Source organism: Chionomys nivalis, chromosome 8 (assembly GCF_950005125.1).
Source record: "Chionomys nivalis chromosome 8, mChiNiv1.1, whole genome shotgun sequence".
NCBI lineage: Eukaryota > Metazoa > Chordata > Mammalia > Rodentia > Cricetidae > Chionomys > Chionomys nivalis.
This window is the reverse complement of record NC_080093.1, coordinates 4,322,856-4,467,034: the sequence shown is the minus strand read 5'-3', so window position 1 is coordinate 4,467,034 and position 144,179 is coordinate 4,322,856. Positions and strand designations below refer to the sequence as shown.

The 144,179-nt window shown below is 44.1% G+C and overlaps 2 protein-coding genes across 6 annotated transcripts; one reads left to right on the top strand and one right to left on the bottom strand.

Moving 5' to 3' along the window:
* Positions 1–62,362: 62,362 nt before the first annotated feature.
* Ccdc186 (coiled-coil domain containing 186) lies at positions 62,363–97,496 on the bottom strand. Of its 5 annotated transcripts, XM_057777899.1 has the most exons (16): positions 97,291–97,496; positions 95,767–96,011; positions 88,903–89,582; positions 86,051–86,177; positions 84,921–85,049; positions 83,715–83,927; positions 82,721–82,840; positions 76,508–76,612; positions 75,579–75,677; positions 75,327–75,413; positions 74,509–74,651; positions 72,858–73,113; positions 71,683–71,872; positions 70,350–70,430; positions 68,246–68,456; positions 62,363–67,093 (listed from the first exon to the last, which is right to left on the bottom strand). In XM_057777899.1, the coding sequence occupies exons 3-16, from the start codon at positions 89,559–89,561 to the stop codon at positions 66,739–66,741; spliced, it is 2,775 nt and encodes a 924-aa protein (XP_057633882.1). In that variant the 5' UTR covers positions 89,562–89,582; positions 95,767–96,011; positions 97,291–97,496; the 3' UTR covers positions 62,363–66,738. The 5 variants fall into 5 exon arrangements, with proteins under 5 accessions (XP_057633882.1, XP_057633881.1, XP_057633883.1 ...); XM_057777898.1 differs by lacking the exon at positions 95,767–96,011; XM_057777900.1 differs by lacking the exon at positions 95,767–96,011 and having other exon boundaries at positions 88,903–89,577.
* Positions 97,497–102,591: 5,095 nt separating this feature from the next.
* Positions 102,592–143,928, top strand: Tdrd1 (tudor domain containing 1). The gene is made up of 26 exons (XM_057778099.1): positions 102,592–102,773; positions 105,044–105,377; positions 108,512–108,570; positions 114,310–114,454; positions 115,977–116,082; positions 116,765–116,828; positions 117,687–117,791; positions 117,976–118,158; positions 118,610–118,753; positions 119,269–119,440; positions 120,373–120,459; positions 123,462–123,629; positions 123,711–123,818; positions 124,982–125,152; positions 126,186–126,428; positions 126,785–126,922; positions 129,859–129,969; positions 130,514–130,684; positions 132,797–133,069; positions 136,169–136,288; positions 137,902–138,018; positions 139,765–139,932; positions 141,108–141,335; positions 141,819–141,865; positions 141,943–142,035; positions 143,740–143,928. The coding sequence occupies exons 1-25, from the start codon at positions 102,630–102,632 to the stop codon at positions 142,033–142,035; spliced, it is 3,699 nt and encodes a 1,232-aa protein (XP_057634082.1). The 5' UTR covers positions 102,592–102,629; the 3' UTR covers positions 143,740–143,928.
* The last annotated feature ends 251 nt before the right edge of the window (positions 143,929–144,179 follow it).

Genomic DNA, 144,179 nt, shown 5'->3' with positions numbered 1-144,179 from the left:
TCCTCTATGTTCCCCAACCAGGCACTACAGAGATTCACAGACAGACCATGTCCCTGATTCTGAATACGTGTGAAAACTACCTTGGGTTGTTGTTTAGGAAGACAGCCATGTGCAGCAGGAATGGCGGAAGCTGGTTTGCCAGTCTCAAAAGTTATGCCGACCAGTCTCACGTGTGAGCTGCTGAAACGGTATTGCAGAGAAGGCAGAAGGGCAGTGTGTGTGCAGGGGGCTCTCCTCACCTTGTGTCTGTGTGCGTCAAATGCCAGAGGCGTGCACCTTAGTCCCACAGCAGTGGACTGAAATGCAGTCAGGCTTTGGTGGTTTGCGATACTGGGAGTGAGTTTGAGCACTGACAAGTTTTGGAGTCATGGAGGGATCAGAATTTTCCTGGACCCTCCCCCAAGTGCAGCTGTGGACAATGGGATGCTATGTCAAACAGCCCTTCATGAATTTGCCACTCCTGAGCTTGGCCCATGAAGTTTATTTTTCTGAGCTTTCCTCGGAAATGGAATTATTAATAACTTATAAGTGCCTATTGGGAAACCTCTCCTTGTTAAGCATATTTCCCCAACTTATTTTAATTTCATGTTGTGTGGAATTGCTGACTTCCTCTGGCATTATTTAAAGTTGCCAGGCAGGAGCTCTGTGCCCCAACTGCCCGAGGAGCCTTGAGAGTTAAGTTCGTGGCAACAGCTTCTTGGGAATGTTCTAGGGGAACGTTAGTCTAGAACTTCTGTTGCTTCTTGTCAAAGACTTCTGCATGTCTCTGACAAAGCTGGACCTGTGGTCTTAGGGGAAAATAAAACTCAGGAGTAGCTCAGATTAAATGCATTGGCACAGATGATGTAGTTTTATTTGTACGTTTCTGGCTGAGAAACACTAATTCTTTTGGCTCCCTGCCAATTTTCTACTAATCAAAATGGAGAAGATATGCAGTGTTTGGATTATACCTAAAAATAGTTCCCTGTAGCCACATCAGCAAATGGAATTAAATTAATTTCTCCTACTTCCCCGTCACTCACACTCTCCACAGTTTTTTTAAATTCCCATCTAGAATATTGCTTCTGAATCTCTTAATTTTAAACCTCTGTATCCTGAGTAGCATTGCTCTTATGTAGTGACTTTAAGGCACGCTTCTTCAGTCCATTTCCCAGAGACTGGCCTTCTCTGGAAACACTCACCTTTAACCTACTGTCATTTAGAGTCTACCGGCCAGGCCCTAAAGCATAATCCTGGTGGTATTATCATTATTATAACTAAATACTTCATAGATTAATTTATTGCATCAATGGTCCTTTTACCTTTTAGTGGAAAGAGGGAGTCTCTCAGTCCGTCAGATTTGGTCCTGGGACATTTAAGAGGCTATAATGACAGGCTGCACATAGCCAGCAGCCGGAGGGGCCCATGATGGGCTGGCTGGCCATGAGAACAGTATCTTTGCAGGCATGCTAGCGACCCCAGGAAGTTGCTGCCTTTAAACGTCGCCTTCATTCAGACACTGGGCACAAATCACAGCCTGCATTGAACCATCGTTTCTGCTGGCCTTTTCTGAGTCCTTCCTTTCTTCTCGAATGAGCTGGAAAATCCTAGAGCGTGTGGTTCACAAGTTCTCTTCATTTCTCACAAATAGTTTCCTAAAACTTTGATTTTTCTGCACTTCTTGGTGCACAACTCCTGCCCCTCTTCAACACATACCCTCGCTCATAGCTGTTCATTAAGAGTAGCTAGCGAGATCACCTTCTATTTCTGACACGACATTTTCCTATAATCTGTTTACTGTCATGTTTCAATGTCCTCCCAAGACTTCTAGTATTGCCCAAAAATGAAGCGACAACTCCCAGAAAAAAAAAAAAAAATAACCCTCAGGCTATTGTTTATCCTTTCCCACCAAGCCCTCCTGTGGGTCCAGGATTGAGGGCACGAGCCACCCTCCAGCCCGTGTTTCGGACTCTAAACACCGTCGACTTCTTAACCATTCTACCTCATCAGTCTGCTGCTGCCGTCAGCTGCTCAGCATGCAACTCTGTGATATGAGCTGAAGTTTATGTTTTGTTTTTACTAAATCTGTTAATTTGTGGGAATCGGGGTACCTTTGGAAGAACAGAAAACCTACCCAAACAAATGGCCCATGTGGGGCCTCCCTGGCTCCTTCTCTAATTATGGTTCCTGCGCCCAGTGACCTTGGGAAAGTCAGCAGGCTTCCTTGCCAGTCAGAGCTCTTTCTTCACAAAGCCTGCTAGGTAAGTTTGCTGGCGATTCCCTTTGAGAAGCTCAGGTGGAAGGAGTCCTCTCTCTGCCCAGCTTACCTCTCCTACCTTCCTCTCTGACTGCCTTCCCCTTTCCTAGCAACTCCACCCACTAAAATCCATAGGGCTTTTTTTTTTTTTTAAGTGAAAAGAACAGCTAAAAATAGCAGAATATATATGTGTGTGTGTGTGTGTGTGTGTATAATACCCCACACTTCCAAACAAGTTGTTCTTCCTTTTTAAATTTGCACCTAAAATTCCAAAGAAACCACAACTAAATAAAATAATCTGCTTCCCAAGCACGGGACTAAAAACCTGTTTGTTACTCACGGTGCAAAAGCGTTTAATGATTCCCGAAACCACGGGTACTTGGAGAAGAGCAAGTCAACTTGGAAAGTCCCTCAACGCCACATTTTAGTGTTGAGTTGTAAAAGCTAACAGTAACTAGGTTGTTCTTTTCCTTGGAATAGCGGCTGGAGACGAAAACTGCTGAGAGCCACAGGAGTTTGCCTTTTTTTTTTTTTTTTTTTTTTAATTTTTCAGCTTGTGGGATATTGTGTCTTTTTGTTCCCAATTTAACAAACAGCATCAAATCCACAGGAACTTCTGCTGACTTCAAATATCTGTCGTTCTGACTGCAGGAACTTAGCTGCAATACTGAGAGCCTTGTTAAAAATCCATTTAAAAATAGTAAACATTAATAGATGCAGCACTTGCATTTTTGGCAGTGTGGGGAGTTGTGTTTTTTTTTTTTTTAAGCCATTATAGGTAACGTTTTTAGAAAAATGTTCTTCCGTGAAGCATGATTGTACTAAAATGATTCTGGGATCAATCCTGAGATAAAGCTCCCTCCATAGACATCCCCAAGAAAGCCAGAGTCACTGAGAAAGATTCTAGACGTTGACATGTGAAGAATCTTGAGGTCTCTGGTTGGTGATTCCCCAGCCTACGCCGGGTTCTCCCTCAACGCAGAATTGATGGGATTGGAGTAACGAGTGTTAAATTGCTGGTCTGCCATGCATTTTGCCTTGTCTCTGTGGATCCTCCCTTTGCAGCAGACTGGAACTCTTTGGAGAGCCTTGACTCCTGGTTGGTCCCTGGGGCGTCTGACATGCATGGCCCGGTGTGATCCTCTTTTCAGAACCTTACCAGCTTTACAATGAGGAATGTGAGCATCAACACCAGTCCTTCCTTAGCTTTCTGAACACGTAAGAATTACATCTTCACAGATGTGTCAAAGGAACTTAGGATGTTTTCCAAGGAACTGTTTCTTTATTCTCTTTTTAAAGATTGTGGTTTTTTATTGCATTTTTCATGGCATTTGTGCAGGGGGTTACAGCTCACCATGAGGAGGTCAGAGGACAACTTTCAGTAGTCAGTTTCCTTCCGTCATAAGGGGTCTCGGGGATCGAACTCAGGGCTGCCAGGCTTGGGGGCAGGCACCTTTGCCCCTCAGCCATCTTGGTGGCCCCTTCCAAGGCTTTCAGTGCTCTAAGTAACCGCATTTGCTTTTCTCAGCAATGTCACAGCATCGCTTTCTGTTCTGCTGTCAACGACGAGCCATCTCTGGTCCCAGAGATCTCTCCTGGCTGAAGAAGAGAGCAAACATGCCTGGTACCAAGTATCAGCTGACACCAGCATGTTGCCCTTCCGGGAATTTCATATGTATGTATGTGTATATATGTGTGTGTGTGTATCTATATGTATATAAAATTATATATATATATTTATATGTGTGTATGTATGTGTATATATGTGTGTGTATCTATATTATATAAAATTATATATATATTTATATGTGTGTATGTATGTGTATATAATCACTATGTGTGTGAATGTATATCTATGTATATAAAACATATATATAATTTACATATGTATATGTATACTTGCATGTATGTATGTAGTAGAAGGTCACTTGTTTGTTTCCTGCCCCCAGCAGCTCAGACCCAAAATAATCACACAGAAACTGTATTAATTAAATCACTGCTTGGCCCATTTGCTCTAGCTTCTTATTGGCTAACTTTTACATCTTAATTTAACACATTTCTAGTAATCTGTGTATCACCAGGAACCCCAAAGGATGGCCCCACCTTTAGGCAAGTTCAGCAGTCATGTCTCTGTGGGTCCTGAATGTCCAGTCCACATAGTATACCATCAAGCAGTCCAGGCAAGAGCAGTTTCTTGCCCACATGGATAGCAAACTCCATGAGGACCCTCTTCAATGCCCATCATCCTCTTGAAGTAGATTGGTGCTGCCAGCAGCAGATGTGTCTCACTGTCATGAAAAGTCCTAAGTTCTTAAAACATTTTAAATGCCATATTCTGTAGTCTTTGAAAGGTTTGAAGAATGCCTATCCATCTGAAAGACATATCTATCCATCTAGAAAATATAACTAACATGACTACAAGCTTGACTATATAGATGATTATCTATTAATCTATATTTCTTAATTATACATTACATTTTAAGATAAGCTACACAAACACAATACCTTAATCAAGAGCAGAAATATATATATATATATACAGTATAACAAAATTGACCTAAAATTTGTATCAATAGAGCAAGATCCATACCAATGCAAATATCTATAGCATATTCCCCTTTAAATGAAAAAAACAAACATTTATAAACAATATTTGGGGATTTGGGCATAGTTCTCTCCAAACTGCTTTCTGCTTTTTATTGGGTGAAGTAATTTTGGGGGGGTGTTCACGATGACCTTCCTGGTATCTAGGTCCATCAAACCACATTAGTCTGGAAGGAATCCATAGGTTCTCATCCTCTGTGGAAATAAAAGGAGAACCTCTTTTCTAAAGCAACATATCCTTAGACTCAAATTCTGAAGTCAAGATACCTTTAAAGTATATTTGTTGGTTACTTAGCTCCTTCACAGTCAAAGAATTCAAAGAAAACACAATAATATACATAATCCAGACTTTGTGTATATCTCATCTTTACATGACGTATTTGTTTTTACTCTATTACTTTTTAATATTTATTATCTTTACTCCTTTAATCTATGACTTTCTGTACTCTGTATCTTTAAAGACTTTTATTTTTTTAAACCATTTTTTATAACTCTCTATACTCTTTTTCTCCTCTCTCCCAAGCCTATGTACATTTATCTAACACTGTGACTCATTTAGAGGTCTTTTATGTCTGAATCTGTCCTGTTATGTATCTGTAATTCTTTTCTGTTCGGGAGCGTTTCTTAAAATGCTGAGTGTTTCTAAGGTTGCTTTGCCTTTGGCTCTGCCTAGTCCAACAAGTTGGGGCTTGTAGTAGGAGGCTGCTTGTTTGTTTCCTGGCCACCTGGCAGCTCAGACCCGAAATAACCACACAGAAACTGTATTGATTAAATCCCTGCCTGGCCCATTAGCTCTAGCTTCTTATTGGCTAACTCTTACATCATAATTTAATCCATTTCTAGTAATCTGTGTATTGTCACGTGGCTGTGGCTTACGGGGAAAGTTCTGTCTGGCTCCAGTGGGGCTACATGGCTTCTCTCTGACTCCACCTCCTTTCTCCCAGCAATGAATTTAGTTTTCCCCGCCTACCTCTGTTCTACCATATCAGGCCAAGCTGGTTTTTTTATTCATTAACCAACAAAAGCAACACATAAACAGAAGGACTTCCCACACCATATATAATATTGATAATATATATATATATATTGATAATATATATATTATCAATCAGTGTCACCAGTGCCTCAAAGCTCCAAAGATCTAAAGGAAAAAAATGCAACAGAAGTTTCTCTCCACCAGGCAACAGTGCAGCTCTCTCCCTGAAGGACACAGATGCTCAGCTTTTCTCCAATCTTCAGTGTGGTAATGTACCTGGCGGGGGTGGGTGCTGTCTTCACAACAGCTACTCTCAGTCCACACATGGCGGCCTCCCGTGACCACTCTGCTGTGATTTGCATGCCCAGTGACTACCTCTCTGAGTCTGTCCCCAAGGCACTCACACTTCGGGGATATTAGGCTTCCCCCACCTCCAGAAAATGTGATAATGAGGCAGGTGCAGTTATGTACCAGACATATGGACTAGAAGGAAAAATTAAACCAGCTCCGTCCAATAGAAACACAATGCAAGCTGTGTTTAGTTTCACATTTACTAGTAGCTTTTTTTAAAGAGAGAAAAAAATAAACAGATTAGTGTCTTGACATGTAAACGATGTCTAAGACCATTATCAATGAGATATTCCATACATATGTGTGTGCATTTGCATGTGTGTGTTAATCCTGGGAAATCTGGTGTGTGTCTGACACTCAGAACCCATCTCAACTGGCAATCGCCACTTCCCGAGCACTCGTTAGCAGAGGACAGAGTGGATGGTGTGGTAACATAAACTTGAGGGTGGTAGAGTGGCAAGAAAGGCCATTCCCTGGGAAGTCACAAGGGGAAGAAAGCTATGTAAACAAAAGCAAAGCATTGTGGGTACTCAAGATGAGCACTCTGATAGGAGATAGCTGAGTGCAAGGAGTTCTTGTTGGTGCAGAAACTGAAGGTGTACCCGGAAACCTGGAGGAGCCTCTGGAGAGCAGGGAGAATGTTTATAGACTCTGCCTTCCTGACCACAGTGACTTACAAACCAGCAATGTCAGGATTAAAGCAGTGTTGTTGAAAGATTAGCCACCAATGGCATGACAGCTGACCATAACTTCCTCCTTAATCTTCAAAACATAATTGAGTCTGTTCAGTAATCTCACTGTGCAAAATAAAAAAAAACTAGTAATGGCATCATTTCTAATATATGAGCTCTTTATTGACTTAGCTTTTTATTTTTATATTTTAATTTCAGGGCTAACTCAGAGAAATGCACCCTTACCAAGCAGGTCTCCGAGTGCCTAAGGCCTGAAAGCCATGCCCTGCGGTGTAAGGCTCCTGATTTCAGAAAGTTTGTTCAAGGCACAGTCAAACACAGACCATGTCTGGGAGATGTACAAATTTCTGTTTTAAATTTTGTTTTTGCATGCCTTTACCACAGAAATAGCAAAATAGCCATTAAAGATCAATTGTGTATATCTTTATATATAATACGTCATAATAGCATACAGGCATCACAGCCCTCCTGTGCCCCTTCAGTCTTGAGACTGATTCCTCCTAATCATTGTATCATTAAAGGGAGAGAACGATCTTACATGGCATCCTCAGCTGCTCAGGGAAATTTATATCTGTCAACATGCCTTCTGCCGAAGAGTTAAGACTTACATGGTAGCCTTTCCTCTGTGGGTTATAACCTGTGTGTTTTTAGTAACGCACTTCATTTCAAACAGTGCTGTGTCTCTTTCACCAGCATACACTAGTGGGGAAAGAGCTTTATTCTGACGTTTTCATATAAGCATATAGTTGGGATTCACCCCATCACCCTCTCCCACACCTCTTCTCCCTCTTTTCAATCTTCATTGCTTTTCTAGTCCAACTTTTGATCTAAATGTCTTTTATATGAATTTCACATGGCTGAAAACACGTGATCCTTAACCTTTGTGAGTCTGGCTGATTTTTGCTTGGTTCTGTCCATTTTCCTGCAAAATAATAAAACTTTGTTCTTCATAGCTGCATAAAACTTCATTGTGTGTGTGTGTGCGTGTGCACGCGCAGGTGTGTGTATGTGCCTATATGTACTTATATGCATACGTGTACATATGTGTGTATGTGTACCTCATGTTTCCTTTATTCTTCTATTGATACCTTGACTGATTCTACGGCTTGCCTTTGGAAACAGTGCCATTATCAACACAGGTCTGCAGGTGTCTCTATGGTACGCTGACTTGATCATCTGGAGCACATATTCAGAGGTGGCTAGCTGGGTCACACGGTTCCTCAAACGGCACCATGTTCCCAGAATTCTTGTTCACAAGATGCTCAGTGCAGACTGAGCAGGTAGGCGAGTGCAGGGGATGCCTGAGCAAGGCTGTGTGACGTTTACGAACTCTCTGCCTTAAACGCTGCGACCTATTCGGTATGAACGCATTTCTCTGCACCACTTCCTGAGACTGATATAGACCATCAGAAGATCACTTCAATAATTTATGGCAGAGAAGACACAAAGCCTATTCTCTGCGTTCTTTCCACACCCAGGGAAGATAATTCTATAGCAAGGCTCTTAGCAAGCCTGAGGTCAAAATAGAGAGCTGGCTCCCTGAAACTCGGGGAGCCTCCTACCTTCAAGCCCCATGCTCCTTGCTCCCCTGGATAGAGCTTGTTGCCTCTCCTTTTTCTAGCACACGCTGGCTCTCATTCTACCTCGCTCCCCAACAGAAACAGTCTTTCTGGAAGCTCAGCGGACTCTGCAGGTCACAGTCATGTCTTGTTGACCTGGCTGTCTCTTTATATGGCCTCCTCCCTCTGTGCTCATCCATTATTTCTGAGTTAATGGAAGCCTAGGGGGCGGAAGGAATTTTACAGGCTCCCTGCCACTCTGAGAAGAACACACATTCCCGTAGAAAAGCTCCTGGTTCTCTTTCCACATTCTGGGTACCAGGCGTTTGCCTCAGTCTGTCTCACTACCAGAGACAGTGCTATTCCTCTCTCATTTAACAGCGTCCTTTCCCCAAAACATAACACATTTGTCTCTAGCCCACGTTGAAATCTGCATTTCTCTGGTTTGCCTAGGGGATGAATTTGGAAGTATACGTTCGACATTCACAGTGTCTGGAGCAGCCTAGCAGGTTCAGCCCCTGAGAATGACATGCTTTGCGGGGCCCATGCAGGCTGCAGCCTCTAGAGGCCAGATGTCTAAGAGGAGGACCACGTTTGTCCAGGGAAGACAAATGGTGAACTTCATCCTGGCACGGAGGAACTGGGTTCAATATTCCACAGTTTAGAGTACAATCCTAGAGCAGAGTCTGAAGTGAGTGCAATAAACTTCAAAGTTGGACGTTTTTGTTCCCAACCATCATATCATTATAATTGCCATTTTTCTGTATGGCAGATCAATTTATAGTATTTATTCACTTACTTTTCTAGTTATATGCTAGCCTTTTAGGAAGTCTTTTTATTTATCTTTATTTTGTATGTATGAGCCTTTTGCCTGCACCATGTACGTAAGATTGGGAGCCACAAGAGGGCGTCAGATCCCCTGGAACTGGAGTCACAGATGGCTGTGATCCACCACGTGGGTGCTGGGGATTGAACCTTGCTCCTCTGCAAAAGCAGCAACTGCTGAGTAGGTTTCCAAGCCCTAGATAAGTGATCTTAACTCTCTTCTGTTTCTCTTATTTCATTTCATGTGTGTATGCTGTATTTAACTTTTTATTGTTTAACTGACATAATTTATATATTTAATGGTACAATGTAAGATAAATGTATGCATGTATATGTATGGATACATATCATATACTAATAATTTAATATCCATCTCAATACATACCTGTCCTTTTGTTTGGTTGGTTGGTTTTGATTTTTCAAGACAAAGTTTCTCTATGTAACATTCCTGGCTGTCCTGGAACTTGCTCTGTAGACCAGGCTGGTCTCAAACATACAGAGACCCTCTTGCCTCTTCCTTCTGAGTGCTGGGATTAAAAGTGTATGCCACCACCACCAGGCACCTATCCCTTTTTAAAATTTTTTTATTACTTTTATTGATTTATGTGTGTGAGTGTGTATGTGTGTGAATTGTGTGTGGTTTTGAATGTGTGTGAGTGTGACTATGAATTATGTGTGGTTGTGAATGTGTGTGAGTGCATATGTGTTTGTGTATGAATGTATAAATTGTGTGTGGTTGTGAACATGCGTGACGTGTGTGTGCCGTATGTGTGTCTGAATGTATAATTGTGTGTGGGTATAAATGTGTGTGAGTGTGTATGAGAGAGAAAGAGCTTGTATGTGACATGTGTGTATAACGTGTGTGTGATGTGTGCACATGTGTATGTATGAATGTAATGTGTGTGGGTGTCCATGTAGTCCAGAAGAGGGTATCAGGTCCTGGAGCCGGAGTTATAGGCAGTGGTAGGCCATTTGATGTGAGTACTGGAAACTGACCTCGGGTCCTTTTCAAAAGTCCTTAACTCTACTCTCTATTTGTGATGGAAACATTTAAAATCTAACTTCATATCAACTTTGACATATACAATGTTATTAGTTATAGTGACATGTCTTGCAGTTAAGTCGTCTGGAACATCTTCCTCTCCCAGAACCTCTGGGCCGCCAACCTTTCTGGCCTCCTTTCTCTCCCAGCCTTGTTAAGCACCTTGTGAGTCTCTCTGGGAGCTCACAGTCAACCTTGTGTTTCTCCAGGTTGTACTTCTGAATCCTTAGCAGGAACAACGTGAACAAGTACTCTAAAAGTTCATTTATCAAAAATCAGAAGTAGCTGTCATCTCAATTTTTTTTTTTTTCTTTTTTGGTTTTTCGAGACAGGGTTTCTCTGTGGTTTTGGAGCCTGTCCTGGAACTAGCTCTTGTAGACCAGGCTGGTCTCGAACTCACAGAGATCCGCCTGCCTCTGCCTCCCGAGTGCTGGGATTAAAGGCGTGCGCCACCATCGCCTGGCTGTCATCTCAATCTTAAAAGATAAAGATTGTGTCCCTTTTTAAGAGTGACAAAAGACACACCAAACTCATATTCTGAAAATATCCAACTTAGACTCGTACATATTTATAGATGCCTATGTGCACATGCACCTGTGTATGTGTGTGTCTGTCTGTCTTTTTAGGTAAAGTACATGGAATAGGGCCACAGACTCTCATTCAAAGCCCTGAGGGGCCGTATATGTCTTTTTAAAATTCAGATTGTTTTTAATTTTAGTAAGATAAATAGTAATAGAAGACATTACACGCTTCACTAAGTAAGGTCCAGGTCAGGATCCTATAATCAAATATTAGTGTCTCTACTGTGAAATGTATGATTATTCATGCCAAGTAGATAAATAATGACTATAAATAGCCTCACGCCAGTTCAAGTCAGATTTTGCTGCCAAATGAGTTCAAGTAAGGTCACATTAACTGCCAAATGAGTTATGGAAAAAAACTCTATCTCCAGAGCTTTCTGGACCTGGGAATTTGGCGTATGAGATTGTAGACCTGTGTGCCGACATGTCTCTTTGTAGACTATCACCTGCTCCTGAGGGAAGCAACAGAGCATTTTAAACCTTTCATATATGGTCTGTCAATTCATCCACCGGTAATGTTATTCAGTAAACACAATGAAGCAATAAAAAGTTATTTAGAGATTTGGAGGAGTGTTTGTGAGCACATGTGCGTGTGTGTTGCTGATTTTTTTTAAAACTTAGTGCCTTGTGCATGTTAGGCTAATGCTCTATCAATGAGCTATATCCCCCACCCAAACAAAATCGATTTAAAAATAACTAAGAATCCTAGAGCGAATTTCAGTAGTGAGAACATCACAGCAATGAGAGAAACATTTAGGGGAAGCAACAGAAGTCCATGTTTCCTAAAGTCAGGCTTCTGTGTGCCTGCACCAACCTCTCAGGCAGCACAATGTCCTTGACAAGGTCAATTCCTTAGAACTGCAGATAGAAGACACCTTTCAAAACAGTCAACAGTGCGCTTTAGGTATAGGTAATTGGTTCGGGCTTACTCTACAAGCATGAGGACCAGGGTTTTATACAAAGTAGCACATGGTAGCATTTGGTTGTAACTGGCATGAATGGAGTTTGATACAAAGTAGCATATGGTGGCATGTGGCTGTAATTGAGCACTGACCTGAGTTTGATACAAAGTAGGGCATAGTAGCATGTGGCTGTAACCCAGCACCGGGGAGGTGGAGGTAGGATGACCCTGGGTCTTGCAGGTCAGCCAGTGTAGGCCATCTGTGAGCTCCAGGTTCAGCCAGGCCCTGCCTCAAAATAAGTCAGAATCCGGGTGTGGTGGTGCTGCCCTTAAATCCGGCACTCAGGAGGCAGAGGCAGGCAGATCTCTGTGAGCCAAAGCTGACTGACCTGGCCTACAGAGGGCTACATAGTGAGACTCTACCTATAAATAAATATGGAGAGAGGCTGAGGAAGGTACCTGTTATTTACTTCTAGCTTCTACACATGTGTACACATACAAGTACACATATGTGTGGGCACATATAAATATGTATACACACACACACACACACACACTAATCTCCACTCCAGAAACACACACACACATTTCCATGTGAAATAATCACAGTGTCATTCAAGCCCACCCCCCCCACACACACACACACCAATTCCCACCTCAGATGTCTTCCACATTGGAATGGAAAGTGAGTGGTTTAAAATCCTCACAGCCCGGGCAGCACTACAGAGAGCGCTTTTCAAGCCGCCTCAAACTGACAGTGGTCATGTGCCTCTGTAGCTTCTATGACATTTACCTCAACTTACGATTTTCAATGCAATATCCGTAAAATAAATATTTCTGAACTCAATGTGTCCCTTTACCTTCCTCTTAAAGGTCGGAGAGAGGAAAAGTAATGGCGTGTCGTTTCGGTTTCTCTTTTTTTAGTTTCCTGCCCCTCTATCATGCAGAACACGGGCTGGGGGTGGGGGAGAAACCCCTGGGAAAAAGACACACGATTTCCAACCAGAGGCTCCATCAGAGCATCAGTTTTCAATTTGACATTAACTAGGAAAGGAAATGACGAAGCAATTTTTTTAAGTGTTGAGCTGTCACGGGGGATAAAGATTTACATTAGCCCCTGACATCAAATCGTGATTCAGACTTGACAGTTTTAGGCACAGAATTTCTCCTCCGTGGCATTTGAGAAGTGTGGTAGGAGAGAATTCTGAGAACATTCCTTCTGGTCCAGGCATCAAGGAGAGACTTCACCCCAGCGGTTCCTTGGGAGACCCTCAGGAGGGCAGGAGCGGCTACCACAATCCACAGTGGACTTTTGGTGGCTGCAGAAGTGAAGTGAGTGAGCAGTGACTGCCTCTAGAAGAAGGGGAAGGAAACCTGTGTGCCGTGCAAGAGGAACCCCAAATAGAGTTTCCTGGTCGCTTGACTCCATCCAGCAGCTGGCCACCCTCTCACCCAAGTGCCTGGCTCCTCCCCCATTCTGCAATTTTCCTTATCAGGTTGTGCATCCAGGTTCTGGCTGCCTCCTCCAGGAGCCAGGGACAGCTCTTCCTAGGTCAGGTGGCCAAGGCCTGTGGAGAGTTTCCCATCTCGTTGTTCCTTACCTCAGGATCACTGCTGCCTGCCGGTAGGAGAGAAGTCCTCTAATGTGATAATGACTGCATTTGGCTGCCTCTTTTGATGCTACTCAGTATGACAAAGATACCATGAGAGCCGGGGAAATGGCCCAGTGGGTAAATGCTTGCTTCAGAAGCATGAGGACCTGAGTTCAGACCCCGAGCCCCTATGTGCAAATCTGGACTTGGTGGCAGAGGTGGGAGCAGGGTGTGTAGTGGACACATGCAGACCCCTGGATCTCAGTGATCCTAAACAATATACAAATATACAATAAACAAAAGTGGAAGCAACACAGGAAGACACTCCACATCAGTCTCTGGCCTCCACATGTACACGCACAGGTAATGCACCTGTACACACATGGAGAAACACACATGTACCACACAAATGAAAATTACATGTGCCCACATCTGATGCACCCAGGAAGCAGTCTGTTAAGCCAAAGAAGGCAGCCCCTCCCAAAAGCCACAGACTTTTGGTCCATTTATACAAAAACAGTCACGAATGATTGGAATACATCTTGAAATGTGTCCCTGGACAATTTCAGGCCTGTGTGAACACGGTAGAGTATGGGCACGTGAGGCTATGTGGCACTGGGCAGTGCGACCATACAGTACATGTGCAACCCTCATTGACCAAGACGTTGTCAGGCTCTGCATGAACATACCGAGGACAGACAAATCATAGAGTAGAATATAGAGGCTCAATGGTTTCCAGGAGCTGGGAGGGGAAGAAATGGTGAGCAATTGCTTGATGGGCATGGAGCTTGTTTTGGGGGTGATGAAAATATAATGGAATCCGATAATGGTGACAACTCAAAGCAGGAGCTTGGAGTGTGCTGTCGCCAAATTGTGCATAGTAACACATGGCTAAGGTCGCCAGTCTTGTTACCTGTTTAGCACGCACGCATGCACGCACACACACGCGCACACACACACACACGCACAGAGAGAGAGAAAGAGAGAGAGAGGTCTGATAGAACCCTTAGCTGTGTTTGCATTTTATTCCGTTAACATCTCAGTTTCAACCCATTTCAGCAGAAGAGAAGGGAAGAAAAAGGATGGTTTGAGCAATGGTTAAGTTGGTTTTTTTTAATTGTTATTTATTTATTTTGTCTTATTTTATTTCTCTTATTGAGACAGGGTCACATGTAGTCTAGACTGGTTTCCAGCAAGCTAACTGACTGTGTTGCTGAGTCTGGGCCTTGAACTCCTAATCCTCACAAGTACTGAAATTACAGCAGTGTGCTACCACACCCAGCCCTGAGTTTGTTTTTTAACAGATTTTGAGCAAGGCAGAATCTTAAGACTTAATGAGTCAACGTAATCCTATCTGACCCTCTCTGATTGCAGACAAGGAAGTTTCGGCTTCTGCTCTGAGGCACTTTTGGAGAGTGGACATGTAGATTCCAGTATGGTCCTGTCAGCCTGTTGAGTATGTGACAGTCTCTGGGGGCCTGCCTCCACAACAGGAAGGCAAAACTGAAAACAGTCTGTGTGCAGCTGCCTGAGACCTCAGACCGCTCGGTGCCGCAAAGCCAAATCACAAGGCAGGAGAGCAGTCCGGGAAGGGCAAAGGGAAAAGGCCATCTGTGGGGCTTTCGCATGGGCACACAATTCCAGGAAGATCTTTCACTGTGGGCATTCACTGATGGAATTGGGCAGCCTTTGTAACGTAAAACCGTAAGGTTGGTACTGTGAAGAGCAGGGTCCTGGAAGCAAGTCTGGACAGGTAAACTGCTGTGTACACAGCAAACTGTTTGCCCATTGTCTCAGGAGAATCACTGGGTGTGGTGTGTGTCCTAAAGCATCACCGCTCTGCAGAAGGAAGTGTGGGTAACACAGGAGGTCTCTCTTCAGTTCCTGCGTTCTGCTGTTTGGTAAAGAGCCCAGAGCTCACAGAGAAGAACCATAAGTCAAGCAAATAGCCCAAGGGAGTTCATCTAGTCTCAAGAACGGGGATTCCTGCTTTTTTTTTTTTTTTTTTTTTTTTTTTTTTTTTTTTTTTTTTAAAAAAAGCAAGACAGGATAGAAAGTCTCTGTATCCCTCTGAATAACTTCCAACCAGATCGAGCACCAAGCCTTCCACCTTACAGGCAGGCCAGCATCCTCCCACCGGCATTGTTAACACCAGGCTCCTCTTCTACCATCAGCCACTAATTCAGCTACCGTAGAAATCCCTAAGTCTCTTTTTCCAGTCTGAAGGAAGTTTATTTTCTTCCCATTTTCCTCCATTTCTCACCTTCCAGGATAGTGAGGGCAGGGACTCCCAGGCTGCTGAGGGCTCGGCTTTCATGGAGTCCTGAGTCTGACCTCTGAGGACAAACACAGGATCAGAAGGGAGAGGCCGCTCAGACGTGACCCATGGACAGAGTTCCAGGAGCAGAAGTTTTCACGTTGTTCAGCTGGCTGCTCTGAGTGGGACGGGGACACGTTCTCACACTTGGCCGCCGTCTCCTGCTTTCTGAGATTTCCAGCACCCTTGGTGTTGCCTGGGTGCCACTCCCTTCCAGACTCACTTTCTGTCCAGGGGTCAAGCGTTTGTCTCAGTTTCAGTATTTGGCCATATACCCTAAGCAGTTTTCTGACCTTGAGAATTAGTCAAGGATGAATGGCAGGCTACCTCGGTGGCACCACAGTGTTGTACATAACTCCTGTTGGGGACAGTTCTCAGAGTTAGAATTATCCTAACTTGGGGACCTTTTCTCTTCAGAAATGACTCCTGATAAGCAGTGAGACCGGTGTGGCTTCCAGCATCCTTTGCCTCCAGCAAATGGGGGCTTGGATAATTTCTGCTAACCTCAGTGTTGGGTGCAGCAAGAGCAGTAACAGCCGAGCTGTATCATTCCTTGGGTCTTCTCTTGCTTTTTACTGTCTGTGTGGTTTTAGGTACCCACGACTTTCAATTAACCAGTGTCTTTGTATCAAGAGAAAAATCATTAGCTCTAACCAAATGCCAGGCCCTTCGTTGGATAAGGGAAGCACAGGGATGCCGACTGTGATGCCAGGATCACTGGGGCCTGGAGCGGGAAGTGACCAGCGTAAGACGCTAGCTCGGCAATACAAAACACACAGTTCACCGTGGAACCCTAGAGAGACCAGGAGAGAACTAGTTGGGATGACTGGGGAAACCATCCTCAATGGCACCCCAGGGAGATAAAACTTGGGTGCTTTTTATGAAGAGGAAAAGATGTTCCAGACACAGGAACAGATCTCACAGGCAGGAAAATTCAAAAGAACAGGATGTGTTTGGAAGACACCAAGAAAATCGACATAGCTTCATCATAAGGTTCCCAGGCTCTAAAGAGGTGAGAGTAGATTGGAGAAGGGGTTGTGCATCTGATCAAGACGCTGGGCTTAATTATTCTGCGAGGAAGGGCATCCCTGGAAGTCTGAGGGTAAAGAACAAGAAAGTCGGCTTTAGCTCCATCCCACACACTCCACAGTATGAGGGACGGTGGCCTGGTGGAGGACACAATGGAGAAAGATAGGGCTGGGAAGATGGCTCAGTAAGTAGGGTGCATGTTGTCAATACCCAGAACCCACGTGGGGGAAGGGAGAATCCCCAAAAGTTGTTCTCTGACTCCTGTGTGGACATGTGTGTACACCAAAAGTAAACCAGCAAATATAAAGCAAACAAGTAAATAAATAAGACAGGACAGAAAGCCGAATCCACTGGAAGCAAACCCCCTTTGAACAGAGTCGGATGTGCGGCTCCAGACTCAGGGCTCTGAGGTCCACTCGCCAGGAGAGAAGCCCCCTAAACAGCTGGGGAAGTAGCTTTGTGACTCAGAGAGGGACTGAAGTCAGTGATGATGTCTTGTCAAGTGAGAACTTCCAGACAGAAAACAAAAGCACCAGGAAGTAAGTCAGGGAATAGTGATGTGGAGGGATGGTCAGAGACTATAGGAAGTGGCTTTTCTGTGACTGTATTCCAAACTGATGGTCTCTCCCAGCTTCTGAAAACACTCATCTTAGTGATAAATATCCCTTCTTTCTATCCAATTCAGACTTTAATTAATATGCAAAAAGCTCGGATTCTAATTGTTATTAAATCAACCCCCTACATACACTAGATAAGTAACGGGCTAGGGAACAGTTTTAATTCTTTAGGCTGGAGTTGCTGTCCTCATATGCCCAATTCCTGCAGGACCTTCCCCTCATCACTGAAAGTATGTGTTTGGCACCCAGGCCTGGTATCAGGCAGATGTGGAGTTCCTTACTTCAGAAGTGCAACTGGTAGAACCAAGAGCCTGAGAACAGGAACTGCTGCCAGGAATAGCAGGGCAAACTCACCCACTTCCAAGAAGGTCACTCAGTGTGAGAACAGGGTGAAGGCAGCTTGAAGCAGATTCTTGGCACCGCCACGGCCATGTCGGCCTGTTGCATAACGTACAGTCTTCGGTTCCCTTGATGGGGAGCACTTTTGACCTGGCGTTTCCTGTTCCTCCCTGTGACACCATTTTCCAGCCACACCCTGCTCATCGCTGCTCGTCAGGTGACCGTCCCTCATAAGCCAGCCTCCCCCCTCCTTTTCACAGCTACCTGTTGAGAGTCCTATTTTTAACAAACAATTATAACCTAAGCACTGTCATCTGTCAGGTTGTAAACGTTCGTTAAAAATAGGAGTCCTAGACGTGCAGTCAGGCAACAAAAAGCCGGAAACAATGGGAAAGTCACAGTGGGAGATGTTAATTACATCTGAATTCATTACTGACGCTCATCTTCAGCTGTGGTCGGTGGCCAGTCTAACAAGAAGGAGGGCTGTTGCCCTTCACAGAAAACTAGCCTTCAGGTGCTTCATTGCTGTGGTACCCTGCTCCTGTCCTTAACCTAAAACAATTGATGTTATACTCCCCAGACTTGTCTTAGCAATGGGATGGGAAATACAGAACACCATCTCAAGAGCGATGCCTACCTCAAAAGAGAACGCTCGAAACAATACTAGCTCTCCTTGGTGTCCTTAGCTCCCCACTTCTTCACTGTGTACCCCAGCACTCGAGGGAGGAGAACACGGAGGTAAGTTCCATTCTAGTACTTTTGGGGGATGAGGAAACGAGGTTCAGAGAGGTCAACAACTTGCCCCAAATGAAAGGGCTGGGCCCCTGGGCACACTCTCCAGAGCCTGCCTCTGAGCCCCGGTCCTGAGAGGCTCCTGCTGCCTGCCTGTCACTCGGAATGTCCTTCTGAGGGACTGAGGCAGACCACACTCTCGAAGCACCCCCATTAGACTGGTGCAAGCCACACTTGGTTGGATGGCTTTGACAGCTTGGGTTTCAGCCGAGAGAAATTCTCCGGTTTGTTTTCAGTGGGGGCCAAAGGTTACGACTGTTCCACAGCCCCTGTTCCCTCTAACTCAACACCCTGTTAGGACACCTCGGACAGCCGTTAAGACTCAAGCTATGAAAGAGTGCGAGCCAAGGCGCCAAGGCTCCAGCTTCACGGACTGACTGCATTCTTATTTAACCCCCGACGCTGCTGTGTTCATCTGTTCAGCCCCAATGCCGTTTTCTCTTACCGCATGTGTTTTTTCTTTGGAGCCATATTCCCAAACCACGGGATTCCCCACCCCCCCAACTGGGAGATGTTCAGAATTCTACATTCACAGAACACTAGGACATGGCAGACTAATAAGCTCAACGGAGCCGAAGGCCTTTAAATAGCAGTGCTTCACATGACAGCTTCCACATCTACCAGCCGGGGGAGGGGGAGAGCCTTACTAATGGACGCCATTCAGACATGACTAAACAGTATCTCTGAAATGCTGATTGCTAGGTGTTTGTTGGCATCGACCCAGGTGCCTATGATGACTAAGATGCAAAACTACCCCCCTAAAACTTTAGCCTGAATGCACCCCAAACAACACAAGACAACATATGTAACCAGGTGTTTGGGGAAGAGGAATTGGTTCCACTGATGAATTTTTCTTGTATAATTATGTGTCTGCTACGAAATACTTTGAGTTACTATTTGCTCTGTTAAAACTCAGTGTTTTCCAGGCCTAGGTTGATGATCCCGAGAATTCAGGTACAAAGGCAGCGTATGCCATCACTTCTGTCGGGGTGGGGGGGGCTATGAATGGGGACAGAGACAGCTGGGTCCCTGAAGACCATTGGCCAGCAAACCTAACTGAACCAATAAGCTTCAGGTTCAGTGTAAGACCTTGCCTCAATAAATAAAGGTGGCAGGCGATTGAGGAAAGTCGCCTGTGGTGGTTTGGATGTGATGTCCTCCATAAACCTCTAGCATTTGAAGACTGGGTCTTCCGCTGGTGGCTGTTGGCAGAGGAGGTGTGAAGTGTGTCACTGGATTAAACTCGAGGTTTCAAAAGCCTGGTGCTATTTCAAGCTAGCTCTCTGCTTCCTGCTTGTGGATCAAGATGTGAGTTCTCAGCAGCTGCAGCAGCACCATGCCTGTCTGCTACCGTTTGTTTGCCCCAGTGGCAGGCTTTTCTCCCTTGAATCATAGGTCCCAAATAAACCCTTCTTTCTGCAAGCTGCCTTGGCTGCTTTTTATGAGTTTTACCATAGCAAAAGCAAGTAATTAATTAATACAACACTCTATGTCTACTTCAGGCCTATATACTCACACATGTGCATACACAACACACATGTAAAATAACACACACATGCACACTGTATTAGTTGCTTCTCTGTTTCTATGGTTAAATACCATGACCGAAGCAGCTTACTGAAGGGAGGCTCATGTCAGCTGATGGTTCCCGAGGGGTAAAGACCGCAGGGCTCACAGCAATAGGCGTGGTGACCTGAACCACTGAGAGCTCACATCTCAGACCAAAAGCAGGAGACAAAAGCACATGGCCTTTGAAAGCTCTGTTGGGGGTGGTGGCCCACACCTTTAATCCTAACACTCAGGAGGCAGAGGAAGACAGTTCTCCGAGTTTGAGGCCAGCCTGGTCTATAGAATGAGTTACAGGACAGTCAGGACTACACAGAGAGACCTTGTCTAGAGAAACAAAATAAAACCCTCAAAACCTGCCCCTAGTAGTGTACCTTCAGCAAGCCACCCTGCTAGCCCCACCCAAAGAGCACCACCAACCAAGAACCAAGTGTCCAAAACTACAGGGACATCCGACCCAAACCACTGCATACATACAGCTCAACATTTTCTTTTTCTTTTTCTCTTTTCTTTTTTTTTTTAAGCATCCTTGAAATTTAATAAGAAACTTGGTTAATTTAGCTACAAGTAACTTCGGCTGCGAATAAAAAGCTACATGCCCACCCCTTCCTCAGACTTTATTTCATAACTGCGTATCTAGAATGACACCATTCTGGGGGCTGGGAGAACCCTCCCATCCCCTGAAATGCCCCTACTGGGAGCCTGAAGCCCACAGAAAGAATTCTCAAGCTCCAAGAGGGAATGCTTCGTAAACTTCACAGCCAGCATCAGACTTTGGTGAGAGGAGGCCAGCGTGGAGGGTGAGGAGCGCCCGGAGCTTCTACATTCCTCCCTCAGCTCGCCGAGCTGCAGATAACTTTTTCCACGGAGCCGTCCAACCCCTGTCCCTGCGAGACCTGGCCTTTTTTTTTTTTTTTTAAACAAGTCAGTAAACCAACGAGAACTTCTGTCAAGTCTGGTGTCTCTATATAAATGGGTACAAATTTAACCTGACACGTTAATTTCTTTCTAGAAAACAATTTATAGTCATAGAATCTCAGAGTGTTGGATGGGCCTTGACGGTCACCCAGTTCACAGACCAACCTCATGCTTTTGTGGCTGACTTCTAAAGAAATCTGTTTCCCTGGGTGTCCGTGATGAGGTCCTGGAGCCAGACCCTTTGTGCCTTCCAGCCTTCATCCCACTGGGGCAGCTGGCTCCCAGCATTGTCTCATCTGGGTCTCTTTCTGGGTAGGGTCAGCTGGATTCTCCGAGGGAAGAAAAGCAGAGACAAAATGCTACGCTCGGAGCTAAGGATGTGGTTTAGCGGTGGATCCTCAGGACTGAAAAGGAAACTTTTCGTTATTAATAACGCTAGCTCTATTTTCGTTTCATTTCCTTTTGTTGTGGTGAAAGAGTCTGATAAAGCCACTCCAGGGAGAAAGGGCCTATTCTGACTCACCGTTCATCCATCCCTGGGATGGATGGGGAAGTCACGGGAGCAGGAACCCGAGGGCGTCGCTACTCTGCATTCCCAGGAGGTAGAGAAGGCATGCGTGTTCCTGCTCAGCATGCTCTCTGCATCCAGTAAACTCCGGTACCGTCGATGGAATGGCCACCCCACCACGATTAAGGCAGCACCCCCCATGTCAAGTGGACAGTTAACATAGACCATCACAAACTCCATCCGTGGGGAGGCCAGCTGACTCAGGCCAGTCGAGCTCCAGAGTCCACACAACGCACAAACCGAAGAACAAACTGAGGATGGGCGGAACGGCCATTTCAGGAGAGAGATGAGAACAGGCCTGTAGTGTGGAGAACTAGAACCTGGCTTATTTTGGTCACCCAGTAGCTGTAGTTATCATTTACATGTCTGTATTTCTCTTCTCTTCATAGAAAAGTCTACATGTGTGGAAAGGAAAGCCCAGCATGCAGAGTTTCACTTTAAATAGATGCAGAACCAAAAAGTCCCGCTACCTCTGAAACAGTAGCCGTGAAACACAGGGCTGGAAGAGTGGCCTGCACGGAGTGGAGGCAGGGGCAGGAAGAGACAGAGAAGGATGCAGAGGCTGGGAGAAATTGGTCCCGCAGACTGATGGAAAGTCAAGGACAGCAGATTGCAACAGGGAGACCAGGAGGAGTTCAGTCTTGTAATATCAGCATCCAGGACACTTTGTCTAAGCCTGGCCACCAAGAAGGTTCCATCTGCTAAGGGACAAGGAAGTTCAGAGTCTTGGCCCAGGCTGTGAACAGAAGCAGAGGAGAAAGATGTGATATGCCATGAAGACCTGGTATAGATTAGGTCAATAAATGCCAAAACCTCTTCGCATTTGCCTTCCGAGAGTCAGGCTGCGCTTCCAAATCTTCTGCATCGGCCAGGAAGATAGAGTGTGCACGGGGACTTGGAGAGGGAGCTCAGTCAGTAGAACGCACCCAGGCCCTATCATTCCTTCTTTTCTGTGCATGTGTGTTGTATATATGTTTTTGTGTTTGCACAAGTGCACATGTGTGTATATGGAGGCCTGCTACAAATATTGAGTCTTCCTCGATCACTGTTGGCCTGGTTCATTACGGCTTACATCTGAGCGCAGAGGGCTCCAGTATTAGTGGTCCAGCTAGCCAGCTTGCTCTAGGGATCCCCTGGGTGTGTCTTTCAAGCTTTAGAATTACAGTACACCTACCACACCCACTCAGCATTTACATGAATACTGAGATTTGAACGCAGGCCCTCACGTATTTGAAGCAATCGCTCTGTTTCCTGAGCCATCTTCCCAGCCCTCCTTATCTCCAACTGCAATTTCTTAGCAATGCCTTTTGAGATCTTAAAGTGCTTGTGACAACTGGCTTTAAAAAAAAAATTACAGAATGCTTTCTAGAGGCCAAAAATTCCTGTTAGATACTGGAAGATTAAAGTGTTGAGAGTTATGGGTAAAAAGAAGAAGAAATTAAAAATGCATGGAACCCTTCACAGAGAATCACAAGGATCTCTGATTTATCAAATTAAAAGGCACATTAAAAAAACTATCAACAAACCTTTGGTTGGCTTCAAGGGATTATTTTATTTGATGAACATGCTTTCATGATGAAAAACAGGCCTTTTTTTTGGTTCCTTCTAGAACTGAACGTTCATTCCACTTTCCATCCCACAGGGTCTGCTCAGGTAGGGAGAGCCAAGCACTGCCGTTTTCTCTGTGCGGAGTTTTAGGTTACCTGTTGGGCCTCGCTTCGGTTTTCTGTCCTCTTTGTCACCATCTACAGGTTTTTTTTCTGCCCAGACAAGCTCTCCCTCCCACCATAAGCCACGTGGAACAGGGGTCTAGAGGGAGGCTCACCCACCTTATTTTTCTTATGGTTTCGTCTCATTCTCTCATGACTTCACTGTAAGACAGTATTTTTTTTTTTTTTTTTTTTTTTTTAAGAACCTCATGCTGACAAACAGGAGCTGACTTACTAGAACATAGCAACTTTTCGGGGTCTCCAGGTCTGTGATGTAAATTACCACAGTTTGTTTTTAAAAAGTTTTCATAATCCTTCATGTAAACACACATATTTGCATAATTTCCAAGACCTGCACTTTGAGTCCCCAGTTTCTCCAGCCTTGCTGTCGGTCATGCAGACACTAAGGATCTACAGGTTTGAATTCCATCACATCATTTTGTCATCTCCAAACTTAGGGAGAGCTGGAACTCAAAAGAGAAGCTCTCCTATCCTAAAGTATCTTAAGCCGGCCATCTGCTTCGGAGGGAAGGAGACTCCAACGAACATGACCTTTGTGGAACTGGATCACAGGGGACCAGAAGAGGTGAGTGCTTGCAGGCACTGGCTTTGAACTTGTTCTCCTAGAGGTGTCTACCAGCAGCTTCTCTCACGCACTTGTGATCGGACTTCCACCTACGAAAGCTCGGCCTAAGCTGAGGCTTGTTCCCAACTAGCTCTTAAAACTTAAACCAGCTTGTGCATATTAATAATGTGTTCTGCCATGTAGCTCCTTGCCTCTCTTCAGTACCATACATCTGACTTCCTCAGCATCTGACTGGTGAATCCCCCACCTCTCAGATTCTTCCCCGGAAGTCCCACCTATCATCTCTTGCCTAGCTATTGGCCATTCAGCTCATTATGGAACCAATCAGAACATGCCTTGGGCAGATGAGGTAAAACAGATATGTCTTCACAGTATACAGAAAGATTATTTCACAACATGCATTTTTGTTTGTTTATTTGTTTTGAACACCCTCTGACTCTCTGGCCAGGGCATGGGTGAAAGTTGACAAAGTCAGCACACAGGTGGCTAGAGACACTGGGCACTGCCCGGGATGGCAGTTTCTAGAGTGGTTGATCTCGTCTCACTTAGAGCCGTGGGGCTGCCTGTCCAAATTTGAGTTTTGCTTAATTTTGGCTCCGTTTTAAGGTAGGAGGTGGAGGACACAGAAAAGAGTATTCTGGCATATCCCGGAGCTCAGTGGCAACTGAAACCAAAGAGCAGGGTCACTTGACGCCCCTTTGAGCCTGCCCTCTGCCAGGCATGCCAGCTTGCTTTATCCCTTCATACATTTCTCCCGAGGAGAATCCTGCTTCGGTTTCTGCTTTAGTTATCTGTCTAGTTTGATGCTCTCTTCTAGAAACTCCAGTCTGACTGAAGACGACTTTCCCCTTGACACTTGATGGTTACGTAGATATACGCACATGCGTGTGTGTATATAGATATACGCACATGCGTGTGTGTATATGTAGATATACATACATACATGTATATATATATATATATATCTGAGGGCTGAACCAAGGATTCACTCACAGAAGCTAAGCTGTGGGTTCCATCCCAATCTCTTTTTTCTCTATTTCTTTTTTCTGAGAGCAGTCTCACTAGTCTGGAATTCACTGTTTAGCCCAGAGAGACCTTGAACTTTTGATCCTCTGTCTCAGCCTCCCAAGTAGTTGGGATTACAGGCCTTCCCCACCAGGCTCAGGGCGCTCCTCCTCCTCCATTACCTTTTATTGCTGCCTCTGTTATGATAATTCATGTCACTAACCTTTTCTCTTGGTTTTCACCCTTTAAAACTTAAATAGAGACAATCAAGGGAAAAGAATTTCAAACACGAGGGAGGGTCAGATGCCACTCATGCCCTGGGGAGCTCTGCTGCCCTCATCTATTTGTCTGTCTGTCTGTCTGTCTGTCTGTCTGTCTGTCAGGCTTTCCCTGCAGCTCCAGAGGAACCTCTTAACTGTGCAAACAGTTTTCTGGGAGAGGGCCTAAACTCGCAACTAAAATCATTATTCTTGTCAGCTGAGTGTCTCATCAGAGGCTAAAATATTCCTTCTCGGGGGTGGGACCCCAGCCCCAAAGATACTCAGTGAGGTCTGGAGCTGCCCTCTTATCTGCACACAAGCAAGTTTACCAATTAGAATTTTTGCTCTCTCATTTGCATAACTTTCTCACGCCGAGGTGACTGCGAGGGGGGCGGGTGTTGGGGAGTGCTGTATAGTCCGTCTCCTTCCATCTTTCCAGTCTGGCTTTTTGAAAAGTCAAAGTAGCTATATAAGGACTGGACCATGATTTGATTCCATTGTGGCTCTGATCAGAAGGCGTACATTAAATATCTTCCTTTGGGGGAATTCTTGCTGTACATAGACATCTAAGGGGCGACGTCGTCCAAAAGTCCACAGCTTGTGACAACAGGACACGCATGTTTATAAAACACGGAGAGACTGGATAGGGAGACGGAGAAATGCCCGAGGAAGAGCACTGGTTACACAAACGTGAGGACCTGAGTTTGGATCCCTGGCACCCACGTAAAGAGCTGGGAGTGACTGCAAGAGCCTGTGACTTCAGCAGTGACAGACAGAGGCAGTCCCTGGAGCTCCAGGGCTAGCCAGCCCAGCCAAAAAAAAATGGTGCGCTCCGGTTTTAGTGAGAGGCCCAGTCTCCGGGTGAGAAGGTGATACAGCAGGCTGCTGGGTGGCCTCCACGGGCAGGCGAGGATACACCAGCATACACTGTGCACCAGACATACAAAAATAAACAACACTCGTGCAGGGAAGCCAAGGTGGACAATGAGTGTGGAGGCACCTACGGACGAGACACACTGCAGCTCATCAGAAAAGGGACACTGTGTGAACAGAGACAAGAGGGGAAAAGCCTTGATGTGTCTGACCCACTAACGGCCCTTGATGCTGAAGGTGGGGTCCGCTTTCAGGGAGAGCCCCGTACAGGCCACTTGGATATGTGGGATGTTAAGTAAGTGTCTGGGGTGTCACCAGGTCAGTAAAACTTACCTTTTGTCTTCTCTTTGGGGGACTTTCAAAAGCAACACATGTTTAATTTTAGATGAGCTATTCTTATTTATTCTGGCCACATTAGTACTCTCTTTCTTTCTTTTTTTTTTTTTTTTTTTGAGACAGACTTTCTCTGTAGCTTTGGAGCCTGTCCAGGAACTAGCTCTTGTAGTTCAGGCTGGCCTCGAACTCACAGAGATCCGCCTGCCTCTGCCTCCCGAGTGCTGAGACTAAAGGCATGTGCCACTACTGCCTGGACTCACATTAGTACTTTTTAAGTATCTTTTATGTGCACTGGTGTTTTGCTTGCATGGGTACCCCGAAACCAGAGTTATTGACAACTGTGAGCTGCCATGTGGGTGTTGAAAATTGAGCCTGGGTCCTCTAGAAGAACAGCCAGTGCTCTTATCCACGGATTCATTTCCACAGGCCCCCTTTCTAATATCTTTAAATGAATACATGCATGTTAGGGATAGGAAAACAGCCTTTCCAACAAACCTTCTTAGGAGTCTTCACAAAAGCGTATGGCATACTGTCACAAATACAATCAAAATATTGAAGTTCCTGCACCCCCAAACCCCTCTATGGTTTTTGCAGGGAACCCTTCCCTCTCACCTCTGGTCCTCGGCAGCCCCAGGTCCAGGTCTGTTCACACATGCGGCCTTTCCTAGATTGCCATCCCTGCACATCCTGTGGCTGTGCTCTCCCACGCTCTCACTTCCTACCAAGCACCCAAGACTCACAACTACCACTGGAGAGCAAGAGCACTTTCTGTTGTTGAGTAGATGTGCCAACGTGTGTTTGTCTACATGCAGGAGAAGGACATCTGGGAGGTATCTACAGTTTGGCAGTTGCAAACAGAGCCTTCCTGGGCACCCTATTCAGGTTTGTGTGAGCCTCCATTTCCGTTTGTATACATATTTAGGTGTGAGTCTCGCTAACTACGTGACTGCTGGCCCATAATAAATGTACATCTAGTTTTGTGTTTTCAGAAAAGAAAAGGAGACCCTGCCAAGCTATTTTCCAAAGTTATTGTCCTATTTTGCATTCCCACTGCTAGTGTGTGAGCTCCAGCTTCTCTCTATGTGCTTGCCAGCACTTGGCATTGTCATTTTGAAAATGTTTAGCCATGTTAGTCCTCGTAGAGCTGTATCTCATTGTTGCTGTAGTTTGCATTTTATATTGCATAATAGTGAGCATATTTTTATGGAACTGGTAAGTTTTTAACTCTCTCGGCTACACAGAACCAGCTCCCCAGTGCTCTCGGGGGTATGTGCCGTGCCTAGAGGCATCTTGGTCTCTCCGCTGGGTGTGTTCTACTCGCTTCTAGGGGTTGGATGTCATGGGTAACTCCGGGTTTGTATTATTAATTAGAAATCGCACTACAGAGCTGTGCTTGTATCAACTCCTGAAAACCCTGAGCTCAAGAGGTCACACGCACCACGCTCTCACCTCAGCGTTCAGCTGTAAAATAAGAGACAAAGGAAACATCAATAGCTGTGGCCACTTGGGGCTTTCTCAGGCTTTGCTTCCTGGGACCTTTGGGTGCCATTCTGTTCTCCAGCATCACAAGGAAGTCATTCACGAGCCATTTGGGGGTGTACCAAAGGTCGGTGTGGATTTAAGACCCCAGGCCTCTAAACACCAGAGATCAATTTTAAGAAGCAATCGAGAGACAGATCCACCTAGGGAGACTGTGACTTCCATTAAAGGCTGCTTGTAGCGTTTACTCATTTTGAGATTTAGATTTAGCTTAATGCAGAAACAGAGGCATCTCTAGTCTGTGGGACCCAGAAGTTTACCTTCAGAGTGAATGTAGAAAGAGCAAGGAGAGGCTGGGCAATGGCTCCCTCTGTAGAGTGCTCCCACAGAAGTACGAGAATCCGAGTTCACATCCCCGGCGTTCTGTAAAGTGCTCACCATACGAGTGTGAGAATCTGAGTTCACATCCCCGGCGTTCTGTAAAGTGCTCACCACACGAGTGTGAGAATCCGAGTTCACATCCCCGGCGTTCATTTGAAAGGCAGGAGCAGGTGGAGCAGCCTGCAATCCCAGCTCTGGAGAGGTGGAGGCAGGCAGATCTCTGGGTGGGGGAGTCACTAGCCAGTCAATCTAGCTGAATCCTCAAGCTTCAGGTCCAGTGGAGACTCTGTCTCAATAATAAGATGGAAAGTGACTGAGGCAGAGCACACATGTGCATACACATGCATACACATGACACATAACACAGCAAACACATGGCATGCACACATGACACACACACATGTGCCACAAGGCACACACATGTCCCCTCATGGCACACATGCACACACACATGACACACACGGCACACATGCACATACACATGGCACACACACACACAGCATAGGGGCCAAGCAAAGAGGCAGAAGAGACAAGTGACCACTTGCTTACTAAAGCCAAACACCGCTCTGAAGCATTCTCACTGCAATTACCAGTTATGCAGAAAAAACCTTCATTTAAGGACAGCTGTGTGGATGTTCCTCACAGCTCTCTGCCAGAGGCTTTGGCAGACACAGAAGAGGCTCAGGCTATGGCACCTGCCCTTCTGGAGTCCATCTTGGCACAAAGAAACGCCAGAGGTCACTCTGCTAACACGGAATCATCCGTTAGCTGGTGGTTCATAGCCAGAACTACCAGCTCCTGGTAGGTTCACACCCTTGCAGCCACAACCCCACACAGCTAGCCCAAGTGCTCTCTTGAGTACGTCTCAATCTTCCCGTGGTCAATGACATTTTTCAACACTCCTAGCCCACTGCAGACCAACACCCTGGTAAAGCACATGACATGATGCCTGTAAGTCACAGCAATGCCGACTTCTTGTGCAAGACTTGAAACACTTTCTCCCAACCTCTGTGATCATCTCACTGTTGAGTGGCAGCAAGGGCACTTTGGCAGCGAGGAAGAAGAGGACGCGGAGCGCCCACTGCAGTTGATGCTCAGTTCATCTACCAAGGCCTGGGGCTGCGGCTGTTACACAACTGAAGAAGTAACGTGCTCTCAATCCCCACCCGCATGCGCCATCGCCACCCAGATCCTCTTCCTCCACGATCTGTTTTCTGCTCAGCCACTGGATGAGTGGAGGAATCAAGGCAGGGGAGGTGCAGGGTTCTCAAGTGATGGAGACGCATTCAGAGTGCCGACGAGGGTGTGGCTCTCTTGCCTCCCTTCACTCAGGTCACCTCAAGCTGATTCATTCTGTCCAGCCTGCTTGCCCCTCCGTGAACTGAGATTCTCACACCTTGTGTGGTTTTCACTGGGTGGAACCTGCCACGTAACATTACGGTCAGGGCACTCACCCACAACCTAGGACTTCTCTAATTAGCGTTTCCAGCTCACTGAAGTAGGACTCACAGTGATCCAAACCTCATCCCTCCACCCCCCCGGCACCTCAGCCCCAGTTCTGGCAGCCCCAGTCACCATACGGTGGCCAGGTGAGATTTTCATGTCCATTCTGTGACCAACTGCAAACCAGTGACCTGAGAGGAGTCACCGCCCACAGCAGCCCTGGGTATCTGTCTCTCCGTGAAAAGCATTTTATTTTAAGAAACAGAGGGAACTGTCATAGTGGGAACTCTCCTACAAGTAGGGGTGAAACTTCAGCAGGAAGAGGATGTCAGCGTTCTCAACGCTACAGTCAGCTAGTTTTAGTGAGAGAGAGCGAGAAAAGACAACCGGAAGTTCCTGCCCTAGTACTTTTGTGAGCAATGCTGACCCTTTTGCAGAACATGGCTACAGAAATTGTCTCAGTGACTCATGATTTAACTGCTCTCGTGAAAGAACATGAAAAAAGAAGAATTCAGTGTGTTTAGGTCATTGGTGTGGTATTTTTAGCACTGGTATTGGTGTTGTGGTTTTTGATTACTCAATAAGACAGGAAATGAATTTGACCTCAAGATGTAATTGTCATATAGAGGTGGAGAGGTTTGCACCTTCCTTTCTGGCACTTTGACATAAACCTCTGAGAAATCAGCATTGGCGTTGAGCTACAGTGACCAGAATGGCCCCTCAGCTTATCTTCTGACCCACTTCTCTGATGTCCACCGATCATCAAGCTAAAATACTCACTGGGATAAGAGAGCGTCCCGTGGTGACAATGATTGATTACCCAGCAAACATGAAGGCCTGAGCTTGTATTTCCAGACCACACATAAAAACCAAGCATAGCCGTTTGTGCCTGTAGCCCCAGCAATGGCTGGGCAGAGAAAGGAGCCTGATAACCTGCTCTCAGGTCAGCCATGCCGAAAGAGTGACAGCTTCAGCCTCCAGTTCAGTGAGGGATCCCATGTCAAGGCAGAGGTGGACAACAGCAGAGGAAGATACACAAGACCCTGCTCTGACCCCCACAGTACACCTGTGCCACACACACACACACACACACACACACACAGCTCTCTTTCGCTCAGAAGTCTGCACAGGTAACAAATAATATACCTGAGAGAGTCTGCCTCGTAAAATAGGACTCTCAGTTCTATCTTTCTGTCCTTTTTTTAATAAAAGGTTCTGGAAAGATGGCTTGCTCATGGTCATTAGCCAACAAGTTACAGAAACAAGAGCTTCAACTTCAGATCTAATGGGTAGATTTTTTCAGATTTGTCTGTCTTGATTCCTCATAAATTCTCATAGCACGATTTGACCCCTATTCCTTCAGACCACCATTCTCCGAGTTCCACCATGGTGTTACACAGAAATCTTCCTTCCCTTCAGACCACTGTTCTCCAAGGTCCACCGTGGTATTACACAGAGGTCTTCCTTCCCTTCGGACCACCATTCTCCAAGTTCCACCGTGGTGTTACACAGAGGTCTTCCTTCCTCCATTTGCTCCTCTACCCCACTTCTAGACTATTCAGAGAGAAGCAAACAGCACAGCCCAGGGAAGATGAGATAGGAGACACTGTGGAGAAATGTAGTGTGCTTTTGTTTCATTTTGTTGATATGTGTGTGGTGGGAGGGGGTGTTTACACGTGTTTACATGCACGTGTGTGTGAAGGAGCTCACACACAAATGTGTAAGCCAGAGATGTGCATCAGGCATATTCTTCTATTGCTCTCGTGTTTTTTCAGACAGGCTCTCAGTGAACCTGGAGCTCATCGATCATCTAGACTGGCTGGCCAGAGGTCCCCAAGGGCTGTCTGGTCTTCACCTTCCCCCTATGTGCCACTGGACCTGGTTTTTAGCATGGTGCTGGGGATCTGAATTGGGTTTTCATTCTTGTACACTAAGTTATCAGTTTAGCTATCTCCCCAACATAGGGCTGTTTGTTTAGTTTAATTTATTGTGTTATATGAAGGGGGACACACGCTCTGGCATGAAAGTGCAGGTCAGCAGACAACTTTTAGGCATTGGTTCTCTCATTCCTCCCTGTGGATTTCAGGCAGCAAACTCAGGTGCTTAGGTTTGGTGGCACCACCTTAACCTGCAGAGCCGGTTCCCTAGACCTGTCCCAAGTTTTAATGCGCAGGAGAGATATCAAGGACTTTACCCACCCCTGTTCCAAGGAGGGCAGAGATGCCAAAGCCAGAAAGGAAAGATGGAAGCTTCTGTGGGGGATCCGGGCAGAAGTTATGAACGTTCCTGACACACCGGAAGGCAGTCTAGACCTGGGAGCCGTTGTCTCAGCTTTCCACTACTCTGTGTACGTGTCCCATTTTCTCTGCTGGGGAGGCTCTGACTTCCTTCCTAACCCTGATTCATTTGCTTAGTTCCACACCCGCCACTGTCTCCTAGTGACGACAGATACATATTAACAGGGGCTGCAAGCCCGTCTGCAGCTTCTGCTGCTCGCCACCAACTGGAGTGTCTATGCTCAACAATTACTTGGTTTAGTTCCACCTCTCCATCCCCCATCATGCCTCGCCGTTATTTCTCTTTGAAATCCATTCGGGTCTGCAGCCCAACTACCCTGAAGGCACCGACTCTATCCTGAAATACATTTGAGCCCATTTGCTTCTGTCAGCATCTGCTTCGAGTCCTTTCCTCCTGTCCTTGTTGATTCAACTTTCTTCTGTTTAATATGTAAATTGTTCATATGCTTGACCAGAGACTCCACGTGATGTTGCTTTGCTACCTCCCTGAGCCATCCCTAACAGGCAGGCATGGTTGATTTTTGATTGATTGCTGATGATGGTTGGGGATTATGTGTAACAGTGAGAGAATTTCACATGAGATCCTGTAAGGTCATGTCTTTGACATCCATTCATGACAAAGTCCCACGTGCTCCAAAAGGCTGAAGCTATCCAAGGGCATGTACCCAGATGGCAGCCTTGGGAAGCCCCAGAGGAAAGACACAGCATCTGGGATGCCACTCAGCGGAAACCTGTCCCTAGGGCTTTGACCTTGGTCGAGTAGTGGCTGATGGAGGATTTTTAGAAAGAGTACAGGCAGAATCAATTGCAGAGACAAGTGCTGCTTCCCCTTGGTGGGAGAGGCTGCAGGAGGAAGGAAAAGGCTAACCTCCCCCTCCCCCCCAGGTCAAGGCCACTCTGCACACACTGTGCTTCTCTGCAGCAAAGAGGGCGATGTTGTTCTAGAGAACCTGGCAACTAACTGAACAGTAGCCAGAATGCCCTCTCCCTGGAGAAGAGATAAGGACAATATGACTCATAAAATAAATCATTCCCAGAAAAGGGCTTCAGTTAGCACGCAGTATATTTGTTCCACTTTTTAATTACATTTATCAGCCATAAAATCTTTCACAAACTATTTACATCATTGGCCATAACCTGTAAACCCAGGGCCAATAGACAAGTTCCTCTTGGAATCAAAGACAAACACCTTAAAATCCCAAGAAGTTCGGGTGCAGTTCGCTATGTGAAGTCCTCTCTCATTTTTTCAGTCCATGGGAAGGGAGGAAAATATGTGCAGGTTCATGAATCGCCTCCGGGGAGATTTTGGTTTGTGCCACTTGGGAGGAACGGTTCCTAGGAAGGGAACTTAGCTGAGGAGCGAGGGGACCACTGAAATAGATGCTGTTTGGTCCAGCTGATGCCCAGACTTCTCCCTAAAGCCTTCTCAAGCCATATCACCAGACAGGGATGAGGAATGAAGTTGGAGAGTGGGTTAGATGTCTCCCTTTTGAATGCTGAAGATACTTTTCTGGCCTCACGGTGTAGTTAGAGGATAATGAGCTCCATCCACACCAACTGCTCTCACCTAGATTTCATTGTATGAACTTTCCAATTCAGAAATAACCTAGAGTCACTGAGAAAGTAAATGCCTAGCTGAGCCATGGCGTGAGCCCCAGATATAGCTATTCCAGACTATTCTTCATTCTCTTTGTGTCTCTCCTTAGACAGAAGCTATAGGAAGATGCATTTGTTGATCACATACCACACACAAGACAGGGTGTTAGGAATAAAGGTAACAGGAGGCATTAGAGATGCCTGACTAGTTGTCTATTGCTGCATAATAAACCCCCACTGCTATACTTGTTCAGGACTCTGGTTCAGGTAGGGATGGGTTAGTGTCTCTTCTGCGGCTCACGCTCCTGAAGTCATTGACCTGGCATTTCTTCTGGGATTACTACATCCTCATACATCAGCAGGTTGGTGTTAGCTGTCACCTGGCTCAGGTGATTCCTCATAGGGAGGCAATGTTCTGAAAAGGCCAGCCTCAATACGCAAGCACTTTTCAAGCTTCTGATAGCATGTTTGATGACATGTGATTGGTCCAAGAATGCCACATATCGGACCCAGAATCACCATGGGAAGAAGTTACTAAGGGTGTGGGAGCAGAATTTACGGAGGTCAGTTATAGCATGAATTCTAATTGGTATTAACAATAAAAACCCAGAGAAACAGAGCAGCCAAACACTAGAGAGTTCTTTTACCTCTACCAATGCTCAGACCAAAGGAATGATCCTGTCTGTTCTCAGACTACATCTCCCAACTGCATCTGTTTCCACCAAACCTCAGACTGCACTGAGTTCCTGTCTCCTCTGGCCTTATATTCTTCTCTCTGCCCAGCCACATCACTCCTGTCTCCACCTCCCTAGTCCTAGGATTAAAGGTGTGGGATTCCCAAGTGCTAGGATCACTGTGAATAAACAGATTCAATCTTATGCAGCCCAGGGTGGCCTTGAACTAACAGAAATCTGTCTGTCCCTTGAGTCCTGGCATAAAGGAGTTTGCTACCACTCCCTGGCCTCTAGTGGCTTACCTCTGCACTCTGATCCTCAGGCAAGCTTTATTTGTTAAAACACAAACAAAATATCACTACAGTCAATGACTATGGTAATCTTGCAACCATAATCTCCTGAGAAGACAAGCTATGGGTATTCAAATCAAAACCACAACACAATGCTTGCTGGGCCTGGACCCCTCTCTGTCCTCACCAGTCTGCCTTCCATGTTCGAGCTGCCACTTAGTTCCCAGCAGGTTTTGGTGACTCAAAGCATCCTAGAGATTTGAACTCTGAGCCTAGGAAAGCTTTGCTCTTGAGCCAGCAGTCCCTGGTTGTTTGTTTTATGTCCCTGACTAGCTTAAAAATATGGTAAAATAAAATATGTACCTGATAAAAGATATATAAATACTGCATATAATAAACAGCTAAAAATAAAAGTCTGGCTGCTCCTTTTTATCATCTACTCCATGGATTCTTTTTCTTCTTCTGAAGACATCTCAGGGTTATCTGGTCTCCCAGGGTTAAATGGTCCCTATTTCCTGCTCAGGATTTCAAAGTTTCAGAATTTCTTTGGGTTTGCAAAAGCCGAAGGAATGGAGTGGGCTGTCCAGCATCTGTAGTAGTCTGCGGTCTCCTCCTCAGTCCCTCCCAGCTGGCTGTGGCACTGGGATTTGTTAAGTTCAGGGCTTCCGATCAGGGGTCACCTCCTTCCCACTGGAACTGGTTCTGTGGGAGCGGGTGCCAATGCCTCTCTGTCCGTAACCAGCTTTGTGCATGAAGTAGGTCACACAGTAGGTGACCCCAGAACTGTAGCAGACAGCGAGATGGTGCATGGGAACTGTCGTGGAGTCCTGGTGTCGGCTACCCAGGAATAATTTTTTCCTTCATCTTCCAATCAAGACAGAGTTTGCCTTTCAAATAGGCAGCGTGCATCTGTTCCCATCACACAGTCCGTGCCCACCCCAAAGAGTTAAACCCTGCACTCTGCAGCAAGCAGACAGGGGACAGGTGTGTGAGACCACACGCCCAGGTGGCACACAGCAGGAGCAGGCAGACAGACGCTGCCATTGCCTCTGTGTGAAGACTGTCCTTAAGACAGAGTGGGAATAAGGGCAGCATGGGTGGAGTCTGGGGAGAAGAATGAGCATCCTCACCTCAGACCAGTGTAAGCCCTGTCACAGAGGAGCATATGACAAGCCTGTCGGCCTAACAATGTCAGAGCCGCCTTCTCAGGAGATCTTCAACCCCTTTGCTTGGGAGCTTGCTTCCTGATCATCTATATCAATAGAGTGGACTACACAGACAGAATCACCCCCTCCACCACCAACACAAGCAGCTTTTCAGTCTGCAGCGAGGACTACAATGTTCATGAAGCCTCTCGTTTAACCCAGGCTCTCTCCAAGCCTGACTGTGGTGAGTGGAAGACCCTGCCAATGTCCTCTGCACAGTCTGACTTGAGTAAGGCTTATTTCTGTCTATTCCGAGGGCAGACCAACTTCCAGGTAATGCCCGAATCCACCCTTCCTAGGAAGGCCCTCGCCTTTCCCTGGAGGAAAAACAAAGAAGAAAGCTTGCGGTATTTCCGAGTCTGTCTTCCCCAACCCTCTGCCTCTATTTCACCCACGATTCTCCAGTCTCTTTTTTAATTAGTATGTCTTGTTATTAAACCAGTCCCGTCATCTCTTTTTAATCCTCCTTTTGTTTCTGGGAGAATTTCTAAACTTCCTTCCTGCCTTCCCATAGTGAAAATCTCCCCGCTGGGGTTTGTAGTTTGGCAACCTCAGCTTTCATTTTATCAAGGGTGCCTGGGTTGCTTCTCAGGCGGCCATGTCCTCTTAGATCTCACTGCCACCACCAATTGTCCTGAGTCTCTGTCACAATGAAACTGTTTGCCCAGTTCCTCAGATAGACATGGTGATGGTTATCTTTAATTGACAACATAACCCACCCTCAAGTCACCAGGAAGAGAATCTCTGCCAAGAATTGTCCATATCATCAAGTTGGCCTCTGGAGGATGGGCATTAAATGAGAAGGCCAACCGTGAGCAGCTCTGTTCTTTAGGAGGAGGCCGGGATTGGGTAAGAATGGAGCAGGAAGCCGCATGAGTAAAGCAATACCTGCATCCAGCACTCTGGGCTCTCGACTGTGTCCAGTGACTGGACTAGTGTCTTAAGTACCTGCAATTGTGACTTCTCTGCTGCCGTGGGCTGTAACCTGGGACTGTGATAAATCCCTTTATTTATTTAAAGCCAGAATAAATCCTTCCCCCACCACTTGGTTTTTGTAGGTGTTTTCATTGCCCTACAACAGAAGAAACTAGAATAGACCTTCTTGATTTTTTCCAATTAATTTTCACTGACGGATAAGATCTGTGTATTTACTTACAACATGATGTTTTGAGGTATGTGTGCTTTGAAGAATGGCCACACCCACCTAATTAACACATACATCGGCTCCCATAATCATCATTCCATGGCTGAGAGCATGGGATCTCCATTCTCTTAGTGTTTTTGCAGACGATGGCTACGGTCCCTGGAGACACAAAGCACTCTCACCCATAATCGTCTCCTCTAACTGTAACTTTGTGTCTTTTAGGAGGAAGGAGTCTTCCTTGACCAATGGCTTCTGTCTTCTTTGGAATTTCCAGAGAGGGATAAAATGTTTTCTTTCCACAGTTGGGAGCTGAAGCCTCTTTCTCAGTGATGTGAGTCTGTTTAAATAGCTTGTAAAATATGCAAGTAAAAGAATCCCCTGAATTTTACTCTGCACGATCAAAGGCCCACCAGCTTCCATAGAGAGTAAAGTGGTAGGGATCGACGGTGGGAGAAGAGGAGGGGGTCTCAGAACCTCAGGCCTTTGGGCAGGAGAGCCTGATCATGTTTACGGCAGCAAACATACTTTGTCTGAAGCTACTCTCCCTTGCTGCATTTGTGGCTCTGCCCCGCATGGCTCTCCACCCTAGATGTTGGAACTGGGAACAACTGTCCCACACACATGCTGTAGGGATGGGGATCTCAGTGTCTTCCCTGATCCTTACTTCATTGCCCCTTGATACCCCATATGTTCTGAAGCTTGGGGATTGAATATGATTTGAGATAGTTCTAGAAAGTCTCAGTACTAAAAGCTTGGTTTCTGCTATAATTCTGAGAGCTGGGGTCTAGTTACGTCCTGGTGGTTACGTCACTGGGAATGCTGCCACCTCAAAGCCTCAGTCACCAAGAACAAGGTGGCATGAGTTCCTCTACCATCCCCTTGCCGATCAGTCACCATATGGTGATGTAGCCGAGAGGACCACACCAGAGCCAGTTCACCCCAGTACCGTGCGTTAAGGAACTTCTTGTCTTCGTATACTGCCCAGCGTCAGGCATTCCGTGATAATGGCAGAAAGCAGACTATTTAACATAGGACCTAAACCTCTTTCACGTGCTAGACATGGAGTTCCTTCTTGACTTGGTAACGCCGAAGGGTGAACATACGAATCAGGTCTCCTCTGAGGGAGTCTGCCGCATTTGGAAGAAATAATTTGACCAGCTGCAGGCTCTTATTACTGCAGCAAGACACATGCTTAACTGGAGGCCATGGCACAGGGAAGAACATTTGTTTTCTTCCTGAATCACAGAAGAGTGAGACAGAGCGCGGAAGCGGGGAAGGAGAAGTCTCAGATACTTCTCTGTTGTCAGCCAAGTTCATGACCTTCACAGCCTCAGTGAGGGTGCCTAACTCTTCCTGGACTCTACCCACTAAATGCCAATAGCATGGCACTCCAGCAGCAGCAACTGAAACTCTTCAAAGATCACCAAATATCCCCAAGGGACCAAATTGTCCCAGTGGAACCCTTGTTCTGAAACAACTGAACCATACAGTGTTTAGGAGGAGCCAGTTCTTGGTGGAGAATGGTAAAAGCTTGGCATTTCTGGCCAGGCTGAGTCAGCCTGAGGGACATGGAGACGAGAGATGGAAAGAACCACAGGGACAGAGCCCTGGAACTCACTGATCTGGTGAGCAGGACTTTGTAGTCCCCGGGGGAGCTGACCTGTGACTGACTGGAGACATGCTCCCCTTTCTCTTTCCTGGAGCCAAGGCCAGGCCATATACAATGTGACAGAGATTCCTCTTTATTCCTGGCACATGACAGCCTGCCTTCCTTCACATTCCATTCAGAGTTTTTAGTGGGCATCCGGAAAAGAGTTCAAAGTCACCCCACCCAGAAGTCTTCCAGAGAGACTGTGTCTCCTTGGCCATTGGTGGGAGACAGCAGTGAATCCCTCATGCGGGAGATATTCACAGGGTGTCTTTGAGGCTTCCCTTAGGAGAGAAGGGTCACAAGCATTTGAGGTCAGTGCTTTCCTTGCTTTGGTGCTTCAGGCTTGGGTCTAGACTGGTCAGTGCTGGACCCAGGGATCTAAGACCGTGCCTGACGTGCCTCTGCTCTCTTCCCACGGGAACGCTGGGCTTGGTGTACTCTGTGTGATGCCCCCATGTTCTCCCTTGGCCAGCCCTGACCTCCTGAAATGCCTCTCACTTCACTTCCTTCCCTCTTCCTATGCCAGATGCTGATTCTCTGTGGATTCTCAAACTCATCCTGGTTTGAGGCATCGACAGTCAAATCAGCACCACCCTCCGGAGAGGCTAGGTTGTAATAATGACGGTTATTCAGCAAGGGTCACCTAGAACAACGTCCCATTTGGGAGATGATGAAGTGGGGATCCAGAGAGGCTGAGCAACACTCTCGTCTGTTGTCACAGAACTAGCCACCTCAGGTCTAACGGCTCATCATCACAACACTGTTGGACAGCACCAAAGCAGAGGGCGTCCATTTGAATTTTGATCTAATTTTTGCGCTGTGACAGTGGGTTTTAGAGTCTCTTGTAGCCCAAGTGAGCCAGTGGCTCAGAGGTCAGGGAGACCTTGAACTACTGATCATCCCACTGAGATGACAGGCCTGTGTGCAAACATCCCATTTTCGGAGCTTCTGGAGATTCAAACTCGGGTCCTCTGGTGTGCTGGGTTGACACTCTACCCCGCGAGCTCTCACCTGCAGGAAGGGGATTCCTTCTACAGCCGGGTCATTTTCAAATTTCTACCCATTAGAGAGATTTCTGAAGGTAGAATTTGAGGTCAAAGATGAAAAGCATTTTTTTCAATATTCATGTCACGTTTTACCGAAGCCCCCTTTTAGAAATCCTTGCCACTCTGGAGGGTAGGAACATGCGCCCTGGAGCCTAGTGTGTGCTCTTCCTTTGGCGGTGAAGCTGAGCATTATCTGCTTGTGTGCTCACGTCTGTTGCCTGTGTCTGTGCTGTCCCCTTTTCTTAATATTTTGTAAGGTCTTCTTGTAAAATAAGGACAGTGACCCTTCACTTCAGTGTTGAAATGTTTCTGTCGGCTTGTGGCTTGAGTTTCCATGTCGCTGGGGTCCATAAATCCCGTCCTTTCTCTCCATTATCTGATTGATGTGGTACTTAGAGAGTATCCAAAGTTGGGCTTTCCTCCTGATCTTAAAAAGCTTTGAGTTTTACTTTCCTGCCAGCCCATCTGTGATGCATTTCACCATTTCAGATGTGGCTGTGGCTCTGACCTTGTAACATAACCATTTCCCCCATCTCTTTTTGAGTAAATCATGTTTCCTTCCTCCTTGGGTCCCATATTTAGTACTGAATGTTCCTAGCTGTCTGGGTTAGCTCGAGGTCCGTGTCCCAACGCTTCGTCCACCGGATTCTCAGTTGCTCTACACTCTCCCTTACTGCCCAGGGCTCCTCCCTCTCCCCATTACCCCTTTCCAAACCTTTCTTACCTGTGCAGCCTTCTGCATCTTTCCACATGAAGTCTGGCATTATCGGGCCATGTTTCTTTAAGAGAAGAAAACTCCCTTGTTTTTTGGAAGGAAATTGGTTGTGTTCCTTGCCTGTAGTCTCCCTCCCAAGGGAGCTTTCTGCCTGTACCCTCTTCCTGGGACTCCCTTTCCACCCAACTTGGTTCCTTGCGATTCCAGCTACTGACCTGAACTTCCTAGCTGTGTCCTGGCTCCACCATGCTCCCTGTTCCCCGGCTCAGGTCCATTGCCACTGGTGTCTGTGGGAGTAAAGGCAGCAGTTTGGTCTCACCCTTTGCCAAACAGCCTGACATCCACCAGAGGCACTAACGGAGAGATGCTGTGGGACTGGGGACCAAGTAAGTGTGTGAACTAGAATTTATCCTAATATCCACGTCAGAAACAGATAGGTTTGTAATCCCAGCACCAGACGGGCAGAGACAGGATGATCCCAAGGGCTCACTGGCGGGCAACCTAGCCCAACTGGCGAACTCCGGCTTTCTCCTAGTGAGAGACCCCATCAGCGAGAGACCCCATCTTTTATAGGTGAGGTAGGGCCAAGTGATGGTTCAGCAGGGAAGGTGCCTTATGCTCAGCCCTGCTGACTTGAGTTTGAGTCCTGAGACCCATGTGATAGGAGAGAATCGATTCCCACAAGCTGTGCTCCACAGGCGCATGCTGGTTCTGTATTCTCTCTCTCTCTCTCTCTCTCTCTCTCTCTCTCTCACACACACACACACACACACACACACACACACACACACGATAAAAAGAAAACCACTGCAAAGAGCCAGGCAGAGGTGAGTCAGGTGGCGGTGGGAAAGAGCTGAGATCCATCCTGATCTTTAGACAGCCTTGGTCTTCGAAGTTCATCTGAGCTTCCTGACCCCAGAAAACCCACCCAGAGACCCCCAGATCTCATAATGTCTATGGAGTTTCCGCAGACCTCCCTAGCCCAGTCCACAGCGAGAGGATATTGTGAGATGGTTACGAAACTGAACTTCACTTTTGACAGCAGTGCTTGAATAAACATTACGATGCTTTGTTTCTCCAGATCTGTTGCTAAATCCATTGCTTCTCCACAAGTCAGAAGCCCAATAAACAACTCCTGCCATGCTCCAGCATCTACTCAGCTGTCATCCGCAGGCTCTGAATGACGCATAGGAGTCTCGGGAGCCCGACCACGGAAGGACTAGCTTTGTGAAGCATTTAGCCCCGAAATCCATGATCTGGGGCTATCAGAAGCAACTGGGGAGTAAAAGCAACCACTGGTAGCAGTAGTACCTTATCATGTTGGGGTCCTGACCTCCAAGGAGGACGTGTGATGGGGTTTTTCACAGCTCCCCATCTGTAGCCAAGGATGTAGGCAGGGTCTTGCTTTTGAAATGGAGCAATCCCCTCATTGCATTTGGAACAGAAAAGGAATCCTATTTTCCTTTACTTACATCCCCAACCATGGATGCTCAGCTATTTACCCACGATATCCTGGGTAAATAATCACCAACCCCTCCTTCTAAATCTGCACTCGCACACTGAATTAGGAAATAAATGGTGGGCCGGCTCCTCCTCTGTGTGTGGGAGTGCTAACTTTTCAAATCTGCACCAAGATTTTATAAACAGTATACTCTATGGTCTCATCCTATATATAGGAGGAGCAGGGCACTGCCTGAGGAGTGGATGGAGAGGCTGCTTACGTTTGTCACACCAGCTCACGCCCACACCCAACTGTCACCCATCCTGAAATTCCTACCATTAGAGCTACTACTTTCGCTCTTACCACGGGGCTTCAGGCCCCAGGTCCTGCTGCTTTCTCAAGCTCCGTTTCAAGTTGCATCAGGCTCCTTTATTTTTCTACTGCAGATTTCAAAGGGCTGGGGTGACTTATAAAGACTAGCAAACAGAAAGGGAGAAAGAATCCCTTCCACTGGGGGAACCGGGCAGACATCCCTTAACCAAGGATGAGGCTGGCACGTGGATGATGTCATGTGGACTGCCTATGCCTACTGGTGAAGAGGCTCTGCACCCTGGGTTATTCTCCAAGTCCTACAGTGACCTTCTCTAGTGGTGAGAAAAGTCTTGGCAAACCCAGGGTAGGAGGCATTCTACAAAATCACTGGCCAGGATCAGTCAAGATTACAGTCATTACAAAGAAGAAGGAGGAGGAGCAGGAGGAGGAGGAAGGGCAAGTTATGCCATTGTTCGGAGCAGATATGACAACTAGATACGAGATGGCACCAGGGGTGGACCCTAGCTCTAGAGAGAGAGGAGAGCGTACTAGGGGAGAAATCGATGACATCCAGAGTCAGTTACAGTAATATGATAAACTAAGGAAGAAAGCTGGGCTGAATGGATTATGAGAATGGAACAGTAAACAACCATGCAGATTATATGAGGGGCTTGACAGAAACTAACTATTCTCTCTTAGCAACACCTTTCTCAAGTACATTACGTGGGGTTCTCTAGCAGAATAGAAGCCATATCTAGGGGTTAGTGTCCTACAGTGGCTGTCTGCATGCTGGAGACCCGAGAGGCCAGCAGATGCTCAGTCTACAAAGCAGGTGGCCTCAGAACTCCTTATCTGGTGCTGAAGGCTGGGGGGTTCTCAGAGAGCCGCTGGCCTTCACTCCATGCTGGCAGGCTGAAGTAACTAGAGTGGAAGGCCAGTGGAAGGTGGCATCTGTGGCAATAGATGTTCCTGCTTGGAAGGAAGTAGAGACAGGGAGGGGACAGGCCCTTACCCTCCGTCCACTCATTGGAAGGTGCCATGCTTGGTGATAGGTCTCCTGTCTTAGTCCACTGTGGAGACATCCTCACAAGGACACTTAGACGTGTATCTCCTGAGTGATTCTAAGTTATTGTAGGACAGCAATTAAGACCACCCACCCACTCCAGCTACAAAGAAAACCCTGGAGGGTGGAGACGTCCTAAACAATTCTTTCTGTTTGGAGCTGGTGCTGAGCTGTGTCACCTCCCATCATCATGTTCTTGGGCATGGACTGAGGGACAATGGTCTTGTACACTGTAAAGATTTGTCACTTGTATTGGTTTAATAAAATGCTGATTGACCAGTAGCCAGGCAGGAAGTATTCCTGTCGAGTGACCAGAATAGGAGAATTCTGGAAAGAGGAAAGGTTCAGTCTGCAGTCATCACCCAGACACAGAGGAAGCAAGATGAGAATGCCTCACTGACAAAGGCACCAAGCCACATGGATAACACAGACAAGAATTATGGGTTTATGTAAGATGTAAGAGTTAGTTAATAAGAAGCCTGAGCTAACAGGCCAACCAGTTTATAAGCAATGTAGGCCTCTGTGTGTTTCTTTGGGACCAGGCAGGACAGAAACTTCTGTCAACAGGCACACACTCCTCCTCTACTCCTTCAGTCCTGTAGGTGCTGTGCTTCCCTCTGCAGTGAGCTTTGCTTGCTCCTTAAGCCTAGGTTATACTGGTTATGATGCTGCCAAGGAGGAAATGGTGAGCTTGCCCTCCCCCCACTCCCCTGCACGCTAGACTGGGTCTCAGCAGCACTTGTCTTGGCCGTCAGGGCCCTGAGTGTCGGTAGTCTCTTCTCCAGCCTCCAGGTAACCCCACCCTCCTGGAAGACATAGTTCAATGTGGTGCCTACTGGCTGAAGCAGGTCTTCACCATTCTACACCCTCAGTCCTTCCAACCAGCCAGACTCATGCCCCAACCTTCCCCCTCTCCTTCCTTCAACCCACAAAGAGTTCTCTCTCTTCAAGTAGGATGAGTCCTTCTGCTGAAGCCTAGGTTGAGTAAACAAGGGCTAGGCACCTAAGACAGAGAACCTGGAATCTCACCCAAGAGAAGCAACATGAAATAGCTCCTTCTTTCCAGATAAGAGAACCGTGGAAGGGTGGGGAAGCTCGTAATTCTCCAGCTGGTCATCTGCCACATTAAATATTCAATATTCGGCCATGGGCCAAGGGCGCATGACGAGTGACAAGTCACACAGAATGGGCAGAATTGACACCACACCTCCACTGCCCTCCACCCGCTCAAGGGAGATGAAGAGTCCTCACTGGAAGTTGTCAGGTGTGCCCATTGGCCCAAGCCACAGAGAAAAAAATGCCTCTCTACTGTCCTAGGCAATTCCAAGGCAGATAAAAACCAAGGGGCATAAAACCAAGACCGACAGCTGTGGCTAGAGATGACCTGTGAGCATTTTCTTTCTTAGTGCAAGTTTAAGCTGCGCTGTCCTCTGAGACCTAATACTCGTCCCTGGCTTAGAGACATGCGACCACCGTGGACAGAACAACTTCATTCAGCATGGGCAAAAGCAGTGGGAAGGGAGTTCAAACCTCAAGGTGGAGAGAGCCGGGTTAGAGTTTGGGGACATGCTGACTGGCTGGTGGCTTAGCCGGTGGGAAGGAAGGCTGTAGATGAAGGCAGTGGGCATCCTCTCAGCCATCCCTGTGACTGACTTGAGGATTTGCTACAGACCTTCTGGCCCCCAAGCTTCAACCTCCAGGCCTCGTAGAGTTCTAGGAGCTGCATTGCTGTTTCTCCCTCAAACGGTCAGATTTGGTTCTTGTTATTCACCATTAAGAACTCCATATAACATGTTAACTCTCTTTGTCCCTAATTTATGTAAATAAATTGCATGTAAATGATTCCCCTGAGCCTGGAAACTCTGGATGAAATCATTGAGATGGAGCGGCGCTGGGCTGCTGTTCAGTAACAGAGAGCAAGATGTGGTTTTGTTCTCTCCCTCTCTCTCTCTCGCCTACCAAATAGCATCCGGCATTATGTCTGAGCCCTAAAAACCATGAGTGAGCCCAGTGAGGGCTCGTGACTTAATTATGATGGCTTTTGCTAGGTTTGGCTGCGGTTTTCCTCTTATAATCAAATGTCAGGCCTGGGGGAGGGAAGCTTAGTCGTGTGTTACTGCGGATGTTTTTAACCAAGAATCTAAGGCTGTTTGATATTTTTGGCTGCCTAAGTCCCATTTCCAGTCCTGATTTGGGAATAAAGCAAGACTGAAGTCCAAATGAAAACGATTTCCTACATGCAAAACAGTCTGGAGTTTCAAGGTATACAGAGTTAAGTTAGGCCTCTAAGGCTCTTCGCTCTGTTCTCCCGAGTTTACTTTCGTGCTTGCTGTTTGGTTTTGTTCGTGAGGTGAACTGGACTTTCTTGGTCTCCTCATTCCTAATCTCTGCCTGAACCCTTCACAGAATTTTTACATATTTACTCAAAATTTAGCATTGCCCCCTTTAAAAAATTAGCGTGTATGTGTGTGTGCGTGCACATGCATGTGCACACATGCACTCCTATGGAAACAGAGGACAATTTGCAGAGTTAATTCCTTGCCTTGTGGCCTCCAGGGATTGAACTCAGGTTGTCAGTCTTGGGAGCAAAACCTTTACCCACTGAGCCAACTTCCTGCCAGTTTCCATTTTTTGTTCTGTTTTGTTTTATTTTGTTTTTATGGCTACAGATTTCTTCTATCTTGTCCTTTCTCTTATGCAGTGAGACTTTATACACAGAGCCTGGCACCAGCAAGCCATCAAGGCGTCCCTTGAAGATACGGCGGTATTTCTTACCTTTCTCTCTCTGCATCTCATGAAGTACAGCTCAACAGGGGAGGGTCCTGCGGCTGTGGCAAGAGGGGACTCGGTGCTTCATTTCTCCATCAACTTTAAATTCCAGACGGTGAGGGCGCTTCAAAGACGCGACGGCACTGCACCCTGCCTTCTAGACACAACTACTCTGGGGTCAAAACCACACATTTCCCATTTGCCTTCACTGAGCATGCAGGTTTTTTTCTCATCACTATTCCTTAAACAATGTATTATAGCAACAATTTGCATCATATTTATCTGGAATTAATTATTACAAGTAACCTGTAGATAGTTAAAAGGACAGGGGGGAGGGTGGTTATATGCAAACATTTCACCATTTTATAAAATGTACTCAAGAATCCACGGTATCTGAGAAGGGTCTGGGACCAATCCCACTGCTCTCTGGGGATAGCTATATTTTGCCTCCTGTGAGCTAAGGCCACTCTTCAGCATAGGACCATATGGGCTGAGGGTGTAGTTCAGTGGCGGAACACCAGCCTAGCATGCACAAGGCCCTGGGTTCGAGCTCCAACCCTTGATCAAAGGGAAATCTCTCGCAATGAAAACTATGAGTGCTACTCTATCAAAGAACGAGTACAAATCATTTAAAGTCTTTTTTTAAAAAAATATTATTTATTTATTATGTATACAATGTTCTGTCTGCATGTATGCCTGCCCACCAGAAGAGGGCACCAGGTCTCAGATGGTTGTGAGCCACCATGTGGTTGCTGAGAATTGAACTCAGGACATCTGGAAGAGCAGCCAGTGCTCTTAACCTCTGAGCCATCTCTCCAGCCCTTTAAAGTTTTTTAGATATTCATCTTAAAGTCTTCTAAATAATTTCTGATTCAGTCTGGTTAGTTACACAGTTTATTTTCCCCCCAGAAACACCGTCACATTTAGAGTGTGGATTCTTATGGTTCCTGTGTGCAAACATCACTGGCACTGGCCCTTGTCTGTCGTAACACCCAGAATGAGCTCACAGTGTCAGCTGTTCTGTGTTAGACATCCAAGACCAACAGAACCTGAATTCTGCCACTGCCTTAGTTTAGACCATGTGGCCCCCGTCTCAGAGCCAGGCTGAAGAGTTAGGCAAAAGCTGCTGGAGGCAAGACTAAGTTCATTGAGGCTCCCAGCTAGTCAGTCACACATAGCCAGAGTCAGTTACACACAGTCGGAGTCACACACAGCCAGAGTCAGTCACACACAGTTAGAGTCACACACAGCCAGAGTCATACACATCCAGAGTCAGTCACAGCCAGAGTCAGTCACACACAGCCAGAGTCATACACAGCCAGAGTCAGTCACACACAGCCAGAGTCAGTCACAGCCAGAGTCAGTCACACACAGCCAGAGTCAGTCACACACAGCTGGAGTCACACACATCCAGAGTCAGTCACACATAGCCAGAGTCACACACCGCCAGAGTCAGTCACAGTCAGAGTCAGTCACACACAGCCAGAATCACACACAGCCAGCAGAGTCCCCACAGCCAGAGTCACACACAGCCAGAGTCACACACAGCCAGAGTCACACACAGCCAGAGTCACACACAGCCAGCAGAGTCCCCACAGCCAGAGTCACACACAGCCAGAGTCACACACAGCCAGAGTCAGTCACACATAGCCAGAGTCACACACAGCCAGAGTCACACACAGCCAGAGTCACACACAGCCAGAGTCAGTCACACAGCCAGAGCCAGTCACACACAGCCAGAATCACACACAGCCAGAGTCACACACAGCCAGAGTCAGTCACACACAGCCAGAGTCACATAATCACACACAGCCAGAGTCAGTCACACACAGCCAGAGTCACATAGTCACACAGAGTCCTCTTTCTGGCGGCTTCCTATTGCCTTCCAGAAGTTCTCCCTTCCATTTGTTTCCTAACACAGAGGATGTGTGTAATTGGTGATGATGGACAAGCACAAGAAGAAATTACTAGTGTAGTTTCTCAAGGTTCACATTCCCAACAAGACATGGCGTTTAGCTGTATCTTTGAAAGTTTATCTTTCCGAAGGGAACTTGGTGTCCAAACAGGATTTTCGTAGGTCCCCACCCCTACCCGCAGGACACACTGGTAAGCTGTCTGTCCTGCCTACAGAGTGACTGCATGCTTGTATGTTTAGCACTTGAAAGTCTCTTTTCTTACTCCAGCTCGTTTGTGTCTCAAGAAAAGAGAACAAGTTTGATTCCGATTTTACCAGTGAGGAAATTGAATCATGTCCTTCCCAAATCCCCAGGATATGAGCCTTAGATTGTGGCTGAGTTTGAGATGGTGCCTTGAAAGAAGTAATTACATTAAAACGGGGTCATTGGGGCGGCTAACCCAGTCTGCCTGGTGTCTTAATAAGGAGAGATCGGGCACAGATACCAACACCCAGGCAAGCTCTCAAGAGAGTCCTGCAAAGACAAGAGGCAGGCCTCAGAAGCCAGCCCTCCTCGCACTTCCGTCAGGAAGTTTGGGCTTCCAAAGTGGGAAGAGAGCCTACTTTCTGTCATTTAAGCCACCTGCTCCGTGGTATCAAGTGATGGCTGCCATGCCGACTAACACAGGCTCTCAAGTTCCAAAACGTCCCTGCCATCTCATGCTTGGCAGCCTGAGCAAACCAGCTCCCACGCTCTATACTATGTAAATCCTTTATGGAATAGACTATTTTGCATACGGGGACTGATTCTGCTGCATATCTAGAGATGCACAGGGGTCTCTCACTGTTGTTCAGTTAGTATTATAACAAAATGTCTTTAGGTCTTGTGGGAGAGCAATCCAGGGCCCACTGCCGCATGCCATAGGCCATCCGCAGGAGGGCTAAGGCAACCCTCTTCATCTGGCCTTGTCTGTCCAGTACCCCTTGTGCCCAATCTCAGCTCCAGGGAGAGAATGGCAGTGATCCTGACAGACTGGCATCTTCAGGCAAAGCTAAGTCAGTGAGAACAGCCCTTTGGTGGGCACACTTACTTCCTCCGGATACCTGAAGTGTACCCCTTGGCAGGCACACTTGCTTCCTGCGGACACCTGAAGTGTACCCCTAGGCGGGCACACTTACATCCTCCGGATACAGGAAGTGTACACCGTCCCTACTCAGCCAGAGGGCAGCTCCCGGCTCTGCTGTTGATCTGTCCGCTGCCTCCTGGTGACGCCTGTCTGTGGTCTTTTGCTTTGCATTGGGACAGGGAACTGATACTCGGTGTGAGCAGAACTTTGCATGATGAACACATTGTCCCCTGTCCTCTTTGCCTTGGGTCAGGAGGCTCTCAGGCGCCAAACTGGGCTTAACCTCGGGAGGAATGTTATCCAATCATAAGGAACAAGACTTCCTCCCTCACGGAACGGCCCCACAATGGGTGGCCAAGGGGTCCCCCTTTGTAGTGGACCCACACTCCCCCTGCCTACAGGGCTGTGAATACATTTGTCCCCTCCTGGGAAAGGGGGTGCGGGAAGGGGGTTAAAGCTGACTTTCCCAGCAGGCAGACAGCTCACTATCTGGCTTAGATAGTCACTGTGGAGAGTGACAGTGACATGGTCCATGCCCACAGACACAGGCGGCATGCCGACTCTCTGGGTTCTGGGGCCAGGCTCTGCCCAAGGTCTATCGTGCCTGGCTTCAGATCCAGAACTGAAGGGTTCTGAGAACCCACGTTCTTGCTTATTAATTTAGATAATGGATTGGATTCATGAAAAATCTGGGTTGTCACTTTCTTATTAACATCTTTGTAGCTTTTAGGAAGGCCATTAGATTCATATCAACAGACACATACACTTGGCAATGGTCCCAATATACCAATAAAAGTCAATTTCTGATCTGTGATCTCCATGCCAAGTGGTGGAGTTGGACCTTCGCCTGGACTATGGTGTGGTAACTGGAGCCGTGAGACTTTTAGACAAGCAGTTCCCCACACCTCTCTCTCTCTCTCTCTCTCTCTCTCTCTCTCTCTCTCTCTCTCTCTCGTCTGCAATAAGGTACACTGTAGGATCTCAGTCAGGCGCCAGGATAAGTGAGGCACAGGGATGGGAGACATTGTAACAGTTCCCTTGGGACAGCACAGTACTGGTTCTCAGCGCAATAGGACAGAACACAGTGTTTCCCATGTGCTGCAAGTCTCCAACTACAGCTTAGGGAGGGTGATGGGGATGCTGGCGTTTGAACCCCAGGCCTTGACATGTGTGCTCAGAAAGCGCTCAGTCAGTGAGTTGCCTTTGGGCCCTCTTCCCACCGAAGTTAACATCAAAGCTCCAGGAAGGTTTCCAGTTATCCAGGGATGGAAATAGCTTCCTGAGGAAGAGTCCCCAGATTTCAAGCCAGAAAGCCAGAAATGCATCTGGAAGAGAGGGAGCAACCAAGGGCTGCTTTCCTTCTGGCTCAGCGGGCCCCACGGGTGCAGAAGAGAGGCACGGGGAGGCCAGCGAACACCCACAGAGAGATCTGCTCCTGGGAAAGTCCTCAAAATCAGGTGAAGTGTGGGCTCCTGAAGGAAAAGGAGGGCGGGGCGGTGGGCCACTGAGGGAAATCAAAGTCAGGGGCGGAGGTATGGGGGCAGTGGCCACCGACAAAAGCGGCAGGCTCTAGGCTCCAAAGGAGACCTGTTCCCAGCTTGCCACTTGGATGGCACCTTTCAAAGCCCCGCGGAGACACGGGGACAAAGGGATGAGAGGCTCCGCAGTGGGGGTGCGGCTCCTCCCCGCCTTTGAGCTCCCTGCAGCCCCGGTGCCGCCCTTGACCGCTCCGCGCTCCCTCACTGGTGTCCTTTGATCCATCAGCTGCTCCATCGGCCCTTTCGAGGAAGCCAGATGAGCCTTGGTGCCCAGTTCCCCTCTAGCTGGGAGGTAGGATTTCTTTGAAAGGGAATGGCGGTCCTGTTGGTTTAGTAGGAAACTGTCTACCCCAGACAAAGTTGGGTTTTCTCTTCCACTCCCCCTCGCCCCAACCCAAGAAGCAGGCCCTTTTCAGGAAAGCTCCCTCCTCCCGGGGAAGCACGATTAAGATGACTGCCACTCGCAGAGGGGATGGGTGGATAGACAACGTTCAGTCTCTGCTTTGGTTAGTGCGGTTATGTTAAGGGGTGAGGCTGTAGCACCTGTACCAGACGCAAGACTGATCGGCAGAGCGTGAGAAGCCAGCGCCTGCCGTGGATGTGCTCCTTCCCAGTCTGTATGAATCGTTTGCAGAACGACCCTGCTCTCCTGGCTGGTTCCACTGGATGTAACATGACTTGAAAAGAGCTGCTTTCCCTCCATGTTTTCAGACTGCTTGATCACTCCCATCCTGCACTCTTCCTGTATAGGAGGCCGCTGCTCTGGAGTTCAGATGTTAAGAAAGCCCTTCCAGCGTATAGTGTAGGCAGAGTCTTATCCTCCAAACAACAGGAAGTAAAACCCTTTGAAAGCTTCATCCAAATTCAACTCAAGCATCCCAAATTTTGGAGTGCCCGCCACTCTGTTTAATAATGCAAAAGCATGATGTCTGAGATTAAGACACTGCATGCCAGGCTTGGCTTCGGAAGGTTGAGAAGCAGCTCTGGCTGGTGTGAGGCGGAAGATCATGTCACAGTGGCCCAGACAAAGCCCCTGCAAGCTTGTTTGTTGTCCTTTCTTCCAAATGTTCACCCCACTCCCTCCCGAGAGTAGGAAATAAACTTCTCAGAGGGCAGGAAGCTCTAAATGCTTTCTGGGTTAGGAGTTTGGGCCGTAGTGAAACCACACTCATTAGTTTGAGCTAGTGCCTGCAGCTGGGTGAGGGCTCCGCTAAGACTGTCTGTCACCCGACTCTGAAAGGCCAGGAGCACAGCCCGCATTGCAGATATCTGAGGGTCCCACAGAAGGGCTGGGTGATAAGACTGAAGATACTCCCAGTGCCGAGCTCTGACAATGGTTGGTTTGGTGACATTCCTCTGCCATCTAGTGGCACTCAGGGCCTACGCGTCCCTCCCATAAGCTGGAGCACCTAGATTTATCATTATCTTATTTCTTTCCTTCAAACTGAACTTTTAAGCGGATATATGAAGGGCCAGTGGGGATGGTCCAGCAAGGGAGGGTGTGTGCCACAGAGCCTGGCAGCCTGTGTTTGAGTCCTTGGAACCATATGGCAGGAGAGAGCATACACCCACAAACGATCTCATGATCTCCACATTTGCTCAGTGGCAACTGTGTGCACTGACAAACTAAGTCTCCTGGGCAGTGGTGGCGCACGCCTTTAACCCCAGCACTCTGGAGGCAGAGGCAGGTGGATCTCTGTGAGGTCGAGGCCAGACTGGTCTACAGAGAGAGTTCTAGGACGTCCACCAGAGAAAGGGGCACTCCAGAACCGACTTGGAGTCTGTGCTGTGATACTCAATGACCATAGGGAGTCACTTTACCGTGGACGTATGACTTGATAATCTGTGACAAGCGATAACTTGCTCCCTCTAAGTGTGTCACAATACAGAAACCATACACACATGTAAGAACATCCTTGGTGGCTCTGTCCCTGGAGACAAGGCATTAATTCCACAGACTCCATGCTGCATCTCCTCTGTGCCTTGCCCTCTGGATTGTTTGGGGGGAAAGCACAGACTTCAGTGACATCATGCAGTCTTCCATCCTGCCCAGAACGTTCCACACTGGCGCTCTGAATAGCTAACATTTATTCCGCACTATGTGACTGGGTCTGCCGGTGCTTTTTGCACTTTCTCGTTCAGATGTGACAGTGGTACCCGCAGACCATTCCTCAGAGGGTTTCTCCTATAGTCATCCTCCAAGGTCAACCAGAGGACGGAGTCAGGACACGCTCAGGCAGATTCCAGAACACACATTCTTAGGCATCTGTCCACAGCTTCCTTCAAGTTCACATTGCCCCCGCCAGTGGAATTTTAATGAACTTATCTACTCTTTCAGGTGCTCAAATTGCTTAAGAGTTCAGCCTTGGCCTCATTGCTGCTCCGTGGTAGAACACGGGTATGTTTATAGCCCCGGGTTTGAGCCATAGCACTGCAAAAGAATAATGAGAAACAGGACTGGGATGCAGATGAAGGTAGGTAAAATGTTTGCCATGCAAGTGTAAGGACGGGAGTTCGAATCCCTGGAACCACATACGTTGTAGGCACAGTGCTAGTGTCGGTAATCCTGCGCATTTCTACAGGGAGGTGGGTATAGAATTCCTGAATCTTGAGAGCTGGGTAGACTGGCATATGTGGTGAAAAAAGCAACAAAGACCCTGTCTCAAATAAGATGGAAGGTTGTCCCCTGACCTCCATATGCTCTCTGTGGCACTCGGGTGCCAGCACTCACACACGCGCCTGCACACACACACACACACACACACACACGCACGCACACACAAATTAATCCTTGCCACCACACATATTTACAAGTATGATCTCCCACCATAAAACAAGGAATACCTCATAAGGCTACTGCCACTTTTGTTGGCCGTGAGCCATGACGGGATGGTAAGACCCAGTTCTCAAAGTGTGCTTTAGTTGCAAGACGCACTAAAAGAAACGAGACTAGAACTGAGTTGGAAATGTCTTCCCCTCTGGCTAGCTTCCACAGAGCTAGAAGGTGCTACGTGGGCCACTAGGGCAGAAACATCATCGACTGACTTATCTGGAGGCAGAATCTCTATGCTGCCAAGTTTCTTCTCCTGCCAACCATGAACTGTGTAAAGTCTCAGTGCAGGTGTGTCCTCTGAGCCCCTCCTTCCATGACGGTGTCAGTGGGTCCAACCTTGTGTCTGTCAAGGTAGTATCTTTATAACAGGTAATGGAATTTAAAAATGAGAAACTAATTCTTTTGCACTCAATGAACACTGAAGCTCAGTCTTTAAATCTTTTATATATCTTTGGAACTCTAGCTAACTTTCTAAGGGAACTTTTCATTACAAAAAACAGAATTTCTAAAAATACAAAAATATATTCATATGATTTAAAAAACTATATAAAAGAACCTTCGAGACAGTGTTTTTTAATACGCATGTCTAAGTTCTGCATCCCTTCAGCTTGGCTGTGGCCCTACCCACTGCCAGGATAGTTTTTGTATTGCTGAGTGGTGTCCACTCCCATAGCCTGCTTGCTGAAAAACTGGCCAGCATCAGAAAGCATTACTACCACACTGGCAAGAAATGCGTGTCACTTCTGTATTTTACAATAACGTGGGCACTGCATTTTATTTTGCAATGACCTGCAGAGTAAATTGTATATTGCATTATTCCAATTAATCTGAGCTACCCAGAAAAAAATGTGGCCACACAGAGAGCCACTGAGATACTGTTCCTATGCCCATATTAATTTTTTTTGGCACTGTGTAATTTGGTCTTGGAATGACTTTGACAAGCAGTGCTTAAGAGAACATTGGATTTGGCACAGCCAATGTATGTAGAGAGAGCATGTTCTCTTCATGCCTGGTGCCACATTAGGACTGAGCAGCCCGATGATGATGTCACCGTTAGTGAGCACAAGTCTTCAAAGACAGCGGGCCTGGTTCAAACTGACTCTTCAGCTAGTCACCTAGCTAACTAATGGGGTGACCCCAAGAACTCTGCAGGACTTTATTTGGCTTGTCCATGCCTAAAATGGATGTCCATGCACCAAATGATAAGCAAGCCATCTAAAATAGCCAGTGTGTCCAGGCCCAGGGCATCTTCATTGGGATGGCCGTAGGTCACTGCAGCTGGAAGCAGAGCCTCTGCCTTGTGTTCATCACCAAGAGAAAGATAAATGTGACTGTGAAATTGCTCCTAGACCATTGTCAGCAGTGTTGTCACACTTTCTAATCTTTAAGGGGAAAAAAATCAACCTGTTGTTGTGTGACTTCATCTCAGATAGGGTACTGAGGCTAGACCAAAGAAACAACCGCACCCAGGCTTAGCTTAGTGAGCCAATGAATTTACAGGAGTTACATCCAGGAGCAAGGGTGAGTCAAACAGCTGCTTCACCCCAAAGCCTACTTCGGTGGAATTGGAGAACTCAGGAAGCCACTTCCTTGGAGCCTTGACACACCTTGCTAGCAGCTGAGCCAACCCATGGAGGTGTCTTCTCTCCATGCAACTGTTACTGCGAACAGTCTTAGGAAGGGACCTTGCAGTGCTGTGTGCAGCTTAGCAAGGGGCCTTGCAATGCTGCATGCAGTCTTAGGAAAGGATCTTGCAATGCTATCAGCTTCAGTAGTTTACTGGGGCTTGTGAGATTTTTGTTTTGTTTTTCTTCCTGAGTCTGAGCACCACCCCTCAACCCTCCAGGAGGGGATGTTTCACTTGGGAGGAAAGAGCTACACACTTGCTGAAGGCCATGTGGTCAAAAGCACAGAAATTCCAGTCTCACAGGCGTGTGTCTCTAAGAGGAGTGCACCAACTCTGTTGCTATGCAGTCAGGGAGCTGGTTGCACTGCTCAGACTAAAGTAGATGAGTCCCCCAAACATCCAGATGCATTCTTGTTTGGTACTCCACTTGCTGTGAGACACCCAGTGCCGTTCCTCTCAACAGGTCTCCATCGAACTCACTGTATCTCTGGGATGTGCTCTTCCTCCCTCATGGTCTTTGAGAAAACTCTAGGGTTGAAGAATTCTGGCAAAAGCTTATCAGAAGTTTAGATTTGCTAGCTACACTCTCTCTCAAGTCTCTCACCTCTAGGCGGGTCCTTGTAGACCCAAGTCATTTTGCTGTCTACACACCTGTTAACTTATTTATATTCCTGCTTCATCCCCACAGTCAGCTACATGTCACTCAAATCATGGAAAGAACCAGGCATTTACAACCTACAATTTCTCGGTATATCCATTAGCAACTGGAGGCAACTCCAGGAAGCCTTCCATTTGATACAGAATGACAATTAGCTTATCAACCAAATTTAGAAAAAACAAAATCTTCTATTGGGAGAAAACATATTTCAAAATAACTTCTTAAACTATTTTAAAGTTGCCTTTCACCTGAAATTAAATATTAATATAATAACCAATAGATTGAGATTTTATGTGAGAGTTTGCAGTGAGGTGGTTTTTCTGGTGGGTGGTGTGATAGTCAAGGCTGTTCCCAGCCTCTAATTAGTTAACTCCTGAAGTCCCTCCCACTCATATGTGGCTCACAATTTCTTGCTGAACACGCTTGCTGCGGGAGGACCTTCCGCTCCTTCAGCCAATAGTCGCTGAAGTACGAGCCCATTGAGCTGCAGGAGCGCCTTCTGCTCCTTCAGCCAATAGCTGTTGAAATACCAGCCCACTGGGGCGTGGTCTATTTATCTTTAAAAAAGAGTGGTAAGACTCGGCCCGCTCTCTTGGTTCCTGCTCCTGCGACTAGGCCCCTTTTTCTGACAGTTGGTGTTTCGTGAGTTTTACCCCCCTAAATAAATATCCCCTTAAATCATAACTGGTGTGGGATTGATTTGCACATAATCTGATGCCCAGAGTTCAGTTTTTATTTAGGGGTTGCTTATAATTAATATACAGTTGAGGGTTGGGAGAGGAATTTTATAAGCTCAGGGATCTTTTTGAAAAAAAAAAAGAGGGAAAATTGGATAGATAATAATGGTATTTGTGAGTTATTGTTTATAGATAATTACATTGGTATAGTTTTTTGTATATGGATACAAAGTTAAATTATATTGAATATTGTATGCATGCATGCTTCTACCTATGTTTAAAACATTTTTATGTATTGGTATATATATTGTATTGATATATGTATAGCGTATTGCAGTGTACATTTCTACCTCTGACTAAGATACTTATATATTATGTATTGATAGTCATTGTTTACATTTAGAGGTAATTGTCCTCATTTATTGCACAGTTGTTTATTCTCTTAGTCTTTAAGTTAGATAGGTATTAAGAATTATAGATCAATAGTCATCTATGTCTGTCATATTTATAGTTAGACTAATCAGGTTCTTTAGATACATAGAGATTATATTTTGTATAAATAGTCTTCAACCTCTTCAAAGAGCTGTAGAAAATGACATTTAATTTAATCTTAGAGTTCTATGGTAGTGAGACACAATCACTCCTGGCAACACCGACCTATTCCCAAGAGATAAGACACTCCACTTGGAGCTTGTCTTCTTCTTGACAAAATCGGCCTCTGGGCAAGGAACTACCCATACCTCAACTACTGACAAAATACACAATATCCGGAAATGGATAAACAGAACTGTTAAAGACAGGATAAGACGGTTTTGAAAAAAAATCTCTTACATGTTAAAATCCAGAAATGGATAAGCAGAACTGTCAAATCTTGCCAAGACAGGGTAAGACGGTTTTGAAAAATCTCTTGCCTGTTAAAAATAATCTGTCAGGCCTTAGTCAAAGTTGGTTGCTTCAACATGAAAACATGAGTTTGGGTGATTGCCCAGGTAGCCAGTTGTCTCTGATTTGTTACATGTTTTGGAAGTTGTTTGATTTCACTTCCTAATTGATCAGGTAACATTACTTCCCTTCTGGGATCTTCTATGGGGTTGAAGACTAGGTAAATGTAGCAACTTTCCTCTCATGACTTGTCCAAGTTATTTATTATGCAAGACTTGGGCTAGTTAGGATAGGATATTTGTTCTTATTATATATAATTTTGTAGTAGGATTAGAATGCTCTTACTTAAACAAAAGGGGGAGGTGCTGCGGGAGGACCTTCCACTCCTTCAGCCAATAGTCACTGAAGTACGAGCCCATTGAGCTGCAGGAGCGCCTTTTGCTCCTTCAGCCAATAGCTGTTGAAATACCAGCCCACTGGGGTGTGGTCTTATTATCTTTAAAAAAGAGTGATAAGCCTCAGCCCGCTCTCTTGGTTCCGGCGACTATGCTCCTTTTTCTGACTGTTGGTGTTTTGTGAGTTTTACCCCCCTAAATAAATATCCCCTTAAATCACAACTGGTGTGGGATTGATTTGCGTATAACACGCTAAAGGTTAGCAACAGTAAAAAAGATGCTATCAGTTCTACTGAACACGGGCCCTAACTCTCCCTATACATTCTATGTTATCATAACCTGCAAGGCTGCACTGCCTGTGCAAGCTTGAGTCAGATCAAATACCAGTGTGGAGAGCGGAGGTGGAAGGAATCCCTGCCCCTAGTCAGGGAGCTCCTAGCAATCGCTAGCAGTTGGAGAGGGACAATCCATTTTAAGAATGCTGCCCCTAGTTAGCCGATCCAGACGGCCACACATCCAAGAATATACAGGCTGCACAGACTGGTCCTGATGGGTGGTGGTGGTGGAGTTGGACACAACGGTTGGGTGGGTAGTGGAGAGGATATGGATCTGGGAGGAATGTGGAAGGGTGAACACCATTAAAACACCACGTACAAAATTCTCAAAGAACTAATGAAAAGTATTCCAACCACTTGGACACTTCCCTTGCTGACAGGTGGCTATGCCCAGGCTGTGGCATGGGAGTTTGTCTATCTTCCAGTGTGATTATTCTTGGGATCTCCCTGATTGTGGCCTCACTGATCTACCTACAGTCTAGGTAGATGCTGAAGTCAAGCCAGGGTTGGAGAGTGGAATGGGACCGATTACAGGTCTGGCAGGAGACTGCTTGCCCCCAGCAATGTCTCATGCTCCTTTCTACTCTTTTGTTGTTGTCATTGCTTTTTTTATGTTTGTTTGGTTTTTGTTCTATTATTACTATTTTTGTTTTGTTTTTTTGCTTTTCAAGACAGGGTTTCTCTGTGTAGCTTTGGAACCTGTCCTGGAATTCGCTCTGTAGACCAGACTGGCCTCGAACTCACAGCGATCCACCTGCCCTGCCTCGCAAGTGCTGGGATCAAAGGCGTGTGCCACCACCGCCTGGCTCCTTCCTAATCTTAGTCCCTTTCAAGGGCATCGGAAGCCTGCACATGATCTCAGTCAGTCAGCACAGTCTCTCCACAGCTGCACTTCACCACGTGCTTGGACTGTGCTGTGAACGCTGCACCATCTTAGAGAAAACTCTAATGGAGAGTGCAATACCCTTTGAAACAGTTCTGAAAACAGATTATTGAGTAAAATATAGGCCCCCCACCCCTCAGGGGAAACACCATGGGCTTGGTACGCCTCACCCACGTTTGTGCTATATACCCACATGGAGGCACTCACACAGTGGTGTTTTGTTTTATAAAGGTGACGTCATCAAAACAAGTTTTAGAGGACACACGCATTTCACCCTTAAACCTTTTTAAATCTTAAAAATTCGTATCTTTGTTTTTGGATGTTCAGTTTTGACAGAACCCCACGACACAGAGCTCTTTCCTACACATTCTATTTAGACTACAGAACTGCTCTGCCAGGTAGACTCTATCACCCCCATCTGCAGAGAGAAAATTGAAACTCAAGAGATTAGGCTTGTCTAGGGGTCACAGTAGAGGCAGAGCAGGGCCTTCCACGTCTAGGGTACTTCACACCTGTGTTCTCTGATGGCCCTGGCTGGAGATGGGGGCAGGAAAAGCAGAGTGTTCGTCAGGATTGAAGCAAGACATTGGCATATCCACAGCAAAGCCAAGGTGGCGCCGGCCCATTACCAGAGTCCAGACTGCCAGGAACTCTCAGCCCCACTGGCTTCAATCCCTGCTCTCCTCCAGACCTCTAAGTTCAACCGGCTACAAAATGATTGGTTCCATCTTCCTTTTCCCCGGCTGAAGTTGCGGGGAGCAATCTGACTTACTGGAGTGTTAGACCTTTTAACTTGGGGAGATAGCAGATTCATGACAAGCACCCCTGGACTGAATTCCTGGGACAGAGGCTGAGTGTCCTTTTCATCTCACAGGGTGGTCTGAGTCGTTCAGAGCAGTTCATTAGGGCGTCTCTGTCCCTCTTGGTATGTTTGTCTTTTAAACTTAACTGTGTTCCTTATTACCACAAAGGAGAAACAAAACGTTCTGAAAATTAAAAAGCAGTACAGCCTGCCGTATTTAATCTTTGACCAGAATAGCCCTAAGTGCTATTTTGCTTTTTATGTAAACCTAGCATTGAATAAACTATAAAACACACAATAGCAACTCTGATGACAAATCTGTGTACATTGAGAAGAAATATCCAGAATTACCCAGGGTGACTTGTGACTTCTGGGGACCCTGTTTCGTACAGACAGCTGCACCTGGAACTAGTCTACTCCTGCAGACTCACCTGCATTGAGCGTGGCCTTTACTACACAGCTCTGCCCATGCACCTCCAACTAGCATCGTCTCTGCGTCTCATATTCAGAAGCCAACATTAATATTCTAACCCTTAACTTTTTCTGTTAATGAATCTCTAAAAAATGGGGCTAACCTGGGGAAATCAGACGCAGTGCAATCTGGTTTCCTAAAGTGGCTTTAAAGAACTTTCCCAAAGGGCAACCTTAGGCCAGGACCCCGGAACTGCACAGTGAGTTCAATGACAGCCTGGGCAACTCATAAGTCTCAGTTCAGGATAGAGGGCCAGTGATAACACAGTTCAGTGGTGTGGCACCTCACCCGTGACAGCTAAGGCTCGAACACTAGTATCCCTCAAGTCACCTTTAAGTTACGTAACAAGGAATCAGAGCAGTCTGTCAACCATTCCACAAGTCTTCTCCTTCCTACCCCATGCACCCAACACATGACACACTGATATAGGAAGGTCATCTGTCTATGTGTTAATTTCATTGGTTAGTAAAGAAACTGCCTTGGTCTTTTGATAGGCCAGCCTTTAGGTAGACAGAACAGAATTCTGGGAGGAAGAAGGCAGTAAGGCAGACGCCATAGCTCTCCTCTCAGAGATGGACACAGGTTAGAATCTTCCCGGTAAGCCACCACCTTGTGGTGCTACACACATTAATAAAAATGGGTTAATCAAGATGTGAGAGTTAGCCAGTAAGAGGCTGGAACTAATAGGCCAGGCAGTGTTTAAATGAATACAATTTGTGTGTTGTTATTCCGGGTGTAAAGCTAGCCGTGCGGGAGCTGGGCGGGATGAAAAGCAGGCCTGCTCGCCTCTTCACTACAACACACAGACACACCCACATCTATGTCTTTGGAACGTATCTTCTACGATCTTTTTTAAAAAAATAAACAGAAATGTTCAACTACTTTGCTACATACGATTCTCCAGCTTGTCTGGTAATCAGGGGATCACCAAACACCTTTCCTGAAAGCCCTATTAGTTAACGGCTGCCAACTATGGGCAGCATCCGGCCTACATCCGGCCCACAGCATCGGGAACAAGTCACTTCCACCTAAACTGAAGTTCCATCCATGCTGCTTAGTTACTATTGCCCCAAATACCTGGAACAGTTCACAGATTTATTTTATTGAGGAGAAATGCAACAAAGATTACAGCAAGGGCAGCAGAGCTGTGCACTAAGGGGGTGCTCACAACACAGGTCCAATAAAAGCCACTTGAAAGTGCTTGGGGCAAGAGACATGGGAGGGTGCTGAACACACAAACCCACCTCCCGCCCTTACTGTTTTCATTAGCACTGAAGACAAAAACTTCAAAAATGTGTGTATGCATTCTCTCTTGAAGCAAATGTAGTTCCTGGTCTATTTTATCTAGAAACTGCCATGTCAAAGGATGGGCAGTCCAGAAAAGAGCATGGCCCTAGGGAAATGAAAGATGACTGGAAATTCCCCATGTTCCTTCCACCCAAGGTGCTGTTTTACACAAACTGTTTCTTAGATGTTAGTCGATGACTAACCAGTAGAAGCAGGATGTATGAGTACATACGCACTGGTTCCTGAAAGGCAACTACAGAGGACACTGTGGAAACTGTCAGGTACCGCATTCTACAGATCTGAATTTCAGGGCAGGAAGCACCAGAACCCCAGAGAGATGCAAGGCAACACCAATGATGTGAAATACTCACTGCGTGTTAACACATTTTTGATGTGGGAGTGATTTCTTTCTAATCTGTTGCTTTCATTGGTTAATTAATAAAGAAACTGCCTAGGCCCATTTGATAGGCCAACCCTTAGGTGGGTGGAGTAAACAGAACAGAATGCTGGGAGAAAGAAGCCGAGTCAGTCAGTCGCCATGATTCTCCCACTCCAGACAGATGCAGGTTAAGATCTTCCCTGGTAAGCCAGCTCGTGGTGCTACACAGAATATTAGAAATGGGTTAGATCAATATGTAAGAGCTAGCCAATAAGAGGCTGGAACTAATGGGCCAGGTAGTGTTTAAAAGAATACAGTTTCCGTGTAATTATTTCGGGGCATAAGCTAGCCATGCAGGCGGCTGGGTGCCGGGGATGCAGCCCCGCCACCGCTCCCACTACAACACATTTTTTGCACAGAATTGGTTCTTAATCGTTAAAGAGGCTGGAAACTGTGGGCACAAAAGAACCACAGTTTTGTGAAACGTCATATTGTACCACAAGGTTGCCAGCCAGAAGGAAACTTTCTAGTCTGTGGAACTAACGTCTTCTATAAAATACCCAGTTTTGCTATCTATAGTTTAAATTTAAAATGAAATCTTTGGCATTTAACTTAATCTTACTTCAATCATATTTGATAGGATAAAGATACATATGAGAAGCAAGAATAATCAGTCTAGTTTAAAAGCCAAAATCAAGCAGTTTATAAGAGTCTTGCTGATGGTGGAGAATGTTTGTTTAGCCATGTGAAATGTGTAAGTCACTACAGACGCCATGGAGACACAGCTTGGTAAACAGGCACTGCTTTATTAATAAGGTACAGAATGTACAGACCCCCTGAAGAGCATCGCTTTATACAGAGTATGTACAGAGTGCACAGTGTAATGCAGGGGTAGCTATACAACGTGGACGTCCACGCAGTCACGAAGGACAGCAGTGTGCAGTTCAGGAGTCCATTTGAGAAGAAACATGTACATTTCAATATGCAACTAAGTTTTCATTTAGTTTGCTTTCTCAATGATTTCTCTTGTTCACCTCTGACAATCTTCCAGTCACTAGTGCCACCAACTAGATTAACAGTGTTAGTGTGAACTCCTCGCTGGACAAAAAAAAAAATCTCAAAAAGCAGATTAGTAGAGTCAACAGTCCCAAGGCGTGAATGACCTTATTTATAAAAAATATCCTTACCAGAGCAATGTATATCACATTTACATTATTAATAGTTTCTGAGTTTTTTTCTTTCAGATTTTATCCTAAATTTTCTTGTAAAAATATTTAGAAAATAATCGACATCCTGTAGAGAGAATTTGGAAGGCTGAACAACAGACTCATTCGGGATGTCAAGCAGGTGATAAAAGTCTAACACCATGCTGTGGTCTTCAGGTTTCCCCTTACCAAGTGAGATGTGCAGAAGCACCACGAAAACAGCACTGTGCTCGCAAGTGCTCCCCAGTGAGAGCTCCAGGTTGGGCTGGGACTGAGCTGTCTACCGTGCAAATCCATCAACTTTCTTCTCAGCCCAGTGACAGGCTGACGTGGGGCGAGGTCTGGACCTGCTGTCCTGCTCTTGTCACGAGACCTCTAGTCCCTAGAGACTGGAAAGTCATAGCCACGGCTCCTCTAGGGCCGGACAAGGCGTCTATTACGCAAATATATTTCTTAAATGAATAAATGACATGTGTAGTCTTGTTAAACCACTTTAAATAGTTACATACAACAAAACAAAATAACCAACAATTGTTCATTCTGTCCAAACTCACCATGTTCAACCCCTGAGACTGTTTTAACAATCAAAATAGGAGGTTCAGGAAAAAATGAGTGATAGGCATTCACTTTCAAATGAGAACAGGGAAAATGTACACACACACAGACAGACACACACACACAGATACACAGACAGACAGACACAGATGTAGACACACACAGAGATACACAGACAGACAGACACAAATATACAGACAGACACACAGATACACAGACAGACACAAATACACATACACACAGATACACAAACAGACATAGATACACACATAGACAGACAGACACAGATACACAGACAGACAAAGATACACACACACAGACACACACAATTTCTTGCCCAAGGATACCCAAGTATTATTAAATAACTAAAACAGTCCTTCACATTTGTAACTAACAATGATCAAATACAACAAGTCTCCCTGGGTTCTCAGGTTCTTTCCTCCACATACTCAATCAGTAGGAGGACCCGAGAAATCTGGAGTGGAGCCGTTTATAAATCAGTCAGAAGGTTCTCTCCTCGGCACACGCGTTTTTATACATTACTTTGCTCAGTCGTGACCATGTTTGGAAGGACACAGGAGATGGCAAGTGAAAAAGAAAATGAGCCTTTTCCAGCTTTTACGCCTCAGAGATAGGAAAAAGACAGTAGTATGATAAAAGTATGGCTTTTAGTAATATCTTTAATTATTCCATTATTAAGTTTTCCAAGTACATGATGGCATAAATATTAACACTATTTGTTCACTCTGTACTGAATGTATATATAATTTAAAGTATTCCATACCCAGGTACAGAATACTGTGGACATGATCACTATTTGGTCACTGTTATGCATGTTTGTGCCTTGGAATTAGAAAATCCAATCACTTAACTTATGAATCAATATCACCTGAGAAACCAGGGAAGTATACCTAAACTGACTATGCTATGTAGACCTTTGGAGTGTTACAGCATGTCTAGGAATAAATGGGGGAAAATTCAGAATTTATTGCACTTACCCTATTTTTTATTCTAATAAATTATTAATAATAAAAAGAGCAAGACATTATGACTAATACTTTTTACAACTATTTAAAAATAAAACAACTTTGAACACATTTTCACTTTGAAGCTAAGAGATACTTTTTGGATAACAAGAGATATCACAAAAAGACACTATGTTGACATCTAGTATTTAGTAAATTACATTTATAATCAATATTGATTTAAGGAAATGTTAAAACACATTAAAAGGACATGATCCAAAATAGAGCCCACACAATTCTATTTATAAATTACACATAGCCCAGGCTGGCCTCCAATTCACTTTGTTCTTGAGGCTGCCCTTTAATTTTCCTGTACCTCCTGAATGCTGGGGTTACAGGCAAGTGTTACTATGCCCGCTAGAGCCCATACAATTCTTTAAAGGTCTACCCCCTAAGTTCTAGTTCCTTAAGAGGAAAAAATGCCCAAACACAAAACAAATAGAGGCTTGCCAATATGATCCAAGGTCCACCAGGATATAGATGGTTTGAACATAATGCAGTGTTTAGGTTCTGGTAGGTGAGAAAAAAAATTCAATGACAAAAACATTGGTACTACAATTGGCAACATTTAAGTATACATCTTAAATACTGTAAATATCCAACAAGATACAACAATTTGGCTCTAAGTTCCTTTGGCCATGAAGATATAACTGTGTTTTAAATAATATAGTGAAACATCACATTTGGGGAAAGTGTTTCATTATGCTAATTAACTATCAAGAATGAAGAATGGGTGTACACATGAAAAGTTAACAGTGCTAAGTGTTGGCTTCTCTTGGGAATGTGGTCTTCATAAACCCCTTAACCCAGTGGCTGTTATGTTTACTAGTGCCGCGACCCACAGGTTGAGAACCACTGCTGTAAGTCTGTCACATTTACCTCTACACAGTGTCAGTAGACTAATGAATGTCAGTTTCAAAGTCTTCATTTATCTGTTCTAATGATTGGATTCACTTCACATTTTAAAGTTTACAAATCCACAGGACATTTTTAAGTATATACATTGTTTAAAATCATAGTTTAAGTATAACTGAAGATTTAAAAAGTTCAACTAGTAACTCAAACAACTTAAATGTGAAAATGTAGCTATGCCCAATAAGGACACCTGGCAGACATAAACAGTGCCTGGTCACTGCTAGTTACCAACAGCCAGCCTTTCTGTCTCGTTGTCATTAAAATCAGAATTAAGCATTTATATCCATCCTTATAGCACAACTCAGGGCTAATTGTGATGAGGTTTTGGGATGTTGCCCTGGCTGGCTTTGAACTCATGAGCTCCAGATCCTCCTTAGCCTTTGAAGTAGCTAGAACTACAGGGTGATCACTGTGTCCAGATCAAAACTGGAAAACTTCATGATTTTTTAGGTTTCTTTTTGTGCTGCAGAAACAATGAATGGATGGATGGAGAACACCTTTTTGCGAACACTTTCAAAGGAAGAAATCACTAAGGGAAGAATGATGGCAAAGTTTTTTTTTTTGAAACCCTTGTACTAATGTTTAGTTAGCACTTTAGGGCAATAAGCGAATTAGATGTTGAAGTCAGTGACAAGGGGGCTGAACTACACCGCATAGAAATGAACTTCACTGAGCTGACAGTTATGGCACACACATCAATGCATTCATAAAGGGCACTTCTACACAGGGAAGTAAAACGAATTTTTGATTAGTTGACACAAAGCAAGGACTGTTTCAGGACACTGGACAGTGGCACCTGCTGCTCTGGGGCTCTTGTCTGTCTACTGGGCAAGAGCTTTTGTGTTAGGTTTTCTTCATCCTCTGGTCCAGTTCATGCTGGTGTTTAATAAGGCGTTCTATTTCTGTTCCAAGTGTTTGCAGATTTTCCTTTAATAAGTGGGGAAGAGAAAACAGAAGTACTGAGTATAATACAAGTACCCTGTGAACTGCTTTTGCCTCAACTGTGAGACTGAGTGACTAGTTCTTGCTACTGATATAAACTAGACACATGTTTTAGTGAAATAGGTCTGCTCTTGTTTTTGAGACAGGGTTTCTCTTTGTAGTTCTAGCTATCCTAGAACTCACTATGTAGACAGACCAGGCTAGTATCAAAATCACAAAACTCCTCCTGCCTCTGCCTCCCAGAAGTGCTAGGATTAAAGGTGTGCGCCACCACACCTGACCCAGTTATAATCTTTCACTGCAGCTATGTCAAGTTTTAATGTATAACGATTACTTAAGATTAAAAACTATTTTAAAAATCTATTAGTAGCTATCAAGGCCCATGCATAGCAAAGACAGAAAAGGTGGGTCTGACAATAGCTGAAAAAAAAGTCACAAAATACACTTAAAATACTATAATGTTAAAAAATTATAATTAATTACAGTCATATGGCAAAAGCCATCCACAGAGAAGTGAAAAATCCACTTCAGTGCCTGACACTGACTTTATCTCTGGGTACCATGGTATCCTGTGGTAGGTAAACAGCTGGTGCTAGCCAACTATGAAGAGGTATCATTGTGCCACACTTACGGAGTGGGAAATGAATAGGAAACACAAATACCTTCAAAGTAATATTTTTTAGCAATGTATCTTCCAAAACAGCCTGTAATTTCTGGTTGATTTCCAAAGAAAGCTCCAGAGTCAGCCCGCTGTCAGCGGGATGGGATGTGTATAGGGACGCCATGATGCCACCACGCCTACTCAAATGCACTTTGTTAAAATCAGATGCTTCTGAAGAAAGTGTGCCTGATTCTTCTCGTAAAATGTAACTCTGAATTATTCTGCAAAACAAAATGATACTCTGTGTGCTTGCAGAATAAAACCCTGGGAATTATAGGGATCAATGAATCGTAAGCATAAAGATGATTAGCATAAAATATACATCTGTTAGACCAATAACCTAAGTTGGCGTAGGATTTTCCTTACTAAATGGTGTCCTAAACTGTCCCTTTTTCATTGTATTGGGGTATTTAAAGAAATATAAACACAGCTTTTTTGTTTCTTTCCGTACTTGTATGTAAATATTTAGTCATTACTTTATTGGTTTGATTTCTGTTAATAGTTTCTATTAAACTCTATTTTGCCCTTTCTTTTAAAAATCTACAAGCGAAATTTTCTATAGTTCTAAAATTATTTCAAAATATAACTTTAAAAGGTTCAGGAGAAGACTTTCATATGAAGACAGCTCTTACTTAATTGTGGTGTCTGTGAGAGGAATGTGATGCCACACAGTGTGTGGCTCAGCAAAGATGGGTTTGCAGTGTAGCTGGGGTCTGTCCCCTGCAGGTAAGGGCTGGTCTTATAAACTTAGTGCACTAACCTGAAGATTCAGAGAACCCACTCAGCAGAAGCATGAGTGGACCTAAGGAACTGATTAACCAGCCCCAAGTTTTATACCAAGAGGAGCTCAATTATTATCCCATTAGGTTTTGACCAGTAGGAAAAAAATTCTCAAAACTTCATATATCTTTTAAAAGCTAAATGCATTTTTAAAAAAAATGTCCCAAGTTATTTAGTATGTTAAAAAGCAAAACCACTACCTCTCCATTCCCTCTCTCATCTCTCTCTCTCTCTCTCTCTCTCTCTCTCTCTCTCTCTCTCTCTCATTCATTCTCTCTCCTGATGCTTTACCTTTAAGGAGGAGAAACTTGGTTTTCTTTCTCTTTGTATCCCCTAAACCTAGAATACAACAGGTGATCAAAAAACACAGTGTACGGAATGCCAAAGGAATCACTAAGCCAAGCACAGAGTCGCTTGCCTATAGTCCCAGCTACTCAAGGAGCTGATACTGAAGGATCACATGAGCCCAGGAATGCAACGCCAGCCTGGATAACATGGTGAACCCCATGGAAAAGACCAGCATTTCACCAGTTTCTGAGGGCATGCGAATGGCAGTCCTCTAACACAGGCTATATTACCACAGTAATACATACTTGGTTTTCTTTCTTATCTCTTCTACTAGTTGTTTGATGTGGTCCTCCATAAATTCTATCTTCTCATTCTTCCGGGCATGTGCTTTCTGCAGCCTCACTATTCTCTCAATCAGCATGGCCTTGTCCACTTCTGGGAAGTTGTCCACAGCCACCGAGGAGCTGGTATTCTCTGGAGATCGGTCTTCAGCACTGCTGCGAGCATTAAGTGACCCTGAAGATAGAAAAGCAAGTTCAGTCAGTGTGTGTGACCTAGGCCCCCTCATTTCATTCACAGTAACTGCCCAGTGCTGGGCAAAGGACACATAATGGGCTTGTTGTGACCGGCATTATTTTGTGAAAGCACAGATAACAGCAGTGGTCAGCAACGCCTGTTATGTCACACAGGATCAAGATGAAAAACTGACAACAGACAAAATCTTTAAAAAAGTAAAAAAGAATAGCAAGCTTAATGAATTCAAAGAGTAAACAATAAGAACATTAAGGTGAAAAAAGAAGGGTAGTGATGAGGGATTCCCCTCTGTATGCTATGAATATGTTATATTACCACTGGTTATTAAAGAGGCTGTTTCAGCCAGTGGCTTAGTAGAGTAAAGCCAGGTGGGAAATCCGAACAGAGATACAGAGAGAAAGTAGGTGGAGTCAGGGAGACTCCATGTAGCTGCCGAAGGAGAAAGATGCTGGAACTTTACCAGGTAAGCCATAATATTGTGGCGATACACAGAATAGAAATGGGTTAATTTAAGATGTAAGAGTTAGGCAGGAATATGTCTAAGTCATTGGCCAACCAGTGTTGTAATGGATCATTTTGGGTCTGGATGGCAGGGAAACAAACAAGCAGTCTCTGTTTACAGGTTAGGAGAGGAAAAGAGGCATGTGTGGGAGGGGAGGATATACCTGCCAGACATTCTGCAGGATACAGAAGAAAGTGACTGACACACTGACAATAGAGGCAAAATCATTGTTCAAATCCACTTACTAGTCACATTACTAGTGTGCTTTGTACACGTTACCTCAGTGCCTAGGCTATTTCTGCTAACAATAGTGGTTTACCTCATAGGATTGCTACCCTCATTTAGATGCCAGTACAATAATGCATGTAGAATCTGTGCTCCCCATGCCTAGACTCTGTAAATGTCAGCATCCCAGCAGACCCTGGCAGATCAGTTCTGAACCTCTTCACCTAACACGAATGGCCTCCTCAGTCCTGTCACAGACCTGAGGAAATGATACCCTAGCCCCATTACATGACCAAGTAAGATGGGACCTAAGATACAGTGGCAATTTAGAACTAGGTACTTTCTGTTCACACATTCTGTTACTATGGTAACTACTGCTGAGGCTTTGACCCTAACACATAATTTTTAGACTCTAACAGAAAGAAAACAAAGGATCAACAGAAAGGCAGAGACAGAGAAAAACAGAATAAATACAGACACACAATTGTCTTCTCCATATGTGTGAAATCCCCATCTATAGGTTCAACAAACAACAAACTGGAAATACTTTTTAAAAAGTGTCTATACTGAACATATACAGATTTTTATGACCTAAACAAACAGTTCAATAACTATACTTTGGCATTCACACTGTGTTAGACCTGAGATATTATCTATACACTCTAGATGATTTAAAGTCTGTGGGAGGATGGCACAGATATTGCACCATTTAAAAAAGATTTTAGTATCCACTGCATGCTCTGAAACCAATCCCCTGTTACTATCAAAGGAGAATTAGAGGCATAAAACCCGATGCTACAATAAGAATGGCCATTTCATCACTTCTTAGGTGTTAAAATAAGGAACAGAGTCCACATAATGGATATGGCTGGATATAAATCTAAATTTCAGAAATTAAAAGAGGAAAGGCTGCACAGATACAAAAGTTCAGGCAAAGAAAATGGGCCTCATGTAGAGCCCAAGACAAACCTGGAACCTTGCCAATGAGCAGAATGTAAATATTTAATAAGGTATATTTTCTATAATATAATTAATTATATGTAATGCCCATTTTAAGCCTCATAATAAAACAAAGCATATAAATACGTCTTAAATTTTTTTTTTTTTTTTAAAAAAAAACAATTGCTACCAACTGAGCTCATTTTTACCTGATGAACTAGAACGGCTTCCCATGCTACTGACTTCTTTATCATAGTTTCCATTCTCAGTCTGGTCTAATTTTCTCCGTGCTGAAAAAAAGAAAGAGATCACTTGTGACAGTTTTAATCAACACTTATTTGCTCATGTCATGTGATATTTATTAACGGCCAGGGTCATTTGGGAAAAATGGCATAGACCACAAGACAAAGGTTCTTGAGATGTATCTTAAAACACTGGAGGTGCCATTCATATAAAAATGACGTTTGGAAATGCACAGGTTAAATAAAAACAAAGACAACTGATAGTAGCACTGTCTGCTTACACTGACTGCTAACTTTCAGATCCTTCTCAATATCAGAAATCACTCCCAAATCTGCCTTCAGTTACATGTGTAAAAAAAACAGGGCAAAAGAGATAGACCCAAAATTAAGAGCTCTTCCAGAAGACCCAGGTCAATTCCCAGCACCCACGTGATGGCTCACAACCATCCAGAATTCCAGTCCCAGAGGATCATGATGCCCATGAACAGCAGGTGTGCAGGCCAAATACCACACACATAAAAGCAGAGAGAGCTCGGCTCACAACCATCTGTAATGGGGTCTGGTGCCCTCTTCTGGCCTGCAGGCATACATGGAAGGAATGCTCTGTATACATAATAAATATTAAAAAAAAAAAAAAAAAAAAAAAACAGAGAGAGCTCAAAAAACCAAACAACAACAACAAAACAACTGAATTCAGCTGACCTTGAACTCACTATGTAGCTGAGGATGAACTTAATCCTGCAAGATTGCAGGCATGTATTAGCATACATGAATTTTAGGAGGAGGAAAATACATTTAAAATTTTTTTTGTAGCTAGCTGGTGGTGGCGCACGCCTTTAATCCCAGCTCTCAGGAAGAAGAGGCAGGCGGATCTCTGTGAGTTTGAGGCCAGCTTGGCTTACAAGAGCTATTTCTAGGACAGGCACCAAAGCTACAGAGAAACCCTGTCTTGGAATGCAAAGTAAAAAGGTTTAGATTCTCCCTCCCAATTGGCCAAAGGAATTTTCCTGATTTGTATATTCTATGGCTTTGTGAATAAACAGCCTTTAGCATGAAAGCAAACTATGTTCAGAACTGCAACCCTAGCCATCTTAGCATTTTTAATTTACTCTGTGGATATAACACAGTGGCACACTCCTTTATTCCCAACCCCGAGGAGCGTGAGGCAGAAGACTGGGTATGTGGAGTCAGGAAGACAGGCACAAGGATGATGGCATGTGGATGCACACAGGGACGGCATGCCTCCCACAGCAGTCTCTAACACAGACACATGTTGGAGTCAACATGAAGACATGAGTACCTTGCTGAAGCTGTTTGCTAAGGTCCTTGACATTAGCAGCGTGTTTGCGTCTCTGTGTCACTAAGTCGTCTTTCAGTTCCTCCACCTGGGTGCTCAGGGATTTAACTTCCATCTGCGCAGTGGAGAGCTCGGCCTGCAGGCTCTGGACTTCCTCTTTCCGTAGCTCCTCCTCTCTGAGCAATCTGCTCTCCTGAACAGAAAGTACCATATGGTTAAAAAGCATTCCCCACCCCACCCCCAATTATTGCTCATTTTAAAAACTTAAAAATATAAGGAAAAATAGACTCTGCTGTGACAGCTCCTGCCCATCTTCACCCAGCAGCCCAGCAAACATCAACATGGTGGGGGTGACGCTCAGTGTGGGACACATCTGCAGTGTAAGTCTCTGGATTTTTTTAATTCAAAGGACTAAATCTATTTATTTATTTGTTATTTATATAATATTTATATATTGTTGAGACAAGGTCTTACTACATTCCTAATGACTCCATTTATTCATTCATTTATTTATCTATTGAAACAAGATCTCACTGTATTCCTGGGCTGGTCTGAGAACTGCTTATGTAAACAAGGTTGGCTTGAACTCACAGAATTCTACCTACCTCTGCCTTCAGAGTGCTGGGATTAAAGTTGTATGCTACCACTAGCCCTACTGGCTAAAATTATTTTTATGAGTAGTTAGACGACACTTTTATTACCCAGGAATATTATACCACTCTAAACTACCAAAATAAATAAATAAACAAACAAATAAACAAATAAATAAATATCCTTAAAAAAATTGAGATTCTAGTTAAGAATGACAGAAATCATGGTTCCCTTATTTTAAAAAAATTCAATATTCTTTGTCATTTTAGAAAATTTTATTATATGAATTATATCCACTAAACAGAAAAGCAAATATATTTTTATAAAATTTAAAATTACCAGGTATTACTAAAAGAACCTAAACCTAATTACAGTATACTTTGATATTGTAAGAGAAATGCAACCTGTACTTCTTGCTATGTTGTTTTAAAAACTAACTCTGGGGGCTGGAGAGAGATGACTCAGTAGTTAAGAGCACTGGCTGCTCTTCCAGTGGACAGAGGAACATCACTCTCTGCTGACCACTGCACAGCACTATGTGGTGCACAGACATACACAGAGGAAAACAAAATGTGCACTATCCTCACCAAGTTAGCATTCGCCTGTGTCATTTGCTCGCACTGGCTTTGCAGCTGACTCTCACTGCAGGAGAGGCTATCCACTTGTGACTGCAGAGAGCAGGACTCAGACTGCAGCTGTGCATTCTTACTAGTGAGCTTCTCCGTGAACAGCAGGAGCTCAGACTCCCTTTTCCTGCTGCCTTCGATGTCTTTCTGTAGGTCATTAATCAAAGAATTAAGGCTTTCCATTTCTTCTTTCAAATGTTCGATTTCTTGTTTACCACTAAAAAACAAAGTTTATATATTAGAAAACTTAAGTAAGCTATTAAAAAACATTAAATTAATGGTGTGGAAATTTTCGCTTAATAGAAAGCTTTACACAGAGGTACTTGTAATCATGCATCCATTCAAACATTCATGACACGCTCATATGTTGAGGGAAGAGTTGTGAAGGTAAGTGAGCACGGCTAGCAGGGCCTGCTTTCAAAGAGCTTCTCTAGCAGCAGGCCAATGACAGGAGCGTGAGGACACATCGAGCAGGCTACCTGAGCTCAGTATGTGTGACCACCATCCCGTGAACGAGCAGGCAGGTTTCTGAGCTATGCTGTTGCTGCGGCTGCTGTTTGTTGTTTACCTCAGATGTACTTTGTCACTGCACTGTGAAATCAGCCACAGGCAAAACACAGTTGATCATTGTGGCTGTGCTCTAAACAGCCTTCTGTTTCCAGGGGCTGGAGAGATGAGGCAGCGCTTAAGATCACTGGCTGCTCTTGCAGACATCCAGGTTTGGTTTCCAGCACCAACATGGTGGCTCATAACAATCTGTAACTCCAGTTCCAGAGACCTCACTCTCTCTTCTGGCCTCCAAAGGTAACAGGCATGCATGTAATGCCCACACATACAGGCAGGTAAACATTCAAACACACAAAAGTTCTAAAAGAATATAAATGTATAAAAAGAAAGTCATTAGATAGACAATAGATAAAGGAGTAATCATAGGACCCACAGCAGAAGGAATAATCCAACTCAGGGTAGGACCATTTCAGGTACAATGACAAGAGACAGTGGCTGTCAATGCCGGCAGCTCAAAGAACTGAGCACAAGAAAGTAAAAAAAGAGTCACCAACAGCTCCTCTGTTTCCTGTAACTGATCACAGGCTAGGAGGGAGAAAGCAGTACAACTCAGGAGAGAGGAGGCCTGAGAGGGGACAGGACCAGTCACAGGCACACTGTACCCTAGCTGAGGAAGGCGGCTGTGAGGGCAAGGAGCACTTATTCATGGAGACAGGCAGCACAGATAATACAAATTTAACCTGAACCCAGGCTCTGCTGGATGACATGGGAGTCAAGTTTAAATGCTTTTGAGATGTCAAGGAATGATGCCAGCTCTGACCTGAAGCCACAGACATGCAAAGGTAAAGATCTGGGTATAGATCCAGGCCTTTCTTTCAGAAGAGGGACAGCTGTGAAGCTAGACAGACAAAGTTCACCCCATCTATGAAGGATTCCTGTCAGTGTCTATGAAATATAAACTTTAATTTGACTTTTAGAAGTTAAAGACAATGTAAATTGAAGAACTGTCAACTAGAATTATAAAAATTGTTCTTCTTTGATATGGTAGCTGTACTTAAAGATGCTATCTGGAGACAGCATTAACAGCTCGTCACTCAGTTCATACCTTTGAAGCTCCTCTTGTACCTGATCTGTCATTTTCAGTTTGTCTAGTAAATTCTGAATTTCAGCTTTCTGACGATTAATAATTTCCCTGTATTTTGATAATTCATCTTCAGTTCTCAAGCGTTCATCTTCTAGACATTTCGCCTGTAAAATGATCACAGTCAAGCTGCAGCACAGACCTTCACACTCTGATGAGCTGCCTCAGACAGGCAGACCCACAGCACCCCAAGATAACGCTACAGTGCTGGTGAGATGATAGGAAGCTGCTTTCCTGCCCCCATCTGCTGATCTGAGAAACAACCTGCCCTGCCATCCCAGCTGGGAACAGCTGACAGAATGGGAAGGACGCGGCAGACACTGCACAAACCCTATTTCTATATAAATGAGCCACATGTAGAGACAGCACATGAATACTGAAAGGACAGTTACTCTAACAACAAAGGCTATAAACATGGACTTCACTAACATTAGAAACTACAATGATAGATATCTTACTGTTAAATACAGCCAGAAGTAGTCTGTCTTAAAGAATATTTTATGCACCATGAGGTCCACCCATCCTGCTTTACTGTCCTTAGCTCCACATGTAAGGTGCAGACACCTCAAGTGTGCTCTGACAGGATTGCATGGCAAAGTACTTCCAGTGACTAACAGCACTTCAGCTCAACAACATTGGTGGGAAAATGTTATTTTTTTCTCCTGAGTTCTTTTATTTTAAAGAATTTTAAGTATTCCTTCCCTGACACTTTAAAAATCAGAGTAAATTCTAAGTGAAAGTTATTTACCCCAACTCTGAGCTACACCTGAAGATTTGATTACCTTTGTCCTCAGTGTCCGGAGCTCATCCATGCCTTCCTTAAATGTCCTCTTCAAATCTTCCAACTCCTTTATTTTGGCATGATGCATCTGGAAAAGACACAAACCTAATGCAACACATGAGCACTACCAGCTTTTTTCCAGCTTCTTCTATAAAGGTCTTGGATGCAGACAGTAATGAATACTCCATTCCTTTCCTCATTATGCAATCTAATGTATATTCATGATACAACACAGAAGAACTAAACTCCTCACCTCTAGTTGGTCAGATTTTTCTTGCATTTGTTTTTCAAGTTCTCCTTTTGTGACTCTGAGCTTTGCATCAAGCTCATTTGACTTAATTTCTTCTGATTCCTAATGTAAAAACAATAAAAAGTACACTTTAAAAATGAACAAAGCTTTGCAATCAAGTTTACAAATTGTGCAGTAGATTATACAGTTAAAATTGAAGAATGTATTGAACAATTTTAAATGTTAACTCTGCAGAAATAAGAACAGTGCACTTTGGAATCACAACATAATACAGAAGAGTGTTTTAAGTTGTGCATTTCTTCGCTCTTATTTATTTTCTCAAAACGACAAAAATCCAGCAGATTCCTAAGTGATTCCCAAATATATAATTTCTACTCATAACACCAATGCCCATGTTCGACTGCATTCTTTATACCTGACATCTTCAATAATTTAGTGTTTCTTCCTTCAGTTACCTTAATTTGTTCTTAATTATTTTGACATTTTCTATGATTTTTTTGATGAAAAGATCTCTAATAAGATTAGTCTGTGCTGCATATGTGGTGCAGTTGTGTGCCCGTGTTCCCATGGAGGCCAGAGGTGACAGCAGGTCTTCCTCAATTGCCCCCCCCCCCCCCACATACCTTATTTTTGAGACAGGATATCACACAACCTCAAATTGACTGATTTGGTAAATTGGCTGGCCAGTGAGCTCCACAGATCTGCCCGTCCCATCTTTCTTCACCCAGAGAAAGCCAAGGTTACAGATGCATGCTGCCAAACCCAGCTTTTTATGTGGGTGCTCCAGTCCTCATGCTTGCTTGGGCAAGCATCTTCCCCACCAGGCCAGCTGCCTTAACCGCCTTAAGAAATCCATGTACACTTCAAATTTGGTGGATAAAGTTGTGAAAACAGAGTTCTGATAATTAGTCTGTTTCAAAAAGGAAATATACCTGATATGTTTTTATCATATCCTGACAGTTTTGCCGGATCTGTTCAGCTTCTTCCTTTGCCTGTGTTAATTTTGTAGTTGTTTCTTTGAGTTTATCTTTGGTGTCCTGTGGTGACAAAGTGATGAGACAAAATTAACCACAGTGATGTGAAGAACAATAACAGCAAAGTCCTGCTTGTGGTGGTTTGTATGAGAATGGTCCCTATAGACTTAGGGAGGGGCATTATTAGAGGTGTGGCCTTGCTGGAGGAAGTAAGTATTCCACCTGGGGTGGGCTTTGAGTGGCTGCTGACTCTTCCTTCCTGCTGCCTGAGGATCCAGATTTAGATATAGAACCTCAGCCCCTCTCCAGCACCATGTCTGTCTGCAGGTCTCCACATTTCCTGCCATGATAATGGACTAACCCTCTAAAACTTTGAGCCGACCCCACTCGCAGCAATAGAGCAGTGACTAAGACACTGCTGGAGCACTAGACCAGGGCTAAGCAAGGGTCTGGCAGTAGTGTTTGCGTCTGACAAAGTGAAAATGGTCATCACAGTTAACTGATGGACAATAAATAAGTTAAAATGGACAGTTTTCACCAAATTCCTCAAAATGGCTAAGGTGGTAAGAAAAGCAGGGTGTTCAATGGTTCTTTGCACATCCCAGAGAGTCTGACGTCGATTTGAAGCTCCCTTTTGACTGAACAATGCTACTAAATACGGTCTGTTTCTACCTCTCTACTAAAATGGCAATTCTTCACACACGATTTTTAGGGATTACTCCCATTAAATCCAGTTGCTTTTTTCTCATTCTTACTCTTTATTCACATGTTCTAGTCCTGACCACTTGACTCTTCAAACACCCCTTGCCCCATTCCCACTGAAAACATTCATACTCTCTTCTGTGTATGTCACTGCTCTTTGTTGGCTTTCTGCTCACCAGAGAGTGAGCTCTCCCGGCTTCCTGGCTGCAGATGCAATGTGACCAGGCCCTTCAAAGTGCCGGCCATGCCTTTCCTGCTACAGTGCAAACATATGACCCCGAAAGACCTTCCTCTAGGCTTTCTCCCATGTTCTGGCATGGTGGTGAGAAAAGAACCTACTGCATCTATGAAGAGACGCCAGGCAGCAACCTCTGCTCTAGGCAGGTCGGCATCCTGTCCCTTTATTGCTCTCCTTTTGTTCTTACACTTGGAGCAGCTGTGCCTTTCTCTCCTCAACATCCGCACTGCATCTAGGCTCCACACACTACATGTGTCATTCAATAACAAATACTATAATTAAGCATTTACTTATCTTCCTTGAGCTACTGGTCTTTTAAGTAAGTGGCCATATGTTAAAACCTAGCAACGTTTAAACTAGAAATAATTCAATAATCTGAAGATTTAAGAATCTTAGACTAGGTAACAATTGTGGTTCTGCATCTTCAATAGCAGAACTAAGACACAACTGACATATAGTTCTGAACCATTTCAATACCCCAAAACCAGCAAGTGAGATTCCTGTGTACCAAATAAATGTTACTAATTAAATGAACATTTGAATAAAGTTTTAAAAAGTCATATTGGGTATAGGTTAAGGATGCTTACTGTATCTGATCTACCTAGCAACTGAGCACTTCCAGGCACTGTTCCTTTTTGTTAAACCTTGTATACCTGTGTGTGTGTATGTATGCTGAGGTCAGAGGACAACCTCAGCAGCTGTCAGCCCTTACTGTCCACCTTGCTGCAGCTGCATGCACCAGGTTAGCTAGCCTACAAGTTTCTGGAGATGCTCCTGTCTCAGCCCCCATTTCACCACAGGAGTGCCCTTACTACATGGGTTTTTTGGGAATCTGAACTCAGGTCTCATTTGCACAGCAAGCACTGTGTCCCACTGAGCCATCTCCCCAGCCTTTATAGACACTGTTCTATTCTCAAGGAAAATGGCTGTATAACCAAACAAATATCTCTACCCCCATGAAACTGACAGTCTACTAATGAAGCTAAATAAAAAAAATAAAATAAAACATATAAGGAAAGGGCATGTTCATTATATTAGACTCTAAGGAATAAAAATAAAACAACAAAGTTTAGAAGAGGGGTTCAGAGCCTACAGACTGTCTAAACAGTTCCAGTGAGGTGTTGGGTAAATGCAGACTTAAAATACATAAGATGAGAGGCTGGATATGCTGAGAGAAATGAGGTTGAACACAGCCTTTTGACATGAGCAACTAAAAGATTGGGTCATCATCTATTCAGATAAGGAGGTGACAGAAGAGGGAGGTAATGGAGGGAAGAAACAATTTATTAGTTTAAGACACTAAATTATTGAAGATGTCAGGTATAAAGAATGCAGTCGAACATAGGCATTGGTGTTATATGTAGAAGTTATATATTTGGGAATCACTCAGGAAGCTGCTGGATTTTTGTTGTTTTGAGAAAAGTTTCATGCAGCCTAGGCTGGCCTCAAACTTGCTAGGTAGCTCAGGATAACCCTGAACACTGCCTAAGTGCTGAGATCACAGGCATGCACACTATCTAAGTGCTGGGATCACAGGCATGCACCACTAGGCTCAGTTTTATAGGAACTGAATCTAGGGCTTCATGCATAACTATCAACTGAGCTAAATCCCCAGCCTCTCTCCTGCTGTTTAATCCAATGATTTTGTCTTCTGCAGTATTTCATCTTCTGTTGATTCTACAATGTTTTCATCATGAACACTGTATCAATATTAACTTTAAATAGCATTCATGTCTCCTCTTATCTGACTCAAGCCTTTGTTTATCTCCTTGGAGATACTTATAATTTCTACTTTAACATCCTTGTCTACCATTCTATACTAGGAGTCATTTTGGATCTGTTCCTATTGACTGATCCTCTTGTTCTATGGACCACAATTTTCTGTTTCTTTGCATGCTGGTAATTTTTCATTAGGTGTCAAACACAGTGAAAATCACTTGAAAATATTTTGTAATTCGTTTTAGTGCATGGCTAAATTACATAGCTTTTAAGCAAGCTTATTTCAAGTAAGATGACCCTCACCACTAAAGTAGTACTTTGCTGAGGGCCACTTAATGCCCTGTGTGCTGGAGTCCATGCACTTTGGCTGGTGTCAACAGGAACATTTATTTCCTGGCCCTTGTGAGGACTTCAGAGGTTGTTGGCTCTACTAGTTTTGCATGTCTGAACTCCGTCCTCCTGTCCTCCATACTCTGCACTCTATATCCTCAATCCAGAAAGGTGCTGGGCCTGGTTTCAATTCCTCTCCTTGTGCTGCAGTCAGAAGCCTGGCAATAATCTCATCTATTTCAGAGAGGGATTACTATCTTATACTGTCTTTTGTCTCAAGTCTGAAAACCTTCACATATTTTTATTATTTTTCTCCTTTGTGTGTACATAAGGTTTTCTTTTCTTTTACCTTTCAGTTTCTGTATTTTGGGAACATTTAGTTTAAGATGGAAGGATATGTCCGGGTCTTGCTATCCCACAGTGCAAGAGTGCAATTAAGCGTAAAGCTATGGAACAAACGGATGGCGGTTTAGGAAGTGGGACACCATCAGAAGTTCCCAACTCTAGCTAATGAGCCCGACAGCCCATGAGGATGAGGCAGCACAGTGACAGAGACAGCTGCTGTGGAGCACAGGCAGCACAGGCCCTGGCTTTAGGCAGTGGAGCAGACAGAACACACACAACAGTGCCAGTCGCAAAGGCCTCCAGGGTAAGTTCTCTTGCATCCTGCCTGTCTCTGTAGATCCTGCTTGAAGACATGCTAGCTTTTGGGGGCAGAACTGCCTGGCAAGCACCCAACACAGCTAACCATGCTGCCAAAGGACCATGATCATATCTGTTGCCAACCATACCTATGCTCCAGTGAGATCTTATTCTGAGGTCAGGCAAGTGAGACCATGTCAATCAGACAGATAAGCAAGTACATGAGGTACAGGATGGAAAGTCTTTCTTCATTATTCACTACATTCAAAATTTAAAAAAAAAAATAAAAACCTTTTGTTTTAAAGGGCTAGATACTGGAGAAATAATTTTAGTTAAACCCACAAAAGAGCTTGGTGGAAATAATAATTTCTGTAGTTTGATCTTGACCCGGATATCAGATACACACACAGTTTAGACTTCAAGTCTGGTAACATGCTCTGGAGGGCTGAACAGGCTACTGCTCACAACAGATTCAGAACCCACAGTATCCCAATGTTTGTATCTAAGACTGAAGCGGGGACCAGGAAAGTTTACAAAGCCACTTCTGTCTCTTGCTCATCTGAGTGGTTTCCCACACTGCCAGATTACCACTAAATCTTGACTCAGTTTCCATCTCCCAGCCAGTAGAAAGATGCACAGAACAAGTTGAGCCAGAGCCCTGGTGCAGACACTCTGAAAGCAAAGGCTATCTCCTGACGCTTACATCTCCGCATTGCCTAACACAGTGCTCTACACAGGGCTAATGCTGGCTGGCTAAACCAAAGGCCTTACTTAAAAGAGAATGAGTAAACACAAAGTTTACATGCGGCAGGTCAATATGCTTACTATTCTTATGTTCTAACTTGTTAATCTACATCACGTCAGCTCACAGGAAATCAGCCTTCAGTCACTTCTCTAAACTACCTGGTTTTCCCTCTCAATGCTGCCGTTAGAAGTCTCTCACAACCTGTCTTAAACATTCAGGACTCACAGATATGCACGTTTAATGCCAATATTCCAAAAGACCTTAAGATTCTCTCTTAGGAATATAGACAGAGGAAAAGAAAGTGCCACAGACATTAGAAATGATTAAGCATTGTGCTCAGAACCTAAAACAACTCAGGCAGCTAGTAATTATGAATTTCAGATTTTAATTTCTTACCACATAACCCAGAGTACAAGGAAAATCTTGAGTAGTTGAGTGAGTCAGGTTGCCCCACTGGCTTCTGGGAGTTCTTGGTAGTTTCCTACACGCTCACTACTAACCTACCTTTGGTCACTAAGTACATACTACCTACAACTTTCTGACACTAACATACAAGCATCCAAAGGTAATTAACAACTTTATTGACTTGGTAATCCTTAATAAGGCAATCTGGCCAGGCAGTAGTGGTACACGCCTTAATCCCAGCACTTGGGAGGCAGAAGCAGACAGATCGAGACCAGCCTGATCTACAGCCAGGACTACACACAGAGAAACTGTCTCAAAAAAACCAAAACCAAAACAAATAATAAATAACGACAACAAGAAGGCAACCTGAAATTATGTTTTAGACAGCATCATTAAGCCTATTTTTGAAATAGGAGGAAGAGAAAAGGTAGAAATTTTTAATAAATAAATAAGTTAAAAAAAAAAAAAAGAGCAGGCCTACCTGTCATGCTTACACACAGACACACATACACACATGCATGAACATACAAATACATATACAGATAAATCAGTTTTTAAAATTAGGATTACTTATGGTCCAGAATCATACAATTATCAAATGATACCAATCAAATATCAATCTATTACTTTCAAATAAAGGGGTATGAATTTTGAGACAATCTTTCTTATTAAAATTGCAATAAAATACATACTTGCATTTAAAAAAATAAATAAATAAAAACTTGGAAAATGACACACTATTTTCATAACACCACCCTTCTACTTAAGCCACATTTAAGAGCTGATTTTTAGCATTATTTTATCATCTGCAGATTTTTATTTCTCCAAAGACAACTCTATTTGTGTTTTAGCTACATTACCAGTTACTGGACTTTATTACTCCATTTCATTATATTAATTTATAAATAAAATGGTATTTGAAGCAAGCAGTCAGTGACAGGGTAATTAGCCTAGCACTACATGTGCATTCATGCACATACATTGGTTTTTGCCAGCATAAAAGAAATAAAATATTTATGAAAACAGATAAGCTATTTATATTTAATTATATTTACATATAAGCATGTATTTTTAATTATGAGAATCTTAAGATATTTTAAATTTCCTCATTTTAATTCCAACATATATTGAAGTTTCCCTGCCCTCAGATTTTGAGTATCAAAAAAATAAAATAAAAAGATTAAATAACATGGCAAATTTAGGTGTTGTAAACTCTGAATTATAAAATTTAACATTCTAAGCCTGGGCAGAAAATCCTTTTCTTATGATGAGCCAACATTCAGATCCAATCCACCCCGCAGGAATCACTAAGGAAAGTTCTAGGACTCGTTAGCTGCCTCCAAACTTGTCTTCAGTGTTCATGGCTACCCCGCTGCATGGCCACACTCACCTTGTGTGAATCCATTTCAGCCTTTAACTTGTTTTGTGCCCACTTGACTTTAATGACGTAAGAGCTGATCTCTTCCTTTAACTTGTCTGTTTCTCTGATGAGTCTAGACGTCTCACCTTCCTAAAAGCACATTAGGTCATTCTTCATTTAAACAATCAACTGTGCGTCTTTATACCCTTGTGCATAACACAATAATTCAAGGGTGGGTACACTATGGCCCACAGGCCATAAAGCTGATTTAAGGTTCAATAAGAGAGTAATAAAACTCTAAATCAAATTAGTAGACACGAGGATAATTATTACCTAGTGTAGCCAGTGGATACAGAAGAAGACAAACACACTCTGATTCTTCTTAACTGCCTGGCAGTAAAGTAAAAAAATGATTGAGCTGGTTCTGCTAGGATCCCTGAGGACAATATCAACATTTCCAAACTAAAAGACAATAGCAAAAGCTCTGAATAGCCATGGCTTCAGCTATTCAACCTTCTAGGACAACTCTAGAATAAATTTTTCAATAAGAAAAATATAAGTTCTAGTCTATCGTAAACTAAGCATTACACTAAGATTCTGGCCAGGTCTGGAGATGCGCTCAGCAGTGGTGGCCTTGTCTGGCCTGTATGATGCCCTAAACCCAATCCCTAGCACTGCATGAGGAAAATGTATTAAATTAAAACAAAAATTACAAAAAAAAAAAAACAAAAAACAGATTCTGGCCAAATTATACTTTTGATTCTAAAGCTATTCACAGCTGACACTAATATGTACATATTTTAGCAAAACAATTTTTTGAGATACAAACTAATTTTTCTAATGGGTTATAGAAGAAAGTTTTAAAAATAATTAAGAAAAACCTTTCTATAAGCAGGGAATGAGGCACCTAAAACACTCATGTCAGTCAGCTAATAAAAAGCACTTTCTGTCCGAATGTTTCAGTCCTATACCACTGTGTGACTAGGGAAAGAGGCATGACCTTCAGATTAGGCACAAATTATACCTTTGATTCATAGAGTTGCTGCAGCCGCCCTTTCTCCTGAGAAAGCTGCTTAATTTTGTTAGTGTTTTTCTCCAATTCCTTATTTGCATCTCTAAGTTTTCTCTCAAGTGTTTCTTTCTCTTTTCGAAGGTCTAGAGACTCCTTCTCACCTCTCACATACTTCATTACCATCGCTTCCTTTTCCTGACGGGCCTCTTCACATTTCTTATTGGCCTTTGAAAGAAAACATTACCTAGCATTAATAAAAAAATATTTTCACATGAAAACATCTACAGATAAACACTATTCCCTGCAGTGTGGACACATACTTTTGTACTAAGTGCCCAGCCCTTTCTTACTCTTTTTACTTTGGTTGGTGTGGTTTTTATGTATATATATTTCCCTTCTTCTCCACATACACTTCCTTGCCAGTTTCTGTGCCACTCTGGGCCTCAGGAAGAGGACCATCCACTGGGGTCCACATTAACAGGTTCCTGTATCCTCACACTTGAAGTGGGGTTCGGCTGGCAGGATCGTAGGCAGACACTTGGAAAGAGAGAGTGAAGTCTGGTTTCTGGTCACCAGGAGTCATCTAACACAACTACTCTCTCTGGGTTGTCCTGCCCTTGAACCTCCAGAACTATAACATAAATATGCTTCTGTTTTTGTAACAGAATATCTTAGACTCAAGCACTTTGCTATAGCAACACAAAAGGGGGTAGTGAAAACATGTACGTGCAAGCAGGTGTCAGGTGTCATAGTACAGGTATATGTGATATAACAAAATGTCAATAATTACCTATGGAACAAAGAAAAGAAGAAAGAAGGGACTGGAGACAGGTAAAGAGGTGACTCATTTTGTCCCTTAATTTATTAAATTTTTAAAATTAGCATGTATTTATGATTGCCTTAGCACTGTTTATGATTTATTTTTGTATTTATATTTATGTGTATGTGTGTATCTCTGTCTCAGCACATGCATGTGAATGCCCCTGGAGGTTACAAGAGGGTATTGGAACCCTGGCACTGGAGTGACAGGTGGTTGGGAGCACCTGATTGGATGCTGACTTCTGCAAGACTGGCAAGCAGTCTTCCCAGCTAAGTACCCCCTCCAGTCCTTGGCTTCCTTTAAAAGCTGTGTATGAATACCACCAGAGTCACAACAGCCTAACTGCTGTGCTCTAAAAAACAAGTACCGAACTACCAGATTAACAGAGATATGAATACCTGGTCCATCCGCTGGCTCATCTCTTTGTGGATCTGCTGGATTGTGTTTTTAGCTGTGACATCCTGCGCTACTAGCTGATCTCGGGAAGCTTTAATTTCTTTATTCAGTTCCTCTATTCTTAATTCTAACTGTAAAAGGAATGATTTCCAGGTTATAGTTTATAGCTGTACCAAACAGACCAATGATACAATTAATACATACAATGGAAGAATACAAAATATCTATCCTGACTATTGCTCAGGTTCCCTCACAGGAACCTTAGCCTTTTAGTTTGGCTACATGTGGGACCTGGAGCACATAAAAATCACAATTAACTACTGTACACAACAGCTTATAGTCTCCTTTCATTTTGTAAAGGTGTAATAAATACGTATTGAAACACAAGTAACTGAAAACTTGGTTTAATTTTTATTATACAGCTGTTCGCTGTTTTCATCACACAGCTTTCTAGGAAATAACAGGAGATAGTCATGCTTGTGCAAATGACGGGCTGTAGGCACGCTCCAAGACTGCATCCCCTACTGTCTCAGCACTCTTAGTTCAAGTGCACCTTGTGATGCTCACACAAGAACATGCCAGTGCTACATTCTGCCACCTCGGTACAGGACACTCATACCTAGTCCACATAGGAAAAAAAAAAGCTCAGAAAAACCAAGAGCGGCTTTTGCTGTTACCAACCTACGCACTTGCCCGTCCATCCATGCAGCAAACACACCCATTAAAAGAGAGAGAAAGAAGGAAAGTTCCGGCTATGGACTCCAGTTAGCATGGCCTGACCTTCACAGCAGAACTCATAGAACATTGAGAATGAAACCATACTAGAACATAAAGGAGAAAAAGATCCCAAGGCTAGACAGAAACGTCCAGAAACATTACTACTGTTACGTATATCTTCCCTTAATTGGTAAGAAATTAAACCAAATCAGACCTTTTTCATGGTTTGGGCAAAAAATGTGTCCTATTTGGAACAGTTATACAAGTCATTATTTATATAAGACAATTCAGTCATTCCAATGCTTTAAATATGAAGTAGTGTCCCGCATTTGACGTGCTTTAATTTACTACACTGTTTTATTCAGAAGTTTACTTTATAAATTTAAGTATGGTCTTGAAAGACTTATTTTTTTACCTGTTTAATTATGTTCATATGTTGCTTCTCTGTTTCTGTTCTTTTTTTCAGTTCTTCTCTTAAATTGTCTTTTTCTGAGCAAATATTTAAGATGAGTTCCTGATGATTCTTATTTTCTTTAATTAACCTAAATATAAAATGGCAATATAAACATGGCAAAAGGGGAAATGAGATATGGAATAATATCTATCTACAGATTAGATGTAGACACCTATGATTATATAATACTCTCAAGTAACCTCTTTATAATAAAATACCATACTCATATAAGAACAAAACCCCACACCCAATGATGCCTTCAGAGCATGTCTTTATAATTGAGTGATTGTAGTTTAAGGATAAACTATTTCTAATTCTGTCTACAGAAGAAAAGGTAAGAAGATGAGAAAGGTAAGAGCAGCTAGTTTTGTTAGCAAGCCTAAATATTCAACTTTGTTGATTCAAACATCAGATATTTAAAAAAACTTTTTTTTTTCTGGTCAATCAGCCCTATTAGGCAAGCTCCTTACCACTGGCCACACCCTCAGCCTAAATTTGTTATTCTTAGATGTCATGTGTACAAACTCCACACAGACAGCTGTTCTTAAGAATTTAAGTTGGGTCATTAAACAATACTACTGATGTATGGATAACAGAATGCGAACAGAGTAGCATGGTATTTTCAAGGGACCAGAAAGAGGATACAGGAGATGAGATCCAAAGGGTACAAATTTCCAGATTAAGACAAGTTCTGGAAATTTAGTGGTGATAATAGGGCTGGGGGTGTAGAAGATACATATCCATCATTTTAAGGTCCGTTAGCACAATACAGGGAAAAGAGGATGAAAAAAAAAAAAGGAAAGCGGGGGGTGGAAGGGGTGGGGGACGGATGAGGAAAAGAAAAAGAAAAAAGGGGGTAGGGGCAGGGCATACAGGCATACAGCAGGAGACAGACCCAGAGAAGGAAGAGAGGAAACAGTATTTGGAACAGGAAGTTTGGCAAAGAGAATAAATCCTAAGGGTTCACAGCACACACACAACTATGCAAGAGGATAGAAATCTTAACCAGCTTGATCGCAAAGTCACTTTATAATAACTTTAAATCATCACACTGTACATTTTCAATACGTACAATTTTGCCAGAAAAAAAAACCCAACTAAGCAAAAAAACCAAAAACCTCAGCAAATCAGACATTTGGTAAATGATGCATTTTTGAAAGTCTCAATCAAAGGAACTGAAAGGTAATGTTCTTCACAGAATATTAAATGGAGGTAAGAGTTAAGAAAAACATCAAGGCCGGGCGGTGGTGGCGCACGCCTTTAATCAGAGTCAGAGGCAGGCGGATCTCCGTAAGTTCGAGACCAACCTGGTCTACAAGAGCTAATTCCAAGACAGGCTCCAAAACCACTGAGAAACCCTGTCTTGAAAAACCAAAAAAAGAAAAAGAAAAACATCAAGTTGCTTATCTGAACCAACAAGTGTTTTATTTGGAGTTAAAAATATTATATGTGAAACAAAACAAAAAACTCAGTGAAGCTTATAATATTTGACACTTATATGATGCCATAATAGCCACAAGACTGACACAAAATAAGCTCCGTCTCTCTCTCTCACAGGAATGAACAATCTGACTCAGCCAACAGGACTCTTCCAATTTCAGGCTTCTGATTAATGCCCTCGCCCCACTTTACCACACTGCTCTGACAGGGTGGAACAAAGAGAAGAGGATTTTTTTTTTAACTGTACTTCTAATACTTTTTATTTATAATTTGTGACCCGATGATTTCCAGTAATAATTGATAAAACTTCTAAAGCCAAACTCACAATGCTTGGCTCTTAAGCCTATATACACTTCTATTTTACCTTGAAGCAGGACAACAGCAGCACATAGTGTATCTGTGAAGATTTTAAACTTAAGGGGCGTGCCAGTCACATAATTACTAGCACCTAAGACTAGTAGATGTACACATCTTTAAATTTATAAGTGCTATATAAACTGTTAAGATTCAACATCTCAGAAAAATAGAAAAGAGTATCAGAAATAATCTCTGGGGGTGGCACTACCACAGTAGGTGCAGACTACTGGGGAATGAAGGCAGCAGCCTACAAGGAAGAGAAGCACAGATGGTTCAAGTACAAAAGCAGAGTCTATCACAGGTCAGCAGTATTCCAGGTTAGAATCTAAGTGAGCAGCGGGAAAAATGGCTCAATAAAGTCATCTTCTGACTTCCACATGTGCACACCTCTCACATCATAACACACTCATTTTTTAATTAGAAAATTTAAATTTAAAAGTTTTTTAAATTTAAATTAAAAGTAGAAAAATTAAGATGGGAGGTGGTGGTGCATGCCTTTAATCCCAACATTCAGGAGGCAGAGGCAGGCGGATCTCTGTGTTTTCCAGGCCAGTATGGTCTACAGAGCAAGTTTCAGGACAGCCACGATTGTTACACAGTGAAACCCTGTCTCGAGAAACCAAACAAAAAAGAAAAACAGGCTGAAGAAAATCAAAAAACACTACACAAACATAAGTCTAAAAGCACAATGTGCTCAATCAACTAATTCTTCTGTTCTTCCAAACTTAAATTTCATGACTTTGAATTAATTTCCTTTCAAATTTATTCTGACATAACTTGAATTGCCTTTGTAAAAGGTTCTTACTCCCTGATGAGCTTACAGTAACTAGCTACCATATTTATTCTCTTAGACTTACAACAGTAGGAAGCAGCAAACATGAATGGCTCAGTTATTAGGGAGTAGACACCCACCCACCAACTATGTGAATGGCTGCATTCTGAAATGAAAAGGAGAAAGAGGCTACTTTCCTTACAGAAAATGCAGCCTGCCCTTCTTCCCGCAGCACTAGACTTACTCTTTAATAGTGAGCTCCTGCTGCAGGTACTTGCTGTGCACACACTTCTCAAACATGGCTAAGGCATGCTCCCCTTTATTCACTCCATTTGGGACTTGGTGTTCCTCTGTAAACTCTGCAGATAAGAGCTCAGATTCGATTTCTCCCAACAAATCATCTGATGCTGGAACAGTCTTTATCTGAGAAATGAGTTTCCTGGTGCAGTCCGTATCATAGAGGCTTGCTGAGGAAGTCTTTGGATTACTGGCTTCTGTAAATTCAGGTGACCCTAACTCTGCTAGTATCTGTGCTACTGTCTGTTCTGGGTCACTTGTTTTTGACACTTGTTTTGCAAAGTCCCCAGCAGGAAAGTCATCTACTTGTTCAGAGTTTTCTGGGCATGCGTCTGTTTTTGCACAACAATTCTCACCAGCACCACAGTCTGGAATACAATTTTCTTGTTCACTTTGACTATTGTGTTCATTAGGCTGATATAAAATTTTGTCAGAGTTCAATGGCAATAGTTCAGACTCGGTTTCTAGTTTGTTGCTCTCATCACCAGGGAACGGGCTGCACGAGTCTTCCTTTATCTCAGGTGTTGTCCCAGTATTTGCGTTGGAAGAAAGGGAGGCCATGGGCACTGTCTCTGATGTGCTGACTGGCACCAATTCACTCTGCATTTCTTCAAATTTGCTCCTGATCTTCATTTACATATAAGAAACCAAATAAAATTTAAAAATTAAACCAAGAGCTTTTACATTTTTGCACAGACTCTATGACATGACCATAAAGTATACCACTCACAATTCCTTTAATAAGGCCTTCCTTAGAGAACAAAGAGGACAGTCAAACCCAAAGGGGACAGTAGGTGGCCCAATGCCGTATCTCCGTGTTCCCCCTCTTGGGTCAGCCAGCCTCACTAGTTAGTTTTGGTTTGTAGCTGCAGGGGTAAGGAACAATCCACGTAACTGGAAGAACAGTAAGGAAGATAACACACAATGCACAAGAGTGAAGATGACAAAAATTCACCAAGAAGAAAACTGAAAAATAATAAGCTGTTTCAGCTCAGAGACCTCGCTGGGAACCAACCCTTGACAGGAAGCAGCTTTTCACCTAGGTAGGGATCTGGGAATCCAGTTCTACTGTTGATTTCAAAGCATTCTTAGTGTAAATCAAGCAGAGTCTATATCTGTCTAGGTCAGCAAGAGCAACATTTTATTTGACTAGGTGAGAATACCTTTTTATATTATTTACAAAGGTTCCTCCTTTATCTTCTTTATGGAAAATTAGTCAACTTCAAAAATTATCCTGAAATATATATAGGATATAAGATCTTCTACCAGGGGCTGGAAAGATGGTACAGTAGTTAAGAGTATATACTGATCTTGCAAAGGACTCAAATTCAGTACCCAGCACCCATGTTGGGCAGCACGCAATTGCCTGTACCTACAGCAGGGGATCCAACAGCCTAGCTTGACATCCTCTGGCACTGTACTCATAAGCACAACCCCTAACTCCAACAAATATATACACAAAATTGAAAATATAAACTTTTAATTAGAAAAGAACTGTCAGTGTCTTTGGTCATGTTTCAACAGAGCACATACATACAGAGAAGCTACCAAAGACGAGATCAGACTGCTACTGGGAAGATAAGCAACAACAGTGAAGTAATTCCAATATGAAGTATGTGTGTGGAAAGGAAGGCCTGTACAACAGAAGAATGCATGCCTACATCAAACTCTAGAAGGGTTATGATTAGAGGTCACTGAGACAAGGAAGGAAAGACTGGCCTCAGAGACCTCACAGCACTAAGAAAGAGGAAATTTTGTTATGGATGAATTATAATAAACTTGTTAAAATTATAATTTATTGTATTATAATATAATAATTATAATAGATATGTAAGACATATTTATTACAACATTTGATTTTACTGTATGATCTCCAGCATCTGGTGAGCTCTCAAATACTTGCTGCCCAAAAACCTGCAAAACATAAAGTTAGTGCTTGAAGACTATTATTCCAGAACATAGAAAGGAGTCACTGTCCAACACTCTGTTCCTTTGGACCACCTGTGGAGACAATTACTACAGTCATTAATCTCAGGCTCCCAATCACTTAACTATGTATCACCTACCTCCAAATGACACAAATGAACACTATTATGCTGTCTATGTTTCATAAAAGGCCCAAGCCCGTATTGATATTAAAGACTTTAGACCGGACAAATAATTGCAGTAAACACAAGAGAATCTCGGTAACTTACTCCAAAAATCTGAATCTCAGACAGGTGTACTAACCTCAAAGCAACTTACAAACTAGTTCACTCAAAGTATCTTTTTTAAAGAATAACATGTGAAATGATATACAATGAATGTAAGCTATAATTCACTGCTGTTGAATTTGAAATCTTACAAATGTAAAACTGCAATGGCTTTAAAGTTCATAACTAGTTAATGCTCTACCAACAGAAGCTGAACTCACAGCAGATAAAGAATCCCTTTAACAGAGAATAGATGATAAAGGCATTGTGACTCCCCAGCATTCCGTTAAGAAGAAATTTTCTCAACAGCTTTGAGACTCTTCTTTGTGTATCATGATCTGTCAACAGTAAAACACATTCTTCCATTTGGCTTCCTTTGTCTCAAGGGTTCACTTAAATCTTTCTCCCTTCCTAGCACTTACCCAGTTAGCTAACTTGAAGCAATAACCCACAGCAGATGCCTACACAAGAATTTTCAGCCCTGTACCGAGTCACAGACATGGCGTTCTCTCCTCTTCTTCATGCTATGCCTGTACTATATTGAAGTCTACTTGAACAGGCATTCCTACTGGAGCTTCTCCAAAGTCTTAAACAAAATGGCCAAAGCTAACCTCTAACTATGGTCCCGGTAAGGGAGTACCTCCCTGTCGATGGCATCCTACATTTAATCATCTCACTTCCCCCTTTTCTCCTGTGCTTTCATAACCTCTTAAACATTTTGTTCTCCTGCTTTTCTGTCACTATCCCCTCTGTCAATCCAACCTGGGCCTCATCTCAGACCTGGAACATGTAGTTTCTCAGTCTCATTCAATTCTCTCTTCTGTATCTTCAAATCAAAGAGCAAAGCAGTTAATAGAAGGGCAGATTATTTGGGACAGTCACAGGAGTGGGGACCATGTTACTAAGGGAAGTAAACCATCAAATTCAAAGAAGTGAAGAAATATGTAGTATACTGACTGCCAAAAAGGACCAGGAAGTACTTGTGAAGTGAGCCTCCCACGATACAAAGGGCAAGCGTGGAGGCTAGGAACCTGCCAACACTTACTGTCCATTCTACCAGACAGTAATCACACACAGACAGCTGAAGTGATGCACTGGACCCTCTTCTTCCCTCTTTAAAGTTTCAGTTCTGTCTCCACCCTGGAAAGACTAGCCAGAGAAAAGACAGAAAACCTGTCTCTTATGGAGTAGGATTAGACAGACATTGTTAAGTCAAGCAGTTAGAGACTTATAGCTTCAATTTTTCTTCTATTTTTCTTCAGGGAGAATATGTTTGTGATTTTTTTTTTTTTGCTGTTGTTTTTGGTTTTTAAATGAAATCACTGAGATTCCTCAGAAAAGCTGTCATACCAGTTTCCAAACCTGACCTCTGCTCATATTCAGAAAGAGACTAATTATGTTTAAGGACTGATTCTAATGTCATATCTTTCCCCCAAATTATCCCTATGACAAGCATAAGAACAATCTCTGTCCTGTAAATTGAAACACATTGCATCTACACCCATCGAGCAGACACAGCCTTTCGTGACCCTTTTGAAGACATGGCCACCTTTTAGATGAGTGTAGTTCTTGCAACATCAAACAATAACAGCAATGAACAAGACAAACCTAACAAATGCACTCTGTACAACATTTACTGCCATTTTTGCAAATACTGTTTAGTTCTTCTCAATGGTAGCAGGACCCAGTCACTAGCTCTGTGAAATGACCTGGGACAGAAAAGTCTCTAGTGGGCTTTAGTAAGGAGACCTCTAGTGTACAAGACAGTGCAGAACAATGAATGCATCTCCCATTCTACAGGAGCTTTATCTAGGTAACAGCAAAACAAAGTAACCTGCTTACACAAACTTTGAATTTGTTTTACATATTCTATCAAAGACTAAACTTAAAAGACAAGTAATTCACATACACTTTCAATGTGTTATGACATGTGAAAAAATCATATAAACTGGCACATGATATCCATTAAGACTGTGCAAATTTAGTTTGTTGATGCCCCAATGAATACTGACTTGTGACCAGAGGAAAAAAAGGAGATGTTAAGGAGGATCTATGCTTGTACACACAACAACATCAACACTGAGGAGGGCATTAACTGCTGCAGACAGAATCCAATGAATCCATGAAAACTCATCTATTTACCATTAACTAGGGGCAGGGGGAGTCAGCTGAGCTCCCCTACAGGCGTCCCCAGTTAGCAATGCTGATGTAAAATTAACCATTTGGATGCTGTCCAAGTTTTTTCTTTTAGAGGAAGTGCTGTCATCAAAATTATTGAAGAGTGAATGGAGTATAAAAGGGGAGGATGGTAAAACTAGAGATTGATTACAGGACAAATCGTGTTCACAGATACATACAGTAAGTATGATTATCGATTATAACGTGCATTGCTATTTTGACTTTGTAGTAAGTTATTCATGAAGGAAAATACTTTATTTATAACACAATCACAAAATCCCTCTTAATTCTCTTGCTGTCCTCATAGTTCTTCCTGTTTCTGACACAATAGGATAGGACCAGCTCACACTTAAGTCTGTTGCAGTGGGAACTGGGTTCCCTCTGAGTGGAGTGCATCAGCTGTAGGCAACCCATCAAAGGCTCAATGCCACGTGCTCCTCCAACTCCTCTTTTATTCTTTGGGGCACACTCATTTCTAAAATGTTATTCCACACAAAACTGTGTAACTGAAAACACTAAGTTTTCAGTTCTTTTTCCAGTTTCCCACTAATTAGTGCTTTATGAACAAAAAAACCATAGGCTAATTCACTAAACTGTAAATAAAACTGAATTCCACCTACACATAATTGGTAATAGGTTATCAAATAAGCCTTATGCAAAGGTACTAGATCAAAAATAATTTCCAAAGTGTTCATCTGCCAAATATACATGGGGCAGCTTTTTCAATGTAGACATTGTTCTAGGTGTTGGGAACGTGGTGTGGAATAAAATAGGCACACTCAAGTGCAGACCTGAGGTACAAGACTAACACAGAGACTATTAAATCTCATTTGTTTTGCTGCTGTAAAATGCTGAAACACTACAGATCAGTATTTACTTTATCATTACAGTACTTCAAAGTCAACTAGCATTTCACAAGATATGTATATGTATGTTATGTATGTGTGCATATATATGTGTGTGTACATATGTTTTAAATCCAGTTGAAAATCTTAGTTCAGCATACTTTTTACAATTTTTAAATTATGCGCCACTCCACTCCCAAATAATAGTTGTGTACTTCTCGAACCAATATGCATTAACACATGTAAACTTGGCCTGTGAGCACACTTCTGTTCTTCAATAAAATGGTTTCCTGTCTTTTCTAAAAGTATAAATATTTCAAGAAATGTTCACACATTTCGAAAATACAGTTTAAAAAAAGCATAAATAAACTTACCTTTCTGATTAGTTCTAACAAGATTTTGGTATGGCAACTCAAGTCAAAAGTAAAAATTAAATTTAGAAGCATCCAATCATTATCTCCTCATAATCCCTAAATCTGTAAGTAAATTTAGTGAATCTGAAGCTGCATTAACTGTGACACTTTCGGAGTATCAAGAGACAGCGCAGAAGAGAACCTGTGTGAGAAACACTGACTCAGCTGCCCTGACTGAAACAGCTGGCACCGAGGTTTCCTAGAAGGCAAATTTACGCAGATCAATTTCTACTTTTAAGAGATGAGAGCTGAGGCAGTGGTTTCTTAGAATTCTAGGAATGTTCTGTGAGAAGGAAGACTTTTCAACGACAGCAATCAAATACAAATTAGAATTTTAGTGTATTGAGCATCCTTCAGGTCTTCATTCACTACACAAATGAAACAGTCCTGGTGGGTTTGCTTCTTTCTTTTTGATCTTTTCATATTTTATCTCTAATGAGAAACTGAGGTAGTTTATACATCCTGAAGTATATAAAATTAACACCTGCCTTTGGAAGAGGCAATCATAGTTTTGGTACTTTAGATCTATGCATTTTTATATGACCCTAAAATGGTTTTTAAACTATTAAGGCAGAAAATAGATATAGAAATCTTAATTTGAAGCTATTTTTACAAACTCAATAAACTGTAATAAAGTCTAAGAAAACAAGTATTTTTATCTCATTGTTCTTAAAATCTGAAAAACACAATTAAACAGGATTTTTAAGTTTCCTTTAAAGAGTTGGGCTGATACCTAAATTTAGCTAATTGCCAAGATGTAGTTTACTCAAAACATCAACTATTTATTAGTACTTACTACATAATCCTACAGTGAAGGATCAGCTCACCCACCTCGACAGAAAAGCATTAAGAAATGTGCTCACACCAGTCACTATTGTGCTGGGTTTGCTTCACCCCAATATCTTACTTCTTAGAGCAAACAAAATCTGTTAAGAAAGTTCAAGTAAGTTTGAAATGATGTAAGATTATAGTATCATTTGTAGATCTAAATCATCTATCCTATTCTGCTTCTAAAATAATACTAAATAGAACAACTAAATATTGTATGCCAAGTGATGTTTGTGAACTTATGAAAAATTCAAAATTTGGCCTCAGTTATTTAAGACAAGAAGTAAAAGAAATATCTCAGTTTTTACTAAAAGGAAAACAAAGCAGAATTTGAGGTTAAATATTCTTTTCTTACCGTGAGTCAGATAACTTTTGTAAACTGGGGGAGAGTACTAGTCCCCTTCAAGTGGAGAGACAGCTTTCTAAATATGGCTGCTCTGTGCTTCCAACCATCACACCACGGCTTCCTCACGGAGCTGTGCTGAGCATGCTGTTTACTACGGTCACCGCGCAGCTATGAACAGCGTTCAGAACTGACCGCGCTAAGCCATCATCAGCTATGCTGCCTCAATGAGCAGCATCAAAGGACAATTCTTTAGTCTGTGGGTGAAGGAACGAAATGCTTATGAGTGGTCACTGCCCTAGCACACGGTCTTTTGGTCAAGAAAAATAAGACTGTCAATCACACTCCATAGAAGCTCTGTTAAAAAAAAAACAAAGAAACAAAACAAACAAACAAACAAAAAAAAAAAAACAAGCGTCTATATTCTGAGTTAGAATTGGCCTTTAAAAAAACCAAACAAGTCCACGCATCTTCTGGCAGTCTTCCAAAGTTACACTTTACCTATCACATTGTGCGAAGGAGGACACACTGGGGCAGCACCACAAGACTTTCGGCCTCCCCCAAATCCTCACTGCATTTAAGACATGAAAAGACCAAAGAGGAACAAAAAGAAACGGTCCAATCAACACTGCTGTTTTATTTGTGTGATCATTAATACACACCGGGCTGAAGAGCAGCTGAGACCCTTGGGTTTCAGTACCACTGTCTCTGGGTCCTTAGCCTCCTCCACAGGATCCACACACAAAGATACAGGTGAAGACGTTGTGAAGGCCACTCCACACCTGAGCAGAAACACTTAGACTGTTCTCTGAGTGTCTACAAGTGTCCCCGGAAACACTGTCAGGCTCATTTGCCTCACTTTCCTCAGACAAGCATCCTGCCTACCACTTCAGAAGAAAGCAAACGGCTGGCCCTCAAGGGCGCAGGACACAGGGCCGATGAACCTGGCTAGCTGCCCTGGGTACTCTTCTGCGCCGACGCTCACAAACGGAGCCGCAGGACCCGAACGCGGGTGCTCTGCATCCGAACCCGGGTCTCTGCACCTAACAAAAACCAAGACGCGGGTATTTAACGAGTGACCCGTGGCTAGCAGCCGAGCCCTTGTTCTTCTACCTGCACTGTTTCCCAGGGTGGCGACTCTGAGGATGTGTGGGAAGGGAGATCTACACTGGAGACGACTCCCGACTAAGACTCACGAAAGGCACTGACATCTTTGGTCACAACCAGAAAAAACCATTCCTAAGGAACGTGAGAGCGCAGCCCGCGTGGGAAGAAGGCAAGGCGGCGGCCGGGGGCTGCGTTCCCGGAGTCCCCGGCTCTGCGGACACAGTCCCGACGGCCCCGCCATCCCGCCGTCGCCCCCACGAGCGAAGTCACGGCCCGGCCGGGACAGGAACCACGGCGCGCGGAGAGCGCCCGCCGAGTCCCCCGCGAGTCCCCGCCGAGCCCCCCGCGAGTCCCCGCCGAGCCCCCCGCGAGTCCCCGCCGAGCCTCCCTCGAGTCCCCCTGAGCCCCGGACGCCCCTCGACCACTCACCGTCCGTCGCCCGGCTCCGGGCCGCACCCTAACGAGGCCGATGAAGCTCCGGCTCCGGAGCCAGCGTCTCCATGGCGGGGTCCCGCGGACACGGGGTGAACGAGGAAGTCACGCGTGGAGATCGCGGCCGACCCCTGCCTCTCAGCCCAGGGTCTCCCCCAAATCACCCCCGGGGAGCTGACACATCAACAAAGATGGCGGCGACACCGAAGCCGGCGCGGCTACAGCTGAGGGGGCGGGACTCCCGGGAGGAGCCAATCGGCGCGACGCGGACAGCGTGACGCTAGGTACCTGGGGGTGGGCGTGGCTTTCGAAGCACCGCCTCCTGTCCCGGGGCTCCTAGAGACTTTTCCGTGTACCTCGTACCTATGCCTGCCCTTGCAAGGGCTTCCGTGCCCTTCCCTCTCCAAGCCGTGGCTTTGTGTCGATAGGAAGGACTCTTGCCATCTTCCCTCCTCACCCTTTGGCCGGTCACGTAGTGAGTCAGTGGCATAAAGTAATAAAAAGAGAACCGAGATATGGCTTCCCGGTTCTGAAGGGGCAAACTTTGCATTGGACGTGGGTGGGCCAAGTCGGCAGGAGCAACCTACCTGTGCGTGAGAGGTCTTGGCAGCGGTTGCATGACACCCTTGACTTGGAATCTTCACCCGATACCATCGTTTACTAATAACCTGTTAATGCATCTGTCTCCTTGGGGAGGACCTAGGGCTCCTGACTGAGTGTCCCAGAAGGTTGCGTGGCTGCAAGAAGGGTGTTAATTATAGACCAAGCCCAGTTTGGGGAAGGAAGGAAGGCGAGCAGTTTCAGTCTGTAGGTTTTGCAAACCACCTCTGCCAAAGTATAGGACCGTGTAGACATAAATCGTGAGTGAAAATTAAGACTCGTCCTCAATGGTAAGTTTGAAAAGCATAACTTAACTCCTGTTAAACTACTTTCATAATTGCTGGGGAGGAAAAAATGCAACGCCAGTGTCTTTTTGATAAGAAAATGATGCCTCCCTCCGTAAATGACGCTAATATTACAGCACATTTTGCAATGATGATGCCAATGACAGATTGTTGGGTTGAATAGGGAGTCGTGGCTTACACCTGTTATCCAGACACTGGGAAGGTGGAGTGGAAGGCCTTTGAGCTTTACCTCCTGGAGTCCCTGTCTGTAAATACATACTTGCATGAATACATGCATGCATAGGAAAAGAATTGTTTGGCTTTAAAAACAAATTGGGCGAACATTACTAGTGAGGTGTGTTATTACAAAGCGAAAGAAGAGTGGATACCATTTCTGTGGTCACATTGTCAGGAGAAACGCTAGCGTTATTTTTGAAATGTATTTCTGATTTTATAACTAGTAACAAAATACATCAAGTACGCTTGGGGAGCTAATTTGTCTTAAACAGAAAAGAAAAGAAATAATGATGCAAAACCAGAGGAATGAGCTAGAAATACTGCAGTCTTATATTTGGATTTAGAAATACCCCAAATGAAATTGGTTTTTTGTTTGTTTGTTTTTTGAAGAAGTCAGCGATGCCACATTATCCTAGCATGGACAAGGCCTGGAATTTAGTCCTTGGACATGAAAGTGTCTACCGAAAAGAACAGCCTAAAGAACTGCCCTACTTTCCAGATCTCTGTTTCCCACCATATGTGCCTGGTCTGAAAAGTTACAAGGCCTGACTCCAAGTCTGGGGCAAGAAATGTGTAATAGTAATGACTTCTCCCACGGCACACCATGTAGAAAGGGAAAACTTTACAGGGGAGAAATGTAATAAATACTACGTCAGCTATATGATCAAACCTGCTACCATGATCATAAATCACATTCATAAAATGTGTATTTGATATCTGTCAGTTTTCATCAACCTGTGCAGCTCTTGTCTGCTGGACCTGGGATCTGAGACCTGAACGAATGGGAGAGACAGCATTCTAAAGTTGTAACAACTGTTGGGGAAGATTATTTTCAGGTGTGTGATTTTGGTTATGCTGCATTTGTTCAACTCCGTGGAGCTGTGTTACTGTGCCTGTCTAAAACACCTGATGGTCCTAATAAAGAGATGAACGGCCAGTAGTGAGGCAGGAGCGAGGATAGGCGGGGCTGGCAGACAGAGAGGATAAATAGAAGGAGAAATCTGAGAAGGACAGCAAGGTGCAAAGGAGAGAGAACAAGGAGAGTAGGACACCAGGGACCAGCCACCCAGCTACACAACAAACCATGGAGAAAGAAGTAAACGATAGTGTACAGAAACAGAAAGATAAAAGTCCAGAGGCAAGAGGTAGCTGGGTTAATTTAGGTTAGAAAAACTGGCAAGAAACAGGTCAAGCTAAGGCTGGGCATTCATAACTAAGAATAAACCTCGGTGTATGATTTATTTGGGAGCTGGTAGTGGGCCCCTCAAAGAGCCAACAGTAAAAAATTCACACAACAGACAACCTTCCTTTTGGCTGCAGTGCACTTCTATACACAAACGTAACAGAGCAGTGGTCCGAGGAAGGCTGTTTGCATTCAGAGAAGGATGATCAGAAAAACCCGTAAATAAATGCCAGACAGACATATCGACCGAACAGCCCTTTCTCAGAACTCTCTCAGGACAGACCATTTGAACACAATGCCTGGCCCGTACTGTACTGTAGATTCTATCTGGGAAAGCACGAAAGCAAGGCAGAGGCCATATCCAGAGCCGGGGTGCACTGACCGGACTGGGTTCCACAGCTATGTTCTGGTGTCTAACAAGAACAAACATGCCTTATAAATTGAATGTGAATGTCTAACACAGGAGGCACAGGGGCTGGAGAGATGGCTCAGAGGTTAAGAGCACTGACTGCTCTTCCAGAGGTCCTGAGTTCAATTCCCAGCAACCACATGGTGGCTCACAACCATCTGTAATGAGATCTGGTGCCCTCTTCTGGCCTGCAAGCATACATGGAAAGAATGTTGTATATGTAATAAATAAATCTTAAAAAAAAAAAAGAAACAAAAAAAAAACAACACAGGAGGCACAAAATCACGTCCCAGAATAATCCAGGGAACAAAGTGCAGCTGAGGTAATGCCCTCTGCCTTTGTTCCTGGAGCCTCCCTCACAGCTCCCCAAGGCACTGTTCACCATGCCTCAGTCTCTTGACTGTGTCCCACAGATATCCTACAATAAAAATGTCACTTTGCCTCCATGGTCTTCCAAACAACTCATACTCTCTCCCGATCATGAGAACTTGTCGGAGCCCACTCCGGCAGACATCAGATGGGGGTTCCCTGAGAGGGGACGCTGGGGCTGAGGAAATGTTAGATCAAGAGAAATGAAGACAGAAACATAGGGTGGACTGGGAGGACTGAGGCCAATACCAAACAGCCCCAAGTTTATTTCTCGGCCAGCATATATACTAAATACAGCCAAAAGGCAGAACAAAGAGGAGTACAGTCAGCTGACCACCGCCCTGCACTGTCCTTGGGAGGCAGCTCCAGCAGGTGCATTATCTTCTTCAGCTAAGCAGCCTCTAATCTGTTACTAGGAGTGCCTCTGGCTGGAGTACACCAGCCCTAATCTTAATAGAAAAAATGTGCTCTTTCATCTGGGGAAAAAAAATGCTCTTTCTGTGGGCTAACGCAGACATTACTCACAGCCCTCACGGTTACTGGAAGAAGCAGAGCAGGCAAGCTTGAACTCAAATGACTTCTTTAAGTCAGAATGACTCCAGATGGAAACTGAGTCACACGTGGGCTCCCACAAGACAAATTTCAGATCAGACAAACTTCATGGTCATGGGGCATGCTTCCAAAAACCTGCTCACTACTCCCGGAAGCTGCCAGTCTGGAGAAAGCTGATGGAAAGATAACTAACGGGAATGTTGGGTTCTGGCTCAGAGAATAGATAGAAGCAAGGCAGGGATTTGAATAGATTATGGGCCTCGGTTGATGTCAATGGGTCCTTAAAAGGGAAGACCTTATCCCACTAACACGATCCTAGCAGGAGAAACTGGATGTAACTTCATCATGAAAACCCGCTTCTTTTTCATTCTGTAAAGGTAAAACTATCCTAAAAGTAATCTATTAAAGATGAAAAGGGCAATGTCAGGCATGGCAGCTGAATAAAAAATAAATAAAAAAGGAAAGACACGACTGCTCCTAGGTATGGTGGAGAGGGGTTTCTTGTTTTTGTTTGTTTTGTTGTTTGATTTGAGGGAGGGCACAGCCAGAGGCAGAGACGTCTAGGAGAGTCCAGAGTGAACAGGACCCTGAGTGGGGACCTTGTGAGAGAAGGGGATGGGGGGTGAGGGGGAGCCAGGAAATCAAGAGAGTAAAGGGTGGTCAAAAGACTGGGTGACCGAAATGATTTGATTACATAAAAGGGCAGCCCAGCCCCTAGGCTGTAGAAATTTAGAGTAGAGAATGGGGTATGCTAGGCATACCCGTAGGGAATGAGGAATATTGGGAGAACCTGGTGGTCAGGTCCAATTTGATATGTTAAATAGGTATCTCAGTCATTTGTTCCGGGTTTGGGACCTAACAATAGCCCATGCCTTTAAACTCGGCATTCCAGCTACAGTCGTGTGAATAGCTCTGAGTTCATGGCCAGCCTGGTCATCATAGTGCCAGAAGAAGGCGAATCATTGGTGACTTCAGGGACAGCGGGGTCAACATAGCAAACAACAGGCCAGTCAGGGCTTACATAGTGAGACACGGTCTCAAAAAACAAAACAAGGGAACTGACTCCCAAAAGTTGTCCCCTGACTTCTACATATGTGCCATGGCACAAAATAAATAAATAAATAAATAAATAAACAAACAAATGTAAAAAGAGTAAACTGATAAATCTGGGCATTCCTTTTAAACATTCAAGAAGTGGCTGGGCTAAAAATGCAGACAAGATTGACAACGAATTCTCTTGAAAGTGGATGACAGGCACATGGAAATGCTGTTCTTATGAATTTGTTAGTAAAGTTCCATCTCCTCCCCCCAAAAAGCGAGCCCTCAGTTGGGGGCCTTGGGGCTGGTGTGTTTAGTTTCCCAGTAGAGGCAGGCGCAAAGGAGTAGGCTGGAAAACGGAAGGACCCTCACAACGCTAAAATGCCAACCCAGGTGACTCAGGGCAGACTTTTCTCTCGAAATTGGCCCCGGGTGCTCCGGGGACACATTTCTAGAGAAAGCTAGAAGAGTCCCGGGTGCTTGAGCCTGCACCACCGCGAGCACCTGCTTCCAATCAGAGCCCCGCGCGTGGGCGTGGACTGCGCAGGCGCGGGCCAGGCACGAGGGCGGCCTTGGGTCGCCAAAGCGAGGTGAGGGCGTGCGTACGTGCGTGCGGGTGGAGCTGCTGGCCCTCGCTCGGGCTGTGGCAAACGCCAGCACCACCATGTTTCAGAGACAGGTCGGGGTCAGAGGCCCTTTCGGCCCTTTCCAGGGAAGGAGGCCTAGACACCAGGGTGCAGGACGCGGCGTCAAGATGGGCCTCGGGCTTGGGTCGTTGGGAGCCGGAAGTTGGCAGCTGGACGTTGAGGTCGGGCGTTAAGTCGGGCGGGCGTTGAGCGGGCACAGGGGAGAGGCTGGAAGGGCAGAGGCGACCCTCGGGCCTAGCTGAGAGGTTTGGGTGTGGGTGGATCCTGTCTGGGTTGAGGGAGCCAGGGCCCGGGAACTGGGGTGTGAGCAGAGAAGGCTTGGAAACAGCCCTGTGCCAAAAGCTGTTTGGGTCGCGTTTCTTACCCCCCCCCCCCCAAAGACTCATGGATTCAGTGCTTTGGTTGAAGCCGCAGCTGGAGTGCTATTAGGACTGCTTAGATCCTTTGCCTAAACCCTCTTGCCTCCTGTAGCAGCTGCAGGGCTATCAGGTTCTAAGTGAGGGCCTTTGCTGGCCGAATAGGCGTGATAACGCACCCGCTGTGTACCAGTCCGACATCTTGGCACTAGACTTTTCTAGGGCCCCAGCTGTAAGTTTCTCTTACTGAGCCTCCAGAGTTAAAGCAACTCGGGTGTCTTTATTTCCCCGACATCGCGGGAACTGCTTAATTAGGTATCTGACCCGGATTCTCAATTGGATCCTGGGCTCGAGTCAGGTACGGTGGGTGGAGGGGTGACAGGTTGTTCAGCTTCCGGTCACTTATGTTTAGAAGTGAAAAAATCTACCGTATTTCCGAGATTACTTGTGCTTTAAACGTGCGAACTCCCCTGGGCATGGTGGGTTACCAGCACTGGGGTGGAGGCAGAAGGATGGCAAGTTTAAGGTCAGCAAGCAAAATGTTGCAAACGCCATCCTCATGGCACAGAGAAAGGTTGGAGGAGTGTGTATCTGTGCTGGAGTGGTTGCTCTCTGTGTGCGTGTGTGTCCTTATCCTAAATGAGTTGTTTGCTGTTCTTTGTGGGGAGGAGGGTGTTGAAAGCAGCCTTCTTTGACCTGGGTGATTGAGATCCCCTCTCGTGTCTAATCCTCATGATTAGTGTTGAGAAAGTTAGCAGAGTCACTGAATCCTAGAAAGATGAAGTGATTTGAGCAAACTAGTATTACTTAATGAGGAAAGCGGGGCTTGCATCTGATTTCAGAGCTCAGGCTCTTCGGAGCCATCGAATTTTGCAGCTCTAAAACAGCCTTTCCTTTTGCGTAGGATGTCTCTCCTGAAATACACAAGGCCACCAAGAAGGCAGGAGCAAGCTTGGGAGGAGAAAAAGTCTCAAGTCTGGGCTGGGGTGCCTGGGGTGATCTATGGGTCACAGCATAGGTTACAGTGAAGACCACTGAAGTACTACTGCACTTGGAAGTCTATCAGAAGTACTGCTGGCTATTTGCTTATTTGAATCTGGATTAGTGTTTTAGATGCTGCATGTTCATAAAACTTTTTCTGTTGCTGGATTGTATTCATGGTCTCCAAGTCCATTATCTTTTATGTATTGTTAGGATTGTATTAAACTACATCTAATTTAAAACAAATGAAATAGGAGTTTGAGGACTCAAGCATTTTTCTGCCGTCTGTTTGTTCAAGGCCACTGTAAATGACATTTAGTTTCTGGCTTCTCCCTTTGAAGGTTTTGGAGAAAAGGCAGTTTGACCTGCACGGCACAGCCACTCTGCTGTACTCCAGGGGCTTCCGTCTAGGCCATGAGTACAGGTGACAGGAAAACCAGCCAGCAGTGTCCTACAGCTGTGTCTCCCGGGCCCGTGGAGACACGAAACGTGGAAACTTGCAGCGTCTCGCATTTTCAGAGGAATATACATACATAGGTCCTTGAAAGAAATTCATTTTTTTTCAGTTTATGAATTTCAGCTGGAATGCTTAAGAAAACCAGAGAGCTTAGAGGTCAGCTGAGAGGAGTTGAGAAAGATGGCTCAGATGATGAGGCAGGTGGGAGAGCCAGGGCTTTTGGGTAAAGTGGAACTTCGTGATGCTCGAGATGGCATGGCATAAGACAGTGACAACCTGAGTGAAGCAATAGACCATATCCCTCTCCACTAGGAAGGAGGAGGCTTCCCACAGGAAGTGGTGCTTTCCATTGTGAAGGGTCTTTCTGTACCTGGGACTTCAGAGTAAGGAATGGTGTGGATCTCTGAGATGATGCTTTTCCTGCCCTTGAGTTGGTGTAAGTGGATCTGCCAAGCCTGGATTTTATAATTATAGAGACATGTTTATGTGCTACTGTAGGCCAGACTTTGATAGCAACGTAAAGTCTGCTGGGTGTTGTTTATAGGAATTATCTGATATATAATGTTTGAAAGAAGTTGCCTGGACTTACTCTGTTTTCACAGTTCAGTTCACCTCTTGAATGTATTTCTTTCCCCAGACTTCAGTGAATGTTAAATTGCCACCTAATATGATTCCACGAAGTAATTTGGAAGCCTCTACTTGTAAAATGGCAGAGCCATTTAATTTTGAGAAAAAGGAAAGCAAGCTTCCACCACAGGATTTACTAAGAAGCCCTGTAGCACAGCATAACCACCCCAACTTCAGGCTGAAAAGCCCAGAGAGTGGAAATAAAAATAACAGTTTCTTGATTTGTGAGCAAAGCAAACAGTATTTAGCTAGTCAGGAAGACAATTCGGTGGTCTCTTCAAACCCTGCTGGTATCAATGGAGAAGTAGGTGGGTCCAAAGGAGACAGGAAGACAGTACCCACAGGTGAGTGCGATCTGCTCTTCTACTTGATTCTGGTGGATTTTCTGACTATTTAAGAGCGAATGTCAGTGGGGTAACAGCAGCCAAATGACTACAGAAGAGTTCTTTCACCTAGTCATTATTTAGAAGGGAAACCAAATCCCAAGTAGTGTCCTTGGCTTCGTTAACACAGAAAAGATTTCACAGGAGGGAACGGCTACAGATGATCCTCAGGGATGTGGAGAGATTGACTCATGCTGGTTTGGAATGGGAATCGTGAAGTTGACTTAAAATTACCTTGCACAAAGTAGCCCTCAGATATGTAGTTAGGATGTTAATAGTTTCACGTGATTTGCTTTGAGCTTGCTCTTTAAGGAGAGGAGGGCCTGGTAGGATTTAACTTCTTAGTGTATGAGCATCTTTCAATGCTGTGCTAATCCAGTCCAGTGTGGCCCTTAAGTCTAAACTAAGGATGTGTAAACTGCATTCACCTCATAGCGCACCAGCCTGGGCTAATGGTCCTTGAATTTTTCATTGCCATAAACTAATAAAACCCAGAAATGCCAGCTCTGTTAAAAAAAAAAAAAAAAAAAAAACCTATGGAACAGTGAAAATTACCATGTTTGTGTAGAGGTGTCTTTTTTTTTGTATTTTGTACAAGGAAGGAAGGCTTGTTCTCACTTTCCAGTGAGGGATGGAGCCTAGGACTGCGACCTGAAAGGGGGTCAGACCGCCTTCAGACTTAGCTGTTTGCCAAACGTTTTCTCAGAATTAGTTTGTTACTACAAGGGAACAGAAAATATTTTACACCAAGTTAAAAAAATGTTTAGGTAAATTACAATCTCGGGAACATGTACTTGCACTCAAGTTTCATGCATGTTGATGCTGACATTGTGCATGGACATCTGACATGTTCACGCGTCAACTTATGACAGCTCTCGGAAAGTCAGTAAGCCAGTGTTCTCCAGTGGCAACAGGCCACAGATGTGTGAGCTGAAATCACTGGTTCTAGGTTTTTGTTTTTGTTTGTTTTTGTTTTTTTTTTTTTTTTTGTTTTTTCGAGACAGGGTTTCTCTGGTTTTGGAGCCTGTCCTGGAACTAGCTCTTGTAGACCAGGCTGGTCTCTGGTCTCGAACTCACAAAGATCCGCCTGCCTCTGCCTCCCGAGGGCTGGGATTAAAGGCGTGCGCCACCACCGCCCCGTCAAATCACTGGTTCTAATGCAAATGTAGAAGTTACTGACGTGGTCTGGGGCTCCAGGCTGTATTAACATAACACTTTAAATTATTTTCATCTAACATTCTGAATATGGTTTCCCCTCTTCTGACTCCTCCGAGATCCTTCCACCTACCCAACTCCACACTTCTTTGTCTTACTTCTTTAGAAAACAGGTAAATGAGATTTTTAAAAAGGAAAAAGCACAAGAAACACACAAAACTCAAAAAAACCCACAAAATCAGAAACTATAAAGTACAATCAAAAGATTAGTAAGACACACACACACAGACACACACACAGCAGCAGCATCAGCAACGGGAGGAGGAGAAAACATCTACACACACACCAGAGAACTCACTTTGTGTTGACATGACTGCTAGGCAATAGGCATGGGGCTGCCCTTGCATGTGGTTAGTTATCCAGTCAGATCCTTTGTAAATAGGCGTCAGTTGCAGGTAGCTTCCTGGTTAGGGATGGAGGATCCTGTTCACTTCCCCGTCTTGGTGCTGAGACCCCATCCATTTGGACCTGTGCAGACCTGGTAAATGTTGCCACAATCTGAGTTCATGTGTCAGCCTGCTATGACTTGGAAGACAATGCTTCCTTGGGGTCTTGCATCCCCTCTGACTCTTAGAATCTTTTTACTTCCTCTTCCTTATAGATCTGAGCCCTGAGGAGAGGAGTTTGATAAAGATATCCCATTTAGGACCCAGTGTTTCAAAGCCTCTGCACATTGCCCGTTGTGGGGTGCTCTGTTAGTACACATCCACTGTACAGGGCTTCTTTGGTGGTGGCTGAGACACTGGTCTGTAGGTGTAGCAGAATGTTGAGTCATTTTATTGCTGTGCTCCTTCAGCATAACAATAAAACAGTAGAACAATTTTCCCCTAGGTCCATGGGCTTTTGAGGTTCTTGGCCACCCCAGCAGTGTCAAGCACGGGCTCCATTTCATAGGGTGGGCTTGCATGCAATCAGAGTAGTTATTGGTTATTCTCACAATATATCACATCAGGGTTTTCAGCTGACTGGTGGCTTGCCTTCCCCTGTGGTAATGGGCAGAGGAGCACTAGTGAGTAGGGTGAAGGCTGTAGTTCGGCACCAGCTTGACTTGTAAGTGCTCGGTGATGTGTAAGTGTTCAGTAGTAGTAGGGTTTTACCATCTGTAGAGCTAACCAGTCACCTAAGCAGTGCCCTGAAATGTCTGGAAATTTTCCGTGGCGTACCTTTGGCCAACCAGTCAGCTAGATGGCATCCATTCCTGGCATTGGAGGAGGAGGTTTCACTGCTGGGGAACGCTGGGGCATTTCCTTTTCCTCCCTGTTATTTTTTCAGTTTCTTGCATATGTGTGTATATTTTAAGAAGCTTTGACAGTAGTGGGTTTCCATCCAACCCCTCAAATGGCCCTTAATGTTAGTCGTTCACCTTTACTCCCTACTCAATCCTCCTGTGTATTAGCACCAGCTCTTAATTTGCCACTTGAGTGTTGATGCTGTTAGAGGAAAAGCATTAAGTTATCTGAGATCACTTGATGCTCCTTTCCTGTCTGTAAGGTTGGATTTTTCTGAGATACATAGAAACAACATGTCACAGGTGACTGTATGTAGAGGAGCGAGCGAGCGTATAGGAATCCAGCTGACGTGTTAGGTCATTCGTTTAAAAACTGCAACATCGTGGAGTTGGAAAGGTGTAAGAATGTCTACTTTCTGACTGGAGAAAAGTTCAGTGGGAGAAGCAGTAGTCAGGAAATGATACGCACACCTGTGATTCTAGCAAATGCTTATTTTCTGCCCGAAAAAAGATGTTTACATTTTTTGTAGCGTAGCTAGGAGGTTGTTAGGGAGAGAGTTGATGTTTGGGCCTCACTGAGTTATACTGTTTTACATTATCAGAAGTGAAAACTATTTGACATTTACTGGGAATTGTGTTCTTCCTCTCCTAGGGAACCCAGTGTCACCATTAAGTCTTGGAAACAACTCACCACCCAAGCAAGTAAAAACTGTAAGTTTCTTTTTTCCATCCTGATATTTTTGGACTGTACTACTAAAGAGGCATTTCTTTTTTTCTTAGGGTCTGAGATCGTTTGCTTTTCTCTAACCTAGAATCTTTCTTAGGGAAAATTCCTTTTTCTTTTTTTCTTTTTCCAGGTAACTGTAGATTCACATGCAGGCAGGAATTAGAGTGAGGTTCTGTGTAACCTTTATCTGGTGACCTTAGGGTCACAGCCTGCACTGAGAGACACCATTGCTATCATTGCAGGGCCCCTTATATGCCTTTCTGTGGTGGCCTCCAGAGGCCCCGCCTGTTGTAGAAGGCTGCTTGTTCATCCTGGCTGCCCAGAACCAAAATAACCACATAGAAACTGTATTAATTAACCAATGGCATTTACAGCATATGGAGGGGAATTCCACATCACCTTCTATTTTCTGTTTAAATAAAAAAGGAAGGTTTAAATTTTAACATAGTAAAATTACATAAAACAGTTATCAAGCAAAAATTAGTTAAATATATTTATATATATTTTATCTTTCATCATAACTAAGGAAAACTATAATTATATATTCTTCAACTCCATCAAAGACTCCAGAAGGGTATACTATTACCTAAGTAAACATAATGTACATATGAGCAACTTCTAAAACTCTAGAAGTGAGAGCGACATCTCGCTGCCTTGACAGTCACCCGAAGGTCTTCTGTATCGTTGGGGCATCCAATATTTAGCCCACAGGCCCATAGTATCCAGTAGACTTTTCCATGAAGCAGGAAATTTCAAAGATAGGGCCTCCTCTATTGGCAGTTTGCCAGTCACTTTCTTCTATGTCCTGCAGAATCTCTGGCAGACTCTTTCATGAAGCAGAAATCCCAAAGGATTATCTCACCTTTAGGCAAGCTCAGAAGTCATTTCTGTATGGGTCCTGCATGTCCAGTTCATACAGCATAGCATCAAGCAGTCCAGGCAAGAGCAGTTTCTTGCCCAAATGGATAGCAAACTCCTAAAGGAGTTTCTTCAATGCCCATCCTCCTCTTGAAGCAATTGGTGCTGCTAGGAGCAGATGTGTCTTGCTGTCATGAAAAGTCCTAAATTCTTAAATCTTTAAATGCCATATTCTGAAGGTTTCTGAAATATTTGAAGAATACCTATTTAACTGAAATATATCTCTATATATCTAGAAAACCTAACTAACATGACTACAAGCTTGACTATTATAGATAATTATCTATTAGCCTATACTTCTTAATTATACATTACATTTTTATATGAGCTACACAAAAACAATACTTTAATCAAGAGCAGAAATATACATATAACAGAATTGAGCTAAAATTTGCATCAGTAAACCAAGATCCACACCAATGCAAATCTCTATAGCATATGTCCCCTTAAATGTAAACATTTATAGACAATATTTGAGAATATGGGTGTAGTTATCTCCAAACTGCTTCCTGCTTTTTGTTGGGTGAAGTATTTTGGGGGGTATACATGATGACCTTTCAGGGGTCTTGATTAATCTAGAATTAATCTACAGGTTCTCATCTTCTGTAGAAACAAAAGAACCACCCCTTTTCCAAAGCAACAAATTCTTAGACCCAAATTTTGAACTCAAGAAACCTTTAAAATATATATGTTGGTATATATGTTGGCTTAGCTTAGCAGCCCATACAATGAAGTGTCTCTCTGTACTTGGCTCCTTCACAGTCAAAAAATTCAAAGAAAACACAATAGTATACATAATCTGGACTCTGATTTCTCCATCTTTACATGACTTATTTTTCGATTATTTTACTCCTTTAATCTATGGCTGTCTGTGCTCCTTTATATTAACATTTACTGTCTTCTCTCTCCCAAGCCTGTGTACATTTTTTAAACACACTGTGAATCATTTAGAGGTCTTTTATGTCTGAATCTGTCCTATTGTGTATCTGTAATTCTTATATGTCCAGGAGTGCTTCTTAAAAGGCTAAGTGCTTCTAAGAGTGCTTTGCCCTTGGCTCTGCCCAGTCTGACATGGTGGAGCTCCATTCTCTGCCTCTGAGACTGCTGGGTGGGAGCCATCCTCACCACCTCAACTCTGGTAACCAGTTGGTCCATGCTGCCACCAGGTAACTTGCAGCATACTGCCCACAAACCCCATTCAAATGCTCGGCCTCTTGAAAGAACCAGAGTTCACACTGGCAGCACAGCCCAGAAAGGTGCCCTTTCTAAACTGCATGGCTTTTTTTTTTTCTGTTACCGTTGAATCAGGAAAACCCCTCTTTAAGGAGCCCCAGTGTTAAGCTGTGCTTAACTTGGGTGGTTTGGTTTGTTTGTTTGTTTTTTTTCTGCCTAGAATTTCTTCCCAAACACTCTCAGGTTTCAAGTGGATTTTAGTCATAGTCCACCATGTTGGCGTGCCAATTGTTGTAGGAGGCTGCCTGTTCTTCCTGGTAGCCCAGAACAAAAATAACCATACAGAAACTGTATTAATTAAATCACTGCTTGGCCCATTAGTTCTAACTTCTTATTGGCTAACTGTCATTAATTTAACCCATTTCTAGTAATCTATGTATTGCCATGTGGCTGTGGCTTACCAGGTAAAGTTCTGTCCGGCTCCCTTGGCTTCTCTCTTACTCTGCCTTCTTTCTCCCCACATTGCGTTTAGTCCGCCCCCATCTTGCCTCCCCCGCTGCCTAGCTCTTTTTGCCCTGCTCTGCTATAGGCTCAAAGCAGTTTGTTTATTAACCAGTGGTATTCACAGAATATAGAGGGGAATCCCACATCACCTGCCCCTCCTTCAACCCTGGCTATCCGAGTTCTATAGTCATTTTGAGAATGTTTTCTCCAAGGAATTCTACTACAGGTTTTTCTCTCTCTGAGTAATTCCTTAGAGATTGGGCTGGATTTTTAGTATTTTATCTGGTGAAAAGTCAGTGTACAATATCCATTGGAGAAATGTTTGTCTTTTTTCCATTTTCTATTTGGATCATTTATGTTTTTTAACTTAAGTTTTAAAACTGTTTTTATGCTTCAGAATCCAAGTGTGTGTGTGTGTGTGTGTCGGGTGCAAACTCTTTGCTACTGTACATAACTTAGGCATGTTCCTCTTGAGAGTGTTTCATGGTTTTATATTTTAATCCCTTCTGACTCAGTTTTGCTTAGTGAACTTGGGTTGTGGTCTCTCTGTCTTGTTTGGAGCTGTTTTGTTGTCCTGGGTGCTCTTTGTGGGAAGGCTAGCTTTTCTTGGTTGTCTTCAAAGTAGTCAAGTCAGTTGAGGATATTTTTGAAGTTATAGATGCCATAGAGAATCTGTGTTCTTCATTGCTTTCCACTTTTTCTCTGTTCTCCTGCTGGGACCATGGTCACATAGACAGATAAGTCCTGAATTGCATTGATACTTCAACTTTATTTTGCTTTTCAAGATTCTAAGTTTCTTTGCCTTTAAATAGACTGATTAGAATACTCTCATTCCCATATCTACAAAGTAATACTGCTCTGATTTGACGAGATAGCATCAAATGTATCATCTGATAGAGTTAGACACCTTTTCTGTACTGAATCTTCTGACCCACAGATGTGTGTGTCCATTTGTAGTCTTTGATTTCTTTCGTTTTGCTGGTTTCAGCTTCTGTGTGTTAAATCTTGAGTTAGATTTATGCTGAGGAATGTTCGAGTCATTGTATTTATTTGTTCTTGAGCTCATTGCTAAGAAGCAGAAATGACAGAACTTTCTACTTCATCTTGTCTTTGCTGAAGTCATCTATTCTAGGAATCAAATGCATTTACTGTAGTGATTAATACAGTAACAAATATTTTAGTCTGTTATTTTTGTGGATTACATTAATCTCTTAATGTGGGATTTCCCTCTGTATGCTGTGATCACCATAGATAAATAAAGGCACTGCTTCGGGCCGATAGCAGAGCTATAGGGGAACAGAGCTATGTGGGGAAAACTATGCTGAATGCTGGGAGAAAGAAGGCGGAGTCAGAGAAAAGCCATGGAGCCGCCAGAGGAGACATGTGCTGAAACTTTGCTGGTAGATAATGCACAGATTAATGGTGACTGGTTAAATTAAGATGTAAGAGTTAGCCAATAAGAAGCTAGAGCCAATGGGCCAAGCAGTGATTTAAAAAAATACAGTTTCTATGTGATTATTTGGAGGCTAAGTGGCCAGGAACTAACTAGGGGCCTCCTTGCTACAATTAAGATATTGTAACATGTGGTTATGAAATATTAACTTTTTACTCTTTGGTTGATACCAATGAAATATTGACCTTTATAAAAAGAAAGGTCTTTGCTTCTGTTTTCTCAAAATGAAGCTGTACATTATTTTTGTTACTGAAATATTTGGTAGAATTCCCTAGTGAAATTAGCCTGGATTTTGTCATTTCTTTTGGGGGGTCTTAAAACGGTGATAGAATTTTATTAATATTTATAACTCTGTTCAAATTACTACATGTTCTTGGTTTATAAATGTTTAAAATTGGCCCTGTTACTTGTATAATCAATGCTTATGTATGCTGAGTCTTGTCTGCCCAGGATTGGCTGTGCGATGCTTGCAGGGTGTGTAGTCCAGTTGTCTTTCACTTTATTGCCTTACTTGGAAACATCAGCTTGTTGACTTGGGGCTTTTGCTCTCGGTTTTTCTCTCAATGGAGCTTCAGAGTGTCTCATAACTTTTGATAACTTGTATTTCTTTTTCTGTCCAGTATGCCTTAACTTGTCCTCTGAGACCCACACATTATTAAAGAGTGTTTTTGAGTGTCCAAGTGTTTGGCATGATAAACTTAGTACCTCCTGAGTATTTGTTCCCAGCTGGAGTGTATCGTGTGGCTTCTGTTCAGCCATCCTTTCTTAGCTGCGTGCCCCTTTTCTTGTGCTGGAGATGGAAGGAAGCTGGCTCTCATGAATGTGTGCGCAGAAGACACACTATTGAGCTGTGTGTCCCTTCCCTTATTCTCAAGTTGTAGTTTGATTAAAAGCAGGTTTCAGGCTTGCTGCTAGTGTTTGCTTAGCACATGAAGAGAAGGCATGTCTGCCCTTGTTGGTTCATCTGGGCAGGGCCTGCTGACTGATGTGATGCTGAGTTCTGATTCTTGCTGTTTTTCTGTCTAGTCCATCAGTTGTTGAGAGAGAACATTTAAGTCTCACTGACTGCCTTTCTCTTCTCAGTTTTGCTTCGTATTGAGGAGCTCTGCTGTTGACCCCATACAAACCTAGGGCTATGTGAGGTCGTCTTGTGGATTGACCATTTGATCATATCCGTCCTCTATGGAAATTATCTCTTTTGTAATGTAATCTTTTATCTAATAGTAATAGATTGTCCCCTGGTCTCTGTTAATTTATAGTCATGAGGTAATATTCCATCTTTCTACTACTTGAATTTCTCATACAAGATATATTTCAGTGATGCCTCATTTATCCATATTGAAATCTTACCTTCTGCCATCCATGTTTCCCTTACATTCTTGTGGGTTAATTGAATGCTTCATAACATAGTTTTGATTGGTACACACCTCTGGTTAGTATAAATTTTATATTATTTCTACACAACTTGTGTGTGGGGGGGTGTCATCATTTTACCAGTTGAGCATAGTTAGTGTCGTCTATGCTCCCTGCCAGAGTTGACTTTGTGCTTGATTTGTGTGCTAAGTTTAGGGTTTCAATTGTTTGTCAAAGTCTTACCTACACTGTTAGCAGCAAGGCTGTCCCACGTGTAGTGCTGAGGAGACATTTTAACCTTGCTGTTCTTTGTTCTTCATAGAAGCCCAGCAATAATGTGTCTCCTGAAAAACCAAAAAAATCCCACAAGTCGTTTGAGAATGCCCTGTCTGTAAGTAATGCAGCACTCTTCAGCTCTTTAGGACCGCCCCTTCGGTCGACCACTTGCCACCGCTGCGGCCTGTTTGGTAAGTAAGCTTGCTTTGATGCCTACAGGATGGTCTTTCTTTATATTTATTGTGGTGAGCACTGAACACACTGACTGTAATGGTGTGTGTAATGTATGCTCGTCCTCTCCAGCGGCCTGTTGCTCTTCCTCCTTCCTGTTCTTCCTGCTTTCTTACTCAGTTATTACATGTCCTGAAATGCAGATGTACATCTTAAGATAGTTATCTCTAGTCTAGGAACCTGCTGTCTTGTCCCTTCCCACCATTCTAGCCCCACCCAGACAATTGTGCTGCACAGTGTCACATAATAGAATTGCACGGCCTAGGCCCATTTGTTTACGTGTTATTTCATTTAGAATGGCTATCAGATTAATCTATGTCCCAGTTATTTGTGTGTGTTGAGAAGCAGTGATTGTATGACTGTCTCATGGTGTTCATGGTGGTTTACAGTTTATTTGCTATGATGAACAGATGTCTGTACACCTTTGTTGTATAGAATGTGGAGTTTTGACAGGTTGTCTGTTCCTGGGAAGAGATGTTGTACTCAGGTCGAGCTTTTGGTTCTGGTGAAAAGAGCTCTTAGCCCCTTTGTTCCAGGCTGTGGAGGCCTCTGAGTCTCCACCTGGGAGTAGAAGACATGAGTCAAAGGTAGAGGAACCACAGAGGATTTCCTAGGTCACTTCCATGGCCATGAGTTCTGCTCGCCCTGTGTCTTTGTCGGTGGTGGTGTTGGTCTAGCGAAAGCCTTCCCCGTGGTGGGTGATGTGGCTCCTTGTTCTGGTCTGTAGTCTCCTCAGGACCTGACAATTATTCCATAAGCTTACTGGCTACTTGGAAATTTAGCTTTTTAATTTTTTTCATTTTTAGAGTTGAAGCATTTAAGATCTTTTTGTCTTTTAATTTTAGATTGTTTTCTTCCACCTGGGGGATGGTAGGATTTTATTTCAGAAGTGTCCCTGTGTCTCCTGTGTGACGCTTCCCCATTTTGTTTTTAATGTCACATGAGAAATCATTTCCTGTACCTGCCATGTCCTCCTGCAACCCTGCACCTCCATCTCTCATTTTGCAGTGTGTGTTCCAGGCTCTCCTGGGATGTTTGCGTCTCCAGCTTGAGCCTGCACTCAACTTTCACCCTCGTTCTTTCTGCATTCGAGAGTCTGAAAAGGCCTCCCAAGGCCTGACCTGAGCAGTCCAGGGTCTGCATGGTCTTTCTTGGTGACTATCATTGTGATACCTGATCAACCTCAGCTCATCAGTGTTTTGTGTGTATTTCTTTCATTTTAAGAAAAGGATTGGTTTTTGTGTGGGGGAGAGGGGCATTTTGCCTTTTAAGTGTCTGTTTTCCATGTACACACGTTTCCTGAGGACACCAGAAGAGGGCAGTATATCCCTTGGAACTGGAGTTATGTAGAGGGCTGTAAGCCACCACCACGTGGATGAAGGGAATCAAACCTGGGTCCTCGGTAGAGCAGCCACTGCTCATCATCACACTGAGGTGTCTCTGCAGCCACGCTCTTTAACTGAGACGGACTGTGCTCTTCAGGGTCGCTGAGGTGTTCCCAGTGCAAGCAGACATACTACTGCTCTACAGCCTGCCAGAGGAGGGACTGGTCTTCCCACAGCACCATCTGCAGACCGGTGCAGCAGAGGTGAGCACTGCTGCTTCCATTCTGTGGGTCAGTGAACACATGTTGTTCTGATGGACGAAGATTTAATGAATTAGGCAAGCCCAAGCTCTGTGCGTGGTGTTATTTCACCACCCCCTGCCAGCAAGGTTTAGAACCTCAATGGATTTTCATTTTATTATTCTGTGTGCTTGTACACCACATGTGTGTCTGATGTGCGAGGAAGTAGTGAACTTCCATTTGGGTGCTGTGAATTGAACCTGGGTCCTTTGCAAGAACAAGTGCTCTTAACCACTCAGCTGACTCCAGCCCCTCGAGTGGATTTCTCATGGCTAGAATTTCACAGCACCCACTTGTTGTGTGTGTTCTGCATGATAGCGTTGCAGCCTCACAGTGCCTCAGGAGGTGTGGCCAAGTTTACACAGCAGTCTCTGTGGGATGCAAGGACTGTGTGCATGCTACAGACAAGGACCCGGAAGCCTAGGCTGCTCTAGGCCTTCTCTTTTGGGGTCTTTAGAGGAGATGTGGTGCACACACCCATGGTGGAGCTTTTCCTGGGCATCTCAGTTCTGCTGCTTTCTGCTATCAACATCATTCTCTGCAAGCTTTTGACCTCCTAAATTTTGTTGATTGAGAATTTTAACGAAATTGAGATTTATGACCCCTTTCTTTGAACTGTATATATTAATCAGCTGTCTTATTTCAGTTTGCACAAGCTGGAAGATAATAAATCACCATTTGAAACAAAGACCACTGAAGTGAAAAATGAGGTAGGATATTTTTTGGCATTAAATTTTAAATAACCCTCCTTTATGAAGAAGACTTAGCAAGCAAAGTACTTTGAACATCTACGCCATGCTTGTAGTTATTTCTAAACAAAACCAAACCCCATTAATTCCATACCCAGTAGTGGTGGGGTGGGGTGGGATGGAGGATTGTTTATTTCTAGTCTTTCCCCCCAAATGTTCTCCAGACAGTCCTGTGCCTGTACAGAGTGAGGACGACTGCAGAGCCTGTGCTTTATGGCCCTGCCAGCTCAGGTTCTCCGTCCGTGGGTCTCTCCTGTGTTAGCGCTCCTCCATTTAGGGAACTATCTGGACCACAGCGTTTTTACTACCATTGTGTCCTGTTCGTATTCATAGAGAATTCTCATCTCTCTGTAGCTGCTGCTACCTTCTACTGAAAATTTTTTACAGCAATTTCAAAATATAACAGGTAAACATTTTAACTTTTAAATATGACCAGATATAGTGGCTCATGCCTGCAAACCCAGCACTTGAGAGACTGAGGCAGGAAGACAGCTTTGAGTTCTAGGTTAGCTAAGGCTACATAGTTTCAGGCCAGCCTGCATTGTGGAGTGAGTCTATTTCAAACACTGGAATAAATATTCTTAAATGTTGCATGGATTGATCTGTGTAACTACCTGAAGGTTATTTTTGCTGTCAGTCATGTTCCTGTGTTGGAGCCCTGTGCTGTGTGCCCAGCCTGTGGAAGGTAGCTCTGTGGAGTTGCTGGCGGCCCTGCCAGCGCCTGCACTGCTTATTGACACCCCCAGGAGGAAGGGCTGGTGGCCACCGTGCCATCGACAGTTGTCTGTGGGCACAGCTTTGTGTGCTTTCTCCAAGCAGACTGATCGTCCCCTGGGAATTACTAAAGAAATGACTGCTGGTGCTGAGAGAGTGATGCTTTCTGATTTGAGAAGTCTGCAACTCAAGAAAACCATGGAAATAAAGGTATTTTGCTGTTTTTTGTTTTGTTTTGTTTACATGGAGATCTAAAGAGCTTCTGGGTTCCATGCCTTGTTTGCTGTTAACTTCTAGTTTGCAGCATAACTAAGCACATTATGCACTACTTTTCTCTCTTAGGTATAAAATTGAAGGAACTTGTTTTGGTGTTTTTTTTTTTCTGTCTTTGAAGGGCACAGTTACTGAATTCAAGCACCCAAGTAACTTTTATGTCCAGTTGTATTCTTCGGAGGTTTTAGAATACATGAGCCAACTGTCTGCAAGTTTGAAGGAGACATATGCAGATATGGTGCCTGAAGATGGTTATCTTCCGGTTGAGGGGGAAGTTTGTGTTGCCAAGTACACGGTTGATCAGGTAACCACTGACGGATTGAATTTTTAACAGGATGCTTCAGCTTCAACAAGGTAACCTTGTTGAGGCCACTTCATGAAGACTAAAGCTTATTAAAGCTACAAGAGCTAGCTAGGGGCAAACTTGGGTCACCCGTGTCTCACTCCTCCCTGGACTGGCCCAGCAGCCTCTGCTGCTTCCTTCCCACGTGACTGCACTGCTTGCTGGCTGGCCTTCCCAGCTGCACCTCTGTGTGGAGCTGAGGTGTGTGTGATAGTCCTCTGGGCTAGAACAACTCTGAGTTGTCCTAATTAGACTGCTTTAGGGATATCTCCTCGAAGGATGTTGAGTTTTTGAATGCCTACAGAGTTTGAAACAGGAACCTTTTGCTTACCTCCTCTCTAGGTTGACGGTTTCTTAGATCAGGATTGTAAAACTGGGTTTTAAAGCCAAATGTTGCCTCTTTCCCTTGCAGACCTGGAACAGAGCAGTAATACGAGGTATTGATGAGTTCCAGAAGAAGGCACACGTCCTGTACATTGATTATGGAAATGAAGAAGTAATTCCCATGGACAGGATTCACCAGCTAAGCAAGAGCATTGACTTGTTTCCTCCTTCTGTGAGTTTCTGCTTTGTAAATTCCTGTCCTCATCCCCAGGGAACAGTCACTGTATTGTCATGGAGGCAGCATTTGCTGCTGACTCCCTGTGTCACCGTGCCCACTGTCCTGTCTCTGACACTGTGGATGAGTATCCTAGAGCTGGATTCTCCTGGTGCCCTTCTCTAAGTAGCATCTCTTGTGAGTAACTTTTACAGGAACATCTTATCAACTCTATAAAATCCATCATTTTTGTTCTATATATTATTGGAAAGAAGGCAGAATTGATATATAATAAAGGTAATTTTTTTGTTATATCTATTTCTGAAGCATCAGTTACCAACAGTTAGCATTGTCAGTAGAGGCATTAAAAGGGGTCAAATTAACCACAGTTCAGATGGTTTACCTGGTTACTATTGAAGGCTTTTGATGATTCTTTTTGGCATTGAATAAATTATTTTAAAAACTCTTTAAATAATTAGAAAATTTCATTTTAAAATACTGATCCTTTGAGTAATTTACACAAAATCTTTCAGGCCATAAAGTGCTTTGTGGCAGGCGTCCTCCCAGCCCAGGGTGAGTGGAGCGAGGACTGTGTCACAGCTGTCAAGGCTCTGCTGCTGGAGCAGTACTGCTTAGTCAGGATCATGGATGTGCTGGAAGAGGGGGCGCTCACCTATGCCGTTGATGTCGTTCTAGAAGGTTCAGGTAGGAGATAAGTCTGTCTTTCATGCTGTTTATTCCCATCTGTCAGAGGAACAGCAGAACCATGGACATGAGGCCCAGTAACATCTCTCAAGTTATCCCCAGTGTGATGAAAAAGGGGCCTGTTTTAGCAGTCTGTCAAAGCTCTGTGGAATTAGATGGTTTAGCAAGCCAGGTTTGGGCTAACATGGGGTAACTATGCTATTAGCCTTTTAATATAGTCATTATAATGTCTGCTAATGACTTTACCCTGTCACAGGAGAAATTAATGAATGGCTTTGAGTCTTCTCATCCCCCATGCATTTTCTTGGCGTGCCCTCACAGCATGTATGAAGTTAGGACTTTGTGTTTGAGTTGAGAGTGGGTGTGTTCTGTAGTCCTGCCCTTCCTTTGTGGTTTATCTGTTTGACCAGTGACTCCTCCCACTTTAATTCTCTCTGCCTCAGTCTCCAAGGAGTTGTCTCTGTGCTCTCAGAGAAGGGATTGTGCATGTGACTGAGTAGAGCAGGAGCTTGCCTGTTGAAATCTAGTGTATAACCTGTCTTTGTTCCTCAGACACGTGTGTGTCATGTTGTGAGTCCCTGTCAGTGTTGGCTGATATGCTTTGGGCATAAAATCTCGTTCCTTTCGTGTTTTGTGATGGACAGTGGTAAATTTAAATGTGCTTCTGAGCTAGTAACTAACTTTCTTATCATTCAGACTTTTGAAGATAAATCTTGTCAGGAAATTTTTGCTCAAGTGATTGGGAATTTTTGTTTCAGTTTATGAACTGCTTTTCTGAGTGTTTTTTGCCTGTAATAATGGGCCTGGTGAAGCAAAGCCTGTGTGAGGGTTAGGAGATCTGAGATCCATGGCTGACCTCTCTCATACTTTCCTCTGCCTGTGACGCTTTGGACAGTGTCTCAGTGGAGGTGTCTCTTCTTCATCACCTTTAGGAAAACAGCTGGACCACGTCCTTGTGGAAATGGGATATGGTGTAAAACCAGATGTGCACAACTCCGAGAAGCAAAGTGTGGACCAAAGTGAGTATAAAGGTGACTCCAGCTGTGTCCTCCTCGTCCCCCCCCCCCCCCCCCGGCAGTGTCCTCCCCTCCCCCCCGCAGTGTCCTCCCCTCCCCCCCGGCAGTGTCCTCCCCTCCCCCCCCCCGGCAGTGTCCTCCCCTCCCCCCCGGCAGTGTCCTCCCTGTCCGTCCGTCCGTCATCCCCCCCCCCCGGCAGTGTCCTCTGTGTCCTCCTTGTCCTCCCCCTCGTTGTCCCCCCCCCCCCCGGCAGTGTCCTCCCCTCCCCCCCGGCAGTGTCCTCCCCTCCCCCCCGGCAGTGTCCTCTGTGTCCTCCTTGTCCTCCCCCTCGTTGTCCCCCCCCCCGGCAGTGTCCTCCCTGTCCCCCCCCGCAGTGTCCTCCTCATCCCCTGGCAGGCTCGGTGGTAGTATCATTGGGACCATTCCATAAATGTCACGTTAGGGTAGTTCTCTTAGAAACACATCGCCTGATCTCAGTCTTTCCTCCTGTCCTGAGTCTGTCCTAGATGAGTCCTAATGTGATCATCACTAAGGGCTCTAAGCGGCACGGTAGGTTGATGTTTTAGCTCATACTGCCTTAGTTTCGATTTGATTCCTGGCCTGAGTTTTTACAAATAATCAAGAGATCTCTGAAATTCTGTTGTAGTAGGATACTATTTCCTAAGACTTTAGTTTTCACTTATTAGCTGTATATGTGCATGTTTACATCAAATTTGACAGGAGAATTAAATTTATCGTGAGCATTTTTCATGACTTATTCATAAGCATAGCTTTTCTGGTCTACTTCTCTTTGCTCATTGGCACTTGCTTCTTCGGGTGCAGACATAACTCAGACTGAACCACTCTGAGCTCTGCCACCCCCATCTCACTTCTTGTCGTGTACCTTTGTCTACTTAGTTACCAGTTCTTACTGGTTTTTATCCCTACACACCTTTTTGTGTCCCTTCATCCATGTTTCTTCCCTTACGGCCATCTCTTGAGGAATGCTTTACAACAATGGACCTTGTTCCAAGGAATAAAGAGCACATTTATAAAAGGCATCAATTTAAATGGACATGGTTGGGTCTGAAAAACTGAAAGTGAGGTGTGACTGAACTTGACCGTCAAGAAAAGGTGCAGGAGAGGGAACTTACCTTAGAATGTGAACAGTGGATCAGAGTCTCAGCTGTGCTGAGTGGACCCCATCTGACTCTTGCCTGGGAAAGTAACTGCAGTGTGGAGCAATGCCCCTGCTGAAGGGGAAAGAAAAAGAGGTAGAAGATTGCTAAACATCCTGAAGACCTCAAACTGTGCTGTGCCTGGCCTGGCCAGGCTGACACACCTTTATACCGTGCCGTGGTTGACTGAATAAGAATGGTCCCCATAGGCTCATATATTTGAATGCTTACTCACAGGGAGTGGCACCGTCTGAAAAGAGCAGAAGGAAAAGGTGTGGCCTTGTTGGAGGAAGTGTGACTGGAGATGAACTTTGCCAGCCTAGGCTGTCTCTCTGCCCATGGGTCAGGACGTAGCTCTCTCTGCTGCTTCTCTAGCGCTGTGATGCCACCACGGTTCCCCACCCTACTATGAGGATCATGGACTAACCCTCTGAGACTGTAAGCAAGCCCCAGTTAAATCCTTTGTAAGAGCTGCCTTGGCCATGGTGTCTCCTCCCAGAAGTAGAGACTCTAACTAAAACACTCTCTCCGTCCAGAGACACTGGTGTCAGCCCCCGCTGCAGTGTCTCTGCGCTTCCTGTTGAAGACTCACCTGCCTGCAGGACATGAGACTTGGAAGAGATTCCCTAATCAGCTCCTTTCATGTCAGATGCCACACAGTAGACTTTCAGCCTGTGCTTTGGGAGCTCCTAGGAGCCCGTGACAGATACCTGAAGGGGAGCATTATAGTCGTTGTGACCACTCACCATGCCTGGTCAATGTGGGGCAGCAGATGCCGAAGGTCATGGAGCTCCCCCAAACTGGCAAATCTTCATCTCTTCTGTGCAACAACAGTTAGTTTATTTTTTTCCTATTGAATTTGTTTTTTTGTCCAAGTCTTCATTTATATTTTGACTTTTCTGAAACATAAAATATTTTTAATATTTACTTTGTTACATTTTGCAATCACTGGCATTTACCTTGGTTTGGGGAAACTATCCATTTCAGAGGAATTTTGACCTCATTTCTAGAATCTCTTGCACTGCATTGTGGGAAGTTAGTCTGAGATGGCAGGCTCTTCTGCTCTGGAGCTGTCAGCGTGGGACCTGACAGGTCTTTGGCAGCGTTCATTCTGCAAACTGGTCATCTTCTGATTTGCACACCCGAGTTAACAGTGAGACCGACCTCGGGTTTCTTCTGGTCAGTACCATCGTCTTGGTTTGTCTTGCAGAATCTGATATGTTGATGTCATGATGTCTTTGTCTTAACTCTATCCAGCCATTGAGAATATGGGAGTTTTGTAGGCTGCCTGTTCTGTTGTTATTCCTAGGAGTTACCTTTCTTCCTGAGTAGTTTTCATGGTGTTCAAAGCTCCTGCTCTGAAGTCAGCTCTGGGCCCCCACCGTGTGGTGTTTATGTCACTTGTTGCTCATTTGAACTGACTAATGCACATTAAAGCATAATTTTAATTAAATTCAGTATATTGTAACAGTTTTTTGTGGGATTCCATTTCACTCTAAAGTGTGTTCTTCTGTCTCTTCGATACCTGGTGATAGAACTGACTCTAAATTCTATTTCCCTGAGCTCCTTAGATTCTTAATATTTTACTAGACAACCCTTTAGTTAGATCTGATGCTTTTATGCCGTGGTTTTCCTTCTTCAGATGCTTCCAACTTTTGGTGACACAGAAGCTGCAGGCCCACCACGGAGTGCTTGCTTCCCTCCTCACCCAGGGCTGCTGTCACTCAATGTTTGCCCCATTTCAATCTTTCTTTTAGAGTAATTCAAATGTTTTTGGTTTCCTTGTTATTTTGTTACTACTTTGATTCCCTCTGAGGTCCAGAATGCATCTTTCTGCTTTCTGACAAGGTGCTTCTGAGGACATTGGAAGAGTGACCCCCGAGAGTAAGACTGTGATAGACAGAAACGCCCTGATCCCCAAAGTGCTGAGCCTGAGTGTGGGTGACGAGTTCTGTGGAGTGGTTGCGCACATTCAGACTCCAGAGGACTTCTTCTGCCAGCAGCTGCAGAGCGGCCGTGAGTCAGTTTCCTAGTTGGTGCCGTCACCGTCGTTTACCACCCGCATTCCTGTGTCTAAGATGTGATTTGTGTCCACAGACAAGCTTGCAGAGCTGCAGGAATCCCTCAGCGAGTACTGTGGCCAGATGACTCCACGCTCTGATTTCTATCCAACCATCGGGGATGTGTGTTGTGCTCAGTTCTCAGGTGAGGGCGTGTTTTACGTGCAGCTGAGTAAAATCAAAATCTTTGATTCACATCAAATGGCCGCACTTAGGCTTGAGTGTTAACATGCACCAATTATGTTCCTAAGCATGCCCAGTCAAGCTAGATCCAAGCAGCATGCTGTGGTGCATGGGAGGGCAGAGAGTTTGCATTAAGAGCCTCGGGTGGTAAAGTAATTTTTTAAAACTTTTTTTTTTTTGTACTTACTGTTTGTACTTAGAGTTCAGCTTACACGAAGGTCGCATGTAGAGCCTCCCACTCTCCTCTTTATGAGCTTTGTTTGAAACAGAAGAGGGCCTGAGGCCTAGCGCCCTCCTGACCTTTTGTGGCTACACAAGTTTTACTTTGTAGAAGCCCGGTTCTGTTACTCTTTTTTTTTCTTTTTGGTTTTTTCGAGACAGGGTTTCTTTGTAGCTTTGGAGCCTTCCTGAAACTCTGTAAACCAGGCTGGCCTTGAACTCACAGACATCCACCTGTCTCTGCCTCCCGAGTGCTGAGATTAAAGGCATGCGCCACCACCTCCCTGTTGGCTATTACTCTTTAAAGGCAGCCCAGCTAGCTCACCGAATAGTAAGAGTGGGGAAGCCACTGGTACATTCATTCATTTGGAATCCATTTAACTCATCCTGCTGCAAGTATTCTAGAAATGGCCTTATTTGATGCCTTAGCAAATAGTTGATGTTCCTTGGGAATTCACATGGCTGAAACATGTGCTCTCTCCTAGGAGCTATCTACTAGCTAATGGAGAAACAAATGATAAAAATCCATAATGATATTATAAGCAGTAGCATAATGTTAACCTCCATTGTCAGCTTGTCTGGATTTCACACCAGGGTGTGAGCTGGCCGGCTCCTCATGCCCAGCCATGATGGGACTGACACCTCTGATACCATGAGCACGTCCATCCTTCCTCCCTTAGATTGTTTTATCAGGTGTTTGATACAGGAAAAAGCAATGCGATTAGTAAGCGGATCGCAGTGGCCCCACTTTGGGAATGCTTTGGTTTTGTTGAGCAGAGCTGCAGTGTTTAGTGAGCACGTGTCCTGAGCGCTTACAATCACAGCAGAATGTGTATGAGGCCATCTCTGGTCAGGGAGCACTTGTGCAGGCTGTGGGGTGTCTGAGATGACTCTCTCTTGTTTCAGAGGATGACCAGTGGTATCGTGCCTCCATTCTGGCCTATGCTTCTGAAGAATCTGTCCTGGTTGGCTATGTTGATTATGGAAACTTTGAAATTCTTAGTTTGAAAAGACTTTGTCCCATAATTCCAAAGTTGTTGGACTTGCCGATGCAAGCCCTAAATTGTGTTCTGGCAGGTATGAAATGTTGTGGTCTTCCTGTTCTTTAAATGTTAAAACTTAAAAATGAAAATGGAAATGTGAAAAGGCTCTTGTGGCAAGGAGGCATGTTCGTTAGAGTAGTGAGAACCGAGGTCACAAGCATAGCTGTCACTGCATAGATGCTTGTCCCTAGGATCAAGGGCTTCCTCCAGAGGGTATGTTCCCCCAGATGATGCTAAGGTGTCCATGAGTGTGTATTTTGTTGTGTCTGTGGGACATACTGTCTCCTGTTGTATCGAAAGGGTTGAGTTCACTTGTGCAGTTCTCAGAAAAGCAGGAAGGAGTGAACCCTGCCACACATCTGTGCTCCAGAAACACCTCTGCAGTACTTCCCATTGAATAGGTCCAGTCAGTCCAGTGTGCTTCATTAATAGGCTGGGATGGGTGGGAGAGATGAAGGGGGAGGCACTTACTCAGCTTTAGTTTTGTACTGACTCTAGCTGTACTTTTGAATTATTCATTTATGAATACCTTCCAGTGTTGCTTTGTATTAAAACACACACAGCAACAACAGCAGCCTCACATGTTAAGGTGTAAGATCATTATTTTTTCCTGGCGTGTTTTATACTTTTGTGATTACCTTAATTGCTTTATTGAGCTGTAATTTGGATTCTGTAGGAATCCTTGTTTTAGGTATAAAATTCAGTAGGTTTGTTTATTAGTAAACTTAACTGGATTGTTTACCAATAACCAGGATCTGTCTGAGGACATTTCCATTATACCCCAAGACCTCATGTTTTACAGGACAGCCTGTTCCCAGGCATAGTTAGTTTTGCTTTCTCTGTAGACTTGACTTTCTGTGCATTTTCTGTGGATGGAATATTTTTTACATTGAGGTACAGAAGAATTTTTAATTCTATTTTTCATGTTTATAAAATCTTGCTGTTCAGATGGCACATTTTGGTCCCAATGTTTGACATAGATTTGTTTAACTTTGAGGAAATGAATTTTAATGTAAAAATACTTGTTTTATAATTATTTTAACATCCCTTTAACAATTATTGGTTAGGAGTGAAGCCATCATTAGGAATTTGGACTCCAGAAGCTATTTGTTTCATGAAAAAGATTGTCCAGAACAAGATGGTCACCGTGAGAGTGGTGGACATGCTGGGGACCAGGTCACTGGTGGAGCTCGTAGACAAGTCTGTGGTACCTCACCTCAGTGCTTCTAAAGCTCTCATAGACTCAGGCTTTGCTGTTGAGGAAAAGGAGATAGTGGCAGACAAAACTAGCGGCGTGCACACAGCCAGCGGTAAGTAGACTGCCCAGCAAACAGTACAAGGCTGGATGCCACAGCTCTGTGAGTTCACGGGCCGGGATTTCGAGAGAACCGATGTTTGAGTGCCTTCTTAGTTAAGCAGTCACATGAATGCCTCCAGATGTGTAACCAGAGATTTGTGTTGAAAGTTTGGTTAGTCAGAAACGTGGGACGGTCCCTCAAGCAATAAGGTTAATTACAGTCTTGAATTTTAGGGTTCACCTTCCTATGAATTCACCAAATGTCAGCGGAAATGGAGCTTTTCCAGATTCTTCCACAGTTCTGCTGTGACAGCTCCCTCATCCCAACTATGTCTCTTCTTATTACAAAGTGTTCGGTTATTTTCACAGTTCTCTTGGCCACAGAAGAAACAGCTGAGTCATTGGAGTGGACGTGGGTTGAGTTCACCGTGGATGAAACCATGGATGTGGTGGTCTGCGTGATGTACAGCCCTGGAGAGTTTTACTGTCACTTTCTCAAGGACGATGGTAAGGGGGTTCTTGTCTGTGTTCTCTCCAGGGTGTAAATAGGTAACTTGGGCCGTGCACTCGGGCATGGTGGCAGCGTTCTTTCTAAGCAGGAGCTCCAATGTGCTTCCACGTAGTTTGCTTTCATGCCCTCCAACAGCTCCTACTCCGGGTATTGGACCACTCCAGATTTCATAGCATGTCTCTGAACATCGCTGTCACATTCGTAGGGATCAATGCTGTAACAGAAGTGCCATGTAAAGGTCACAGGTCAGCCTAGCAGGCAGCTCATCAGCAAAGGAGGAGAATGTCGGCCAGTGTCCCGCAAGTTTCCTGCGTTTCCCTCCTTCAGAAAGAAGTGGGGTCCTGCATAGATTGCTTTTTTCCTGTTTTGAACCTCAACATGAAACAAAACCATGTAATATGTATTTTTAGCTTTGCCTTGGTCACTATTTCTTCACATTGTTACTTGGAACTTGGTTTTTTTGTTGCATAATATTCCCCTGTATGAGTGTACACCAGTTTCTGATTCCGTTTTGTTTTGCGGCAGTTGACCACCTGTGCAGTGAAAAGTAAACTCAGGGATGCTCAGTCATTAGAACAGCTCAAGGGAAACAGAAAACACAAAGGATGAGCATCCCTGAGTTTACTTTTCAGTTTAAATTCCATTAGTTTTTTTTTTCTACCAAATTAGTATGTTAGACTAGATATCTCAGTCTTTGTCTGACTCAGGTTCTGATATTCATAATTTCTTCATTTAGAATCACCTGGGAGAAGGTTGCTATTTCATATAGAACAAAACACAGGGTGCTAGAGATATGGTTTGGTGGTTAAGACACTGACAGCTTCTGCAGAGGACCCAGGTTCGGTTCTTAGCACCCATATAACAGCTTACAACCATCTGAAACGCCAGTTATATGGAATGGGAATCTGATATCCTCTCCTGACCACTGTTGGCACCAGGCAGTCACATGGTGTACATGCAGGCAGAACATTCATATATATAAAATAAAAATAAATCTAAAAATTAAAACTTTAAATTGCTTTTTAATTTATTTTCATAGGTGAACTTCCAAGCATATAACATAAAACTCAGGAGTAACAGGGTGTGTAGTGGAAGACGGCCCCCGTCCCTCTTGTCAGAGCTGCGGTTCTTTGCAGAAGCAAAGTGCATCGTTTGTACTCAGCCTGTGTGTCTGTGTGTTCCTTCTCTGTGCATCGTGTGTACTCAGCCTGTGTGTCTGTGTGTTCCTTCTCTGTGCATCGTTTGTACTCAGCCTGTGTGTCTGTGTGTTCCTTCTCTGTGCATCGTTTGTACTCAGCCTGTGTGTCTGTGTGTTCCTTCTCTGTACATCGTTTGTACTCAGCCTGTGTGTCTGTGTGTTCCTTCTCTGTACATCGTTTGTACTCAGCCTGGTGTGTCTGTGTGTTCCTTCTCTGTACATCGTTTGTACTCAGCCTGTGTGTCTGTGTGTTCCTTCTCTGTACATCGTTTGTACTCAGCCTGTGTGTCTGTGTGTTCCTTCTCTGTACATCGTTTGTACTCAGCCTGTGTGTCTGTGTGTTCCTTCTCTGTATATCGTTTGTACTCAGCCTGATGTGTCTGTGTGCTCCTTCTCTGCTCATCGTTTGTACTCTGCCTTCCTCACTATCTTAGGTCCAGTTCAAAAGTCTTTCTGTTAACAGTTACAGACTGGGTGTTTGCATAGACCAGGTGTGGGGTGTCCTTTTCCGAGCTTCTGTGTGGTGAGCCCGGGAGAGCAGCCCTGGGTTGTGTAGGTTTCCAGCAGGTGACCTTTTCCTGCCCTAAGATATGGTCCAGGATGATGCTTCTATCTTGGCTCTATTATTTTACGTGGCTACATTGTTTCCATTTGTGTTTTATCCTAGCTTAAAGGCATTGGTAAATAGAGGTTACAGTCCTTAGGTTCTGATTTTACTAGAGACTATTCTTTGTAAAGCGTTTGTGGGTGTTTGCCTGCCTATGTGTGCATACCACATGTGTTCTGTGCCTGCATGGGCCACAGAGGGAGCTGGAGTTACACAGATGGTTGTGAGCTACAGTGTAGGTGCTGTGAACTGAACTTGGGGTTACACAGATATTTGTGAGCTACAGTATGGGTGCTGTGAACTGAACTTGGGGCCTCTGCAGTGCAGCTGGCACTCTTAACCACTGAGCCATCTGTCCAGCCCTGAAAACATATTCTTGGAACAAATTACAATCACGGTGATAGGTGAGTGGGTGAGTGTGCTCTTGAGACCTCACACGTCCTTCAGGGAGGTAGCCAAGTGACACCAGTGCCCTCAAGTGCTGCTCCGTCTGTCTCCAGCTGCACGTCCTTGCTTACTTGAAAGTGGAAGGATCTTCCTGACTAGAAAATCTATTTCTGAGACACCTTTGCCATAATCCAGAGGAATTTGCTTGTACCTGGCTTACATGGCAGTTGGGTACATTTCCTGTAAGATGCTAAAGCTCATTGTGTCTTTGTTGTTTCTCTGCACCGATTTACCCTACTGGTTCTTTGCTTTGCCATCTGCCCCCACTAGGTGATTGTTGGCTGCTATGGTTCTCTGTGGTGCTGCATTCGAGACGCTCTGACCTTTCTCCCAGTGGATTGCAAACCTCTGTGGATGCCCACTAACTGAGCTCCGTGCACTTAATAATTATGTTTACATTTCCAGGACATTATTAACTTCAGGGTGTGTGTAAGTCATCTTGTCTGTACCCAAAGCTTGTACAGTGACACAGGATGGAGCTGCCGAGCTCATGTCATTGTGCCCAAGAAGTCACTGGTTTCCAGGTTAAGAATTGCATTGGTTTAGACATTTTTGTGAAAGGGCCAGCATTTCTTGTAGTTACTAGTTGTTTGGGGATGTACTTGAGATTTTCATGGTGATGTTCTCTGACATTGAAGAATATCTCTGTTTAACATTACATTCTGTGTATTGTTTTTCAGCTTTAAAGAAGCTTGATGATTTGAATAAATCCTTAGCAGAATATTGTGCACAGAAGCTTCCAAATAGCTTCAAGGCAGAGGTAGGACGGCCTTGCTGCGCATTTTTCACAGGTAAGTTAGGGTTGGGGTCAGTGACTGTGCAGACCTTTTGGTTCCTAACATTTAGACTTGTTCTGATGCTTGCTTTCTTCCTGTATTTAAGCACATGTTCTCATAATCAAAATTAGGGGACTTCATAAGATGGCTTTTTTGTGAGGAGTCTTCAGTGATGAAGTCTTGCCTTATCCCTACGTCCTTCCACACTTGAATTTTCAGGTGTAAAAAGCCAATTACCACATGACAAGGCTTTTATCATTTGTTGTGTTACCAAATTACAGCCAAAGCAGTAAGAATGTTTCCCACTTCCCTGATTATTGGGTAGAGTGTGAATGTGTGGAATCTGATTATCAAGTGTCGGGTGCAGTGCTGTAGGAAGTCTTGGTGGATATTCTGAAAGTGAATCTTGTGAATTTTCAATCTAGGGATTTTGGAGAAACGCTATAATCTATAGAAGTAGACAAACTTACCAGCTTTGTTATAGCAAGCATTTTTTTTTCTAAGAGGAGACTTTGAGTATCAAAGGTAGGAAATGTCAGAAACTCTGTGCTGCTTCCAGGTGATGGCAACTGGTACCGGGCTCTGGTCAAGGAGATCTTACCAAGTGGAAATGTTAAAGTGCGCTTTGTCGATTATGGCAATGTTGAGGAAGTTACCAGAGACCAACTCCAGGCGATATCACCACAGTTGTTACTGCTTCCGTTTCAGGGGACGCAGTGCTGGCTCGTAGGTAGGTGTCAGCTCCTTTCTTGGAGAGTCAACTTTTTATGTAAGGCTACTCTGACCTTTCAAGAGAGCTAGAAAAGCCCACCTCATGCTGCAGCATGTAGAAATGTAATGTTTTGGCCAAAATATTCAGTATGATGACTAGAAACTTTACCCTAGTTCTGGGAGTGAAAACTGACAGGACTGTCTTAAAGGGTTGTGTAGGACTGGGAACCTCAGTTGTTGAGACATTCTGGCATTACCTCTAGTAATTTATTCTAAAGCAGCCTGGTTCAGCTGTAAGGAAACTCATTCCAGGACTGCTACTGACAGCCCATCACTTGCAGAGCCAATGGTAGAGGATGGGTGGGTACCACCCATGTCAGGGTGACGGTGGGTTAGCACTGGGACAATGTGTGGGACTGAGGTTGTGACTAGGTGTCTGCTGTCACCCCGCTGCTGTTGAGATGTGGTGCCAACACACCTGAGTAGGAAGCACATGAAGAAAGTGCGTGGAGGTCCATGGCAGCGTAGCAGTGCACAGATGGGCTCTAGACCCAGCCCCGCTGAGAAGGCCAGGCCAATTATTTAAACTGCACATCCATCTTCCTATCTGGAAAAAAGTCTCAAAGAACTAGCAGGACACAGCAATGTGCTATATAAATGCTTCCTTCTTGAGTGCATTTTGTTGTTGTTGTCTTCTTTGTTGTTGTTGTTGAGACCCAGTCTCTGTGTAGAGACACAGTCTGTGTAGTTAGGACCTGGAACTACTGACCCTTCTTGCCCTTGCCTCCCCACTGTGGGAAGTAAAAACGTGCCACCATGCATGCAAACATTTAAAGGAGGGTGTATGTGCTTGCAGGTATGTTTTCTGTTTGCATCTACAAGTCATGGGAGCAGCCTGGCAGAGTTGTGAACAGCAGTGCCAGCTGCTCAGCATCAGGACGAGTGCTTGGGTTCAGCAATTCCAAGCTAAGCACAAGACTCTAGCTTTAAAACCCCAATTTTTGTGGAAGTTGTTGTGTTTGTTCTCTGTGTAACCTTGGCTGTCCTGGAACTCACTCCATAGGTCAGACTGGCCTTGAACTCAGAGATCTGCCTGCCTCTGCCTCCTGGGTGCTGAAATTATAGATGTGCATCACCACTGGCTGTATCTGTGAAAGGTACTGCCAAACCCTTAACAAACATGTGGCTATGTTGGGAACTAGGTCTGTCTTTTGTCCATCTGTCTTAGTGACTGTTCTGCTGTGAGGGGACACATGATGTCACTCTGTCTGTTACTACTGTGCAGTGGGTATGCTTTAGGTTGCTATTCTCGTTAGGTTTTATTATCATGTGTGCACGCATGTATATATGATGTGTTTGTGCAGGCATGTACATGTCATGGGCATGCATGTAGAAATAAAAGGACAACTTTTGGGATTCGGTTCTCTCCTTCCATTTTGAGAACTGAGAATCAAATTCAATTGTTCAAATTCAAAAGTGCTTGTGTGGCAAGCATTTTACCTGGGAGCAATCTTACAGAGCTCAGATTATTCTTAATCCCCATGTTTGATGCCAGCGTATTTTTAAAAATGTAGCTCATAGACCAACATCATCAAACAAGGGAACTTGTTTCAAAAATTGTGATTTATAGTCCCTAGCCTGGACTTGAGTGAGACAGTCTGGAGTGAACCCTCAATCTGTGTTTAAACAAGTGCCGTGAGTAGTCAAGGTACACTTTCATACCTGGAAATCTCACCTAGAGAAAGCCAGTGAACCCGGGACTTCCAAGATGAACCTGTGCAAGTTAGTGCATTCCTGACTCAAAATAAAAGTGAGCAAGCCAAAGTTGCCCCAAGCTCTTGGGAACTGCAGAGGTTCAATCACCAGTTGACAACTTGTCATTGGTCACATTATTGTGCTGTCCTCTTAGACAGTAATGACAGCTATGGATCTCGTTGGAGAGAGTTGACCTGAGATCCTAACTCTGTGTTAGATACATTATCTGACTTGGGTTTCAAAGATGTAAAAATTTTTTTTACTACATCTGTGTAAATTTTGAGAATTTCTGATTGAATGTAAGAGTACTGTCCTTCCTGTCATAAGCTCACCTCATTCATAGGATTTCTTTAATGTTCTTGTTCTTAATTCCCAGATATACAGCCCCAAAACAAGCACTGGACAAAAGAAGCTACAGCAAGATTTCAAGCATGCGTTGTGGGGCTCAAACTCCAAGCCAGAGTTGTGGAAATCACAGAGAAGGGGTTGGGAGTTGAACTCACCGACATTTCCACTCCTTATCCCAAAATAATTAGTGACATTCTCATCACAGAACATTTGGTTTTAAAATGTGGTTCACCACAGAAGGAATCATCGGTTTGCAGACTTGCTAACAAACATAACCAGACGGACACCCAGGGGGTACCAGGTGATGCCCTTAATCCGTCTGGATCTAAATTTGTGTTAGCGTTCGCTTTACTCTTTAGTGCTTTCACATACAACAGATTTTCTTACGCCTCATTCTACCTTGCTCTTACTTGCACACCCTACACTCCCCCACCTCTCTCTGTTGATTTCCTTTCACAGTTCATTCCTCTCCTGCTTTCGCTTTATCTTTAATACATAATTTGGTTTTATTTTATGTTCATTGGTATTTTGCCTGCATGTATGTCTGTGTGATTGTGTCAGAAGCCCTGGAACGAGTTACAGACAGTTATGAGCTCTAGACAGGTTCTCACTGTGTAGCCCTGGCTATCCCAGAACTTACTATGTAGACCAGGCTGGCCCTGGAATTCACAGATCTAACTGCCTCTGCCTCCTAAGTGCTGCGATTAAAGGTAAGCACCACCTTACCTGGCCTCTCTTCTGCTGTGTGTGTGTCTTTATGGTTAGGTCTAGATTCTGCATATGAGAGAAAGTGTGGTGGCGGTGGTGTATTCTCCCTGGAACCTTCTCTCGTTCTCCCCTCTTTAGACCTGTTCCTCCTCACATAGTCCCTTTTCCATGTGTATAACATATGTACGTGTATATCCACATACATATAATATCACTTTTCTCTATAGTTAAATAAAATCCCATTGTGTATTACCAAATTTTATGTGTCATCCAACTGCTGGTGACCATTTAGGCAGGGCCCATGTCTGTTGTGGGCATCAGGGTTGGTCTGACAGTGCTGCCATGGCAGGCATCTCGTGCTGTGCCGACTGCATCCTCTGGGTAGTGCCAAGCTGAGGTGCAGCAGCACTAGTGTGAGCGTTTGAAGCATCTCCAAGCAGATCCATAGTGCGGGCTTAGTTTCTGCTCTGCAGCAGTGAGTGCGCCTTCCCACCTTCTCACCAGAATTGTTGGGTTTTTTTTTTCTTTAAGATTTCAAATTCTTAAATTTGCTTTGTTACTTAACTTTTGAAAATTTCATGCGTGAGTACTATATTTGCATCATTTCTATCTCTCCCCTCCCCACCCCTCTCCAATGCCTCCTGCTCCCCCCAACTAAAGTTACAACCTCTTACTGGTGTTCTGACTGGTCGAGATGTCTCCTTAAAACAGTTTGAATTTTCATTCACTCAACTACTAAGGATCTTGATTATTTAAGAAAAAAAATGTTTCATGTTGAATTTTACACTTTTACTGTAGAATATATCTTTATGCACTTAACGATGAAAAATGAAAACTCTGTGACCAAGTGAGAACTGGGAAAAGTTAGCTTTACACTTTCTAGAGCTCTTTGTAGCCCCACAGCTTCAGATCCGCCATGCCAATGGGACAGAGTCACTGAGATGCAGAGACTCTGGTGTGCGTGCACGTGTGTGTTTAATTTCTAGGTTTTTATAAAATTAACTAGAAATTATAAAAATTATTGGCCATGTGCACTTTGAGAGCCATCTGTTTAGGTCACTGAGTGTATGTTGATTGAATGATTTGGGTATTTGGGCATTTGATTTTTAGAATTTCTTATCCATGTCTGGTGAAGAGTTAGTTCCCCACCTGGAGGCTGTCATTGCACTCTGCTGGCTGCTGACTTTTCTGTGCAGAAAGCTGCAAATCCTGTGCATTGGCACTTGTCAGTCAGCACTTGGGATTGCCCAGGCTGAATCTGAAAAGGCTCGTCCTGTTTCCCCTGGCCATTCCAGACTCAGCTCTCAAGGTCTTCTGTCCCTCTGGAGTTGATTTAATGCGAGGTCAGAGGGCTCTAGCTTGGTTTTTCTGCTGTGGCTCGCCAGCTTTCTTTGCTGTTTCTTCAGTGTTTTTAACACCCTTGTCAAAGACGGGTTGGCTGTCTAGTAGTTTAACTGGGGCCCTCTTCTATTGGTGTGCAGATGTGTTTTGTATCAGGACCGTGCTGGGCTCTCCTGTGGTTGTGTGATGTGATACAGTGTCAGGTATTGAGATACTGTGGTACTTTCAGCATTGCTCTTTGTAGGAGTCTTTTGTGTCTGTCTAATTCCATGAAGAATGCATTCTGGAGTTTTGCTAGGGATTCTACCGAGACTGTGGATAATGTGGTTGTCCCACGGTGTTCATCCTGCGAACCCATGCTCTTCCATGTTCTGTTTACTTTATCACCGCAGCTACTCACCTGACAAAGTAAAGTTTGTGGTTTGAGGAGGTACAGTCAGCATGGTGGGGAAGGCACCATAGCAGAAGTGTGAGGTGGCCCATAACAGGAAGCAGAGGTGAACGCTGGTGCTCAGCTCACTCTCTGGTGTGTAGCTCTTTGTTCAGACAGGTGGATGGTGCCACTTCCACTCATAGCGGGTCTTTTCACCTCATTAAACCTCTCTAGAATAGTAACATATACAGGAGATACATATCACTTCAAATTTGAATGATTTGAAGAATTATATAAACTATGCTTTAGATATTCTGCTGGAGTATTTTAACTCAGAGATCATTGTTATTAAATAACTCTGTCATGTACACGCATTCTCGGAGTTGAGTAAATCCATGTGTGAAACAGATATCTCAGGAACTCTAAGATGTTAATGATCAGCTTTTTTTTTCTTTTTTACAAATTCACTTTTATTTATTTACTTTTTATTAGTTTAAATCCGGTACAGCATCACCCAATGCTGTGTCCAATGGCTTTTGCAGGAGGAAGGTTGCTTCGGAATTTGGCACGGACCATGCCACTGTTTCCATGGGCCCGAGTTACTTTCCCCCAGATCACTCTGGTTTTGTTTGGTTTGCCTCCAGGTGTCACTGTGTTGTTCTTTGCTTTATACACATGAGCGCATCTCTTGCCCAAGTAGAATTCAGTTTCATCTTGGGCATAAACGCCTTCAATTTTAAGGAGAGCCGTGTGCTCTCTGGTTCCGGAGACCTCGCTTATAGCCAGCAAAAGTGGCCTTGCACCACAGCCTTCCAGACACACTGTCCTTTAGAAGTCCTGTTCCCAGCAGGCCTCCACAGGCGCCAAGACGGCCGAAAGAGAATGATCAGCTTTTGATGAAAAAATTTATTGGATGAATAAATGGGGAAAAGAATAAACTGTATGTTTAATTGCAAGACCTGTGCCTCATGTTTCCAGCCATCCCTTCAGCAGAGCAGTGGAAGACAATAGAATTGCCACTTAACAAGACCGTGCCAGCAAACGTGCTAGAAATCGTGAACCCAAACTTATTCTATGCCATCCCCAGTGAAATGCCAGGTAAGAAGCCACACTCACAGACACGTGCCTCTGCTTTTGAGCTGTTCCATAGGAAGTGAAGGGAGGGGTAAAGAGGAAAGTGAGGCACCTTAAGAATTGTAGCCCTGAAGCCTAAGTTTAAGGACACAAAAAAGTCCTTATTTTCTCTATAACTTCTTTATTTAAAACATACATTATCGATATTGAATTGTATTTACTAAGCTAACCTTCAGTTGTATAAGTGAACTTCGACCAGAGCTATATTCAATATATTAAAAACTTAGTAATCAGTTAATAGTCATAGTTTTTAAATTAAAAATTATTTGTGTGCCTGTGTTCTGCGTCTGTATAGTCCTGTAGACCATAGGTTGGAGAAGTGTGGTGTGCCAAATGAGTAGAGCTCTTCCAAGTGAAGTATAGGGTGATATCAGTGTGTTATCTTTATGTGGGATGATACAGATTTTGGTATCTTCAATGCACCTTTCATTTGATTAGACAAATTGAGAAAGGCAAGGTTGTGATGTAATTCATATGCTCATTTCACCAGCTTTTTATTATAGATTATTTTTAGGTAAGAGTATAGTTGACTTATGAAAAATTTTAAAATCTCATTACTCAAATCAAGTAGCATTTTTATAACTGCTTGTTTACTTTTCAGTGTGTTATCAAAATAACGTGATGTTAAGTATTATTCCAGCCCATCTGAACTATAGATTGTCACAAACAGCCCTGAGCAGCTGCTTTTCACTTACACAAATTACAGGTCATATTTTGTGGTTTTGGGGAAAAGTTTAAGAGCAATAATTGTTACTACCGCAATTCTTGGGTTGACAGATAATAACAGTAATTGTTACTTCCACAGTTCCTGGGTTGACAAATAATAATTGTTACTATCACAGTTCCTGGGTTGACAAATTTGAAGCAAACTTCATTTCTTTCACTTTTAAAATATTCCACCCCACTGTCAACTGTGCCCCCTGACTTTCAAATGCTACAAGAATAGTTTCACAGACATTTAAGATTGCTTGATTATAAGCTTCCATTAAACAAGAAGAGAAATTGAAGAACCAGTATTCTCTCCTACTTTTCTCTATGACTAGGCTTTTGTGTGAACATTCACTTCTAAACAGTAAGACTCTTAAGATTAATGAGAGCTCAGCTTTTGAAGCAGTCCTCATAACCCAAACTCCAACCCTAGACTCCATCTCCCCCATTATAAATGTAAACTGAAAATAATAACATATAGTTAATAATTTTCACAGAGGTGGCACACTAGCAGAACCAACCCTCATTAGGAAACAGGCCCTCTAGACACACACACCCTGCAGTTCAAATCTCCTGCATACAGCAACCAGTAGTGAATATTTTTTTGTTTTTTGTTTTCGAGACAGGATTTTTCTGTAGCTTTGGGACTTGTCCTGGAACTTATTCTGTAGACCAGGCTGGCCTCAAACTCACAGAGATCTGCCTGTCTCTGCCTCCTGAGTGCTGGGACTAAGGGCGTGTGCCACTACCTCCCAGCTGAGTATATTTATTTTTAAGACAGAGCTCTTGGCTGATTAGCCTTGGGATTTTTTTGTATGCTGTTGCTATTAACACTGGAAATTGCCTCGTACTGATTGCTTGTATTTCAGAAAATCAAGAAAAGCTGTGTGTGTTAACGGCGGAATTGTTAGAGCACTGCAGTGCTCAGAAAGGCCAGCCATCCTACAGGCCGTGGACGGGGGAAGCATGCTGTGCCAGATACACAGGTACCATTCCTCTGTGTGAAATACTGCAGGGAAACATTAGTTGTTACCCTTTGTGTGAGATGATGTAGATTCTGGTGCTTTCAATGCACATTTCGTTTGTTTAGACAAATTAAGGAAGGCAAACTTATATGCTGGGGTCATGTGCCTTTCTATTCTGTATAGGTTATTTTTAGGTCAGGGTATGGGTATAGTCAGGTAACCAGCTCCAAGTACCAGTGCTGTATTACAGTGGTCGCTGATGTAGTCTTCCGTATTCATGGAGTCTGCTGTGAGTGGACCGAAAGGAGAACGAGACTACCGCCAGGGGCATGGGCTTCTTCAGCCGTTCACATCAACAAATTGCATTGCTAATGTAAATAGCATTGGCTGCAAATGCTGTGATTTGCTTCTGGAAGTGGAGCCAGATGATGACAGAGGTGCTGTGGGGTTGTGTGGGTGGGTGCAGTTTTCACTGCTCCCTGAGCAGGTGGGCTGTTGGCAGGATGGCAGCCACACAGGTCTACAGCGGAGTATCCAGGGAGACTAGGGGACTTTCAATCATAGATGGGACTCTCAAAGCCACCTATCTGGGTTCAGAGGTCTCCTATAGGCAGCTTTGCCCATAGACGCTCAGCAGACTGTTAACGGGGCATGAGGATAATGAACCTCCTCTGTCATCTCAGTGCTGTCACCTCTGTCTTTTTGACCTCATCTTCATCCCAGTGGAGGTTACGGTGTGCCTTGGAGTGTCGGGCTGCTTCATTACTGTGCGGCCTCGTGGGCACTGCAGACCACTCCCACATTGCGCGGCATTCTTCTGTGTGTTTCACTGTCCCTGCTCCTCCACACTGGTGTTAAGTCCCTCAGTGAGCTCTGTATGGACCTCATCAAGTTTACCGTAATCTTAATCTAGCTGCTTGTCCTGCAAACCTGGGCTGTCCTGAGTTTGTCTTCACTCTTATGCTGAGCTGTTTGAACACAGTCTCCGACTCTCCCTGCCCAGGTGTTGGCAGTGTGAGCTGGATTTCTTCATTGCACTAAGGTAGCTGACCCTGCCTTCCCTTCTGTCTTCACTTTCTTGAACCATTTTTCCACATGACTAAAATGCTGTTTGGAAATTTATGCACAACACAATGTAACCACTTGTGGTCTTCAAGTGCAGGCTTGATCTGGCTCCCCTGGTGTCTGGACATCTGGAAGTGCTCCCCTCTGGGACAGCCAGCTCCTGACTGGAATGTGCATTTTGCTGTGTCTTTGTTAAACTTCCTCCTCTCTTTAGCCTCACAATCCCCAGTCCATAGTCCCCTTGGAGAAGAAGCTTCTAAACATGTGAGGTTTCCATTCTCTTCAATGAATTTAAAACTAGGTGCTCTATATAAAATTGTTTCTAAACTGAAGTCTGTTCAGAGGAATAGCTGCTTCCTTTGCCCTGTCCTCCTCCTTCCTGCTCCTCACTGCCTGGGCCCTGGGGGCTGGGCCTCAGAAGCACAGCTCGGCTTCCTCACCACCAACTATGCACCTTGGCTGTAAGAGTCGTCCATTGGTCCATGTTTTCAGCCTTGCAGAACTGCATGAACTTCTCTCATGGTCCTTTTTCTTGTCATTAAAAACAAAATCAGAACTTTAGAGTTTCCATAGAGGGATATGGAAAGAATATAGAAAAAAATCTGGATGCTTAGATACCTTGGTGTGAGCTTTTAAGTGTCAAAGACAGAACCATCTCAAAAAATGGGAAGGACTCTGGGCTGTGACTTCCTTTGTTTTCAGGTGATGACCTCTGGTACCGGGCCGTTGTTCTGGAAACATCAGACTCTGATGTGAAAGTACTCTATGCAGATTATGGAAACATGGAAACCCTGCCTCTTTCTAGAGTGCAGCCAGTCCCTGCCCGCCACCTGGAGCTTCCCTTCCAGATCATTAGATGCTCGCTTGAAGGTAACAGCTCTGTGCTTTCCAGATTTGTGTCTGTAGATTTTTGATTTTAATATTTTATAGCTCAGATCTGAATCAAATGGTTTATGTCAAATTATTACCAGTGCTTGGCATCTGGGCCTCTTCAAAGAACTGAGAATTCAGGGCTCACACAGATCTGCAGAAGATTTAAGGGGGAATTTTATTTGGAGCAAACAAAAGTGCAGGTTATGGAGAGAAATGCTGTCAAGATCGGCAGTGGGCCACATGGGTTCTGATACTATGTGAGGCTTCCTTTTATGGGGTTCAAGAGAAGGAAGACTTGAGTGTGTGTACAGAGGAGTGTGTGCACAGAGCACATACAGGTAAAAGAATGAGGCTGCAAGAGAGGGGTTCTGTGTATTCAAGTGGGATGCCAAACTTTCACTTAGTAACTTCTCAGCAAGAGTTTTTAAAGAAATTTTGTATCCTTTATTCCTTAATTCTAGTGAGCACTGTATTGTTTGTCTTTCTGTTGGGGGTTTTCTTCGGAGTCTCAAGGTAGGGGATGGTGTTTGGCCCTGTTGTGAAGCTCTGGTGGCAGGACGTAAGCAGGGTGGTCTGTTGCCCATTAGTTAATACCTTGTCACAGCTCCCTATGGGAGCCTGGGTGTTCACTGGCAGCATGCCAGCTTCTGAAGCAGCCTGTGCTCTGCTGCTCCATTGGAACATTTAAGGTGGCACTGTCCTGTGACTGTGCCCTTCATAAGCTGTCCTTACAGATGACTACTGGCTGCTCATAGCATGCTTGCTTTCTATACTAGTTGTGTCCTTTTCAAGTAGAACATGGAAGCAAGATTGTGTCTGTTTTGTGTGCTTGGTGTCTTACAACATGCTTAATACCAGCTGAAGGCAGCAACCATTATTAAATAATTTACCTAAATATGGTCTTTCAAAAAGAGACATGTGGGGCTCAAGAGATGGTTCAATGGTTAAGAGTGCTGGTTGTTCTTGCAAAGGGTGTGGGTCAGTTCTCTGCATATACGTGGTAGCTGGCAACCATTTGTAACTCCAGTTCCGGGGAGCCAACACCACCTTCTGACTTCCATGGGCACAAGGCACACACAGTACACGTGAGTGCAGGCAAAACATTCATACATGTAAAAAGCAATCTGTAAGAAAGATACTTAGTTTACTAAGCACAATCTTAATCTTTCCAGGACTGACGGAACTGAACGAAAGCTGTTCACAGTTAGCCATGGAACTTCTGAAAAGCACCATGCTGAATCAGAGCGTGGTCCTTTCTGTGAAGGGAATTTCAAAGAATGTCCACACGGTGTCAGTTGAAAAGTGTTCTGAGAATGGTGTGGTCAACATCGCTGAGAAGCTGCTGATGTGCGGTCTGGCGGAGACCCTTTCGTCTAAAAGGAACGGTGCTACAGCTGCAGGTACCGACCCAAATGCAGTAAATACATGCAGCCGTGGGCTGTCCTACTTGCCTCAGCCACGGCTCCTGCTCTGCACTCCTGCAGCAGTTGAGCCTGACCCGCAGTCAGTGACAGCATTGCTGCAGGAGTTGGGACCCAGAGTTTTGGAATGGTTACACATGTGCCTGTACCTTTCTTCAGTCCCCAGATCCTCATCTACAGGGGAATTCCTTGTGTTTCTGAGATTGAATCTTCCGGGTATCCGGAAGGCAGATCTCCCTCACCCAAAAGGGGTCCCATACGTCATAGAAGACCTAATCTTCTTCTATGGGAGATGGGAGTGCTGGTGTGTGAGTCTTAGAACACAGCAGAGGAGTGGGTGGGACCTGTTGTGTACCATTGACCTCAGACATGGACACAGGCAGGGCAGCCTTGATCAGGTCTGGGGATGCCGGTTTCCTCACTGACTTGACCTAATGGCTGGTTTTGTTTGCTTGCTTTTAGAAACAACACGCAACTCAGACTGCTGCTGCACGGAGTTACAGAAACAGGTAGGTACAGTTCCCTCCCGGGGAGCCATACCCTAACATGTGAGAAAGTAAATTAACTGTTTCCTTTTCATTTGTAGATTCAAAAACATGAACAGATTCTTCTCTTCCTCTTAAACAATCCAACCAACCAAAATAAATTTATAGAGATGAAAAAGCTGTTGAAAAGCTAAGTAAGTTTCATGTTTCTGCCCCTTCTATGGTTGCCCACAAAATGCCTGCAACTGTGCTGCCCAGATAGAGCTGGGCACTTCATGAGACTATGCATATTTGGGGACGCCCTGCCCTAGCCTGTTTTGGTGTTCCTGCTCTGATGACTTTCCTCAACACTCCTCGCAGAGTCCTACCTGAGTCATGGCCGCCCACATGTAGAAGCCTTTTCTTCCTGGGTAACTTCGAAAGTGCTCACATTATTAGTAACGATAGCTGTGGGTCGAAGCTTAGACTCAGACTGTGTCCAGACTAGAAATCACCTCAGTCCTCCCTTGGACTCTGCTGCAGTAAGTTAGCTCTGAGCTTGGGATGAGGATGGAGAAGAATGGGAAGCGGTGCACTCTCCAGCATGGGTCCAAGGGCGCAGGCTGTGCTGACTGCACTGCTTGGGGAATGGGTTCCGGCCCTTCCAGTACCCCTCCCTTCATGCACACCTTTTCCTCTGTGTCTGGATCCTCTGTTGTAACAGGGCCACCAGGAAGTACTCTACAGCCAGAAGCCAATTAGAATTTGTAGTAAAAAAGAAGCTGTCCTCCTTACTTACCCTGGCCAAAGAGCAGCGTTTGCTGAGCTTTTGGAGGCCATTGCAGTGGCTCTCTGGGGTTCACTGAGGGTGTGATTCTTCTGGAGTAGCAGTGTTGGTGTGACTTGGATATGGTCCCGCTTTGTTGTATTTATTTTTAAGACTGGGCTGTGCCTTATTTATATCACAAGTAAGTCAGTCCTCGCTCACAGTACCCTTACAGAAGGCAAGAGTGCAGAAAACAGGCCAGGCGGTGCATGTTGTCAAGTTGAGCACTGGGGAGGGAGACAGGCAATGACTGGTTCTGTGGCTGCCAGCCTCACCTACTTGGTCAGTGCCTGAAGACTGACACAGGAGGCTATGCACTGAACTCTGTAGCTCTGTGTACAAATTCACGGACCCTACCCCTACAAGTACCCCGGCTTCCTTTCCACACACACAGTAGAAGAGGAAGCATAGGCTCATGACATACACATACACACTGCAAACTGTGTCTTAAAGGTGAGGAGCTGTCTCTAACTACTGTCTGTGTGGGGCTGCAGCATCCTTCTAGGTTGGTCCAGATCCACAGCATGGAGTTAGGAAGGAACAAAGGTGCTCACACATTTTCTTTTCATTTTAATGGAAAATACAATTGACTATTTATTCTCACCCTAATTGATCTTCCTCCATATAGCGATATGTTTAAATTTTGAGATTTTAGTAACTTCTGGGTTTTCTTTTTTAATAATTATGAGTTGGCCTATAATTGCCAGCCTTGGGATTTGAGGCAAGGTGGTTGTGAACGTTGCCTCTGTCTACAAAGTAGTATTATACAATTAACCTGAAAAGGTGTTACTCAATTATAAACTTCCTAAGTGGGAGTGCTGATTTGTTTTAAAGGGATAAGTAACAAAATTTGTTTTCAGATTCAGAGAGAGCTCCAGTAGCTGCATTTTATGTTTGTGAAGGAGAGTGTAATTATCTCTGATTAATGCCAATATCAATAAAAATTAAACACTATTGTGTTTAATGTTTTATCTGACAGGTATAATCTAGATTTATGTAATTTCAGTTAAGATATTTGGTTATTTCATACTTAAAACTTAAGAACCACAGTGCTTTTTATGTAAACCATAATGATGGTTGATTTTTCTTTCAGAAACAGCATCTCTGGGAAATCAACACTGAGGAGGAAGAAACAAAAGCTAGACTTGAGAAAGAATGTCTTCAGTTTTGTTTACTGGAAGTGTTTCTTCCTCTTTTTCTTTAGTGACCTTTGCTCTCTCCACCTCTCCCTGCTTAACTTTGTTCTTTTGGGTTGGTGCCCCCCCTAAAGTTCTTTCCACAAAATACATGAATCTTACATGGGAGATTCATATACTAGCCAGGCGTGATGGTGCATACCTGTAATCCCAGCCATGAGGCCAGTAAGGCAAGAAGGCCTTAAGTTCAAGACCAGCATGGACCCCAGTTTGATGCTTTCTCAAGCTGAAGACTAGGAATGAGACACCTCTCCACTGAGGGTGAGTGTGCACACAGGCACTGGAGCCTCGCGTGTACTAGGCCAGCACTCTACCTGTGAGCTACCCTCCCAGCTCC

Excerpts from the sequence above, each read along its gene's own strand:
- Ccdc186 (XM_057777899.1), bottom strand. The coding sequence starts at position 89,561 with ATGCAGAGTGAATTGGTGCCAGTCAGCACATCAGAGACAGTGCCCATG. Across the intron at positions 83,928-84,920 it reads TGAGCCAGCGGATGGACCAG|GCCAATAAGAAATGTGAAGA; the intron begins GTATTCATATCT and ends TTTCTTTCAAAG. Across the intron at positions 71,873-72,857 it reads CACAGGCGAATGCTAACTTG|GAGAGCAGATTGCTCAGAGA; the intron begins GTGAGGATAGTG and ends CTTTCTGTTCAG.
- Tdrd1 (XM_057778099.1), top strand. The coding sequence starts at position 102,630 with ATGTTTCAGAGACAGGTCGGGGTCAGAGGCCCTTTCGGCCCTTTCCAG. Across the intron at positions 116,829-117,686 it reads CCACTGAAGTGAAAAATGAG|ACTGATCGTCCCCTGGGAAT; the intron begins GTAGGATATTTT and ends TTCTCCAAGCAG. Across the intron at positions 139,933-141,107 it reads CATTAGATGCTCGCTTGAAG|GACTGACGGAACTGAACGAA; the intron begins GTAACAGCTCTG and ends TAATCTTTCCAG.